General features: G+C 44.2%; 5 protein-coding genes and 3 long non-coding RNA genes across 17 annotated transcripts; 5 read left to right on the forward strand and 3 right to left on the reverse strand.

The window, feature by feature from the left end:
- The first annotated feature begins 4400 nt into the window (after positions 1 to 4400).
- MLF1 (myeloid leukemia factor 1) lies at positions 4401 to 19671 on the forward strand. Of its 4 annotated transcripts, none has more exons than XM_065073419.1 (8): positions 4401 to 4576; positions 9176 to 9338; positions 12212 to 12256; positions 14051 to 14140; positions 15017 to 15145; positions 16234 to 16393; positions 16959 to 17091; positions 17585 to 19671. In XM_065073419.1, exons 1-8 carry the CDS (start codon positions 4437 to 4439, stop codon positions 17679 to 17681), a joined length of 957 nt encoding a protein of 318 aa, XP_064929491.1. In that variant the 5' UTR covers positions 4401 to 4436; the 3' UTR covers positions 17682 to 19671. The 4 variants fall into 4 exon arrangements, with proteins under 4 accessions (XP_064929491.1, XP_064929492.1, XP_064929493.1 ...); XM_065073420.1 differs by having other exon boundaries at positions 14054 to 14140; XM_065073421.1 differs by lacking the exon at positions 12212 to 12256.
- A 1324-nt stretch (positions 19672 to 20995) lies between these two features.
- GFM1 (G elongation factor mitochondrial 1) lies at positions 20996 to 43170 on the forward strand. Of its 4 annotated transcripts, none has more exons than XM_065073424.1 (18): positions 20996 to 21103; positions 21862 to 22014; positions 22684 to 22816; positions 23041 to 23245; positions 23964 to 24080; positions 24502 to 24652; positions 27342 to 27496; positions 28125 to 28209; positions 29024 to 29161; positions 29812 to 29913; positions 30419 to 30475; positions 30875 to 31012; positions 31965 to 32047; positions 38612 to 38774; positions 40499 to 40643; positions 41077 to 41255; positions 41926 to 41979; positions 42754 to 43170. In XM_065073424.1, exons 1-18 carry the CDS (start codon positions 21053 to 21055, stop codon positions 42883 to 42885), a joined length of 2241 nt encoding a protein of 746 aa, XP_064929496.1. In that variant the 5' UTR covers positions 20996 to 21052; the 3' UTR covers positions 42886 to 43170. The 4 variants fall into 4 exon arrangements, with proteins under 4 accessions (XP_064929496.1, XP_064929497.1, XP_021149783.1 ...); XM_065073425.1 differs by having other exon boundaries at positions 41095 to 41255; XM_021294108.2 differs by lacking the exon at positions 20996 to 21103 and adding an exon at positions 21162 to 21238 and having other exon boundaries at positions 41095 to 41255.
- Positions 31588 to 37612, reverse strand: LXN (latexin). Its single transcript, XM_065073433.1, has 6 exons — positions 37447 to 37612; positions 36697 to 36759; positions 35947 to 36121; positions 35367 to 35503; positions 33223 to 33285; positions 31588 to 32353 (listed from the first exon to the last, which is right to left on the reverse strand). The coding sequence occupies exons 1-6, from the start codon at positions 37573 to 37575 to the stop codon at positions 32216 to 32218; spliced, it is 705 nt and encodes a 234-aa protein (XP_064929505.1). The 5' UTR covers positions 37576 to 37612; the 3' UTR covers positions 31588 to 32215.
- A 1773-nt stretch (positions 43171 to 44943) lies between the features above and the next one.
- LOC102090667 (ovocalyxin-32) lies at positions 44944 to 55895 on the reverse strand. 2 transcript variants are annotated; one of them, XR_010474570.1, is made up of 7 exons: positions 55561 to 55895; positions 49036 to 49098; positions 47986 to 48160; positions 47193 to 47329; positions 46553 to 46615; positions 45707 to 46458; positions 44944 to 45534 (listed from the first exon to the last, which is right to left on the reverse strand). XR_010474570.1 is itself a non-coding variant. In XM_065073432.1 (6 exons), exons 1-6 carry the CDS (start codon positions 55771 to 55773, stop codon positions 46300 to 46302), a joined length of 810 nt encoding a protein of 269 aa, XP_064929504.1. In that variant the 5' UTR covers positions 55774 to 55895; the 3' UTR covers positions 44944 to 46299. The 2 variants fall into 2 exon arrangements, 1 of the variants encoding a protein (XP_064929504.1); XM_065073432.1 differs by having other exon boundaries at positions 44944 to 46458.
- On the forward strand, positions 50410 to 54540 carry LOC135580226 (uncharacterized). The gene is made up of 3 exons (XR_010474573.1): positions 50410 to 52064; positions 52819 to 52990; positions 54393 to 54540. It is a non-coding gene; the product is annotated as an uncharacterized LOC135580226 (long non-coding RNA).
- Positions 55896 to 59638: 3743 nt separating the features above from the next.
- On the reverse strand, positions 59639 to 65757 carry LOC135580224 (uncharacterized). The gene is made up of 2 exons (XR_010474571.1): positions 61580 to 65757; positions 59639 to 60970 (listed from the first exon to the last, which is right to left on the reverse strand). It is a non-coding gene; the product is annotated as an uncharacterized LOC135580224 (long non-coding RNA).
- Positions 65758 to 65764: 7 nt separating this feature from the next.
- LOC135580227 (uncharacterized) lies at positions 65765 to 80590 on the forward strand. Its single transcript, XR_010474574.1, has 3 exons — positions 65765 to 67697; positions 70580 to 70767; positions 77353 to 80590. It is a non-coding gene; the product is annotated as an uncharacterized LOC135580227 (long non-coding RNA).
- Positions 80591 to 84579: 3989 nt separating this feature from the next.
- MFSD1 (major facilitator superfamily domain containing 1) lies at positions 84580 to 98865 on the forward strand. Of its 3 annotated transcripts, XM_065073427.1 has the most exons (17): positions 84580 to 84770; positions 84847 to 84899; positions 85521 to 85633; positions 85980 to 86022; positions 86543 to 86610; positions 87408 to 87516; positions 88269 to 88371; positions 89119 to 89217; positions 90795 to 90906; positions 91113 to 91169; positions 91814 to 91970; positions 92675 to 92772; positions 93080 to 93192; positions 93676 to 93723; positions 94026 to 94086; positions 97039 to 97153; positions 97415 to 98865. In XM_065073427.1, the coding sequence occupies exons 1-17, from the start codon at positions 84617 to 84619 to the stop codon at positions 97472 to 97474; spliced, it is 1563 nt and encodes a 520-aa protein (XP_064929499.1). In that variant the 5' UTR covers positions 84580 to 84616; the 3' UTR covers positions 97475 to 98865. The 3 variants fall into 3 exon arrangements, with proteins under 3 accessions (XP_064929499.1, XP_064929500.1, XP_064929501.1); XM_065073428.1 differs by lacking the exons at positions 97039 to 97153; positions 97415 to 98865 and adding an exon at positions 96036 to 96843; XM_065073429.1 differs by lacking the exons at positions 97039 to 97153; positions 97415 to 98865 and having other exon boundaries at positions 94026 to 94090.
- Positions 98866 to 140248: the final 41383 nt, after the last annotated feature.

Genomic DNA, 140248 nt, shown 5'->3' on the forward strand with positions numbered 1-140248 from the left:
GGTAACCCAGCCTGGCAATTCCTACGTTGTTTATATCGATATTTGGTAAACGGCTGTTAAATAAGTAAAATTAAATACTGATTTTTAAAAGGGAGCAGATCTCTCATGTTTCTGTAAGTCAGAATATACTTCACCAGCTCCATCAGCTGCCTCAAGGAGACACAAAGAAATGTCATTGTTTTCCTCTGCCGAAGCCTCACAGACATGGAGAACTTCAAATGCACTTGCCACGACATGGGGAGCTCTCTTGCAGCCCGAATGGCGTTTGTTGCCCTGACAACAGCACACGAGCATTATTTATTAGTTCATACATTATTGATAACCCTCTAATTTGTGTGTGATGGGAGGAAGTTGGTCTGCGAGTAAGTTATAAATGGAAGGTTAGCAACAACTTGTAGAAGCGGGTGACAATCCTATATATAGCTCGTCCCAGCACATGCTCTGAGGCCACAAAACCCTTTTCTTACCCACGGTGGTGCGAGAACCGGCTGAGGAACCTCCTGCAGCCACGAGTTTCTACTGCAGTCTGTATAACAGTCCATTTAAAAAAAAAAATCAACTTCAAAGACAGAGCAGGAGCTTTTCAAGCCATTTCCTAATAAAATACAGATCCCAAAGTGGACACAGAAATGTTTTCCGGCACAAATTCCTGAGTGGGAAGATAGAAAATTTTGGTATAATAGGAAAAGACAGAAAAGCAGGAATTCATCTTCCCCAGTTTGCTTCTTATATAAATTACGGTTCAACTTATCTACTCAACGCTGACAATATACTTCTGGAGAGGTTTTCTGTATATCATCACAGGCAAGAACAGAAAAACCTCCGGTCAAAACTGATATTTTTACTCCTGTCTTCCTCCGCGTACTTAATTAGAGTAATTACGCCGCTTTTAAACCATCTGGTTTCAGCAGTGTCAGACCCGGCACCTTCGAGCACCAACAACTGAGGGGACGTGTCATGATTCTGATCAGGTTTCCATAGAAAACCCTCCTGATAATGAACTACGGATTATTTATTCTTCTTCTTGTATTTATTTTTAAAACAAGGGAACCTTGTGATTTAGTTACAATAACAACCCGTTTTAAAATCCAGCTCGCGAAATTGTCCTTTGGTGTACAATCTGAAAAGGGGTTCTGGCTCTGGTTCGCACAAACCAGTTGCTGGCTGGCGCTTTGCCTATTGAAACATGTACACAGGAATGCAATTTTCACCTCCAAGTGTTAAGCATCCCCACTGGTTAAAAATAATCCTTGTAGAGAAGCTGTAGCTGATGACGACCCAGATGTAAAGGCAGGAATATCCCTGTATTTCTCAGCAACTGCGCCAAATGTTTTCCACATATTTTAGTATATTTTACATAGCGGTGCTATTCTAAATTAAGTTGATCACAATCAGGATCTTTTTTCAGCATTGCTGTGATTGATTTGTACTCTGGATGGAACCAAAAACATAAGCTAAAGCGGAATAGTTGTGGAGAAGAGGCACTCGGCATGAAGAAGTGTCAGTAGAAAATGTTTGGGGCAGGAACCTCAACATGTATCTTCGGAATCGAGAGAGAACAGAGAATTATAAATACCAACAAAACGTCAATATGGCAAAATGACCTTTTGTTCTACATGAATATGTTCAACAAAGCTCTGAAGTCTGAATCAGATTTAAATAGTCGTATCACCAAAATGAATAAGAATTAAGAAGGTAAATTAATTCCTAAGGGAAATCACTGTAGATCTCATTAGTTCAGGAACAAGATACCTTAAAACTTTTAATTAAAGATAATATTTACTGCAAATGAATAAGAGTTGGCAGGTTTCAGCAGAAACCATAATCTCATTTATGCAAAGTTTTCTTATATTAAGGCAGACATCATTAATCTCATCGGAGATGCCCTCCAGACTGACAGTGCTGCAGCACCGAGGTGATTTCTTACAGAAGTCTTTTTATCTGCACAAAAGAAATCTAACTCGAGCAGACACAAACCCTAAGAAGGCCTGAGCAATTAGAGATAGCACTCTGTGCAAACAGAGCACTGACTTGATCGCGTTAGCGAGCCGCTCGTAATGAGCTCACTTCTAACGGGGCCCATCTTCCCACCAGCAGCCCAAAAATTAACAATAACTACAACTCGCGTTGCTTAGTTATCCGCACAGTCATCCAGAGCTCTGACGGGGAAAGAAATTTCATCTTTTGGAGTTGGAGTTGGCATAAAATGGAACAGCAAACTGTAGATGATCTGAGAGACTCGGCAGAGCTGTCGGAAGGCTCCACGTTCCTGTTCCATCGTACAGAACAGGTTTCTTTTCACGAGGTCAAGTTCATCCAAAGGCTCCACTCACGGAACTTGTAGTTTGGTTTGCATCAGTGTTCAGAAAATGTCAATACATACTGTAAAAGTATACTCAGGTTTTGGTAGAAGACTGCAAACAAGTTAACCACACTGCAACAAACATTTTGAGAAGGTAAAGCTCCAGGAGAATAAGAATTTGGAGGATTTTGTATTTGACATGCTAATTACTTTAAAGAAAACTCACTTTGCTGGCTTGTAATGAGTAATAAGTCAATGTTCTAGCATTCCATGTCATGGATATTAATGAACTGCTATAATAGCAAACTCAAATTGATCCAGAGCTTCTGTCTATTAATCAAAATACGATGACAAGTAATTAATAAATCACTACGGTAAAGCTCCTGCTTATTGCATTTCTGGTATGAATACACTCCAGCTTCAGAGGAGTTTTAAAGACCTTTAAAATCTATGGATTGAAAGGCTAACTACAGTGCAGAGAATTATATTACTACAACTTTTTAATATTTTTGCGTGTGGTTTGAAACAACGCTTGAATTCTGCCTCTGAACAATAAACAAGTTGTTTGCTAACATCATAACCGGCACAAGATTTCGTTATAAACAGCCCCAAAGCACCGGAGTTCACTTCCATGACCACAGCCTGATTTGTTTTATTTGCTAATCTTTCATCAGAAATGGACCAACAGTTCACAGACTCCACCTGGGTAATCAATGGGGAACCCGGTTTCTGTCACGCTTCCCTGCCCACCAGTCAGTCACTATAAACATTTTCACCATAACAACCGCTCCAACTTGGAGTGCATCTTGAGGCTGCAATATCAGCACTCGCCGGGATCTAAAGAGAAGTCTACATCAGGAGACAGCAAAATCAATGCTCACCCGATTACAGATATTTTTCAAAAATATTGCCGGCTCCATTCATTCATCTTTTATGTCAGTTGTCCACTTTGGGCCAAATATCAGCAGAGCTGCTTCTGCAGCATGATGGAGCTTATTGGAACGAAGGAACCGCTTTCACGACTGCTATATAAATATATAAATACTGTATAAACACTCCGATGCTCTCTAATCCCCCTAAAAAGTGGGATATTGAAAGAAATGTGAGGAAGGCAGAGCCTTGACCTGCCTCTCACAGGAGACACAAGAGAGAAACCCCCCAGCTCATAGCCCCAATAAACGTGGCAAGAGAAATTTCCCAAACACACCAACGTTCTTCTCCACAGTTCTCCCATTTTATGAAGAATGAAGGTGAGATTCCTACAACCCTAGTTCTTCGAAACCCGTTTATATATAACCACAGAAGTGAGTTTATATATAACCACAGTTCTTACACACACCCCTACATGTTCACAACCACTCGGCTCTTCAGGAAACCCAGATAACACTCCCCGTGTATTTGTTCCATTCTGTAACTGAAGCCTCCCTCTGATGACAGGGTTTGCTGAGGGGTTTCTGCCAAGAAGACAAAAGGCTCTTTTTCCCTTCCAGTTCAACCAGTGATCCTCACCTCACAGAGCCGCTGTGGTCCAGCAATACAGAACCAAGCGCTTTTACCTTCTGTAAAGCCTCAGAAATCGGATACACCTCGTACTTGGCTGGTGGGAAAGGTGATCCTGACGGCCACCCGCAGCCAGAGCAGCGACTGCGGTCCAATTTCCTTATATTCAGTTTTCCCCGCTGCTGTATTTCTCTCAACAGCCGTTTCTGGCGGGTTTTACCTCAGGCCCTGGTGTTTTCCACTGAGGTGCCGCTGCTCCCGCTCAGCCAAACGCCTCGTTTCCAGCCTCGCACAGCACGGTCCCTTTATTTTACTGCCATCTACTGGAAAAAATACTTTATTTTTTTTTTTTTTTTTATTAATTGCCAAGGTCGGGATAGCGGCCTGTGCCGCGCTGACAGCGCCGACCCGCCTGACGGGCGCCGGGCTGGAGGCCGAGCCTGCTCGCCGGGACGGGCCGACCGGCAAAGCCAGGCCGGGGGAGCGGGAGCCCGGGGACAGTGTGGGGCTCCCCGCGCGGGCCGATCGCCGCTCCCCACCGGGCCGCGAACCTTCTGGAGCGGGAACGCGCGGTGCGGCCGGTTGCCACGGCAACGGCGGCGCGCGGGCAGCCCCGCCCTGCTCGCCGCGGCCAATGGCGGCGCCGGGAGGTGTCACGTGGGGCGGCGGGCGCCGCCGTGAGGGGCTGGCGGGGCCGGTGGGGCTCAGACCGGCGGGAGCTGCAGCCATGTTCGGGGGTCTGGGCCGCTGCTTCGAGGAGGATCCGTTCTTCCGGTGAGGGCACGGGCCGGGCTGGCGGCCTCTGCTGGGTCGGGGTGAGGGGTCGGGGGAAACGCCGCCTGAGGGAGCGCGTCGAGGCGCCTGTGGGCGCGGGGGTCGCGGGTCTGTGAGGGGTAACGGGCGGTGGGGTCACAGCCCCACTCCTCCGGTTACCCCAAACAAATGTCGGGGTTTACATTGTTACCGGTGATTTTAAATACCAGGGTCTTGTCTCTTACTCCCCTCCTCAGTAACGCCTGCGGTTTTTACTCTCATAGCACCGTGAAGAACGTAATGCTAATTTCATTGTGACATCGAATGAGAAATCTACGTCTCTGTTGGTTTGTGTTTCTTGATTTTGTTTTTCTTTTAGTTTCTTTAAGAAGTGGGCAGGTGCTGGATGTTTTAGCTTTTCTGTTTGGTGTGGGTTTTTTGTTTGTTTGTATTTTTTCCTGTAGATTGTTCCTGAGCTCCTGTTGTCGATACATCCCCTAAAGACACCACCAGGTGTTCGTGCATTAAAACCTTGTGTGAGATCAGCAAAGGCGAACTCTGTCTCCTTGTTCTCCTTTCCCGAGTGGATGTTGGTGCTTTAGCTCAGCAAATGTGGGGTTTTGGTTTCTATACTCTATTTCTATAGAGTACGTCCATGTGTTCAAGTTTATTTCCCGTGGGAATCTTTTGCCACTCGAACCTACATCTAAATAGCACGTTGTGCAAATGCTCCCCAAAAACTGCTGAAGTATCAATTCTGGCCCCAGTTTGAGCTTTGTCAGGAACTGAAGTGGGATTGGAGAACTCTTAGTTTTTCTAAAGGTGCGGTACTTACTGTGTGGAGCTTAATTGCAAGCAAAGATAAGGGGCAGTGTGGGTGAGGAAGGGTAACGCATGGGGCCTTGTGATGTGGGTTTGTTGACTGTATCTCTTAGTTACAGGATATTCCAGCTGAGGCTGAGTTCCTACCTCTTAAAGGAGAATCTGCTGCAAAAGCTTGTTCCTGGTGGTGGGAGAGGTTCTAAAGCTGTGCAGGATGGGTTAGTACGCTCGGTTTTTAGGAATATGCAGGATATACTGTGCAGAAAACTTCGCTAATCAAATCTTCTGCATAAAATTAAAATAATAATGGAAATTAAGTCTTGTTTGTAGTAATTTGCAGCGTGCTTTTGAGATACTAGTTGCTTTCCTTTTATTGTTGTTTATTGTAGGCACTGATGCAGTTTAAAATCATAGGGAAAAAGAGATTGCAGAAGAGAGAGGAAAGGAGTGTGTGTGAAAGAGATGAGACTGAGATTAATTTTCTTGGCGTTGGCCTTGTAAATCTGTTTTGCATATAGTTAAGGAAATCAGCTTATTACTTCAGATAAGATTAGCTTCCAAAATAGTGTAATAATAAGCTTCTGTTGCCTCACAAGGAGAGATTTTGGCTGCCTAACTGGGAATAGTGCTGGGGTGTGTGAGCAGCCGAGGTTCACCCCGAGCAGCCTGGGCAGGTGCACAAGCTGCGTCTCTGCTGCCAAGCGCACTTGGCTTCTGGTATTAATGCACCAATCCACAGACTTATTTTTTTCCCTTGTTCCAGGTGTTATCTCCAGTGTGATTTCGCAACCTCAGGCTTGCATAACTTCCTCATTTAAAATAAAAAAGGCGCATTTGTTATGAAGTTCTGTTTTCAAAAATAATAAACTGAATGTATTGTTCCAGGCCACTGATTTTTCAACTGACCAGAAACATACACTGAAGTAAGGAGTAACATTATACCTTTACTATACCACTCTGGGAAGGGGTTCAGCCGAAACTCCATTCAGAACTTGGTTTTGAAAAATGAAGTTCTGGTGCTTAATATGCGAAGGGCATAAATTCTGTGCGTAAACCCCTTATGGAACCTCATTTCGTTGTCCCCATCACTTTTATGGTATGGTAATGTGCAGCAGTCATGGCTGTGTCATCGAAAGGATCTCCCCCCGCCCTTAAAAAAGGTGAGATTTTAAGTCAGGTGTGATCAATGGTACTTACTTAAACTAGAGTGCTCTCTCCACCTGTTGCCATCCCATAAAATCTGTGATTTGAGCAAAGGGCTTAAGGTCTTGCATCTTTACTGGAGAGACTTTTACTTGTTTTATATACATATACATATATTTTGTAAGAGTGACCTACTCCTTTTGTAGCTATGATTTGAGTTTCAATCATCAGAGCCATCAAGGCAGTAGGTTTAGTTCCCTGGACCCCTTGTATTCTGGGCAGGTTCTGTGATCACTTTCCATTGTTTTTCCCCTGTTTTAGAGCATACTGAAATTGTGGTATTTCTTTTGAGGCTTGACAACACTAGATCATTTTCTGAATAGCTCTCTGAAATATCCCTAGGGAATGGGGAGGCCTCACTTCTGTTCCTAAATCTGGCAATCCACAGTATATATCTTACTTCCCTGTCTCTCATAATGTTATAAGAAGCTAGTCTTTTTAAATTGTTTCATAAACCTTTCATTTTTTCCAACAAAAACAACCCACAGTTTTAGACACAGGTATGAGTGTATTAAATGGGTGTAGGGGAGGGTGAATGGCCAAGAGGAGTTGCCAAAGAAATTGAAATAAGGCAAAAAAAACACCAATTTCACAAGGGATGAAACATTATTTTATGTCAGGTGAGATCTATTACAGCATGTTATGTACACTAAATTCAACCACTTTTTCTGATCTGCATTAAATCTATGAAATCTTGTTTTGTTTATGATGTGTTATGGGTAACTTATGAGTGTCCTACTTACTTTGAACTGGAAGGGGCTGGGAAAAACTTTGTTATCCATAAATTACTGGTGGAACACACTTCATATTTATTTGTGTTTTTATAACCAAGCCTATCAGAAGTTTGGTGTCAAAATAGATTTGATGGAAGAATACGCTGTGGTAGTGTTTGTGCTTTCTTCAGCCTGGCTCGTGCAGTGACTTTTTCCATCTGTTCTTCATCCTGTGAAAAGCAAGGGGACACTTGCTGTGTGGGAGCTGCTTATCGTGTTAGGACTGAAATGAAAGCCAGCAGTCATGTGAGTGGGGTAGATTAGGGTCTGCTTAACGACAGTGGTCTAACTAATTCTGAACTATAACAGTCTGTTGTGCACTGGAGAGAGTGAAGTATGTGTGTAGCTTAAAGGGATATTGTTATGTTAAAAAATCTTGTTTGGGAAATAATCCAGCATTAGGTTTGTAACCTTATTTCTTTTTCACTTAAAAGAAAAATTAATAAATGTAACTTTGGCACAAGAAAAGAGTACAAAGCAGAGAGATCAGAGTGGCCACGTGGTGTGGAAACTGGGTTTCACGGGACTGGCGGTAAGGGGTGGAGGGAGAAAAGCTGTTTGGGAAGAGTTTCAAGAGAGGATCAGGTATTGCAAAAGTCAGGAACAGCCTGGAGCTTTTCTGCATGGAGACATGAGATGTGATGGGAAGGGTTGTGGTGTCCTGGGGACAACGAGGGCAGGAGGTGTCTGGGGAATGTTGGGACGTTGCTTGGAAGGAAGATGAGGTGTTATTACACCTATGTAAACATACCTGGACAATGATTAAGCCTAATAAAGTGCCTTTCAGTGAAATAGCAAAGGGAAAAATGAGACTGGAGGTGAAGGGAGGAAATGAAGCATTTTTTTTGTATGAAGTAATAATTTGTAGCTGTAGACCACAGGCAACAGTACTGATCATATATTGTGCTTCTGGCAAAATCATGTTTTGCTCCTCTTTTGGCCTTGGTTAAAAATATGAAGTTCCTGTCCCAATTAGAGAATGCCAAGAGTTGAGCATAAGTGGAGAGCAACTTCATGTTCCAGCTGCAAGCCAAGCTTTGGGATTACTGGTGGGGTTCTGTAGGTTGAGTATTTAAAGAGAAGAGGGGGGAAAACTAACAGGGAAGCAAAAAGCCAGTAAGTCTTTCTTCCTAAGCAAAGGAATGCAAGAACTTCATTTGTGGAGGGGGAGGAAAGGGAAGGCAAAGATGCAATAGTGGGTGACTAAAGGAGATGGAGCTGGCTTGAATTTAGAGGCTAGTATACATTTTTGAGCATGTGCATCAAGGAGGATGGCAAATAGAATGGGAGCAGCCCATTTGAGGGGTGAGGGTAGGAAATCCAGTAGGACATGATGAGTTCAGTGAGTGGTTCTGTGCTAAGCTTTGGAAGATGAAAGTGAAAAAAGGAGGGGGGGGGAAATATTTCAATATCAGGGGTTGGAGGTAGATGTAGTGATGGATAAAATGTGGGCCATGTAGGCTTTCTAGTTCCTGGGAGATTGCAGCCATCTTCCCAGCCTATGTTTGCTAAGGATGGAACAGTTTTGGAGAATATGAGGGAGGAGAAAAAGCACCACGGACACCTGAGAGTACAGGAGGGCGAGGAGAAGACAAAAGGACTAAAACACCCAACCAACCTGAGAGGTGGAAGAGAAGCGAAAGAAATGAGAGTTTGGGAGGAACAGGAGACGGCCCAGTTGGGTCCTATTAACATAAAGAATTTTAATAATAAAGAACCATATGGAATGATTTAAAAAACTGAGTTTCAAAAATTTCGGAGCCATTTTACATAGCTTGGAATAAACCGCAATGACCTTCTATGCGAAATGTCTCTTTTTCAGCGATCCGTTTGCTGCACACCATGAGTACATGCGGCAGATGATGAGAAGCTTTTCTGATCCTTTTGGCCGAGATCCATTTCTCAGCATAACAGATGGTGGGGAGAGAACAGGAGATCGGAGAGTGCGCCAGGACTCTCAGGTTGCTCGAAGAGGAAATCGCAGAGTAAGTATTTTCTTAATCTCCAAGGATTGCTACATGGAATTTACATTTACTGGTAATATAGTTGGCTTCCCATTTCCATGTCTGTTAAATTTGGTCCAGTGGAAACCAAGGCTTGGCTCAGCTATTGCAGCCTTGGCCAAATTGTTCCATTGCTGAGTAAAAGGTGCACAATCTCTCTCTTGGTTCCTTAATGGCCTATTACTTAACACTGACAAACTTGTGTTAGGGCTAGTGACAAGTCTGTATGTTATTGAACATCGAATATACAATATTTAATGAAATAAACTAAGCCAAATGACACAGCCTTCTCTGAACGCTTCCTTTTTCGCTCACTTGAAAAGGTACCTTGGGATGTTTGTGCCTTCACTCTAGTATCTTGTGTTTAGTTTATGTTAGTTTGACTTAACACGAACTTGTGTTTCAGCCACCTAAATAGTATCTACACAGACATTTCAAACCCTCTTTCAACTTTGCAACTGTGAATAAAAGCTTCACGTTCTGTATTGGGTCTGATTCTTAATGTTTCTTCTTGATAAAACAGTGATTAAAGATCAGGAAAATTGGTACGAAACCTGGTATTTCTGTGAATTACAGCCTGAAACTGAGAAGTTGGCAGTGACCTATGTTTTACATAAAGTATCTATGCGACTCCCTGGGCATGTGGGACAATTATATCTTACGCTTCTGTAGCTAAACCTTATCTAATTGCTGTATTTAGAAAGGATATATGTTTGAAGTTGGTTGTTTCCCTCTGCCAGGCTAAATATTTTGCAGCTGAGTGATCTCTGACTTTAATGAATCACACCTGATTTTTAAAAAACAGTTGGAAGACAAGACAGATGACAAGGGCGTGTGGAACTCGGCCAGATTTGCTGGGGGTTGTTCAAACCTAGATAGTCAGAGCTTAATAAACATGGCTGAAACACAGACTAGCACCTACAAGTCAAAAGGGGAACTGTCAGATTCTTTCCTCCGTGCTCATACGTTGCCAGTTAGTTTCAAATATAGATGCTGCTGGGTCTAATTAGGGCATGATCTGCTGCAGTAGATTCTTAGGCCTTGCTTTAGTAGCTGCCTAAACCCCGATGAGACTTTTCCTTTAGAAAAATAATCTATTAAGCCTTACCCTAATAGCTTAGGGGTTTGCATCCCTTGTTCTTGGCAGTGAGGGATAAACGATAGACACAGAAAACCTTTATCTGTGGTTACAGAAAGAAGTTAAGGTGCAAGTGCGCTGTGTTATTTTGATAAGCACAAAAGAATTCCGCACCTGCTATAATCTTGCCAGTATCTTTTGATGTGCCTCACGTTTCACCTGAGAGCTGTCAGATGTCACAGAAGAGTCGCACCCATTACTTGAGCCGCCTTGTAGTCTCAAACTGCTTTGACTGGTTTCCCTCCAGAAATTATTCAGACACCTTAAATAATTAGTTCTTTATGTAGGGAAAGATGGAAATCTTTACCACCATGTAAAATACACTGTTAAAATTGCCCATACTGATTACTGAGATCATAGTTGTCTAAGTAAACCCTGGAATGCCTAGAAGTCCTTTGCAAGGAACAGAATTTTTTGCACCAACTCAATGTGCATCAATGTGGCATTCGGATTGAAACTGCTTTTCCTTTCTGAAGCAGGTTTGCGGTGTCAGTTTTTAGGCTTTTGGAGGGAGGGAAGAAGGAAAGGGTATGAGCAGGAGGAATGGGGTAAAACATCTTGAAAGATGCTGTCATTAAGTTTTCTTTGGGCATCTGATTGCCCTATATATTGGGTGACTATTTCAGTCTTCAGTGTGTGTTAAGAAACAGTGTTTATATTTTTTTAATGATCAGCAACTTTATTTCTGAGGATATCCCTTTGCATTTGATATATATTGAAAAAATATAATACTATTTTCTGTCAGTACATATTAGCCAGAAATGCAATCTGAAAGGGTTCATGAAGGTATTCAAGAATTGGCTAATTTCTTCCTTTTTTTAACTTAAAATTACTGTAATAGTGTTTGGTACTTCTGTCTGGCCAGTCTGTCTTTAGGCAGGTTTTTATATAACTCTGCAGTCTTAGTTTCCTGGAAACAGCAATTTGTTTTCCAGCGTCTCGTTGCCCTGTCATATAGGGATATTCAGTATCAGCTGGTCAAACAGGACCTGTATTTGCCAGTGTTTATAGCTACATCTATTTATACAACTGCAGAAGAATATAATTTGCTCCTGGGGGATTTGTCTTCAGGCAGTTCTGTGTATGATGATAGATTTACCCAGAATTTCTTTGCAATGACCTTTGAAAGTGCTGACAAGTTAGACTTAATTTTGTTTATCGTGAGGGATGTATGGATATTTTACAGAAATATCTTTTATATTTACATCAATCTCTTGTAATACATAAAGGGTGCTTGTGGACAGGTCAGCTGCATCACTTCATTTTTCAAGCTCTAAAATTGTTTGCCAGCCCTCTGGAATTTAGTTGCATAAATATTCATTAAAGTGACTATTGATTTGTGATTTGAAGTGTTTTTGGAGAAGTGGGTGATCTCTGAAGCATGTGCCAGTTTTAACTCATTTTAGTACAAAGGTTACTATGCTACACAAACGTTTCTCAACTTGTAGCTTCAAGTGCTTCTAGTACATAGATATGAATATAACTTATTAAATGTGGTAACAGCTGTTACTTTCCAATATCATTAATATATTTTATATATTATGAAACTACTCTGTATTACATTGTCCTAGCACACTATGAGGGTCCTCGTGAGTGTTTTTATTTGATTGGAAGTGTTTAACATCACTTGCTGCATCTGGAAGTGCTATGGAAGTTACTTCTGCTGTGTCTGATAACAGGTATAATGACTAAAAGTCGCTGCTCCTTTTTCTTGCAGGCAACGAGCTGCTCCCTCATGCCCTTTGCAGGCTTTGGGAGAATGGTTGGTATCCCAGGAGCAAGAATCCTTGTGTGTGGACGCTGTCTGCATAACTAAAGCATGGACAATGTGCTTGCAAGCTGCTTTTGTTGGTGTTTAGATACATGGAACAATATAATTCAAGATTAATTTTTCCTTATTAAAAGGAAATGCTGGGGTAGACTAAATAGGCTGATGGCATGATTGGAAAAGTTACTGCTTAGCAGCTGGCTGTTCTGCTTGGTGATGTATCTGTCGGTGCGTGATCTGTGATGGATATAAGTTGAATAATCCCTGGATAGAGACTCCAGACACCAAGTGCTGCCTGCAGACAGACACCAGCGCCTTGGGGTGTTTGTGGGCGTGATGCCGACAAGGTCGTAGCGCTGGTCACAGCTGAGAGCATCACCTGTGGAATGGGGCTTGGAATGGTGTCCAGCTGGAGTTTGGGGGTCTGGAATATCTGGTCACGATCTGTAAAAAGTACCTGAGCAAAACCAAGTTTATTGCCATGACCCTCATGGAGCACTTTCCTTCCTTTGGGATGCTTTAGAGTCCTCAGGCTGAAAACCAGCAGCTTGGAGGGTGGCTCTCGCAGAGCAGATAAAAATAAGCATGGGTCTTTGAATTTTCAGATCTGAAGGTATTACTTGTTTGATTATATTTTTCAGAGGCACAAATTGGCAACTTGCTGTGTGCAAAAAGTGTATTAGCTAATCAGAGTTTGTCTGCAATTAACTACGCAGGCTGTGGCTTTTACTCCCCTGGCCCCTGATCTATGGCATGTAATTCCATAGTACAGCTGATTACCATGTCATGTCATTTTTAACTGTAGAAGGCAGTTTTCTGGCCCTAATTTGTCTATAATTATTGCCCAGAGGTGCTGATAGCTCTTGAAGATTCAGATTTCTTGCTACTCAAGAAACAAATGGAAGGTCCCGAGGAAAAGTTCACAGTAGGAGAGGAAAGGGAGGGTGAGAATCATCTTTATCCCCACCTGCTCGGATGGATGCTCGTTTGGGACGGTATTGCTGCCTTCCCAGATGGTCACTGGGCAGACCTCACCCTTTCCTTACTTTCTGTCTCTGTTTTGGGTTGTTTTTTCCTTCCAAAGGGAGATTTCATCAGTGTGGTCAGTACATGCCATTAGCTACAGAGTCTACTAATTAAATTCTGTGCATCTAAACCTGTCTTATTATCTCTGTGCAACACTGGATCTTCTGCTTTCATGGAACAATTAAAAAATGAATGTTGAGTGCATCTATAGCATCAGGTAATTAAGCTGCCATTAAAATACCACGTTAAAGTTCTCTTTTTATTTTTCACGCTGCCCTTTTATGAGTAATGTGTGTTATTACTGCGAAGGAACAGCTGTGTCTGCTGGGCCACATTTGTCTTGTTATTCCATATGCATTAAGGCATTTAGATGATAGAGGTAATTTGATCTTCAATAGATTATTACACATAGAGGGTCATATAGTACTTCTTAAAGCAGAAGCTCATTAGGTTAGAAGGTATATGAAAATAATTATTGTAAATTGGCCACAATGTAAACTTCCTTCGGCATTTGAGCGTCAAGTCCTTTGCTTCTGTCTTTCCAGTATCTCCAGCTTAACAATCAAGCTCCCCATACTAGATTTCAATCTTTTTTCATTAGAAAAGATGCATTTTGGGTTGCCTGTGTCTGTGGATTGCAGTCTGTGAAACCTTCGTGATGGTCTGATTTGCATTAAAAACTGCATGAAGAAGAAAACAAAACTACTTCAGAACTTGAAGAATTAGACGACTTTGCTTTAATTTCAGTGCCTTTTCTTTTAGCAGGATGCAGATTTTGGAGAACCTTTTTTTGCAATGGACAGGATGATGTCCAATATGAGGAACAGCATGCTGGAGATGCAAAGGAAATTTGTAAGTTGTTGGTTTGGTTTTCTTTTAATTAATTGTATTGGAGAATAACAGGTATTTAAAAATATTACTCAGAATGTCTTGCTAAGAAAAAGGTTACTAGTCTTGAGCAGGAAATGGGGGTGGGTTTGTTTTTCTGTTTTGTTTTGTTGGGTTTTTTGTTTGCTTGGCTTTGTTTTGGGTTTGTTTTCTTCCCCAGCTGCTATTGTGGTGATAGTTCTCTATGCAGTCACTGATTATTTGCTAATAACAGCACATTAAATGTGTGCTTGATTCTCTAGGGGTTAGAACTGCTCGAAGTTATCTGGTCTCTGGCTCTTGCCAGGGCTGACAGCTCAAGTGAAGGAGCAGTTTAAATTGTTACTGGCCACCTACCCCACAAAACCTCAAACACCTAAAAGCCACCCTGCACATAGACTTGCCTCTGATTATATTTTCAGCGCTGTGTCTTTCTTCGCAGCCTTTGAAGATAACACCGGTATCTATTAGGTGTAGCTGGGTGTATTTACTGTGTTTTACTGAGCTTGTAAAATGGCTTGTAACCATTGTTGCTCAAGTCCTATTTCACCCAAACTCTGCACACACCTTGTTATATGCTGGATGTGGCAAGACTGATGCTCTAGGTTGTATCTTCATCACTAAACTATGCCAGGGGAAGCGTTGGAGCAGAGTTGCTTATTGCTGTCAGTGCTTTGTTGTTGCGTTTCCTGCGCTGGGGAGACACTAAAGGCCAAGGTGTCTTCCCAACAGGCCACGTTTTGTGGTGCCAGGACTGAGGGGTCATTTTTCAGAGGGGTGTTCATTCTTTTTCATACTGTAAGAAGTACCTATTATCCACAAGTTTTAACCTTTATTAATAAAAGTTTACATTGCTTGTAGGATGACCTGTCCATCCATCCAGACGCCCACACGTTCAGCTCCTCCTCCGTGATGACGTACTCCAGAGTGGGGGACGAACCACCAAAAGTTTTCCAGGCTTCGGCTCAGACACGCACCGCGCCGGGAGGCGTAAGTAGTCCTGAGATGCCCCAAGAAGGTGATGTGTAATTATCGGACTCTCTAGAGAGTGGAGTTCACCTCTGCCAAACCACAGTTCCCTTCAGGTTCTTTTGGCTGGAGTCAGTTACTCTTCTAATTTAGAAAAATATACGTCTGTTTAAATATTGTTCTATATTAAAGGCTTCTTAAGCTAAAGTGCTGTTTTCTTCCTTGTAATTGGTACGCTTCTAAGTATACATCTAAATAAATTGTATGCCTATCGACTGGAAAAATGGAGTGCCAGAACAGCTGATTCTTCAAGGCGGTCTCCTACGTCTTTCTCTTTGCTATAATGAATCGTCCTCTTATATTTTAGACAGAATTTAAAATGTACAAGATAGCAAGAGACGGTCTATTTGTGCAAAACATGGCTTCACATCATGCCCTTGACTCAGGCACTTTGAAATCCTTACGTAACTTACCAGCTGAAGATGCCCTTTCATCGGCTTCCTCGCAGCTGTTGCATCTAATTCTGCTAAGAAATTTGAATTTGAATTTGAACCCTGCAGCAAGGTTCATGAAGTAAAGGCCGCCGAGCGCGATTGGCTGTGGGATACGTTCGAGCTCGAGCAGACACTCGGTTATCAAAAAGGTTCTAATAATATCCCTGTGAACAATGTGATAAGTGGTTGCCGGGGTTTCAAGCCGGTCAACATGACAACCTCGTAATTAGTTGTCCCTTGGTGCTGAGAATATTGGCATTGGCTGTTACTCGTTCTTGTGAAGGAGAAGGTTGAAGACTTGTCTGCGTGTAGTATATTTAGACGAGGCTTTTTTTTACGCAACAGTTAATGTACAACATGTATGTTACTTAAGAAGCTCCAGGTGTCCTCGTTTAATCTTCCTGTCTGTTGGCAAAAAGAAAATAGACTTGATCTGTGCTGCTTGGGTGTATTTTCAGCCAACGCAGTAAATGAGACTCTTGGAAAAGCCTGAAAAAACAAACTTTTTCAGAAGAAATAGATAAAAACCTTGGGGAAGAAAGTTTTATTTTTTTTTTTAATTACTTTAACAACTTTTTTTAGTTGGAAGGATAATTATTTTCTTTTTTTGCACAGGTTAAGGAGACAAGAAAAGCACTTAAAGATTCTGAAACCGGACTGGAAAAAATGGCTATTGGCCATCACATTCACGACCGGGCCCATGTCATTAAAAAATCAAAGAACAGCAAGACCGGTGATGAGGAACTGAACCAAGAGTTCATCAACTTGGATGAAAGTATGTCCTTCTGTGCAACTCTGATGGGCTTTACATTGTTTCACGCACCAATTTGTGAAGTTCCGGCTTGAGACATTTTGAAAGGGGCTGTTTTCCACAAAGTGGGAAGTCTTCAAATAAAATTTCCCTTGTTGATATAAATTTGGACAACTTAAAGTAACCGGTTAGAGTTGAAAATGTGTTGTCATACAGTGGGTACTGTTTGCTTGGACAGCAGCTGCTCGTATTTGAAAGTAATTTTAATTATGGTTTCAAGCAAACTTTTAAGAGACTTTTCACGTTTGCTGCATGTTTGTGGCTAATATAAAATACATATTTAAGATGCGTGGTTAAAATGTGCATATACTTTTACAACACAGTGACTTTGGGGTTTTTTAGTTTTATGCTCCTGCTCTCAGTAAACTGAGTTGTCTTTTCCAGATCCCCTGGAAATAGTTTGCAGGCAATGTGGAGTATCAGGGACCACAAGCTCAAAAAAACCCTCTAATTTCCATTACATGTGGGTTTTTTTCCTATCTTATTTGAATTTATTAAAAATAAAGAATAAACTGTAACTGTGTTTCAGCTGAGGCGCAGACCTTTGATGAAGAGTGGCAGAAAGAGATTATGAAGTTCAGACCATCCAGAACTAGGTGCAATTTGGAAGCTCCAAAGTACAGAAGCATTCATCACATACCCAAGGAAGATGGGTCAAAAAGGTAAAGTAGTTTCCTACCAGAATATGGAAATACTCGCAAGAGAAGGAGAACTCAATTATAAAGCAATCTGGTTATGAACAAACAGTGTTTACTGGCAATCTGAGGAGAAAGGGCATTTTATTCCTCCTTTTCTTACGGTGTCACAATAAACAGGGTAAGGCAGGGTTTTGTTAACTCAATTTTGAAGAAATTTAGTGATTTTTGACTTTGAAAATTTCTTCATGACAACGATGAGTGTATTTTCTAGAGAAATAAGCCACTGATCTTAGCTCAATGATGTCCAAATGTTGTAGGCGTCCCCACACTCATTAAACCGGGTTCTTTGTGTTAAGGTTTAATCCTCTATGGTGGTAACAATAGAAATAGCTTTGGAGGGAGAGGCAAATCTGTGTCAGCACTACCACAACTATACCTCCACATAAGGAACTAACAAAACGTATGTTCTCTCCCCCCCACATCATACGGCTGTTGTGATTGTTGGTTTTTGTTTCAGAGAGAAACCGCTTGCGGCTTCCAGGGAGCACAGAGCTTCTCCGGAGAATCTCAGTGTGAGAGGAACACACGTCCCCATCAAAAGCAGCAAAAAATAAACGGTTTCCATTCCCCATTTGAATGGAGTTTCTTCAGAGAAGATAATGGTGCTGCGTTGCTTATGTTCATATATGTGCATATACACGTATATCTGACCAATCTCTGTTTTTTGTTGAAGTATTAGCGTGCCTTGCTACTCCCATCCTTTGACAACTGACTGTTCTTTAAATGTTCTTTAAAACTCCAGATCCTTGGTTAACCAGTCTAGTTTCAGTAAACTTAAAAACCCAACAACTTTCTACTTAAAAGCACTTTAATGGATTATCACTCATTCTATTTTTTGTTTTAGAAATGCCCTGATTAGCAAGAGTTTTCTGCTACAACTGCACCAATCTCAGACTTTTTATTAAGCCTGATAATGCAGCTACTTCTTCCCACACTCTGACTTGCACAGAAAGTAAATTATCTCACTTTGTGTGGCTGAAATAATTATTAATTTTCTAGGTGACAACAGCAATTAATAGTAATTTGAATACACTATACCCACTATCTGTATCTCCCTCTAAAATCTTACTGTAAACTGTTGTAGAATCCCCAGACTCATGTTGATTTAACATGAAGAAAAGTCAGAGGAAATGCTAAAATGACAAAACCATTAAACTTTAGTTAATTGGCATTCTCATGTTCATAAGCTGTGCTTTCATCTCTTAATTTCTGTGCCTGGACTGTCAGTTTTGTATTTCTGATCCTTCGTGTATTTCCTTTGGAGGTGACCTGTTATTTTTAATTCATAAAGATCCTCTGTAGTAGCTGTTGATCATTCTGTAATAATACCACTGTGTCCTCAAACCCAGCTCTAACTATTAGTTCTTAATCAGAAAAATGTGGGAGAAATTGGTTGAGCAGGCAGTAGGTGAACTGGATAATGAATGATTACACCACTTCCCCCTCAGCTGAGATGACGTGTTTGTATTTTGTGTGTGTCCTGTTTTAGTGGCTGTAGAATGATCCTAAATCCAACACTTGACCTCCCTGGACGTTGTTTGGTTAAAGGTTCTGATTTTCTAGAGAAAAAACAACTGTGGGATTGAGAACGGGAAGGGTCTTTGGGTTAGAAGTTTTACATTCATTTGCCGTTTTGTTACACAAATTGGTCCCTGCGTTGTAGTCTAATTTAATTTCTGTAGACTCTAACATTGCAGCATTAGTGCTACAGCATCTATTTCAATGCTAAAACATCATAGCGTAGCCTTAAAAAAGGCACTATTTATAATATAAAATAGAATAGGCTCGATAAGGTAATACTTGGCTAAAACAGCCTTTAAATCGTCTATTTCTGCAGATTCCTCAGATTATTTAATTCTACGTTTATTAACATGCAAAAATAATCAGAAGTACTTTTGTTGAACTCTGACAAGGGAAAGACCATTGTTTCTTTGTGTGTGCAATGTAATGGCCTCTCTTACTATTATTGGAGCCAATACCAGTGGCAGTAAGCGGGTGCTGTGGAGCCGTTCCAGGAGCTGTTGAGGTGACCGAAGGACGGGCTGGAGCCATGTCACATCACGGTCACCTTCCTCGAGGACGCCTGTGGAACCCTGAATCCACGGTATGCTGCTCCTGCTCTGAGAAAGTGCGAGGGACAACTCAAGGGCCTGACCTTCCGCAGCCTGAACACACTGTTGATTTTTGCAATATTTAATATATAAGGCTGTGGAGGTGTTTTCCAGGTATGTCACTTGAATTTCCGGTAATAAACAGCAGAAAAGGTCTTCATGTTGTAAGTTCAGAAATCTTTGATTTGAGAGATGTTGATATTTAACAGAAAATAGTATTCATCTGACAGCTTATATTTTGATCGATGTTTTACTGAGATAAACACAATACATACATGCATAATCAGTAATGTTTCATAAAATTATAGCAGAAAGAGGCTAATACTCAGTACAGATGACTTTATGTAAATCAACCTTCTAAAAATAAAACACAAAAGATTGTTCTACGTAGAAACATCAACTGGAATTCTTTAATAAAGTTATTTATTATTTATGGTTGTTTGGCTTACTCTACACCACATTTAGGTTGTGCTGCTTTCAAACATTCTTGTATGTGACACTAATAGCCTCTCAGTTTCTAGAAAGAAAAGATGCATTTATCACCAAAAAAATAAAGAAGGAAAAGGAGGAAGCAAAGGGCAGGGGTGTCCAACTTATTTTCACCAGGGGCCACACCAGTCTCGTGGTTGCCCTCAAAGGGCAGAATGTAATTTAGGACTGTATAAATGTAGGAGCAGTTACCATTTGACACCCCTGCCCTAAGGATTGCTTGGGACTGAGTCCAATTAGTGTTTTAATCAATGATCTTTCACTATCAGCTGAAGTTTGCTAATTAGACACAAGAGTTGGAAAGAGCAGGACTGTGTGAGAGCACTGCCTGAGGAAGGAGAAGAAAAGAAACTTCATGGGCTGTGGGCACAGGTACAGGGTTAAAAGCTGGTGCCATTGACACACTGACTGGAAATGTGTGTTTTCACGGAATGTCAGGGGTTGGAATGGACCTGGAAAGCTCATCCAGTGCAATCCCCCCATGGAGCAGGAACACCCAGATGAGGTTACACAGGAAGGTGTCCAGGCGGGTTGGAATGTCTGCACAGAAGGAGACTCCACAACCCCCTGGGCAGCCTGGGCCAGGCTCTGCCACCCTCACCCCAAACAAGTTTCTTCTCATATTTCAGTGGAACCTCCTGTGTTCCAGTTTGCACCCATTGCCCCTTGTCCTGTCACTGGTTGTCACCAGAAGAGCCTGGCTCCATCCTCCTGACACTCCCCCTTTCCCTATTGATCCCCATGAATGAGTCCCCCCTCAGTCTCCTCTTGTCCAGCTCCAGAGCCCCAGCTCCCTCAGCCTTTCCTCACACGGGAGATGCTCCACTCCCTCCAGCATCTTGGTGGCTGCGCTGGACTCTCTGCAGCAGTTCCCTGTCCTGCTGGAACTGAGGGGCCACAGCTGGACACAATATTCCAGATGCACATTCCAGATGTGTTATAATAACAGGAAAGGTGCAGTAAAGTCAGTGTGGCAGATTAACAAACAATTCGATGGTTACTCTGCACAACATCCCTCTCATAGCCACCACGCTGAAATTCTCGCATTCGGTATGAATGTATTTTTTATCAATGTAGTAATTACAGTCCTACAATTACATTTCGGCCCTCTGAGGGCCGAGGCTGATGTGGCCCCCGGTGAGAATGAGGGACTAGAGCCTCCCCTCTCCCCTGTTCTCTACCGTGACCTGGTATTTCTTGGGGGTCTCCCCTCCACCAGCGTTATTTCCCGCCCAGGAGCGGCCCCGGCCCCGCTCCGCATGCGCGTTGTCCCGGAAGGGGCGGGAGGAGGAGCCGGGAGCCGCGAGGAGCCGGGAGCCGCGGCCATGCTGCGGGCGCTGCGGGCCGGCCTGGCCCCGGGGCGGCTGCAGCCGCAGGTACCGGCCGCCACCGCTTCGTGAGGAGCTGGGCGGGACAGCGCGGGCGCCCTGCGGGGAACACGGGGCCGCTCGGGGCCCGGCCGGGCCTGTGAGGGCCCGAGGGCGCCGTGACCGCGGGAGGGGACACAGCGGGTCGGTGTCCCGGGCGGTGCTGGTCGGGTCGGGTCGACATCCCCGTTAGCGAGCTGGGGGAGGACAGACCCTCCGAAAGCGGGAAAGTGTGCAGCGGTTCGGTCAGATGAGCGGGAGGCAAAGCGGAGTGGGCTGGGAACGTAAAGGCGGGACTGGCAAAGCCGGGCTTAGTGGGGAGGGCTTGTCTGGCTGTGAGGTGACCCCGGGAAGGGCGTTTTGTGATAAACGTGGACAACAAGACTTTTGAGCAGGGCCTATTGTGTTAGAATACGGGTGATGGTTTTAACCTAAAGGAGGGAGATTCAGGCTGGGCATGAGGAAGGAATTGTCGCCCTGAGGGTGGTGAGAGCCTGGCCCAGGTTGGCCAGAGAGGTGGTGGATGAACCATCCCTGGAGACATCCCAGGCCAGGCTGGACGGGGCTCTGAGCACCCTGAGCTGGTGAAGATGTCCCTGTCATGGCAGGGGGGGCACTGGGGGAGCTGGGAACGTCCCTTCAACACAAACCATCTGTGATTCTACAACCCATTTGCCATAGAAACGCTGATTGACCAGGAGTTCATTTGTTGGCGCAGTGAGCTGTGTTTGGTCAGTTCCAAACTAAACCAGCCGTTTGCCTTTCAGTCCCTCCTGAGCTGCTGCAGACACTGTTCTACAGGAGCCCTTCCCAATGAAAGGATCCGCAACATCGGGATCTCGGCCCACATCGACTCGGGGAAGACGACGCTAACAGAGCGAATCCTCTTCTATACGGGCAGGATCGCACAAATGCACGAGGTCGGTTCTTGGAGGACTCCAGAGCAGAGCTGTTCTTTGTGGGCTGAGCATCCTGGGTGCCATCGTGATGATGTTGTGACCTGTTCTTCTGCACAGTGTAGCGCATGGGCTGAGGGAGCAATGCTTGTTTGGCCTAGTGCGGCTCTTCTGGAGAAGGAATTCTGAATTCCGCTGGTTTCACCAGCACCCCTTTAAAAATAAGTAGCGGGTGAGGGGCTAGAAAGCGATCCCTCCTTTACTGCAGTGTTCTGCCTCTTGTGGAACACTGAATCTCATTTCAAGACTTACTTTTCCCTTACCATCTCCATGGTAAATGTACAATGGAAGATGTGTGTTTCTTTTGGTGGAGTCAGATGACTGAGAAACGGAGAACAGAGAGATATGATTTTTAGCTTCAAAGCGAAGCATAATTTGCGCCAGGTTTCTAATGACCTTTTTCAGGAATGAACCTCAGGAGAGCAAAATACGTTTGAGTTGCAGGTGCAGCTGCAAAAAACAAAACCAAACTCGTTTGTAGCTCAAGAATTCAAGCGATTTTGCCATGTCTGCTTCTCTTCACTGTGTGAAGGATGATGCTCAGCATACAAAGCATCACTCCTGCACATGCAAACTTCTTAGTAGACTCTTTGGAACTACATTTTTTGATTTTATTTTGCCTTTTTTCCTAAGGTGAAAGGTAAGGATGGAGTCGGAGCTGTCATGGATTCCATGGAGCTCGAGCGGCAGCGCGGGATCACAATCCAGTCTGCGGCCACGTACACCATGTGGAAAGACACCAACATCAACATCATCGACACACCAGGTAACAACAGTTCTGAACGCGTTACGATTGCTGTTCCTTTGGTTATACACAGCGTGCGGCGCCGTCTTTATGTTTATTAGTCAGGTTGAGCTAATAGGACTCTTTCTATAGACCTGGAGACTCATTCTGTTGGCAGTTGCTCTTTTCTGCAGCTATGAGAAAGCAATTCCTCGTTACCTTTTGTCATCTATGAATAATGTTTGGGGTTTTTTTTTGTTATTCAGGACACGTAGACTTCACAATCGAAGTGGAGAGATCTCTCAGAGTTCTAGACGGAGCTATTCTGGTTCTGTGTGCTGTTGGAGGAGTTCAGTGCCAGACCATCACTGTGAACAGGCAAATGAAACGTTACGGCGTCCCCTTTTTAACCTTCATCAATAAACTGGACAGACTGGGCTCTAGTCCAACCAGAGCAGTACAACAGCTGAGGTATTTATCATTTAAAATCATTTGGGAGATAATTCAGAACTATTCCCATAGGAGGCTAATACTAAGAATATTGAAAAGCTTTCTCTTGTGGGGTCTGTAGTCGCAGTTTTGGATAATACCCGACTTGAGGTTAAATCTTAATCTGACCTATAGCAAGTCTCCATTTTCTCAAGAAAAACAAATGTTAGTGTCAGCCCAGGTTTGCGGTGACTAAGAGCTGGGCTTTTAGTGTTTTTTGAGTTCTTGAAATATATTTGGAGCCCCTTTGAAATCAGCCTTTTTCCTGGATCCTGGTGACAAACGTGCTGTAGGTCACAGCAGGGAGATGATGGTGGGTCGGACAGTTTCTCGTTCCAACACCACAAGTCCTGCTCACTCCTTACCTGTGCCCAATTTGATCCGAGAGATATGAGCGTTATTATACAATACGGGAGCAGCAACTCCCCAAATCAGGTGGTTAAGCTAGAATCAGTTTGTGCTGCATCCTTTCCCATGGGAGCTGCTCTCTGTACCTGCGGGGTGTCACGGGCTGGCAGTCACCTTAAAATGCAACCAGGCGTTTTTTTCACCAGCATTGGTGGGTTTTTGGCACAGTCCAAAGAACAGAAGATAATGGTTTTGTAGGAATGGGATGTTGTTCAAAGACCATCTGGGTCATATATATAGAAGTGATTGGTTTTTTTTCCTTGAACTAATTTATATTTGCTCACTTTTTCAGATCCAAGTTAAAACACAACGCAGCTTTTGTTCAGATCCCGATTGGGCTGGAGGGGAACTTCAAGGGAATTATAGATCTTATTGAAGAAAGAGCTATATATTTTGATGGTGCACTTGGGTGAGTTTTGAAACTCGGGTTTTTCTTAGCTGGAGTGACTCTTTGTAGGAGTAAAGCTACGTGTAGTTTCTGTTCAGAGGTGCAGCAGCCTCCTCTTTGGGAAGCTGGGGATGTGGGTTGTGCTCGGGCTGCGTTACCGCTCTCCAGGTTCCAGCAAAGCGGTGCTGCAGGGCCGGGTTTAGCAATGGGAAGCTGCAGGTTGTTGAACAGGTTGTCCTGTGTCCTCACAAACTCCTGCCAGGACTGGGAAGAAACCCTCTCCTGCTAAAGCATCACTGATAACTTGTCGATATTCTTATGTGATTATTTTTTGTCAATATCCATATCAACAGTGAATTTCTCTTGATCATCGCAATGATTAGTGGGCGGAAGGTTGTTTCATGTGGCGTTTCTTTAGCGTGAGTGTGTTACTTATGTGTAGCCAGACTCTTCGGTATGATGAAATTCCAGCTGAGTTCAGAGCTGAGGCTGCAGAGAGACGTCGGGAGTTGATTGAATGTGTCGCCAACTCGGATGATCAGCTTGGGGAGCTGTTTTTGGAAGAAAAGATTCCTACGACTGCCGAGTTAAAGGTAACTTCATTGTGGTTCTTCTTCCTGTGGCACTGTTATCTCACTGTTAGGTCCTTATCTGCTTTTCCTCTGATCCCCCAATAAAAATTTCTTGAACTCTTGAGGAAGTTTTGTTCGCTTGAGTTCTGTGATACAAGTGTCACCTCCCAGAGGTGAACTCCCACTGTACGCCCTGCTCAGGGCCCGTTCCAAATGTATTTATTTGATTTGTGTAGGTAAGTCTGAGCTTGCGTGTGCCCTTTGGGGGACCAGCAAGTGACTCAAAGGTACATTTAGTCATTTTTGTCGTTCTTTTGCCTTGCCACGTTACGGCTTTATGGCTGTGGCTTGCATCCTGTCCCACAGCACGTCAGTTGTTGAGATGCTGTAAGGAATTCCTGCCTTGTTTTGTGTTTGCACTGATTACATCTGAAATGAGAAAGCGTGAAAATGAAATGTGGGAAGAGCGGTACACTAGAAGGGAACTGGAGCGGCTTTACTGGGAGGCTCCAGAGGAAAAGAATCCAGGTCAAAATGCAGTTTGCCACAAAAAAAAGAAGATAACCCTCCTTCAAGAAATGCAATTAAAAAAATTGCTATGTGACTTATTTAATGAAATACTTTACTTATGAGCATGCCAACATAAAGGGATGCTCACAGAAGTAATCACTGAGAACGGTTTTTCTGCTGACAGCTGGGTGTTGCTGTTTCTTTGAGCGCACGTCCACAAAATCAAAGCTGGTGGGGAGGTCTGGGAAGATCAGCTGCCCTGGTACAGTCTTTATGCAGATCTTGCCGCTGTGCTATGGTGGTTTTTTTAATTGGCTTGGCTGTAAAGGTGATTTACTGGTGATTAATATCTCGAGGAAGAGTAGGCAGGAATCTATATCCCAACTTGGATTGAGATGAAAGCACAAGAGTTTTTTACTGATCAAATGTATCTCTTATAACCAGCCATTCAGTTACTCCAGTAATTAAATAGTATTTTGTGAAGCCTGAGCTATTCCTGTTACAAAGCGGCACTTCTCGCTTTGATAGAGATGTAACAGCACTTTTAGAGGCCTGTAAGGATTTGTCCTTCGCCAGGCAGAGCGAACAGTACCAATGTGAATACACTGGGTTGATGTAAGAGGTGAGAGATTTTGAGCAGGAAGCTCTTTTTGATACACTCCTGTTGGGAATAAAATCTGTTACTGAGATAAATCTGTCTATTCAGCATACCTTTGCTTCCCACTTCTGAAAGCCAATTAATTACAGCTCTAATGGCGATAGCGTTGCAGACGCAGGTTAGTCTGTGCTAATACGTCCCTGAAGATGGATTTTCTTTCAGTGGCCAGCAGCCAAGTTTCCACTGAAAATATCTTTTTGTGGAAGTGATGCGAAGCATCGCTCCTGGGTGCCACAGTCGTAGCGTATGATGTTTGCTGAAGATCAGCTGCTTAAACATCCCCTGATTTGCCGCCATCCATAATGCTGCGCAAAACGTGCCCCAGGTGCTCGGTGGGGCACTCGTGATAGTTGTCTTGACGTGGAAATAAAACTACTTTTCTTCCCCAGAGTAATTGTTGATGAGGATAAACTGCAGTCGTGTTGCTTCGTTTGAAAACACGTGGATGAATAAAACCACGAGGCATCAGCACATCTGTATGTCCAGCAGTCCTGGGCTAGAGCAGCAGAATTGCTGATGTCACTCATTTTTTCCTTTTACTATGTGAAGTCATTACAACAACAAATTAAAAGAACTGTTCTGTTAATTATGAAGATAGCTGAGCCCTCTCTCTTTGAGTACATTAAGTATCTCCCAGATTAGATGATGTGGTTAACTGTCTTCGCTATCAAGGAGAATTAATTTATTTTGGCTTATCAAAGCTGACAGGAGCGACTGATGGTCGGAGCGAGGGCCTGGCTGGGCGCAGGGAGGTGACATCCTCTCGTGGCAGGGAGAGGTGGGACCCAGGTGGCAATTTTGGCTTCACTGATTGATTATGGGGACCAAGAGCTGCTGTCAGCTGTGCGGAGGGTGGCTGCGATCGCGGGGCGATGCTCAGTTCTGCTTTGCAATGCCACGTGAAAGCACGAGGTGACTGTATAGCTTGTTCCTCTTGCTCCCTTTGCTGGGACGTCCTGGAGAGATTCCCAGGATGGTGCAGCTTCAGCAGGTCCGTAGATGATTATGTTCTTCTGTGGTGCTTTTAAAACTGTTGTCATGAAAAAATGGTGATTCACTGAGCGTGACACCCACGTATCCCTTCCCTGCCTGACTTACTCCAGGAGAGTTTTCCATAGTTTAAAATACTGAAGCATCTCGTCTTGCTGTCACAAATTTAAATGTATATTGTTTCCTAATGTAAATAAAGAGGGGGTAATGAGGCACCTAAAACAGAAATGAAGAATCTTGACTTTACCAGCAGAGAATCAATAAATTATTTTGGGGTTAGTGTATATTTACCTTGGGGATTTTCATTTTTAAGTCGAATTTAAGATGAAAGGGGATAAAAACAATAAATCTCTCACTTTTGTAGGATTGTGGTGAGCAGGTTTTATGGGAAGCTCTTGTGTAGGTTGTACAGGAGGCTGTGTGGGAGCGGCTGCTTTACTCCACGAGTAGAGAGAGAAAAAGAATCTGTCCTGGCACTTGGTGGGTTCTGTGTCAGACTCCTGAAGGTTTTACAGGAGACGAATGCGCTGATATTTGATGTTTTTTCCCCAGCTCGCCATCAGAAGAGCAACACTGAAGAAATCCTTTACCCCGGTGCTTGTGGGAAGCGCTTTAAAGAACAAAGGGGTGCAGCCGCTGCTGGACGCCGTCCTGGAATACCTCCCCAACCCCTCGGAGGTGGAGAACTACGCTATTCTCAACCAGGGGTGAGTGTACGCTGAGCAGACAGAGTGGTCTTGGAATTGGGTAGCAGGAACCGTTACTAACAAAATACACCATCATTTACCAGTTGTTTTAAGTAACACCAGCGTAATTTTTGCACGAACTTCCAAAACTAAGAAAGCTCATCTCTCGTTTGAGGGTTACTGCTTATGCTGGTATTTGAAACACACGTGAGATGTTTAATTTGAAAAAAAATGTTGTCTGATGAGATTTCTTTAGACATTCATGGCAATTCTTCAAACCATGCCTACAGTAGAGAGCACGTCTGAAATGTGTAAACAAGATTTTATTCTTGGGCCGTGTTTGTTGAGGTGGACGTGCTGTCCCTCTGAGACGGATTCACTCCTGAGTTGTGTCTGATTGATGAATTGCTTTCACGGCAAAACAGTTGGATGGTGTGAAGGACCAGTGATATTTGTCATAGTTTCACCACCCTTTTTGGAATCTGCTGCACTTTCTCTGAGATACTTTCTGAGCGTGACTTTTAAGTCTCAGTTTTACAGCTGTGAAACTAAAGGCCCAGGGGACTTTCTGAGTTTGGGCTCACGTTTTTGATGAGGCTGCTGATGTTTGCTTCATGACATAAACTCTGTCTCCATCCCTGTTTTTAAGGGATTCTGAGGACAAAACCAAGTTTCTACTGAACTCCGCTCGAGATGATTCCCAACCTTTTATAGGCCTTGCTTTTAAACTGGAGGTAAGCTGGTCCCAATTGCCTTTCTAATGCAGCAAAACCAGGAGGGAAGTGGGGTGTTCCCTGCAAGAGCTGCGGGAAAAGCGCACAATTAAAACTTGGTATTTTGGGTGTGGTGGCTTTTTCACTTGGTCACTCTGTGTGTGGTAAAGCTAGACTGGAAGTTTCTGGAGAGCAGACACCCAGAGCATTACCTACCTGACTTTACTCCTCGCAACAAAAGTTGTACTGGCGTTGTGTTAACCCTAAAGGATAAAGGAAGGGATCCAAATCCATTGTTTTGTGATTTGAGTTGAAAATAGAGTGAGTCCAAACCGATGGTGCTACCAAAACTTATGTAGAACGAATTTTAAAATCAGTTTATGTTTAAATTCAATTTAAATTTCTTTTTAAAAACTGGTTTCAACCATAAAAACCACCAGTGTATCAAACACTGCCAAGATGGAAGTTTTAAGGCGGGTTATGAGCCTCAAATACTTCATGACTTTCTTAGTTAAAACAATGAACATTTTTTGGGTTGGGGGGGCTTGTTTTAAATACATCCTGAGAAAAATCCTGGTTTTGTTTGCAGTTGAAAACAATGGAACACAAAACAGTTGGAGAAGAAAAAGTTCCGTTTTAACCGAACGTGTTTGCTATCTAGAGAGCAGCGGGTCAAATGAAAGCTGAGATTATATTGCAGAAAGTTTTGTTGACTTGTCTAGTGTGTAAATTCAAACCAGAAAGATTTACTCACCTGTGCAGATGGTGCTTTGAGTTGTCGTGCTCTCGGCTCCCGGAATGCTTATATCTGGTTTGTAATGAATTTTGATTGCAGGCTGGCCGTTTTGGGCAGTTAACCTACGTTCGGGTCTACCAGGGGATGCTGAAGAAATCGGATTATATCTATAACACCAGGACCGGGAAGAAAGTGCGTGTACAGCGGCTCGTCCGGATGCATTCGGACAACATGGAGGTGAGTATGGGATGTACAATCCACGCCATCGCTTTGGAGCCACGCTTGCTAAACCAGCTTCTCGCTTTTCAGCTGTCTCTGAACGATGGGATATGTCAAATTCCTCCTTTTGTGGTTAATTCATACTTGCCTGTGGCACTAAGAGAGCTCTACAAGAAACCAAAATGACCTCTAGTGTGTTATTTCAATTCAAGTGGAAGAGTCTTTGCCCAAGAAGCATTATAAAACAGCTTTGAGGTGATGGCTAAAGAAAGCCAGCTGTGGTATTATCCCCTTCTTCCCTGTTTCTGGGAGAGGGGAATAGGATTGACAAAACACGCACAAGAAGTTTTCTTCCTTATGATGATTGAATACAGATCTTAAAATTAATTCTCAAACAGCTGCAAGTAGCACCCTTTCCTGGTGAAGACTCCTGGACCTTGGTGTGTTGCTTGCTTCACATCCTTACACTGCAATAAATCAGCATTCGAGCTCAGGTCTCCTTTTTCTGCTTGGAATAAAGATGCACAGAGCATTTTATCAAAGCTGGAGTTTTCAAAGGAGCTTAACCTCAAGCTTTTAAACACAATATTTATGTATGTTCTAAAACCAGGTGTGGTTTGTAATATGCCTTTCAGTGTTACCTAAACAGCGAACTTTTCTTTCTGAAGGACGTAAATGAGGTTTACGCAGGAGACATATGTGCGCTGTTTGGAATCGATTGTGCCAGTGGGGATACGTTCACCGATAAAACCAGCACTGACATTTCCATGGTGAGTGCCCCTTTGCATCTGGGTGCCTCGTGCATTGGAATTGACCAGGATTTTGGTGTAGGAGTTTGTCATCATTTGTTCAGTTTAGATATTTTTTTTGATGCATATGCAACCGCAAATATTTTTTGTGATACCTCAAGAAGCCTGAATATCCAGAAGTGTGGTATGTGCAGGAGAGACACACATCTGTTAGCAAACTCTTCTGGGCTGGTAAAAGTGGATGCAGTTACCCCAAAATATTAAGCTATGTATTTGTGTTAGTATTTAAATACATTTACAAAATCTGATAGGAAGCAGAGTCTTCTAATTAGTAAGAAATCCAAAGGGAAATCAATTTGCATCCAGGCGACAGTGCTGTGATATCAGATACAAGCTAGATAAGTAAAACCGTCATCCCCATTTGTAACCCTGAGTTCTTGTGACCAAACTTTTCTGGAGGAATTACCTCGCCAGGGTAGTGAACCCGACTGTATCAATATGATCTCTTCCCTTATGGTCGTTGCAGGAATCAATTCACATCCCTGATCCCGTCATTTCGGTAGCGATGAAGCCTTCCAACAAGGTAGGAGCCTATAAATCAACCTTTTTCTGACTGGCTTACCTTTCCTCTGCTGCTTTTATAATTTTACGCAGCTTAGTGGTTAAATATGGAACCACAGACTAAACGAGCAGTGTTTAAAAATGTTCTATCCAAAGTACTTAGGAAGAAATAATATTGATAACTGGGCATGTGACTGCGTCAGTGGCCATAACAAAAATTGCCTTTGACCTGGGTGAATGTGGGCTTGAAGTAACTGGAGCAATAAATATTATACAGTTATAAAAGTGTGGCCGCGTTTCAGAAAACAACCTCACGAGAGCAGAAGCGCTGAGCAGTGGATCGGAAAATCTGAGGCCTTTTTGTTGTGTGACTTTGGGTGTTGAATTAACGTTTTCTTGCGTGTGTTCATTTTATTTTCAGAATGACTTTGATAAATTTGCAAAAGGCCTGAGCCGCTTCACGAGGGAAGACCCCACATTTCGAACCCATTTTGAAGATGAGAGCAAAGAGACCATAGTTTCTGGCATGGGGGAGCTGCACCTGGAGATCTATGCCCAGGTAATTTGGAAAGCAGATTCCGCGGACTCTGCTTTTGTCTGTTTTCCCAAGAATTCTCCTTCCTTTCTGGCAGATACATTGCATTGCTGTACCAAAATCTATCTGCAGGTGGGCTAATTAATGCCAGCCATTAGGCCTCATTTTGTAATTGGCTGCCTAAGCTGATGTCAGGTTTGCAGGCTGTTTGCAGGTGCACAACTCCACTTGCTTTTGTGTAAATCTGGGTTATGGTGTGACAGCTATTTTGAGACTTTCCCAGCAGAAAGCACCGTGACATTAATGTGAACAACACTAGAGCTTAGCGAGGAGCTTCACTTCTTAGTCAACTTTTGAAGATTCTTTCTCTCCAGTGGTTCTAGTTTGAAGGCTTGTAAACTATTTAAACGAAAGGTCTGCCTGGAATATTTTTAATGTTCAAATCAATTAAAAATGATGTATTAAGTGGTACGCTTTGCTTTAGCAGCCTTTGCTTAGGACGGATTTTACTGTAGCCGTTTCCTACAGGAGAGAGAAGTATTCCATTTCTGTGGTTTTAAATGTATGCTTCCACAATAAGAGATGATGCGGGCAGGAGGGAATAGTTACTTACAGTGATTTATTTCTTTCTTTCAAGTTGACGCATCTGAAATGTTGACAGAATGAAGAAAAGATGGCTTTTTGTCAGAAAGCCTTAATTCGAGTAAAATAATGACTGCCATTCCCTCTTATTGCATCTAAAGCTATAGCCCCTGAACAAGGATGACTGCAGAATGACAGCGGAAAATGCAGAACATCAAAAGAAAAACAAACAAACAAAACCACCAAGACCCCAAAAACCAATCAACCCCAAACCGAAAAACTGATTAACCCTGATTAAGTTTCTCGTGTCAGCAAGATCTGCAGATAAAGTTGTTTCCAGTGTATTGTTCCGATGGAGCAACTCTGTGTTTCATTCTGCTTTTTCTTCCTGCAGCGGATGGAAAGAGAATACGGTTGCCCTTGCACCATGGGAAAGCCAAAAGTCGCCTTTAGGGAGAACGTCTCCGCGCCTGTGCCGTAAGTCTCTCTGGCGACAGAGGTTTTTAAAATCTATTTTGATGCAGAATTTGATTACGTAGCAGAAAAAGTGCATTTGGGATGATCAGATCAAAGCGCAATGTGCAGGAAAAGCTGACTGGAGGAAGGACTTTTTCTTGGCACCTTCTCCGCCCTCCCTTCGGCTGCTCATTGTGGCGCTGGAGCTCCTGCCGCGGTGCCACCCGCCGCTCCGTTACGCTGGTGCATGTCTTGGTTGACGGCTCGTGTGACTTGAACACCATGCTGGGGGTGCCAGAGAACTGTAATTCGCCAGGGAATGACGTCCTGTGGGTAGAAAACAAAACCATAGGAAGCAAGAGGGTGTTTTCTTTGAATGATACTGAACGGGACTTAGACACTGTAATAGGTGGGTTGATGATAAGCAGGTGGATCACGCAGCAGTGATGGTGCAAGTGTGATAAAACACCGTCCTGCTGAGCTGTCCTAGTATCTGAAATTCCCCTGTGAGCTTCTGTCAGCCTGTGCTGTGCTCCCTGCTGCTGCAGCTGCATTTTCCTTCCATCTAGCACATCAGTGTTGTTTTACCCTCTTACCATTAGTGCTGTTGATGTTTTGGGACACTTGACCTTCACCAAACAATGAAGAACCTTTTGTTCTGCAGTTATTTAGCTACTACTTCCAAGGAATTTGGAATAGAAAACGTAGGAACTAAAACCACTACGGATGCCCCAATTTAGCTGGGAGCGCAGTGGGGTAGGAAGCAGCAGAGCTGGAATTGGGACGAGATCTCCCGTTGTTATCGGTGGGGGATTTGTTACAGGAGGTTGGCATAGTCGAGAGCTTCTGGTTTACTACCAGCCCCATTTTTTTGCTTTATTCTTATGAAAACGCTCGCTCAGATCACAAAATGTTGATGGAGAATAGCACGCAATGGAAATACTCTTCTGGGAACCAAAGAAAGGCCCAGAAATAGATGAAAATGAGTGTCTGCTGGCAGAAGCTGGTGATGCTGAGACGGGTGGGTGATCGTTGCCCAAACCTCACCCTGTTTAACTGAGCTCCCGGCATCAGGTCTGTGAACACCCAACCATCTGTGTGTCTGAGCTGGAGGTTACACAGTTCGCAGGCTTCGAAAACAACAAAAATAGACGCGCGCACACACAAAAAAAGGGCTTCTCGAAATAAGACTTTACCTGGGATACCACATCGTGGAGTAAAATCACGTAGTCAAATTCAAGATGCTCATCGCTTCTCCTCTGGAAAGACAAAGTGAAAAGGGAGGAATCTGGGGCTTCCGCATGCCTTAGAAGTAGTGAATCGGTTCTTTTTGGTTAGCATAAAAACTCTCCAATATATTTCTAAACCTAGCAGCTTGTGTTAACAAATAAAGCAGCTGGAGCTTAGTCACTATAACCAAACAAATACCGTTTGTATTTCTGTGAACTGCAAAATTGTGTTTGAGAAACTGAAAGTGAAACTTAAACCGGTGCTAATTCCTCCTTTAGAGAAGCGGGATATGGCTCAACTTGAGGAACTCATGTGGGAACACCTGGTTCAAAGAGGTGTCAGCTTAGCCTAAATAATCCTAAATAAAATTGTCTGGCTGCAGGATAAGACTTGGAACACACTCCAGAGGCCGTTCAGAGGGTAACAAGTTATAGGTGATTGTGTGAGCGACAGAAAATACGCTGGCCATTGGAACCAACTCTTTACATACCTGTTTTTCAGGGAAGGGGAACAAAATGACTAAGGTTTATTTAATAACCTCCTGTCTGCCTTATCCTTATATTGCTCTGCTTCGTTAAAGAGGGTTTTAAAAGCTTGTTTGCGCACAGCCCTGTGAACTGCTTTCCAACAGCCATCAGAGGGAGCAAAACGGTAACGAATCTGGGCCCAGAGAGAGTTTCTGCCCTTCCTGCACACCCAGAACTTCGTGGGAATACACGGGCTGTTCTGGGTGCCCAAATGGGGGCTCTGAAAGGCTGCTCTGAACACTCCTGATGCGATACTTTGGGTTTTCTAAATGTGAAGTCCCACTTCTCTATTCTAGCTTACATACTAAACTTCCTTGAATTAACGCTGACCATCCTTTGAGGAATTACTCTTAACTCACAGTATATTTTCTGCAAACAGAACGGAGAAGGACTGGGAAAATCTATAGAATTCTATTAATTCACCAAACTTTGCCCTGATAATAATTCATCAAAACCAAGTTTATCCGTTAAGCCTGTCCCAGGTAAGCAGTCTGCAAGGCCTGTTGGTAACGACAGCTGATGACCTGATTAATTTGAATAGCTCTAGTGAGATTTGACAGTTGTATTTACTTCTTAGCTCAGGGCAGATCCAGACCCGCTCAGGACAAACCCTGTACTGGAGATTGCCCAGAAATAAGTGAAAATGGAAAATATGTTGTCCTGAAGTGTTCTGTTCCCCTTCTGCCCTGTGACATGTTGTCCTGAATTCAGTTTTCTTATCGTAAACTTAATTGGTGCTCATCGTGCTAATATAATTTGAGAGCGTTGCTCCAATTGACTGAATTTTTCAGCTTGGGGGAAAAGCTGTTCCTGAAGTGAGTGTTACAGCAACTGTTACCTGGGTCATTTAAAAATATCAGAGAGCATTTCTGCAATATTAATTTCTCAAGTGAAAATTAATTTTAAGATATTCTCACCACTAAAAAAATATACGAAAAGTAAGTTTGGGAAGAACAAAGTAAAAAATGTTAATACTGAGAGTGGAATTAAATCAGTATTTTCTTTCTTGATTAGCATTTTGAGGTGAACTAGTAAGTAGGTGGAGACTGGAATACTGCAAACAAAGCGATGCAGATTGTGTTTTATTGAATTTGAGGCGCAGCCCGTTGCTGTTTCTCTAGACGTGGCTATTGCCGAGACGTTGAGTGGTGTTACTGTGATGGTGGTGCAGATCAGGAGATGAAGGACGATAATCCAGTGCATGTTATGCAGATGCAAGAACCCTATCAGCTGGGCTTAACTAGGGGTTAAACGCAGTGAAATCGCATAAAACCGTAATCAACGTTGTGACCTCCAAGTGGAGAGTCGATTTTCGTAACTAAATAAGCACATAATAGTGTTGCCAAGAAGACCCAGCTTCTACAAGCAAAATCTATGAAGAGAAGGAGTGGTCTAAATAAAGACTGGACTGTTCGTGATTGTAGGTGGAACAAAAAGCAAACGCTGGCTTAAAAATGAACCAGACCAAGGAGTTCAGACACAATGAGGTTTGTTGCTTAAGAACTTCAGCTGTAGTCTAGTACACACACAACTGCTTGGCTCCTAAATACCGGTTTTATTGCCGGGCACTGTGTGTAACTCACCACTTGCTTCACGTGTTTGATTTGGGCGAGATGGAGCTCGGTGTCTTCGGTCGAGTTGTGCCAGATCACGTAGCCAGCGGCGGCCCAGGCGAGCAGGCGGACGGGGACCAGCGCCGGGGGCACGTTCCCGTGGCTGTCTGGCCAACAAAACAGATAATACGCGTTGAGCAAGACGCATGGAGTTGCGGCCGTTAACAGAACCTCATCACCTATTAGTACGCATTCCTTGCTGTGTCAGAGACCTTCCGTATAATCATCACTGTCTGTTTTCCTCCTGCTTACTCTTCGTATAAGTTCTACAGGGTGTTCAAGGTGGGGTTACTCTGAGGAGCAGACCCTGGTACCGCAGTCGGGGTGTCTGATGGACTCCCCACAGCGAGCAGGGCGCTGCTGAAGGGAGAGGTGACGTAGCAGGTTGTTCTCAAGAACAATCACCCTCAAATCACGTTTCAGTTCTGGATTTCGGAAGTGATTAATAAATTTAGTAGCGTTGTGATTGACGCACCACCCTAAATAAGAGAAAGGGAAGCAATATATTCGTCTCCAAAACGTCCTTCTCGCCCAAAGCCCTTTGTTGTACCTGGTATGTTTTCTGCCACAAGCTCCTTCTCCAGGCTCTTGATTTGGCTGTAGAACCGGTGATCTGCTTCATCGCTGCTCTCGAGTTCTCCCTCAGTTGTGAACTGCACATCGGGAGGGGTGTTTCTGTTGCCCAGATGATAAAGAACCTCGGCAGTGCAGTTAACAGTGCTGTCCTGTTACAGAGTTACGGGTGTGCGTTAATATTTGATTAAATACACGTGCAACATTGGTAATTTGCACTTCCAAAATGTATTTTTTTCCATATGTAGTTGCTGTTTTCTCTGAGCGTGGCCCGTAGAGATTTGTGATTATTTAAGACAAGGTTAAATTCGTAATATTTCAGTGAAGATACTACAAGGGCAGTTTTCTTTCTGCAGTGACAGGAAGGGCAGTGTTTGTGGTCTAATGGGTTGGAGTAATGGGTTCAAATAACTTCAAAATTGAGTGACACTGAAATGTCCTTGTCATCTCTCCAGCATTTTCTGTGCCATAGTGATAGGTACCAGATGTTTGGGGCTTTTACGGTATAAGAAATGGAGCTTTGCATTGGGTAAAATTGGAGCCTTCTTTTTTTTTTTCCCCTATTTGCAGTATAGAAAAATGCAGAACATGATACCAAGTATTATTAAGTGGTGCGCCCGCCGCCCTCGGCCAGGAGCAGCAGCAAAGCGTGTTGGCTCTTTATGACCCATCAGCGGTGCCAACTTCTGCCCACAAGAGTGCATAAATGAAATAACTCTGAACTCACTTTGTCATGCAAGTCTTCCAGCACAAATTCCAGGTGGTACCTATGCCCAGCATCATTGATGTCCTAAATAAGGAAAACATTAAGAGCATTGATTTTGTAGAACGTTGAATTACTTTGCATTGTGGAAAATATTGCGGTTATTGTGAAAAGGGCTGCAGTGGGTCCGTTCCGAGCTAGGACAAGGCTGTTATTTCTCCCTGCGGTGTTCAGGTCACTCATTTGATGTGCACCTGGGGGACTTTTGGTTGGTGCCTCCTCACCCATTTCCAGTCTTGTATCCACTTAATTCATTGCTGTGTTTGGGCTCCCTGTGTGACGCGGCTCTTTGGGACGTGGTTCACAGGTGGATTTAAAGGCCATTGCCAACCAAGACGATTCTGTGATTCTGTCCGATAATGTGCTGCTTGGCTAAATACCGAAGAGCCTTAATCGGGTTCTTAGACCAAGTCCATTTGCGCTTTGTTATGTATATTGTCTGGTTTTTGGATGTCTAGCAGAACGACTCGCACTAGCAGGTTGGTGTTGCTGTAATAACCTTGTTCTAGCAGGTTTGCCAACAAACGCAGAACAGGTCAGGGGTGAGTTTGTGCAGAGCAGAGCATCCTCCTGCGAGGGACGGGGCTGGGGGGCTCTGCCGGACCGGGGCCGCGGTTAAATCCCGTGGGGGAGACAAGCAGAGCCGCTGCCACCCCCGGAACCGGATCCCAACGCGATCCCCTCAGATCCCACACCCCGGCTCCCGGCGCTCACCGGCCCGCGGCCCCGCCGCACGTCCCGCAGCACCAGCCCGCGGCCGGGGCCCCCCCGGCGGTAGCGGATGAGCCCGGCGGCCGCAACCGCCGCCCGGCGGAATCGGAAGGAGCTCGGCGGGTCCTCCATGGCGGGCGGAGCCGCTTCCTCCTCCCGCAGGAAGCGCCGGGCGGGGCGGGAGGAGCAGGACGGGCCGGGGCCGCCTCAGCCCGCCCGGGGCCGCCTCAGCCCGCCCGGGGCCGCCTCAGCCCGCCCGGGGCCGCGGGTTGTCCCGGCACCGGAGCTCCGGCTGCGCCCACAGCCGGGTGGGACCGGGGGGCGTGCAGAATCGTTTAGGTTGGAAAAGACCCTCAGGATCACGGAGTCCGACCGTTCCCCACCCCTGTCCCTGCCCCATGTCCCTGAGAACCTCATCTCTGTCCAACCCTCCAGGGATGGTGACTCCACCACTGCCCTGGGCAGCCTGTTCCAATGCCCCGCAGCCCTTTTTAATGAAGAAATTATTCCAATATCCAGTCGAAAGCTCCTTTGGTGCAAGTTGAGGCCGTTTCCCCTCATCCCATCGCTTGTTCCTGGGGAGCAGCGCCCGATTCCCCTGGCTCCAAGCTCCTCTCTGCCAGTTCCAGAGCGATCAGCTCTCCCTCCCTTCAGCCTCCTGTTCCCCAGCCCGGAGAGACCTCTGTGTTTCAGACCCCTCACATCCCTTCAGTTTCACTTACAAAAACTTATAACAGCTCATATTCACAAGCTTTCCCCCTAATTATCCCCTTGCGCAGGGTCTGCACTTAACATGGAAGTACTTTGTGGGTGGAAACTGTAGGTATTTGCAGAAAACAGCAACAAAAATGCTGCTATTCAGTATTCAGCCCAAAGGTAAGCAGGCTTTGTTAGTTTTGCTTGCCGCTTGATTTTGCGGTTGTTTTTGGAGCAGTTTAGCTCATCGCGATCCCTCGGCTTCCCATTTGCAAGGCGAAGAATTGCGATGCTGCCTCTTTAGGCGTTAAATATCCTCAGATGTTTCAGCCGCTGCCCTGGCATTTAGACATTTTGGTTACACATAACCGAGTGGAATAAAGCAAAATGCAGGTTGGGAACGTTTTCCTTAGAGCACTGTGGTTAGAGCACGGTTTGTGTAATGAGTGATGTGGGGTTTGTCTGTTCGTAGGTTTGAATATACACACAAGAAGCAGACGGGCGGAGCGGGACAGTACGGCAAAGTCATCGGCGTCCTTGAGCCCCTGGATCCGGAGGACTACACAAAATTGGAATTTGAAGACAGAACCGTTGGCACAAATATTCCAAAACAATTCGTGCCTGCTGTTGAAAAGGTACAAAGCATTTTTCTGTGTGTGTGCATGTGATACAAGAAATGCCAATTCTTGTTGTTTTCCTCCTGTACCGCCAGCATTCACTGTGACTGCCCTGCCCGAGGCGAGGAGGCTTTGCCCATTGCTTCGGTGGAAGCAGAGTCAAGTTTGCGGGGCTTTGCTCAACACCCGACGCTCCGCGGTGTTCCGCTTACTGATGAAGCTGCTGTTGGTTTTCCTTGGTGTGCGCGCGTGTTCCGTTTGTGCAGCAGGGCAGCGGGTGGGCTGCCCGCTCCTGTGGTCAGACAGGCCTCCTGCTGCTGCCTCTGCTTCTTCATTGCCCGTTTTCTGCTTTTAATTGTGGCTCTCGTCTCTAACCCTGAAATATGTAACCTTTTTTTGCTGTAGGAAACTGTAATTAAGCTGGATTGCCTGCATAAATTACTAAATAGTCTTTCTTTTTAATCTCTTCTGTGGGATTCCTGTGTCTGTCTCTCTGTAACCACATGATTTATCACCTATTACTTTTAGTACCTACCACGATCTTTGAATTCTTACAATAGTGGATCAACCTAAAATAATTCCTTCATTATTCTATGATGCAACATAGAAAGATTTTTGCCAAATCCTGGAAAAAGCATGCGGTCTTCAAAGAATCTCGTTCTTCAGTCTAGTGGTGAGAGTAGTTCTTTCCACAGAGATCATTCTCTCAGGTTTTGGCTGTGTGGTCCCTTAGCAAAGAAAATCCTGAGGACATTTCTTTTTCTGAGCTTGTTTCATTATTTCTGTTCTTAAAAAAAATACCAGGATCAAACTGCGGTGCCAAAGAATGGTAGTACAAGGTTTTCAAACGCTTGGGAATGAAAAGTTTTCCCCACTGTTATGTTCTTCCATCATCTTATCAAGCAAGAAAGTCCATTGAGTAGATAAGGGATTGCTGGTAATAATTGTGGAAGGGTTTTTGTTGTTATTGGTTTGGGTTTTTTAAGTTTTGAGTCCTTTATAGGCTGTTGTTAATGCTGGTCTTCTTTTTAAGCTTCTGGAGGTCCTGGGAACAGCAGGGTGACCATGAGCCAGCACTGGGCCCTTGTGGCCAGGAAGGCCAATGGTACCTGGGGTGGGTTAGAAGGGGGGTGGTCAGTAGATCGAGAGAGGTTCTCCTGCCCCTCTACCCTGCCCTGGTGAGACCACATCTGGAATATTGTGTCCAGTTCTGGGCCCCTCGGTTCCGGCAGGACAGGGAACTGCTGGAGAGGGTCCAGCGTAGGGCAACAAAGATGATTAAGGGAGTGGAACATCTCCCTTATGAAGAAAGGCTGAGGGAGCTGGGGCTCTTTAGTTTGGAGAAGAGGAGACTGAGGGGTGACCTTATTAATGTTTATAAATATATAAAGGGTGAGTGCCATGAGGATGGAGCCAGGCTCTTCTTGGTGGCAAACAATGATAGGACAAGGGGTAATGGGGTCAAGCTGGAACACAAGAGGTTCCGCTTAAATTTGAGAAGAAAATTCTTCTCAGTGAGGGTGGCAGAGCCTGGCCCAGGCTGCCCAGGGGGTTGTGGAGTCTCCTTCTGTGCAGACATTCCAACCCGCCTGGACATGTTCCTGTGTGACCTCACCCAGGCGTTCCTGCTCCAGCACGGGGATTGGACTGGATGATCTTTTGAGGTCCCTTCCAATCCCAAACATACTGTGATACTGTGATTTTGGTCTAAAACCTGCTAACTTGGAGCCGTGATTTGCCAGGGATTCCGAGACGCGTGTGAGAAGGGGTTTGTGTCGGGGCACAGGATCTCCGGGGTGCGGTTCGTCCTGGAGGATGGTGCTCATCACATGGTGGACTCCAACGAGATCTCCTTCATCAGAGCGGGAGAAGGAGCCCTCAAGCAAGGTAGAAATCCCATCGTTCGAACACGTGGTCGTGCTGGATGCGTTAGTGTTGGAGCTGAATTTAACCACCTCCTCTCTGTAGGCTGGTTTGTTGCCATTTAAAGTTTGGCCGGTTGTGTGGAGCAGAATAAATGCAAGAGTTTATAGAAATTTGGGGGAGGCACGATAATTCTTTTAGTCACATTAATAATTTTCCCTTGAATAAAGAAACACCAACAGCTTCACCCTTACACAGGTATGGAAAGCGCATTCTATCAGACTGTGCTTCCCAGCGTTACAATCTCAGCAATACCAGGCTGGGGAGCTGGAATTCCACAGCTGATTATTTTTTTGCCCCAGTGATGTAAGAAACATGTAGCATTAACCGTCAGACACTCATGTGCTTTGCATAGGGGTATCCTGAGTGACGCCGGGCTTGTCCTTTGATTATTTAGTTGAGCCTTTTTCTGCAGCGATGGAGAACGCGGCCGTGCGTCTCCTGGAGCCCATCATGGCGGTGGAGGTGATGGCGCCCACGGAGTTCCAGGGCGCGGTGATCGCCGGGATTAATCGCCGGCACGGCGTGATCACGGGGCAGGACGGCACCGAGGGTTACTTCACTCTCTACGCCGAGGTTTGTGTTCTTTCTGACCTTTTCCTGCGTTGTCTTTTGACTCCTTCACTGTTTTACTTATCAGCTGGTATGTGTAAACTTGTAGCCAGATTTTCCTGTGGATAAGCACAACGTTAATTTCCAACCTGTGGCAGCATATTGTGCAGCTTTAATAAATCTGGTATAAATCCATCTTGCTCCAGAGAAGCCCAAAATCAGCCGGTGGCAGAGGAAGGCACAGAAGTGAGGTTTCTTGCATGGGCCAGCGGTGCAGCACTACAGGGGGAGGAGCTTTTTGCCACCTGCAATAATTGCAGATAAATGCACATGACTTGTCTTCAATGTCCCTTTTCCGATGTCCATTCTAAAAACATATTTATTCTCTGCATCAAATTGTGTCTAGCGTTGCGATCTTGAGATATTTCAAGTGTTACGATCTCTTGCCTGATGATGGGATATTCTGCTATCTGGTGCATTCAAACTTAGGTGTTTCCTACTAAAAACACATTGTGAATGTGAATTAGTTGTAAGGAGAGGTACTTTAAAAAACTAGATCATTAGATCAGTGGTGTTTACGAAGAGCACCAGATTTTACTGACTCTTTAGATTGTAATTGAGATTAATTGGATGATAACCCGAAGTTGATGGGAAAAGATGTTGTTTTTACCAGAATAGTTTGCTTGGCTTGCAGGTGCCGCTGAATGACATGTTTGGATACGCCACCGAGCTGCGGTCTTGCACAGAGGTGAGTACGCTCGGTACTTTCTGCTACAACACAGTTATTTGTCTAAATCAATGGTGCTGATTTGCATCATCTCGTACATAACAGCGCAGCAGTAAAAGTGCTAAAAATCAAAACAAATGCGGGACAGGAAAGTAACGTTAGAATTTTTACTGTTGTCTAAATTGAGTTTTAATTAACATTGCTGTTATTAGGTGTGTCATTTCTGGCCAAAAAGGTCTTTTATGCTTTGAAGAGGGTAGAGATTCAAAATCGAAAGTAATCCAAAGTGAATAGGTATCAGTAAAGGTATTAAATTCGCAGGCTGGAAAGCTGAGGTGTACTCTGTACGTTGCAAACGTCTGCAAGTAGAGAAGATTTTTGACAGCAGCGTTCACATTATGAAGATATTATATTTAATAATATATGTGTCTGTAGTTATGTGCTCCTGGAAGGAATTTGAATCGGGCGAGTTTGTGTGTTATGTAAAATTTGCTGTTCCACGTCTCGTGCCGTGTTCTGTGAGCATGTAAATGGGTTGGTGCTAATACCGTCGGCATTTTCAGGTTGTAAGCAGAATTGTCACACTTCTGGGGTGGGAACCGTGGGCTTGCGTCAAAGAGCAGGGCTCGGACACGGCTTGTGTGGTTTTGTCTCATCTCCCCAGTGCACAGTGTTTGTCTCCTGCCTCGTAAATGATTATTGCGTCTTATTTCACAGACGAGGGTGTGTGCTGCTGCTAAACGCTGTGACACATTCGGCATCCTCACCTTGACTGTTCTTTCTCCCACTCTACAGGGAAAGGGTGAATATACAATGGAATACTGTAAATATCAGCCGTGCTCGCCCAGCACTCAAGAAGAAATAATTAACAAATACCTCGAAGCAACGGGGCGACTTCCTGCGAAAAAGGGCAAAGCCAAGAGCTGATTTTTTTCCTCTTGAGCACATTGAACGGTTTTTCACAGTCTACTCTGAAAGCGACAGAAGCAATCGGGGCTGGCTGGGACTTGGACTTGTCACTTCATCATAATATCCTTCCTTTGCGGTATTCTCAGATGCCACCAGGAGGTTACAATGGAATCGATCACCTGTAAATGCTGCTCAGCAACAAAATATATAAAAGTTAAAACACTGGTGATAATTTGTCTTGAAATCTGTCTTAACTCATTTGTATTAAAATAATTTTCAATGTTGTTTTTACTTGATACACCATTATTTTGTGACTGGGCTGGTTACTGTTTCTCTGGGTTTGAAAGTTTAAACACGTTCATTTAGGAGACTCAGCAGTTTCCTGCTGGCCGGGCACTGGGGATGGGTCCCCATCCTGTTCCGAGCAGTTTTCCTGTCCGTGCTCCAGGCCCCGCTCCTGCACTTAATGCACCCAGACCAGAGAACCTGCGTCGCTTCGTCCTCCGCATCCTTCAGAAACAACACCAGGAGCCCCGGAATCCCGACGAGCTGCGCAAAGTCTGTCCGTGCAACTTCCGTATCGCTGGTGGCACGAGGCGTTTGGGAAGAGTTGATAATGTATGTAGTTCAGCCTTTCCAGACCTGTGAACAATATGGGTTTATAATGGGCTTGTTTTCTTGGCTCCTTGCTAAACCAAACAGAAGGTTCCTTTTTTCAGGATCTTAAAATCAAAAGGGCATGTTGCTGATGATGCTCAGCTTGGGGAATCGGTTGAATAGATCTTGTTTGCTCACGGAAGAGAAATAAAACACGGGTGGTACAGGTAGTTGAGAGAGAGACGATATTGTGATTGCTTTCTTTTTAATTGCTACCAGAAATCCACGCTGAACTTTCTTTGCGTGCGCTCTCTCCCTGCTCAGCTCAGCAGCGTTTCTGCAGATTTCCAGTAAGCAGAGCCTGAAGTTGCAGTTCAAACGCAGCCGCGTTCCTGGCGCAGGCCCGTGGTTGATGTTTAGCAGATGCGGACAGACGCGCCGTGGCCGGGCGGCTTCTCCTCAGCCTTCACACGGCGACGGGGCAAATTACTGCAACCTTGAAAAAAGTGCAGTGCCAGAGATTTGTCAGGGGCACGTAAAGGCCAACTAAACACAGGCACGACGCTGCTTTGAGCCAAATCCTCCTTGATTCCCTGACATTCGTGGCTTTGTTTTTCTTGCAATACCCATTGCAAGAAAAGCCCTGCGGGATCGCTGACTTTTGGAGAATTTCTTAGACAAGCAAACACAGCACGGTTACCAAAATTCAAAGATGTCTTGCAAAAGCACTATGAATGCAAGAAAGGAAAGGGGTGGTTATTATTGTATTTACATTTACGGCTTCATTAGTTTAGGGACACCTTGGATTTTGCTGGTTTGTGTGTGTTGTTTTGGTTCTCTTTTCTTTAATCAAATCTCAGCTGGCACTCAGATCGCTGGTCGAACGCTTCCTAGCAGCAAAGATGGAAGAGAATCATTCAGCTCTTGTCTACACAACCTCTTGCAGATACGCTCCGCACAGCGTTTTTTTAGTGTGTATGATTCACTATGAGTCCATCTGAGCCTCAACTTGACAATGACCACATTGAGGTGACCAAGAATTCTGAGTCAAATCTGTGTCGTTTTAGGTTCTGAAGTTTTGACCCTAAAGAAATCAGTGGAAATTCAGCCTGTGAATTCCAGCAGGTTTGCTGCTTGTCCAGAAGTTATTGTTGTGCAGTTTTTCAACTGGTGTAAATGTGTGTTGCTCGTTGGGAGTCCAAGTTACACCGACCTGGCCAGTTGGATGCACCTGATCCTCCGTTCTAGGTCGGGAGAGCAGTGACAAAAACAGGGTAAGGAAACTAAACCTGTGATTAAATGCATTGCTAAAGTAGAGCCCAAAGTGCAAAATCTATGGTATTTTATTGGTTTAATTCTAAAAAAATATTCTCATCACCAATTTTTAAAGAAACATTGGCATTATAAGCTCTGATTTCATGTTTTTGATGATGAGAAATGTTTTACCAGCACAAAATAAAACACCAAGAGCATGTGAAGTGCTGCTTCACTGAATTTATTGTAATGCCTGTTATGTTGCTGATACAAAAAGCTTCAGTCAGCAAAAAGACAAATACACTTGTGTAAAACGCCTTAATTTGGGGGGTTAATAGATCAGCCAGCCCAAATATCCCCCAATTAAAGTTTTCATGTTGAATACCTTAATTGTTGTTCCTGGTTACAGATTAATGATAGCGCGATATATCACGAGTTAACAAAAGCACCCCAGGGTGCAGAGACCATCGCCTGTTTTCCTGAGGAAGGGGCGATTATTGAGTTAATTTACCCCAGCAGAAATCTTGCTAACGGGGAAAAAGAAAAGGGAAATGCGAGAGAGTCTGGCACGATGTCCGTGAACAACGGCAGGACAGCGGCTCTGCTGGAAATACAAATGGAGAGCTGGGTGGGAAAGGACAAAAAGGTGTTGTTGCGACCGGACTTGGAGGTGTTCAGGCCGGCGGTGGTGAACAGAGGAGCTGTGTGACGGTACCTGGCAGCGGCTGTTCCCCGCCAGACCCACACGTGGAAATTCATCTGCACTGAGCCCTCCTGCCTGCTGTTCTGTTTTCCTTCCAGGTAAAACAGCAAGAACTGCAAATAGACAAAGACAACATCCTGAGTTCCCTCTGACAAACACTGCCTTGCAGTGTTCCGCACTGCTAACAGAGACAAGAAAACACTTTTTTTTTCCCCTCTGTCAATATTTTCTGAGTTGCCTTTCAGAAATAGGAGAGAAAAATCTGATTTTGTAAGGCAATCTCACGCTGCAGGGAGCGGCGGCGCGTCCGCGGGACCAGGGACGGGCGGGTGCCGGTGAGCGCTGCCTTGCTGGAGACGTGTCGCTGCCTCCGCTCGTCCGCGTCCTTTGGAAGGCCAGAAACTGGGAGAAGATGGAAAGTTGGGGTCAAACAGCAGCGTCGGGAAAGAAAACCCGACCCTGCGCCATGGTATTTGTTTTATTAGAGATGTAAGTTAAAACCCAGCATGTATCTACCTCCCCCAAAAATTAGTAGACCAATATTTCTTAGTGACAGATCCATGCTTTTCTCAAGATTTTTTTATCCAAATATATTAACTTTGTTTACAAACTATGTTACTCTAAGTTTAGTGACATAAAATCAAGTTGTGTATGTTGATCGGTGTATACATGTAGTAGCGAAGTTTTTGGTAGAACTCTAGAACATACGAGTCTTGCAGTTTAAGAAGTCAGAGGAATTAATTTTGGAACAAAACAGACAAGTGAAAGCGTTCAAATTCACCGTTGTGCGACTTGTATGGAAAAACTATCACAATTCTGGGTCTATTAACACAAGGATTTTCTCATTTAATCCATCTACACAAAGCTGACAGTCTCTCTTAAAAATTTGCTCCCCTTTCATCCAAAATCCCAGCAGCTGATCCAGATTCCATTCCAGATCCATCTTCGAGCCTCTGATTCTCTGAAGAACAGAAGTATTTCACTTTCAGAGCGTGACCAGGAAGCCAAGTGAGGCGCATGTGACACGAGACAATTTCCTGGAGAACAGATAGAAAAATACACATCACTTACGATCTTTATACTGTTTCCCTGTTGATGAAAGGAACTGTTATAACGCATACGCTTTCTTACCTGCGTTGGAATTTCGTGGAGCAGGACAGTGTAGTCGAACTCGATAAAATCATCTTTCCGTATCTGGATATGCAGCAAAGAGAAAAAAAAGTCAAGAACACAAGTTATGTTGTTGAAGTGTAGAGTGTGCTGCGATGTACTGGACTGGATTTGGCTGAACAGGGCTGGAGATGGCTGTGCAGTCAGGTGGGTTTTCTACGTGGAGAATTAGGAGTTCTTCTTGCGTAAAAACCTGGAGGGCGATAACTGTGGCGTGGCTCTGCGCTCTGACTTCCCTGCCATGAAACTAGGCTGACTCAGATACTAATTAATAGAGTTAACCCTCAAATTTAGGAATCTTACCTGACTATTACTTCTCCTGCAGAGAAATCTCATTCTAAATAACTTGGGAATAAAAAACAAGCACAGTATATTGAGCACAGAGAGAACCAAAGCTTTGGGAACTCACGTTCCAGGTGTAAGATACGTTCCCCAGAGAGTGTACGGCAGGTACCAGACTGATGGTACCTTTGAGCCTGGGATTTTGGGAGAATCGCACCCATTACAGAGGGCGTAAGCTGTTTACGGCTCTTTTATTCTCTGCTGCTCAGCAGACTCTGTCGGCCTCTGGAATCAGAGGTGTAATTTCCACTTCACTCACCCACTGCTTTGCAGACTTGACTTGTGCCATGAAGTAACCCAGGTTCTCCGCTGACTTTTCCCACATCATGTAACTGCTGCCGGCAACAGCCAAAGCCCACGCTGGCTCCAGGGCAGGTTCGATATTTCCATAGCTGTCTGCAAGAGAGAAAAGGAGTAATATGAAAATGATTAATTGTGGCTGTTTAGCAGAAAAATGACAAACAACCGAGTGCTTTTTCCTGGTTGAGTGCTACTCCTGAAAGCGACTCTTCCCTCAGTTGTTACAGCCTTGGGACAGAGAACGATAGCTGCAAGTGTGACAGAACTGGAATTGCCCAGAGACGCTGTTCACAGGGTCCCCACGGGGAGGTAAGAAACTCAATACCCACGAGGAAAATATCCGCGAAATATCCTCAAGGAGAAAAGGGAGTGGGGCGCTCTGTTTCCAGGATGGAAAAATCCCGTGAGTCATCCCTTCCGAATTTCCACGCGTGGCTGGGGAGGGTGTGTGGGTTACGGCAGTTGTTGCTTTGAGGACATTTTGTGTTTATTGAATATAAAATTGCCTGGGCTTTAAACCCAAATCACCTTCACAACGTGGCACTGCCTACCGTTGTTACTAAATATATCGGGTTTTTTTCTCCCCGAGAATTGCTGGCCGGGTGGAACTGTTTTGATGGCTAGCTCTATGGTTTTAAGGTGCTACTGTAAATATATGTATCTACTTTTAAAAATGTGTGTACATTTGCTTGTGCTCTTAGAAGTACCTGGGCTCTTTGAGATGAAATGAAAGAGAGTTGTTTGGAGTATACCTGGAATATTGTTTCCAATTATCGGTTTGGTTTGGCTCCTAATTTTTTGGTAAAGTCTGTTGTCCTCTTCTTGGATTTGCTTCTGGTCTTTGGTGTCCGTGCACTTGATGTTGACGACAGGAGGAGACTTTGTCTTCGGATACAACACTGTAGCGAGGCAGCTCCCAGCATTTTCCTGTCGTTGGAGAATTTAAGACTGTTATCTTTAATCAAGACTTTTTATTTACCAACAACACATCCTTTAAAAAGCTCTTTGTGAAGTATATATGTGGAGTACGTACATGTCTTTATGGGATGCTTTCTATGAAGCTGTACAGGGGTCGAGAAAATCTTTAGAAGGATAAAGTTTTTTCCAGTAAAGTAAATAGGTTAAAACCATATGGCTAAAGTCATTGAACAGAAGTTTTAATTAAAGTGTAGCAGAAATGCACTAAGTCATCTTGAAAATATGGGAGTTCTGAAGAAATAACATTAATTGATAACAGGGACTTTCACTGTATGATACTTCAGTCTTAAATCAAAAATAATCTAATGCTTCATATTAAATTCTGAAAATAATCTGAATTCCATAAAATGTGTGTGTAATGGAAAAGAAGCTGCTTGCAGTAAAATTGCTGATGACAGCTGTCTGGCGGAATGAACGGGGGGGTTGTAATTAAAGAGAACACACAACTGTCATCTCTTCCTTCTCTTTCGGGTGTGTGGACCCAGCAGGAGCTCCGAGTGGATAACCAGGACCGTACCGTTGCACTGAGTTTGGGGCATTGCAAAGTTTCACTCGGGCGCTTGGTTGCCCGATGTGGGTTAAACCAGCCAGTCCTCGGGGTGACGAGGTGGCTCCGGCGCTCGGACCCATTGGGCCCCGACGGAGGCAGGGACCTGATTAGATTAAATACTTGGGTGATACTAAAATCATGTCCCGGGCGGGATGGGCAGGTAGAAGCGTAAAGGTCTTTCCATTGCGAAAGATCCAATTATGACAGTTTTGAAGATGCTGAAATGAAATTAACGCGCAGTCTCAGAAATAAACATAGGGGACCATAAACTCACCCCGGTTCTGTAGTCTTCGGTAGTGAACTGCAGGTAATACTTGTGGCCAGAGTCTGGGATGCTCTGGAAGAGAAAAGGGTTCAGCCGTCAGTGTTACTACAGCTTTACGTGCTGGAGCATGAGCGCTGAGGAGCAAACCGAGGCCTCGTGGATCAGAGGAGACGCACCCAGATGATCCCAGCGGCAAGCACAAAGGCTCTTAAGGACAATAAATAACCTTTAGATTAAGGGATGCTTTAAAGCCTTTCCTGGCAGAGCTGTGCAAGAAGGAAAATACAGCTCAAAGTCCTTCACAGGACACATTGATACTGAGTAACTTTAAAAAGAATAAAGTTACAAATCCGTGTTCAGCTTCCAAGGAGGTTATTTTTTGCACAGGCTATCGGGGTGCCCTTGAATATATAAATGAATCAAAACTCACTGACTGATCCACAGTTGGACAGGAATTAGCCAGGCTAATTTCATCTCAGGGTTGGTAACCTCCCCCGTTTTGTTTTCCCTGGTGACTGGAAGGAGACTGATTTTGCTACACAACGTGTAGAGCGGGATTCTGATCTGTCTGTTCTCTTTCACCCTGAAAATACCACTCACTGGGTTGCCCAACCAGCTGTCCCAGATCCACCTCTTTACGGAAAAATAACAGAATATTTCTTGCTGGTGGGAAGCAGCCAGTAGCAGCTCTTGGAGCACAAAACATCACAAAAGCCTTGGAAATGTACGCCTTTGAAATAGGTCATTTTCTGGGACCTTTTTCCACTTTGTTTTGGGTTTTTTTTCATATTACCAACAGCAATGGTTCAGGTAAGGAATTGTATTTTTGGTGTGGGATATCACAGTGTCCCAGCCCCACGCATGCTGAGATAGAAACTAGCTTTTAATGTTGGCCATAAAAAAGTATTAATTGCCCTGAAACAGGATTAATGTCTCATTTAATAGTGCAAGAGTGGAGCCTCATAACAAGTATTTGCATGATCTGCTCTTTACTTCATCACTCAGTCTCTTATTTTCCTACCAGCTTTTATATTAACTTTTGAAATGTTTATATTTGTTTTGAGAAGGGAGCCCAAGTTACAAATAGTGTGGAAAACTTTGTATTTATTCAACTAATTCCTCATAACATGATGGAGTTTTTGTCATTTAGCTGTTTGGTACATTTCCAAGCCTTTCCTTTGATTAAATCAGCCCGACATAAATGAAAGAAAATAAGACCTTTTATGTGCTATATTGTAACTTAAGCACTTCTGTGTCGGAAAGTTTGTTCGTTTGCGTATGTCATGTGGTTAATGAGAGGGATTCTCCCTTCCCATAAACCTTTTCTTGCTTCCATTTGCTACTGGTGTAGGATACACCATTACACAGTGTTTTCTTTGCATGGCACGTGTGAGGTAGTGTGTAGAAAATGCACGTTACTGGGGAATGCAAGCTGCCTTTAAAAATATAGATTTAAGTCAAACTGCTGTATTCCAGCCACAGCACTGATTTAGTAGACTTGGTTTTTAAATACAATACTCTTCAGCCAAACAGGAGGGCGATTTTGGCTGTCAGCATCGTTTTGAAGATTAGAACCCAAAGCAAATGCGCACGTGTTTTATTCTCTAAACCTGGGCCTTTGTGTTCCTCTCGTGCTTTCTTCCAGGAAACCATTAATAGCAGAATGTCGGCAAAGTTTCATTCCCTGGGCAAGGTCATCAGCCCAGCACCTGCCGTTGGTACACACACAGAGTTTTTCGCTGCAGATAAGAGGACAAATCGGCTTAGTCACTTGCTCGACTTCTATAAAATCCCCTCTGGAAGTTTTACAACGAGGCAAGTGTGGAGCTGGACCCAGATCACACCATGAAGGGAATGGAGGAGACGGAGAGAGGATGAGTTCAGGCTTTAATAATATCTACTCTGCCTCCTCATTCTCCCGTTCTCTCCTGCCCACATTTTGTGCCTCGGCTACAGTGTCCTCAACATGACTGAGACTACGACACTCTTAACATAGCAAAATGGTAAAATGTAGCTTTCTGAAATACATGTTTACAAAAGAATCAGTGATTCGTGGCGCTGGAGGAAGGGTCTAATCTCTCCTAATAATCACTGCAGTTAAGTTGAAGTTTGTAATTATTGTAAAGGTACCCAGGAGGTGTTACCGCTGTTGTCTCCAACGTTCATTTGATCAATGATGGGTATTTTTTAAGCCCAGTGACGCAGGTTCCTGCCGAACCTTTTCCTCAAGGGGCACAGTGCAGCAGCCTGAGCGTGCCCTCCCGTCACAGCATCACTGTCTGACACTCTGTAACTGAAGCTTTTTTATACTTAAGCCAAATCTTTTCTGGCCAGCATCTTCAGTCATTTAAAATATGTTCAGCTAGTCTTCCAATATTATTTGTTCTTGCATTGGTGTCACTGGTTCTGTCTGCTAAAGAAAAAAAATAATCATTTTTATAGCTGTGGTAACTCTGAGAAGAGTAATCAGATTCTGACAAAATACCTCAGTGGTTTCGTTGCATTTGTTTGATATTGAGCACTAACGAAGAAAACAAAAGAAATTGGGACTTATTTTAAACTTATTATTCAGCCTCTGATTCTTCTCAGTAGAAGGATATAGAAAAACTTCATGATTAATGAGCTGGTAAATACTTGCTTTAAAAAAATACATAATTCTGTGCTTATGTGGTGTTTGAAGTAGATATTCTCTCTTAATTTGCAACAGCCCCACCATAGCTGTAGTACTCACCTACAAAGCTTTTCAGTGGTGCTACATGGCTAAAATACATATTCAGTCTAGGTACGTGTACCAGGGACTTCTCGGATCTCACCAGGGAGAGGGTACATTTGGCATTAAATAATTTTAACTTTTACAGAAGGATTTCTAGTTTCTAAGAAAAACATCGTTTTTATTTCCAGTTTTATATGCCAAGATGCCTCACTGTAAACCATCACATAGTGCAAGTTAAATAAGAGCTCAGGAATACTTGACATCGCACAGCGATGGCTGGCTGTAAGCAGCCAGAGATAAATGAGTCCAAAAGAGAAGAAAACAAGTGAGTAATTCATTTTTCCACTGATTATCTGGGTCACGGGATGGTTTTATTTCAGGGCTCAAAATTAATACAGCTTTCATGACAAATTCTTAGTGCTGCGAAGGCCAGGATAACAATTTAAGAGCAGTTTCATTCCAGGTCCCGAAGGAGGTGGTTTCGCAATTGCTTTACGCTGCTCAAACTCCTCTCTAGCACGGGGACCAATTTTTGGTGGCTGGATCAGGGGCCTGAGCTGATCACCAGGCAGGGAGAAGGTGGCACTGAGAGAGGGGTCCCTGGGGGGATCCCCACCGTGTGGCCATGCCACTGTCCCCACAAGCCAGCTCAGGTGGCCCGTGGCTTCTGGACACGCGCCAGCAGCCAGGTGAGCTCTCGGGCTGCCCAGGCAGGGGGAAAGAACCAGCAGAGGCAGCTGTTTTCTCTGCCTTTCCCTAGATTTTCACTGATTTTACCTCCCCCACCCTAACGTGGGGTCCTGACTGTTGGAAACAAGTAGAAATCTTTTACCTGGCTTCTAATATTAAGACCGCAGTCCTGATATGGCACTGTTTGGCGTCAAGGTGAGCTTGTGAAATGTCCACCTGTAAAATGGCATTTGGTAGTCTGATTTAAGCAAAAGCTGCAGCTTAACCAAGAGATTACCTAGCTTTACCTGTAGAGTTCACCTCCCTACCACTCAGATGTGCTTTCCAGGGCAGCTGGGCACAGGAAACTGCTACAGCAGTGTTTTGAACGTTTCTCTCTTGAATTCTAGGATCTTCAGCTGGCTCACACTGATGCTGCTCTCCTCAAACATGTGTTTTAAAGTGCAGCTGTCAACAATTCCATGAGGTGCATGCTGCCATTTCCTAGAAGATATTAACTTAAGAGAAAAACCCACATCAGTGAGAAGGGACGATGAAAAGAAAACTGCGGCCAATGGCAAGGTAGGAGTTACTATATGTTTGGCTTATCTCTGGGATTTGTTGCTAGGAGAGAAAAGCACCGAAGTCTCATTTTACACGAACTTGAAAAATCTTTCACATCTAACAGAGTTACTGTACTGGTGACAGTCTCCAGTCCTGTTTCTAGTTATTACGCTTTCATGGGCTAGTGGCTTAATAATGTTACTTTTTAAATACAACGCTCATGATTAAATTGCGTGATAAAATTATCCTATTTTTACTAGATTGGGTAATATACTAACCAATAGGAAACTAGTCTTCTTAAAAATAAATAAATAAATAACAATTAAAAACCAAAAAAAACCCACCAAACAAACAAACCCATAACTCAAACATTTCGGTTTCCTGCATTCATATAACACGGCACATTCCTTCCAGGAAATTCTTTTCATTTTTTTTTACAGTGGAGGACAGGAAAGAAGGAAGTGACCATACTCAGCACATTTCTTCTCTTGTTTTCACAGTGTGTGCAAAGAAAAAGGGTAAATAAACTGCAGAAGGGGGTTACAGCAACCTCCTACAGCATCAAGTGCTGCGAGGAAATAACGAGGCATTTCACTTCTCTGTAATGAACCAATTTTTTTCTTTCCCATGTTAATAGGCAGGTGTAAAAAATCACTTTTCCTCCCCAAAACTACCTTGCAAATACTCATTTACGCTGGGGTTGCAAAGAGGATCTGTACCGACCTCTTCTTTCTGATATGTCCCTTTTAATAAGCAAGTGCAGCACGGGCTTCCAGCAGCACGAGATGCTGCCAGGGGCCAGTTGTTCTTAAAAGAGGCACAAGCATTTGTATATGGAAATATATATATATAAATGTGCACACTACACAGTAAATATAAAAAGAGCGCTTGTAGGTTTCTAGAGGAGTATCAAATATCACAGTAAATTTCTGTGCTAGATGTCTGCAGCAATTCCGTAGGAGGAATGAGAGGCTGCACTAGCACATCCATCCTCAGCACCTCTCACACTGGATATTTACTGACGTGTCAGGGAATGAGGGTGAGAACAGTTCCTAAAGGGCGTGGGCTCGGGTAAATCTATAGCAGGACATCGTGTTTGCATTCCCCAGCAGGTAGCATGACCAACACCGTCCTTCAGCCTTGCGTTACACAAAGTAATACACAAATTCTGAAGTTTTATGCAATAGTGTTTTGTCACATTTAATTGGAAGTTGTTCTGGTCTGTTAAATACTCCGTGAAACTCAAACAGGCTTCAAATTGTTTTAGAACCACTGTCAACTGGGATATATGTGAAAGATTGAAGCTCAAACTCAGTGTTGTAAGGACCACAATAGTACATCCTAAGCACTTCAGGGTGGGTTGGAACTTCTTTTTTGAAGGGGAAGATTTTACACTATACAATCTTATTCTTAATTTCAGGAGTGAGGGCCCGGATTGAACATGCTGTGCAGGTGCTGGAGGACAAATGCGGTAAGATCTCCTTTGCAGACGCCACAGCCATGAAAGGGATCCAGTGGAATCCAGTGCTGCACTTGGTGCTTCAGACTGGGATCCCAAACAACCAGCCCTTGCTTTAGGGAGCTGCCCAGCGCCAGCCTAGACAGACTAGGCTAAGAAGGCTGGATTTAAATCCCATCCTTTGCCATAGCCTGGACCCTCAGCTCTCCAGGAAGGGAGAGCTTTCCTTCCAGGATCTACAGCCTTGGGCAAATGTTCCCCAGAAGTTTTTGCTGCTCCCATCTAGGACTCCTGCCTCTTTTTGTCACTTTGGCACATTTTTTGGAAGATAAAGATACGTTTTCTGATGGGAACTGCATCACCTTTAGTTGAAGCTCTCAGTCTCCAGACATAGAAAGCCAAAGTCTTTGCCATTCCTACTCACACTAAGTAGATGGTTGCTCCAAAAGCAATTACTTATCAAACCGTTTTCTTTCCATCGTGTGCCTGCCATGTGCTTGTTTCCCCTTTCCCAAATTTGCTCTATGCTGCTCGTGATTCCAGCTCAGGGCGCCAGGACCAACCTCGACCAATACACATGTTTAAATTATTAGTAAGTTAATGATGTTTTGAGGTGGATCTGTGCTCCTTCCTGAGGGGACCCAGGTGCCCTCTGAGAGCAGGGACAGTGGCCTCCTGAGGGGACCTGGGTACCCCCTGAAGGAAGGGACAGTGGCTCACTGAAGGGACCCAGATGCCTTCTGAGAGCAGGGACAGTGGCCTCCTGAGAGGACCTGGGTACCCCCTGAGGGAGGGACAGTGGGTCCCTGAGGGGACCCGGGTGCCCTATGAGGGAAGGGCTGGGTTGACAGCAGCTCCTGAAGGGACCCGGTGCCCCCTGAGGGGAGGACAGTGGAGCAGGAGCCCCTGAGGGAGGCGGGAAGGCGCTTGGTGCGCAGCGCGGGCTGGCGCTGCCCTCAGGGTGGCTCAGTCCCGCACCACTCACTCCCCCGCTCTTTTATTATAACAATTATTAACCGTACTTCTCCCAGCGTCCCTTTAAAGACCGCGCCTGCCCGCCTGGGGAGCGCCCCCTCACCGCACCGCGCTCCTCCGCAGCCGCCCCGCTTCCCCCGGCCTCTCCCCCTACCTTCAGCGTGGCCTTGCGGACCTGCCCCAGCGCCCGCAGCGCTCCGGGGGAGCCCGCCTGGAAGTTGAGGTGGTGCAGAGCCACCCGCGCCGCCCCCGCGGCCGCCGGGCTGCCCGGGCTCAGCTCCCGCTCCGCGCCCGCCGGCGGCGGCAGCAGCAACACGCTGAGGCGGAGGAGGAGCGGGAGGAAGGCGGCGGGTTTAACCCCCTGCATGGCGCTGGGAGACGGCGGGGGATCCAGGCGGGCTCCGCTCTGAGGCGGGCTCCGCCGAGGGCCGGTACTAATAGCGGGGGCCCGGCCCGCTGCCTCCCGCCCTCCGCCCGCTGTCAGTGCCGGGAAGCGCTGAGGGAAACTCCGCGCTGTTCGGCTACTCCCCTTCTCCTCAGCCCTCCCACCTGCTCCAACCCGGCTGGGGGGTCTGAGGGGAGCCCGGGGGACATGAGGGGAGCTGAGGGGACTTAAGTCTCTTCTTCTGGTTTTGTGGGGTTTTTTATTCCTTCTTCAATCATTTTTTTTCCCAGTCTAAGTAAATCATAGTGAACAGAATGTTTTTCCCTCCCTGTGATTGGAACTACTCAAATGCTACCAAGTCATATTTCACTTTATTATGAGCCCAGGTAGCCAACTGCACTGAAACCATGTCTTTCATTCTAGACTTTAGTGTTTACTGCCAGCTGTATCCAACTCCAGCTGTTGTTAGGTGCTATATAGACACATTTTAAGCAAAGAGAGAACAGTTACATGTATTACTACGTGACTTGTTGATAAGGTGAAAAATGCTGTATGGAATTCAAAATGAAGGTAGTCCTTTTGCCTCAAAGAGCTTAAGTCCCCTCAGCTCCCCTCAGGTTCCCCCTCGATCTCCCTTTATTTGACGTTATTTAGCTTTCTGCCTTTGTAACCTGTGTGGCAGTTTCCTCCAGCACTTGTATTAGGCAAAGAAAATATTTAAAAAAAAATTGTTCTCTTATACCAATCACTCTAGAAGATGGTAAAGTGTTACTAAATTCAGACATTTCAGTAAGTTCAGCATCCAAGAGTAAGTGTGCAGCTATGCGGTTCGGGGTTTTTTTCCCCCTTCAGCCTTTTGACACTGTCAGTAACTCATGAAGCAAATTAAGTTTCTTTTATCTAATTTAGGGGCCAAACTTCTCAGCTGTACCTGAGTTATATCCCATATAGAAAGGTTAAATTTAGATTAATTTAACATCTCTCCCAGTTTTACAATGCATCACTTTATTTAATATCATATCTGCAGTCCCCCAGCTGCCTATTAGAGGATGACGACATTTTTCATATATTTGTTGCGGGGAAGGGTTCATAAAATTTTGCAGAGGGAGCATGCTAATTTTTTCCTTATTTGGGACACTTGCCATGTTTATCTCTAATATTTTCTGTTTAGCTGAAGAAACCAACATCCAGTCTTTTCTCATTTATCCTCGCTGCGATGACAGCTCCAATGTTACTTTTCAAATGAAATACGAAGCGTGATTCTCAGCTGACATTGGAGATCCAAGCGGTACCCGTTGTTTCCTGATGCTGCCCGTTCTCTCCACGCATATTGAGGGCTGAGGATGCCCTGGGAGAGGAGGAAGCACCGGACATGGTAGAAGTTTGACATGGTTTTAAAGCCTTAGGTTTTGTGGGAGAGGCTTAAATGAGAGGTAAAAGCTTAAGAAGAGGTAAGAGCTTGTAAATCTGGCACTTTGTCGCTCGTGCTGGAAAAGCCTGCAAACCCCAGCTATCAAAGTATCGAGCCATGAGGCTTTGGCCCCATCTGTAACTTTCTATGTCCTTCCTTTTCCCTACAAAGTTCTCCTCCTTTTCCTGCTTTCTCAGTCAGCATCACTCTCAGTGATATGGTTGTTTCCTTCCTCCTGAGCGCAACAAAGAGGTTGTGAGTAACCCAGACCCGAGGGTCAGTGTGACAAGGACAGAGAACTTGTAGCACAAAGCAGGGAGAAGAAGGAATTTCCATGGCGCTTCTCCTAAATCACTGCAGAGATTATGTTGGTATAACTTGCTGTTGATCAAACATGACTCTGAATTTACAAAGCATTTTGACTTGGGAAAATAAAAGCTTAAGTGCTGAACAGCTCAGGGGCAGAGCTGGGGGAATGTTCCTGAATATGTACAGACACGGGCATTTGCTGCCTCCCCAGCATTTATTTTAAGTTTGCGTTTTATGTGGCCCTTAAAACCTGTAAGTGCATCCTCCAGGCCGGCCTCAAGCCATGCTCGCTTGTTTGCTTCAGACTTTTTGGTGGCAGTAAAAATGAAGCTCTACAGCGTGTAACATCTGAAGAAAAGGGACCGAAGCGAGTGATCTAACTTGAAGTGACATATAAATTTTACTTTTTACCTCTGATTCCAGTTAACTTAGTCCAGATTCAGAGGGCAATGGTGGTGCAAGGTACATGTTAATAAGCCTCTCTCACTCCTCCTTCTCTGTTCTTCTTTAGCAAACTGTACATTATGGCAAATTTCCCATGTTATTGTGCGGTGGTTTGCATCACGCGTGTGTCACATCTGACTTGGTCCCTTTTAGAAGTGGAAATGAGGGTTGTTTCAGGCAGCTGCTCCAAAAAGCATTCTGAGGTTTTCATTTGCTTACCATCTTTTTTTCATACATCAAATGCTTGTTTAGAGGCCAGTTATTCCTAATTTGTTTCATATTTGAAGACTATTTCTATATCCTTTGTAAGCATTTTACAACAGACCTCACTGGCTCATAATCGCTAACAGATGTCTGTAATATAATACAATGAATTTGGACAAACTTCAGTTTATTCTTTCTTGCAACTTCTCCAGTTCTAACTTCAACATCTTGCTGGAGTTAAAAACAAGCTCTGTTACTTGATTTTAAGTGAATTGTTTATGGCTTCCCCCACCCCTATCCAGAATTATTCCCAGTAATTAATCACAAGAGCTTATTTTCTGTGTAATTAGTCTCCACATTTTTGCTGGATAAACCAAGCTTTGAATAGGTGGTCTCCTAATGCTGGATAAACCAAGCTTTGAATAGGTGATCTCCTAATGCATTGCTGGGCTGACCTTGCCTATGGTTAAGCATAGGCATAAAAATACGTGTGTTATTTTTAGTGTGGCTCACTTTTTCAGGGAAATTTGCTGTTGAGGGCTTCTGACTAATTTTAAATCTTTCTGCTTATGGATAAGTTTGAGTTTTCTTGAAGACAAACGTATTCAGTGTCAGCAGCAACAGATGCTGTTCTTGCACACCCAGGTAACAAAATTTTCCCAGTGGATTTGATATATGTAACTCAATGCAGACTGTGTTTCTTGCAGGTGTTAGTGCTCAAAATCTATGACACATTGCATTTTTACAAAAGGACAGGCTACCTTAAGGCCAAAATTAATTTGCCCATGTTTTGAGGGTACAATAGACAAGTTTTCTAAAAGCCTGTGGGTAATATGCGTTGATTGGCCTATGGGGAAGTTTGCTGTGTAGCTGTAATAGTTCCATAGGGAACTAATAAAATAAACAAGAAGAGAGAAAGCAGTTGAAGCCAATAAGTACTTGCTGTGACGTGAATTACCTTCAAGGCCTTTGACTTGGTCTCCTGTTAGACTTCTGGGTTTGGTTTTGACCAGAATTGTTAGAGCCAGGAAATTAAGAAAAGTGAAAAGACTCGAAAGCCATCACTTAAATTCAAGTTATTTGGGTCAGCACAGGAATAACACCTGACATGTAAGGGGCTGCGATATCTGTGTCAGTCAAGAAAGTCTGGTAACCCCAAAAACCTGCAGAGTGGTTGATGCCATCTGTTCCCTTTACTCTGTGTATTTTCGTATTGCTTTTAAAATGCATGCCAACATTCCCTCGAAGTGAAACGGTCAGGACCGAGCTCGAGAGCTCTCTTTTCGCCGCTCCTGTGCTTGTTGGGCAGCTCTTCCACTGAACCGTCCCTCAGGACTTCTGATCTTGTTGCTTGGAGACTCCTCCAGCTCAGAAACGATGTTTGATGATGGAAATCACCTTCAATCTCCCATTCCATGTTGGGAAACGCTTCAGAGTTCAGGACCCGCGTGCGGAGGAAGAAATGCAGCCAACTCAATATGAGTGATAAGCATACTTCATTTATTGATCGGATACAGCTCGCTTATATACTGTTATCATTAATTATGCCTACTAGTCATTATATGATTGGAGTGCATATCAAATTAGCTCAGCCTACTTGTGGTTTCTCTGGTATGTTAGTTCCTTATCTTCTCAAACATATTTCTACAAAGTTGCTTATAACAGGAACTGCAGTCAGCACTTTTATTGCTTACAACAGGCTGTTCTGTGACTTTCAGTAACCTGCAGTCAGCATTTTTATCTTACTGTTACTTTCGGTCAGTACTTTTCCATTTGCCTAGTCATTCTCATGCTAACTGAGGCCTACCCGGGCCTACCCATCCTGACTAAAACATTTCTCTTAATACAAAGGGTCGGTATCCCCACCATGCCCTTTCTCCTTAAGCCATTCCCCAATAATTCCCCCTTTTTCTTTTTGCGCGAGCATTGCTTGATTCATGGTGCGTTCAAAAAGCTTTCGAAGACATGAAAAGGCACAGCTTATGCACATTGCTACTACAATTATTATAATAAGTAACATAAGTATACTTTGCAAAAGCCCTTTCAACCATCCTCCTAACCCAAACCAGTTTGACAGCCCCTCTAGTCCAAAGAAGCCCACATCTTTGTAAATCCATAAAAGTATTTTTCTCGTCTTGCTCTTTTGTGATCTATTATCATAGATACATTGGACGTTAAGAGAGTTAATAGTCCCAAAATACACAGTCCTCCAACAGCGTTAGAAGGAATTCCTGGTCAGGCTCTATCTTCACAGATCAAGAATACACCATACAGGAGGTTTTAGGGTCGCTGTCAATGATATCCCTTGCATTCTTCTGTGAAGCATTACACCGTCGAGTTTCATTTCTGTAGTCACCAAGGGTAGCATTAACATTTTGTAGTTTGTCCATTCATGTTCTTGTATACTGTTCTGACACTTTTCACAAACCGGCTGAATACAAGCATCCATGGGCATAGATGCCAGCAATTCCAGTTCCTGTGGTTCGATGTCTGCTTCCAGGTGGCAATTAATCCAAAGTGCCGTGTTAGTATTATTACAGTTCGTTGCAATGCCTCTGCATCAACCACTATTTGAAACAGTCGTGTGATGCTGCTGTAGTCATCAAGGAAGACACCAACCAAGCATGTGTAGAACGTTTTTTCCAGAGACATCGTAGTTAGGCATATAGGTGGTCAGTCATGTTGGCTAAAGTAATCCATATGTTAGTCTTTGTCTGTGCATGCATCCAAAACACAGCAGCTGCAACAATCATTGTCAGGAAGATAACACAGGTTTCACGTTTCGTGCTGGCAACCATTGCAGCTCCTGATCTGTAAAAACATAAGCATAACCTCTCTCCCAGGTTATCAATTGGTATGGACTTTTCCATTGAACGTTAACTAGTGATTTGACCATAACTAATGTGGGTTCTTTCTGATTTAGCATGGTTTTGGGTCATAGTTACAAAGTGTTTCATCACAGAGCAACCCCAGGCTGCACCACTTAGATACAAGTGACTCACCACACACAACCCCCCTGACAGTAGTTCCCCTTTTTGTTTAAAAAACAAAAAAAACAAAACAAACAAAACAAAAACAAAAACACAGTTCAGAATCAGATACGTGTGTTGGATCTTGACTACGTACTCAAAATCGCAAATCAAATTCAAAGGTTCCTTAAATTTCGCAAATGGTACATATATGACAAAAGGATCATGGCCTTAAATTCATTCCCTGCATTTTCTTGATCAGAGTGACAATTGGTATATTAGTCTGTTAGCATTCTCATCATACTGTCCCACAATAGCCACAGGTTGTTTCATCGACAAATCTGTAAGTCCAATCAAATGCAGTCATCCTGTAAAGCTGTCATAAATTCATCCCTCAAAGTTTCTAACTCCATTTTGGCTGTCATATTTATTGGATATTATTTTCCCTTACCGGATTGAAGTCCTGTTTCAGATTTCTCAGGGTAGTATCTGCTTTATCAAAAACATTGGCTGCTAAGTTCCTTGAAGATTTCTCACTTGCACAAGCAGATCTGCAACATCCAAGCGCCTTCCTGTAGGATATGCAACTAAACAGAATTCTCAGAAAACGTTATTTGAGCTTACAATTTACTTAACAAATCCTGACCCAAGAGAGGTAACTTTGTTCCATATTTGGCATTCCGTTTGTCTCAAAAAACGGCCTTTCTTTCGTTGTCTCCCATGTCCTCAAAAACTAGCATGGTGAATTTACTAAGAAGTCTCGTACAATTAATTACCATAGGATAAGTCCATCAACAAATTTTTGGTTTAATTGTCCAGTTTAATTAAAACTACGGGTCTGCTCAGGATGCCTTTAAACTTCACCCTCGGACGGCTCCATTCAGTATTACATCGCTGCAGTGGGGGGAGAGAGAACCCCCCTTTCACCGCTTTAAAAGCGGGCAGCCACGTTTTTCCAGTTGTTTTTTCTTTCTGTGCAGTGTAGATATAACCAAGGTCACGCAGCTGGCATACTGGCTGGTACGAAGTAGGAGGCTCTGGGAAACTTCTCAGTTACAATGAGCTGCACACAGGCCTGGGATATTTTGCTCTTTTGTTTTCCCATTTCATTTCAGCCATAATACACTTTATATGCAATTTCAAGTAGCTCAGCAATAGTCACATTCCTTAGCTCCATTTACCTTTTACAATTTAGAGATGTCAAAAAAACCAGTGTACACCAGTATAATAAACATAAATCCATTATTCTATTGTCCTAGATCCAAATCGGTTCACATTCCAGCAACCTTTAAATACAACTTCATAACTTCATACAATACCCCAAGTTCACATCTATCATAGTATTTTAACAATTTAAATGCTTTTCTAGCAATATAAGCGATTACTTTAATGTGTAAGGATGCATCCTAAGGGGGAGCAAGGTGGAATTTTAGCAGTGGAACCGGTTCCCATTGTAATTATCTCCCCAAACAAGATTCTTTTGGTACCAAATATGAATATACAAACTAAAATACTGAGCTCAGATACGAAAACCATATACCAAGTTCAAATAAGCAGATGAATCACACTTACACCAATTTAAGATAATATCTCAATTTTTTGCATTGCACCTTGAACCGCTTACTGCTCAGCCAGGTGGAGATACCTCTGGGTCTCCCTGACAAAATGGGTCAGTGCGCGCTGGAGCCCCATTTGGCATCCGCCCCCCCCCGCAGCAAGCTGGACTGGGCAAGGCCTTTTATTAGTGTCTCATTTGGTGCGCTACAACTGTTATTCTAAAACCATGATTCTTCACTTGATGTGCATACAAAAAGGCCAAATTTAGTGCACCGAGATGAGAGACAGCTTGTCACAGAGTTGCGCAAGTCTGGATATTGGAATAAAGCTAGCACACTAGAAAAAAAAAAAATATAACAGCTACTACACATAAAATCTTAACATCATGTTCATGCAGTAGGGAGCTAAATTACTCATGATCTTTTATACTATCACAAAACGCACCTTTTGAGTCAACCGATTCTCATGATTTAACAGTCTGTGAACTTACTGTACCATATAACAAAGACCTACCAAAATTGCAACATGCTTAAACAGATACCCACAAAGAAAACAGGCTAATAAGGAAAACATTGTGCAGACTTCAGCAAGTTTACTGTGACCTGCGTGTTATCAGTTAACTCTCTCTCAGCTGTCTGAAATGATTTAATGATCTCTTGTAGGGATTTATTTTGTCTTACTCTTCTCACCCTAAAAACAACATTAATTGCAATAAGGTGTTATACTTCAAGATTCTATTCCCCAGACACTTTTCCCAATCATTTAACTTATACAGCAGCCACCATTAATTACAATATTTTACAAGATTTTCTTTCCTCATATTTCCAAGTGCTTCCCTATGTTTTGAAACACCTCCTAATACCGATTTTTTATGAACACGACTGAAAACAGTAATTTCTGACCCCACGGAAAAGCACAGGGCTGCTTGCAGCGTGAGTGGGAAAAGTGGAGACAAAGTTTTACGGTGCACTTATACCACAAAGAAACAGTTCTAACAACAACCAGTAAAACAATTAACTCACATTCCTGACAAGCTGCTTGACTTTCAGAGAGGCAATAAACAGCAGCACATAATATGCACTGTAAAACTCACAAATAACATGTTGATAGCAAACTTTAGCATTCTCTACTGCCAATTCCAAAACCAGTGCTTCCTTAACTTCTAAGTTTTATACCCCGAGTCCCCAGAAGCACCCCCTTTCCCGTCACGATTATCATGGCCACATTGCCGACTGTCAGATTCACTTGCTGTTAACTGATCTAATCTGTCACACAGTTCTGTTGTCCAGTTCTATTTTCAGTGACTTCTTCTGTTCTCTCGTGGAAGTTAGAGGGTTAAAATGCAGGAAAAGCAGATTGGCAAAATTGGTAAAAGGAACTGATAGTACACTTGTTTACTACTTTAGCATTCTCAGCTTTCACAGGTTCTTTGAGTAAGTTGTCTGACACCAATCCTCTGAACTTGCTGTTCTCACCAGGGTTAGATGATGGTACAGGAGGCTAACCGTTTGGCATTGTTCCTCCCCCCGCAGCAAGCTGCTGAACCATCGGGGGTGCCGAAAGCACAGCAGGGGATTGCATAGGGAGGGTATCGCAGACACAAACCGGGTGAATTTCACCGCAACTTTCAGGATACTTATCAGGCTGCAATGCTGCAAAAATTCCGGCAGCAGCAGACCGTTCAAGCTTCCATGTAGTTACTAATGATTTAGCTTCTGTATGTCCATTGCTGACTTTATCCCATAATTTCTGCTCTACACTGTCCCAAAGTTCAAGTTTTGAGTCACTAATGCTCGTAACAGTCTTTTCAGGTTTTAATTGCTTCATTGTAGTATTTATCAGTTTCCAGATGGTTACAAGGCCGAGAATATATCTTTCGCGGTGACTAATTGCCTTCCACAACACAGTTCCCATCTTTTTCCAAGTCTCTATTTGAAAAACTCCTGACAGGTCAGCAGGATACCTATTGCCTCTGCACCAAGTTAATAGTCTTTTAAGGTTCTTCGCTGATAACGCAGATATGCCCGTTTCCATCGGCGGAGCGGAAGGCTCCATTTTGCCGAGTTTCTGTGAAGCTACCGCGGCTAAATTCTTTTTCACTTTATGACGCTTAATACTATTAATTACTTCCCTCCACGGTTTCCTCAGTTTCTTAGCTGTTTTATCCTCGTCTATGACCATATCCCACAACACGTCCCCTAATTTCCTCCACTCTCCTTCATCAAACAATAAATCAGGATCCTGAAAACACCCCTTAGTTTTTCCCCGTTGCTACTAGACCAGCTAGCTGTTTAACGCAACTATAATTAACCCCTCGCTTTTCTAAAAAGCTTTGTAAAATATCTAGGGCCACCTCGAAATCCATAACCTCTGTACTCATAATATAAATAAATACCTCTTCTTGAGCTCAAAAGACTTCTTTGCAGCCTTCCAGTGTGCCCGTATACGGCGAGCTTAAAACTTCAATCGCCCAGGCGTCGGAGTCAACACATCGCAGTACAATGTTCGGTTGCTCTTGCCCACCGGCCGCTGCCAAACCGGTGCCGTTCCTCGACCTAATCCGCAGCACGAGTCCCTGTTCGGGCGCCAGATGTTGGGAAACGCTTCAGAGTTCAGGACCCGCGTGCGGAGGAAGAAATGCAGCCAACTCAATATGAGTGATAAGCATACTTCATTTATTGATCGGATACAGCTCGCTTATATACTGTTATCATTAATTATGCCTACTAGTCATTATATGATTGGAGTGCATATCAAATTAGCTCAGCCTACTTGTGGTTTCTCTGGTATGTTAGTTCCTTATCTTCTCAAACATATTTCTACAAAGTTGCTTATAACAGGAACTGCAGTCAGCACTTTTATTGCTTACAACAGGCTGTTCTGTGACTTTCAGTAACCTGCAGTCAGCATTTTTATCTTACTGTTACTTTCGGTCAGTACTTTTCCATTTGCCTAGTCATTCTCATGCTAACTGAGGCCTACCCGGGCCTACCCATCCTGACTAAAACATTTCTCTTAATACAAAGGGTCGGTATCCCCACCATGCCCTTTCTCCTTAAGCCATTCCCCAATAATTCCACTCTCTTTCCCTAAGGTGTTTGAAGCCACATGGCATTTCTCTCAATCTGCTTTAGCTTTAGTGTATCATATCAGTATCTTTTACAGCGTCAAACATTTAACCGCAGAAAAAGCCCTTTGTGAACCCACTGAATCTGAGAAGCACAGAAATTCTCGAGCACGTGCGCATTTACAGGATCGTCTTTTATCGTCAAGCAGCGGAGATGTGCTAACAGCAATTCTGGTGGCACAAGGCACTTGTCATTTGGATCCTCTCTCTTTAATCGTGGTATCGTACGTACCTGGGGAATTCAGCACAAAACTGCCTGTCACCGGGCTGCATCTTTAACCGTTTCAAGGGACTAATGCAACACGCTACATTGATTCTTCATGGTTTTCTTGAGGGTTTATTTCATAACAGGACTACATTTAGTCATCTACCTTGGGGAATAGTCACAAAGCTAAGATTTTCTGCATTTACAGCTATTTTCAGTTTCTTAATCTTTGTCAAATGTACAGGACTGATGCCACTCACACGTGTTGTGGTGCCAGCACCTCTGGAGTCTGGCAGAAAAGCAAACAGTCTGACAGGTTCGGAGGGTATTTCTTGGGCTGGACTTTGCTTGGGGGTTGCTGGGCTTGAGAAATGAGACAGGTTTATAGCAGATGGCTGAATTTAATAACTAAATAATGGAATTGGAAATGATACTTTGCTAGAAAATTGGAATATATATGAAATGACCTCAACCCAAGAACAGCGAAAGGCTGTATATTGTAACCAGAAGGAGTAAAGCATTGCAGATTTTTAGCGCTGTTATTCTAACATTAAAAGGAGACACATAACATTTTGCTAACCTATTTGGGTAATTTTCTTTTGATTACAGAACAGGTATGGAACAGAGAAATCTTAGTTTATAGACTGGCCCCAGCAAACAAATCCTTTACATGCCCAGTGAGACATAATCACTACAGAGCCCAAAACAAGCACAAGCAATAAATAATACCTGTTAATAAACTGAAATCACAATTCTACCTTGTAAAACTATGACAAATATCTCTTGGACACATACTCAGGCCTTTTTAAAAATAAATAGAAATTAAAGCAGCCATTTAAAGATGAAAAGCTGCCGGGAATACAGGCGTATGTGAGTATTTTGTACTCTGATGGCTGTCACAGAGGAACTCAGCCGAAAGGTTGGGCAGAGCTGCGGTATTTGGGCAGAGTTTTTCCTTCCTTTGTACAGCTCTTACAGCTGTGCTGCCTCTCCAGAGACATCTGGACAGTGCTCTGGATCTCCAAAAAACCAGGCTCTAAAATGAAGCACTGTTTATATTAAATTCCTCCTGGCAGGCCTGGATGGATGCAAAGTCACAACCTGTCACCCTACACACAAACTATTTTCATTTGTTGGATGCTAACATTTACTCATAGCTGATGGCAATAAAAAGCCCCTTGAAATACTGGCTATTTTACACTGGTTTTATAAAGATTCAATGTATGTCTCTGTTAACTAACTATTACAACAGAACAATAACTTTTGAACTGTTCAGTTGCACAATGTTTAAACAAGGCATTAAGTATTTGCACAACTCTGTTACTGTTTTAACTAAGGTGGGGACAAATGAGTGAATTCTTATGCTAGATTCCAAAGCATTGTCTCACTAACCGTCTTTCTCGCGAGGTGACGTGTTTGAAAGGACGCAGCAGAAGTAACAGTTGAGAGGAAACACATTTTCTGTGTCTTGCTCGCTACATCCTCCCATTTGTCCCCTTATTTTTGGTGACCGCTGTTCTCTCTGTCCTTTGCAGGAACCGTTTCCAGGGTCTGCTCTGCGCAGGAGCCGTGGACAGGAGATTTGGGTCCTTGGCTCCTTTGGTGAAAACCAAAAGGGGCAAAACACTGGGGGAAGCCGGGGGCTGGTCCTACGCTCTCACTCCTGAACTGACAGAAAAGGTGATCCTATTTTTTTAAAAATATAATTTGTGGCATCTCTCATACAAAAGATGAAACACAAACAAAAAAATATTCCTCATTGAAGGGTTTCCTTTATGAGCTGGGGATGTTATTTAGGCTGGAAAATAGGTAGAATTTATTGTTAATTCTCTGTTAAGAAGAAGTTGTGTTGCAGGGAGACATTTCAGAGACTGAATTATGTGTGGCATTTTATCTTCACATAGTGAATTTTGTATTTTAAGATCTGCTCAGAGTTAAATACTCCAATCCGTATTTATGTCGGTAGATATATTACCCCATTTCAGCCCATGCCTATAAAGTGGTGTGGTGACGATCTCCAGGCTGCTAATTTTACTGGTCTGCAGGGTTCCCTCAACACCAGATGATCCAGCCCTGAGGCAGGTTGACCACTCTGATAGCAATCAAGGCAGATTAGTCTTCAGGACCTTCTAAAACCATCTCACAGAACAAATCAAAATCCATACTATGATTTTTTTACTTCTCATTGCAAGCATCATATTTGGTTGTTGTAGATATTACCCAGATTTAGTCTGAGCATTAGACGAATACGGAATAAAATCATTAGAGCAATTGCCTCTAGTTCTTCAATTCATATAGATATTACCTCCTTTACGTACTAATGAATGGTTTGTTTTCTCAGCACGTGTCTCCTTAGTCAATGATAGTTTTCTTATCTTTGCTCCATCTCATGATAATCTCACTTGCTCTGTTCTGATTAGGAATAATTCCTTCTTTGTTCTTTTCTGCATCACCGTATGTTCCCAGAACTTCTGAGAAAACGATCTTTTTTCTGGATTAGTCATACTCTTTTGACAAATACATACTTGTTTCCTCACGTAAATGTATAAGAACTATTATGTCTATTTCTCCACATTGCGTAGCTGGGCTTCATCAGCAGGAAGATGGTGGAGTCAAAACTAAAATCTCTCTGTTAGGTTTAAGGATTAAAGAAAATATGGAGAAATAACATGGCTTACAAAGCGCAGATTTCAGCGTGGCCAATGTGGGACTTTTCATGAGCATTATAGCCATTGAAACACTGTTTATACTGAAAAAAATCCAAGTGACAACCGAAAGCTATGATCTCAGCGCCAGCTTTGATCCCATAATAAGACTGACTTAAAGACTTTCAACCATTCAAAGCTGAAGGGAAAAAAAAAAAACCCAAACAATTTGTGAAGCAAAGGAGCACTAAACAGTAATTTTCAGTGACATTCATTCCAGTTGGAGAGACTACAAGGAGAAAGTTCTTCAGCTTGTGTTGCTGTGAAATTTAAGTGAGTTTGAGTAATCTGGCAAACGCCGCTGCCGTGAGCTGAACGCTGCCCCAACGCATCGCGCTACAGCAGGGAGGAAACTCACCGCTTTTATCCTCACCCCTCGCTACAAGCCGTCGTAAAAACGGGGTTTAGGCGTTTGGTCAAAAATGCTGAAATAGACACTGTTGTTTAGCATTTTTTCTTTATATTAAGAGATCTATGAACAATAGGGCAAACGAAAATAGGCAATGTTTAATGTCATGCACAGTCTAAACAGCGGTTCTGGGCTGGGAGAATAAACCTTTGGTATATTCAAATGTTCACTATATTTTTTCAGATTTTGTTTTGAAATCTACACCCTCATCTCTGATTTTACACACCAGCAGATTGATAGGTCAAGACCTAAGAATTTTTACTGATGTGATATTAAATCACTTTGCCTGGAAATGATTGGCATATCAGCACAGATCAGAAGTTTATGCCCAGCTCCAGCACAAACCACAGAAACCACAAGCCTGGTTTTTGTTGTTCGGGTGCGTTAGTTGGTTGGTTTTGTTGTTGGTTGGTTGCTTTTCATATCTCAGTCTAGACGTAGTGGCATTGAGCAGTCACCAGCCTCCTCCTGCACTTTGTAGAGCAGATCATTTTTTACCTGGCGACCAACCTTTCTAGCACTGTGTTATCACCCACAAAATGCATCTACCTCATTAGCTAAGCTCCTTCTGCCGTTTCACTAAATCAAACTGAAATGTCAGGGATTTGGGTTTGACACCCTTCCAAGTCTTTAAGAAAATGCAATTTATGGCAGAAACCAGATTAATATATTTTTATTTTACAGATGCAAATTTGACATTTTCTATTGGAAGATCTCTGCTTCTCCTGCTGACATTAATATATTTGCATTGAAAGCCTGGGATAGGGCAAGATCTGGTCAGAAGTCGTACGCGATGCATCAAACAAAGCTCTGCTGTTTTCCTCTGAAGGGGGAGTTAAGGTTTTAATGTCAGAGTGTCTGTACTGAATCAAAGTTGGCATGAGATGTGTGGTTTGCATTACAGCCTTCAGGATGGCTTTAATAATTCTTTTAAAAGAAAAAATGCATTCACAATGATGGAATTCTGTTCTTCCCGATATAGTTGTTATTAGGTGTCACTGTAACGTGCTCAAGTATTTGTGTCGACATGTCAGATGAAATGATGTGCTGCCAGTTTAAGAGCCTATCAGGTCAAAGTGGGCCTCAGATCTGTAAAATGTTCACAACCAGAACATATTGCTACATGTGTATGAAGCAAATATATACATATATATAGACAGAGGTGTAACACACATCACTGAAATACTGGTGTGAATATTGCGTTTAAGATTTCCTTCCTGATTCTCTGACTGCATCCACCCTTTCCCTTTGAAAGAATTTTTAATTGAGGGTAGTATTCCATTCTTGGTCCTGTCTAAACAGATCTAGAAGATTTAAGGGAAGTTACTGTATGCAAGAAAAAGGGGGGAGAACTTTTTTTCTGTGTCAGACATCAAGATTATTGCAGAGTTTTCCTTGCAAAAAGCTCAAACTCATATTGACGTTTTGTTTTGACTTTTTTAAAATAGTCCTGGCTGACCTTGCTTGGAAAGGTGAACGTAAGAACAATAGCGGGGGAGCGAACGCTGCGCGTATTTGAAGCACAATCATGGGAAATGCTGATGACCTCTTGTTGCCTCCGAGTCCTTTTCCTCCCCCTGGCAAAACCTCTGGCTTGTCTCTACTGGCTCTTGGTTCCATGAGCCTCTACGATAAGGTAACTGCTATCAATATTAACAACATAGACATGCTAGTGGTAACAATCTAAGGGCACAATGAAATCTCATCGCAACAGCACTAAGATACACTTTTAAATGCGTTCATAAGTTGCTGCTTCTGACAGAGACACGCTCACTTTTAACAGCAGGTTTCTCTCAGTAGCATCTTCTGGTTTAATTTCTAACAAATGCTCGGTTAAATACTGCTAATGCTCACTTTCAATAAAAACATTGCTGAATGTAGACTTCTTGGATTTTTCCTCTTCACATTTTAGGGAAACGTGAGGTTAGTTTCAAGAAATCTGCTATATATTGGCTTCTGTACAGACGTAGATCACTTTTAATTTTAATAACTGGACCTTTGTACTGACCTGAGTCAAAGTGAAAGTGTTTTCCAAAGTAACTTAACGTAGCACAGTCACGATTTAAACTGAGAAGTTGACTGCAAGTTACCTAGAGGTTTTTTCAGAAGGTTAAACATGTATTTTTAACTGTTGTAGCTTCACCAAAACATACAAAATGCAGAGATGGAGAAAAAGAAAGTGCTTTAATAGGAGCTGAGCATTTTCAGCAAGCACAGCACTTGGCCCTGTGCGAACTGCGATTGCAAGTTCGCTCAGAGAAAGCACAGACGAGGCAAAACGTGTTTGTGGCCAGAGAGGAGACGCCAGGGGATTTTAGAAAACCCTTGTGAGAGCAACGTAGTTTTGCTCAGTGATACATCACCGGAGATGGCAGAGCAGGGAGGATGGTGCTTTCAACCAGCGTTTCCTCACAGGCACACATGCAATCCCCATTTTGCACTCGGAACATTTGTCAGTGCAGAAGATTGGAGATGCAACCTCGATTACTCATCAGAGCTTTCATTCAGCCTTCTAGGTGGAGCCCAGGGTAATTATGTGGGTTTGTAGCATCAACGTGGTGAAGTGCGACCTTGTTTAAAAGGAACTGCTCGGGTCTGGTTGTAGGGGCAGCGCCAATTCTCAAACCTGCACATTTTACCATAACTGAGGAACTAGGAATAAAAAGGCACGAAGAAACACACTGCATACAAAACTAGAAGGAAATGCCTCTAGCTGTTTTTCAGGAGTGATGTTACAAACTAGACACACTTACCACCTTCTGGTGTGCTTTTTTTTTTTCTGGATGCAACCTTTCAACTAAAATCTACTGGAATAGGTTAGTTTTTCCTGAGATTATGCAGCTATTATGATTTAAGTATTTATTTTTAATGAGGTTTTTTTTTCTAGCTTTCTTGTTTCTTATAAGCCGCTTTGCACATGCGTAGTGAACGCAGCATTGTGGAAGAGGCAGAATAAGTTGGGTTCGGGCATAAAAACATGTTTCTTAACAAGACACTTAAAACGGAGAAGGTTTTGGTATAAAGATTTCAGGTCTGAAGGCAGCACTTTGATCCAAAGAGGAAATGCCTGGCAATCCCAGCGAACGAGTCACAGGCACCTGCTTTTAACTCAAACAGATTTTTGGCAGGAATTATCCAACTGCTCAGGAGAAGTGAGCAAAGAACATTTTCTTATGCAAATACTGAAGGTACCTGAAAATAGGAGCCTGTATCACGACGGGGCATCGATGAAATTGGAGAAAGGCTTAACTGCGCTAGAGAAGGAAACAGAAATCTGCTGTTATGTTAAGAAAATATGAGAGGGTGGAAGATCAGCACCAAAAATCACAGAATGGAGTTGGGGAAGTCACGTAGCCCCTGTCTCACTGACCGACCCTCCTGAGAATAACGTTCGCTGTTTATCCCAGGAAAAAACATGCTTTTGTCAGGGTAGAAGTTATAAAAGCCTTAACTTATGATACAGCACCTGATCTCGGTCCACAATTCGTGTGACTCTGGCATGGGCTGCGTGTGTGTTTGTGCACATTTGCAGACATACATACATTTCAATACGAGGTACTACAGGTATAAATGGTCAAGTCTGGAGGCAGCTCTATCTGTTGATATTCTTTTTAGTCTCTGTGCTGTCACACCTGCCAATACAATCCCTCTCTGTTTCATTCATGGGGTTTGTGCTGTGGGGATTCAGTGTGACAATGGCCTTTTCTAAAAGCCGGCTGTCAATCACAGGGTCATCAGAAAGCTTGAGAAGAGAAGAAAATTTTAGATATGAAAGCAAAGGTACTATCTAACCTATTGAGAGATTTATAATCCACCTTGAGTATTAGAATATAATACTTGCTACTTATTCTGTGAGGTGTTAGGGAAACGTTTTTTTGTTTGTTGGGTAATTTTGGCGTGTTTCCTTCTGCCAGGAAAGTAAAGAGGGAGCGAGTTTAGGACAGTCTAGTTCAGGACAGTCTTGCTGACACTGGAAGCAATTCAGGTTTCCCTGATCAATCTGTCTAATTAAGTAAGAACAGAAAATTGAAAAAGATGTTGGATATTTTTCCATTTTCTGAAGCAGGCTGCATAGACTTTTCTCTGACTAAACCAAAGATGTTTATGAAGCCAGCGTGTGTCTAAGGGTCTGAAGCAGCTTTGCAGTTATTGATCAGGAATTGGATCACAGACATTAAATCCTTGATTTTGCCCCTGAGTTTGTTGCTATCCCTGAGCTGAGAGGTGATGAGAACAACCAGCAGCTCCTCGGGTGGGAGTGCAAGAGAATCTCACAAGCCCCAGGAGTGAGTCGCTGTTTGGGAGCTGGACTTTTGGTGAACCATTGTTGGGCTCTGTGGCTTATCCTAAGAAAACAGCATTTTCAACAGCAAACTGTCACTTCGGGGCCAAAACTTAGTGCTAACTCAGAGAAACTTCAAGGTTACTGTGGCAGATATTAACAGTTGGCATACAAAATAAGTCTGGAAGGAGGAACATATCTGAGTTTAACAATGCCTGGTTGCTAAATCTATTTGCTGAGCACCCAGTGCACGCATAAATGAGAAAGGCGTTGCAACAGCACAAAGATATTCTTACAGATTCAACACATTGTGCTGCGTCAGCAAGACCGTCCACTGCCGGACGCTGCTTCTTTTCTTACAGACCCCCCTGCCCACGCTCTGACTGAACCAGTTCCTGCGTCCAGCAAGATGGGGGTGGTACCGTTTTAGGCTGAAACACGGTTGTAGCTCCAGCAAAGGGTCCCCCTTGGTCCCCAAGGAGCCAATTATGCCCTTTGGAGCCCGGTGATTTTTTTTTAATGTTGACTTCCTTGAAGACGTGTTGTGAGCAGTGATTCATCCCCCAGTTCTTCCCAGTCCTGTGGGACCTGTGAAAGGGTTGTTTAAAATCGCTGCGTTTCATTTCCATTTCCTGGAAGCGCTGGCTGTTTGGGGCAGGTTGCTGGGCTACACGCCAGCGCTGGACGCCTTCCAGGGCCACGCCAGGGCTGCCTTATTGAAATGTTATCTCTCGGGCATAACATCCGGGACATTATCTCCCTGAAAATCCCAGCGCTTCATTCTTGGAGGAAAATCACTTTTCCTATGTGGGACGCAGGGCGCAAAGCTGTCCATGGGAAATATTCGCAGGGAATAAATATTGGGAATGTGCTGCGTTGCTCTTTCAGGTGTCAGTATAAAAAACTAGTAAAAATAATTAATTTTGCTTGTTGAGCAGAAACTGCAGTAATATGGGAGACAGGACTCAGAATAACTGGACTAGAAGCTGAAATAATGTTGGGACAAATAGGGATGGAGGCAGGAGGGTCCTTTATGGACTATAAAGAGTTACGCTTGAGTGAAAGCTTCTATTGAGCTGTTTTGTTTTGCTGTTATTTACATTCATGAAAAAGCAAAGTGCAGAAGCCTAAACCCAGAGGCTGTTTGCTGCTAAGCCCTGCACCTAAAGCCTCTTTGCAGCCTCCTCCTCACAGGATTATTGTTATGATGAGTGCAGTGTTCCTCCCTTTGCTTTCTTTTCCTGTGGGGCAAAGTAATTTTCAGCAGCAAGTAAGTAATTCTCACCTCACCTGTGCCCAAGCGCTGTGTGTCGTGCACGCGTTGTCTACAGCGTCGCTGCTGCCCAGGGATCAGCTCTCCATCCCACCAATGTAATTTTATTTTGGGCCAATTCTTCGCAAGACATACAGCAGATAGGGAGCTTGGGGTGCTGGGAATGCTTTTCACTTTCTCAGTCAAAATATTTTGGCACGTGTAATATTTTTAATAATCATAACAGATCTGCTTGAGCAGAATAATGTAGCGAGTTGAATTCAATCGATGCTCAGCAAGAAAAGCAAAGCTGGGCATAGCAACAAGAAAAGACTTGAAAATACAGATTCTAGGCAAAAATTTATACAAGGATGAGGAATTCTGATTAGTTTGCAGTGTGACTCTGGTAGATGTGAACTCCCTTTGGAAAATGGGACTTTTCGGCTCCTAAGTGGTGCAGATTTTGAACCCCTGACTGTCAAAGGTACATTTTTGCTCAGCGTGAGTAGCTGTGACATTTGTTCACTGAATCATCTAAATCTAAACAGTAAAACATCTACATCTTATTCAGACGTACAGGTCTAGATCCTCAGTCACACTGAGGTGCCTTTCAGGATCCAGGACTGAATTCTTGGAGAAAAATGTCATATTTGGGAAGTATATACATGCTCTTCTGGTCTGAGGAATGACCCAGGGCAATGCTACTGTTAATGACACCCCTTGTTCCACCCCTCTACCTCCAATGGATACACTGACTCTCTAATTCCCTGGAATAATCAGATTTTAAGAAGTTATAAAAGCACTAATTGTTTGTTTCTTCTCTTTTTGTGGTGATACAAATGCTCCCAGGCAGCACAGAAAATCCATCCAAAATAACAGAGTCGTTACCCACGCCTGGAACCACTCCAAGGGACACATTCCCCAAAGAAATTAAGAGTCAGTCCTTGTTCACCAGCAGGTTATATGTAAATTGGATAGCAGGGCATTTAATTGGAGATCTTGGAGCCCCAAAGCACTTATTGTTTAGAGTGTAACTATAAGCTGGAAAAACTGTGATTTTCTAGAGTTTGCCAAGGGAAGCGAACTCCCCAGATCTTGTACGGGGGCCAGGATGGGATGTTATTACTTGGCGTCATTCTCAAAAGCCCGATTTTTATCTATTCCCTTTCCTGAGTTCAGTTTTCTCTTTCCATTTTACATTCCCTATAATTGTACAGGTTGCTTGGCATTTGTTGTTCGATATTTGGAACACAAGCGTCCCAGCAGTTCCCTGCATTGTTGTATTTGAATGCTGTGTGGCTGCGGCTCTCACTGTAGATACGGCACATGAGCTGACTGCTCAAGCTTCCAGAAAAAAAAGCATTTGCTTTCCAGATAAGAGAAAAGAAGAAAATTTTGTATTTTTATTTCTTCTGAACTAAGACTGAATGACCTATTAGAGAGCAGAGTAGCAGAAAGGGACATGGGGGTCCTGGGGACAGCAGGGTGACCATGAGCCAGCACTGGGCCCTTGTGGCCAGGAAGCCCATGGTACCTGGGGTGGGTTAGAAGGGGGGGTCAGTAGGTCAGAGAGGTTCTCCTGCCCCTCTGCTCTGCCCTGGGGAGACCACACCTGGAATATTGTGTCCAGTTGTGGCCCCTCAGTTCCAGCAGGACAGGGAACTGCTGGAGAGAGTCCAGCGCAGCCACCAAGATGCTGAAGGGAGTGGAGCATCTCCCGTGTGAGGAAAGGCTGAGGGAGCTGGGGCTCTGGAGCTGGACAAGAGGAGACTGAGGGGTGACTCATTCATGGGGATCAATATGGAAAGGGGGAGTGTCAGGAGGATGGAGCCAGGCTCTTCTGGTGACAACCAGTGACAGGACAAGGGGCAATGGGTGCAAACTGGAACACAAGAGGTTCCACTTGAATATGAGAAGCAACTTGTTGGGGGTGAGGGTGGCAGAGCCTGGCCCAGGCTGCCCAGGGGGTTGTGGAGTCTCCTTCTGTGCAGACATTCCAACCCGCCTGGACACCTTCCTGTGTCACCTCATCTGGATGTTCCTGCTCCATGGGGGGATTGCACTGGATGAGCTTTCCAGGTCCATTCAACCCCTGACATTCTGGGATTCTGTGATTCTGTGGTTCTGTGTATCTCTGGTTCCCATGCAGAGCCTGGTTAGGTCTGTGTGAGCGAAGCGTTGGCTCTGCAGGGGAACTCTGAGCGGGGAGCTGGTGTTCACCCAAACTCTGTGTTTCTCTTCAGAGTCTTGGGCTCCATTTCCAAAAAAACAAACATCTCGTTCTAGCTCGGCACGGTGTCTGCACATCTGAACAGCGTGTCATCAAACAGAGCCCGTGGGAGACATCCACGGCCAGTACAACGTAGGGTGATTCACCTTACTCATCCCAGGGACATCGTGGTTTATATGTCCCGTTATGGTAATTTAAATATTAATCTTATTGGGCATTTTGTTCCGGATGGAAGCAGAGCTAAGGTCGCAGCCTTCCCACGTCACTTTGATCGGTTTCTTGTGTTCTAGTGCTGCCGGTGTTAAGAGGTGACCGTAATTCAGGGTTTGCCTAAACGGAAGAAGTTACTATATAAATAAAACAAGTTGTAAGGGAAAGGTTATACCAGCATAGCATAATTTCCAGTAAGAACCATCTCAGAACTTTCGCTTCACCCATTTTCTTATGTTCAAAGCAGGTATTTGCATACAAGGCATGCAGTATATACAATGAAAGGATGCACAAAGGCCACTAAATCATCCTCTCCATCTCCCCCGTGTTGTTGGAAGAAGGTGAGTCCTGTAGGTCTCCTTAGAAACAAAGTCTCTTAACATAAGGTAAAATTTTCCACACTAACAAAGTTCGAATGAGCTCTAATTGAAAGTCTGGCCTAGGGGTAACGTTCACGTTAACCCACATTTATTCAGTATTGATGACCCCTGTGTACAGCGACCGTGATGTGCCCACAGTGCCAGGAAACGTTAGTGCAATATTTCAGTTAGTCACCCATATAACTTGTATTTATTCACTTGTCATTTATGTGGGAGAACATGAATCTACTTGATTTTTTTTCTAATGCTATGAATAATATTTATGAAGTTGTTTGTACTTCAAAACCACAAGGTGGTAAACTCCGAGATATAAAAATGCAAAGAATTGTAATCTCTAAGGAATGAAAATGTGAAATCAAGTGTTGAGCAAGATGCTTCTAAAGGTAACAATATATTTTCTGAACTCTATTACAAGTGATTTTCTTGCTGTGCAGAATAATTTTTCATTCACTCTTTGAAGGAAAGTAGAAAAGAAAACTATGCATTTCGTCCCCTTCTCCAGCCCCTTATTTAACAGATGCTTATGCAGAATATCTTGTCTTTATTTGATTTTTGATCATCAGTTTGCGGAATTTTTTCCTCCCCTTTCCAGGTGGATAAACTGCTTGTTTTTGATTATTTGCCAATGAGGAAAGAATGATGGGCTTTGGTGTTTGGTTGGTTTGGTTTTTTGTTTGCTGTGGGGTTTTTTTGGTGGTTGTTTTTTTAACTTCCCTCCCCTGCTTTTTCTTCTAAATGAGCATTTTTGTGATTTCCCCCCTCCATGGTGTCACTTTCTTGGGGTCACGAAACAGAGCAAAGCCTCATACCCTCAGTGATAAAGCTGGACATGTGGAGTCAACTCCCAGTTATTGGAATGATACCAATTTTGCATTTCTTGGTTTTATTTTGAAAGGTCTCAATCCAGTAACAATGTTTAACATAACAATATTCTATACCTGTAGTTGACATGGTTATGTTAAAGAAACTAATAGGTGAAACGACATCACGCTGCTTTTATTTGCTGTGCCTTGTGGACAATCATGCAAGATCGGTGGATTTTGAGAATATCTGCTTATGCTGTGCCACCTGCTGCAAGTGTTGCAGCTGGAATAAGAATTCATGTAAATGCTGGAGCAAGGGAGCAAAGGGGAAGTGACCATAAATCAGGAGACCAAAAATTGATGGCAGGGTGTCTCCTGGAATAACAATTGCTGGATGATAAGAGTGCGTAAAGCCGGCAACAGTTATCAGGGTGTGTCCTGGTTTTGTTAAAAACAAGTTTCTCTCTCAGTGAATTTGCCTGTCAGCTAAAGCCTTCATATTAACTGCATTTTCCTGGAGCACCAGACACATGTTTTGGTAAACCTAGCAATGGAATGCAAACTTATTGATAAGCACAGATGGACATCTCGCGAGAGGGGCGACGAGAAACAAGTGACCAAGAAACTGACCAACTGTGTATAACATCCCATTCACGTGAATACTTCATATAAAAGTGCGAGATCACGAGGATCTCGTTGGCTTTTCCCTTTTGCCCTTTTCCCTTCTGCTTATGGCCGACATTAGGAGAGGACCTTGCTAGTCGTCCCTGCGAACTGAGGCCTAGTGACAGACTGAATCCAGCTCCGATTGGCTGCAGAGTCCAGTCCAGGACTTTGGGTGCCGGCTCTGCAGTTGCTGAGACTTTCAAGATTGGTTTTGTATATTTTGTATTATTTTCTCTATTCTTATTAGTAGCACTAGTAAAACATCTTTAATTTTTTCCAACTCTCTTCACTCTGTCCTTCTTTTCCTCCCAATCGCCTCTCCTTAGTGGAAAAGGGGGGAGAGGGAGGGGGAAGTGGCGGGGGGGGGAAGAGGGGGTTAACAATACATCTGCCAGGGTTTTATTGTCACCCCGCAATCTTAACCCTCGACAGGGTGTTGTCGGGAAAGGGCTCGTGCTCCGCAGCATGTACCGAGATAAATGCGACCTCAAGCAGGAGGTTGCACAGTGGAAGAGGCTCTTCAAATAAATACACTTATAGGTCAAAAGTGGAAAGCGGTTGCTGAGATCCAGGGCTTAGGAGAGACGGTGAGAAGCGAGTTGCACAAAGGTGAGAGGATTTAATTGCAAGGAAGGATCAGATGTATCAGCAAAGGAGTTAATCACAGAGCTCAGGAAACAGCGGTGCCAGCGAGTAAAGCTGTTTGCTTGGAAAGTTCTGCTCAACTCTGGGCTGCAGACTCGAGAGAGAAGGAAAGACAAACAACCCACCTTACCCAGGTCCTGGAAGCCCTCCAGAAAAACTCAACAGCTTGAGGGCGGAGGAAATGCCTGATGAGGAGCTGCTGGATGCCCATTAAATATTCAGCCTTGAGGGGAGAGAAAAAGGAGTTTGATAGGAGATCTGCTTTTGGAATACAAGGAACTAACGGAGATTTAATATAGAGCTAAGTGGGGACACCACAAGGCTTCATGCTGCAGTTAGAAAGGTTCTTGTTGGACACTTTAATTGCTGGGTGGTATAACATACACCAATTTAAGAACAGAACGGTATGTAAGTAAGTTCCAGTAAGAACCATCTCGGAACTTCCGCTTCACCCATTTTCTTATGTTCAAAGAAGGTATTTGCATACAAGGCATGCAGTATATACAATGAAAGGATGCACAAAGGCCACTAAATCATTCTCTCCACCTCCCCCGTGTTGTTGGTGTGTGTGGTGAACTATGCGCGTTATATATTTCCAGGGCTATTGAGGGCAGACCGCACGGCTCGCGCTGGAGTCATGGGCATCAGCGTGTTCCTCCCGTCCCTCTCTGCGTTTCTATGGGCTTTCATTTGAAAAGAATGGAAAGTTTGGTGACACCGAGCACCTTCCCAGCGCTGTCACTTGGGCTGCAGCCAGAGAGAGGGACACGAAGCCCGTGTCGAGGGTGTGAACTTCCGCCGTTCCCAGGGCTGCCGCACCAACCGTCGAGCGTTTTACTCAAAATCAAAGCTTCCTGCCGAAATTGCTGGGCTTAGTTATAAAGCACTTCACGGCCATCACACTGAAAATAGAAATAGAGTTTTTAAAAGTTTAAATATGAGAATGCATCTTTCCAGTTGTTGAAGGTTAGATTGCGGGGTGACAATAAAACCCTGGCAGATGTATTGTTAACCTCCTCTTCCCCCCCACTTCCCCCTTTTTGCCCCTCCCTCTCCCCCCTTTCCACTAAGGACAGGCGATTGGGAGGAAAAGAAGGACAGAGAGAAGAGAGTTGGAAAAAATTAAAGATGTTTTACTAGTGCTACTAATAAGAATAGAGAAAATAATACAAAATATACAAAACCAATCTTGAAAGTCTCAGCAACTGCAGAGCCGGCACCTGAAGTCCTGGACTGGACTCTGCAGCCAACCGGAGCTGGATTCAGTCTGTCACTAGGCCTCAGTTTGCAGGGACGACTAGCAAGGTCCTCTCCTAATGTCGGCCATAAGGGAAAAGGGACAAGATCCTCGTGATCTCGCACTTTTATATGAAGTATTCACGTGAATGGAATGTTATACACAGTTGGTCAGTTTCTTGGTCACTTGTTTCTTGTCGCCCCTCTCGCGAGATGTCCATCTGTGCTTATCAATAAGTTTGCATTCCATTGCTAGGTTTACCAAAACATGTGTCTGGTTCTCCAGGAAAATGCAGTTAATATGAAGGCTTTAGCTGACAGGCAAATTCACTAAAAGAGAAACTTGTTTTTAACAAAACCAGGACACCAGTGACGATCTATTCCATACATGCTTTGGTTCAGCGTCTCTCAGGCACCTATAGGTATTTTTTAATAGGTTAACCGAGCAGATTTGGCTGTTACAGGTACAGGCCCACTTGTCGCAGGGAAGAGCGAGGGGTTCTAAGTCATTTTAGGAAACACAAAGTGCGATCTGTCTCCACGAGGGCCCTTAGCAAAAGCAGCAATAAACCCGCGGTGCTCGGAGCTGCGCTGTGTTGTGTGACTCGGCGGAGCGGGGAGGTGTTTGCTTTGGCAGAGGATCCTTTGAGCCTCAGGAGATTCCTTAGGCCAAAATCTTTGGTCTCGAATAGATTTATGGTGCAAAAATGCTTCCTCAGCCTTTCTCCAGCTGTTTACAGAAATTAGACGTGTCTTAAGATGATTGTACACAAGTCCAATAATATCTGAGTGACACAGGACATGGGGAGCTTTATAATAACACATTCCTTGCCACTTGAAGTGACAAAAGAAATGTTTGCATGCCTACGTGTGACAGATCTTTCATAACATGTGGTTAATGCATGTTAGAGGCAAAGTGCAAGATTTTTCTTTCCGAGAACACATAATAGTCTAATGATGGTGAAGTAAATTAAATCATGTTAAATGCGGTTCCTGCTTCTTTGCAATTTTGTCATATTTTGAAGCACCTTCACTGAAGACAGTAATAACTAAACTCTGAAAGCTAATAGTTGCTTCACGTGAGTATTTACTATCCAGAGTGTTCAGTGGACTTGATTGATCTGGGCAATGCAAAAAGGTGAGGCCGCAAGCACAAGAATTTTATAGCTCCTATAAAGTACTGTATACAGGTTTTGCTCAATTTTATGCTGTTAAACGAAGCATTTGGTATCATATGGCACTTTAAGTACTTTGATTTATGCTAAGACAGAAATTGCATCTGTAATAAACACTCTAAAGTATGAGTTTAAGAGCAATCTACTGTATTTATTTGTGACATAAACGCTCACCTGCAATGCATTGGAGAACCATCTCAGACTTAACTCACGCTGCACATTGCAGCCATTAAGCTCAGGCACAGCAAGGTCATTCCCAAGGTGAAGATGGAAGCGACTGGGAAGAAAGGGGTGGCACGGCAAATATTTTGAAATAGCAAAGGGAAAAATATTGTCTTTTCACCCGTTAAATATTCTGGATGCATGAGTGTAATTTTTTATTCTACTGTATAGGGTCCTACGTTATATCAAACGAGGCAAAGTACAGATCCAATCTTGTTTAATATGAAATATTTAAGCATACAGCCATGAAAATAACATGAAAACCCCACTGACACATTTGAAGATAAATGTAATAGAATTGCATGTGTTTCAGGTTTATGAAAACTCCCTCAAGGATGAGTGGAAGCACAAGCAACCTGGTTGTACCAGACCGTTCCATGGCTGGGCTTCATGTGAAGAACCCTCCTAGCGTTGCCTTTGCTATTTTGGTATTGAATTAACTATGCTCAGTAGAACCTGCTTAAGCGCAACGTAAAGTAAGAATTTTTAAAGTATTTAGATAGCTTTTTAAATAGTTTGAATAGTTTAATCCTTCCATCTTTGCATATTTTTCTACGATAGTGAAGTTTAACTTTGCTGCGTAGAGCAGCCTGGGTCTGCTGCGGATCAATTTATGGAGCTGGCTGTGCAGTTCACTGCTTTTTGGTGAGGGTTATCTTCCTTGCCCCAAATTATAATGTCTGGGGAATTCCTCTGGTTAGGAGGAATTTTAGGGAGCATTTTCTTTCTGAGAATGATGGTGGGAGGGTAGTTTGAGGACTCTGCTCTTATATTTGTGTCCTGGAGGGAAACTCAAGTGTGTGCATGAACAAAATACCATTTTCTGGGGATCAGTGAGACCTGGGAAGGTACTGGGTGGCACAACAACGGTGTCCTGGAATAATGGGGCTAGTTAGCTAGGAAAAAGACAACATTTTTTTTTCCACATGCAGGCTTTCACCCTTTTATCTGCGTATATAAACCAATCTCCCTTTAGTTATGCCCCCTGCGCAAGCCGAGGTGATCTGCCAGGCGTTACCTTTGAGCTCCCTCAAGCGGCAACGAAACCCCCACGTTTATTGCACAGATTTGCAGTTCAACACCGTGTTTTTAAGAGCAACTACAGTAACCTGACAGAACTGCTCTGATTTCAAGGAATCTAGGCTAATTTGGGACAGCTGAAAACGTGACCTTGTAATTTCTCTTTTGACAGGTCTGTTAAAAGATCTGTCAAGTGAAAAGTAAGTATTTTATGCCCAATAGTACTTTGCAGCAGATATACTAGAAGCACATAGTAACAGTGTGATTTGGAAACTTATTTTGATTTTTCTAGAATGGTTACTGATGAAATTAATGATGGGGTAGCTGCAAAACAAACCTTTTGAGTCACAGAATGCCAGGTAAGACTCAATGCTTTTTTTCCCTATCATCCTGAAAAGGTAAATAAATACTTAAATAACAAGTATTTCTGCCCTCGGTAAGAAAATACTTTAATCAAAATGCACCCTCTGTCACTTAATGACAGGATTCAGGTCATCTTTGGTGTAGGAAGATGGATTTTTTCAGAAGGCCGGACCTTTGAACAAGTGGCTTTTCCAAGGGTTTGTCAAACATGGGCCATCCTTTTTGGACCAAACAACGTGAGTAAAATGACTTTAGTAGCTGAAACGTGGATTTGCTGTCTGTGCAAATGAGCCAATTTCCTGTTTATTACAGACTTGCTCACGTCTGGATGCTGGAACAAAGCCAGGGCGCCAGAAAGAAAAGGAACAGGCATTATACACAAATCTTATCCCCACTCAGGGCAGTCCTAAAGAGCCAATTGGTTACACATTTGCATATTGGTCCCATAATAATTTTAGTGAATAAGGAGCAGCGTTGAGGTAAAGGACACTTTATCCAATGGCCCACAGATGTGTTATAACAAGACTCAACTAATTGTGTGGGCTTCAGAGTGTCTAAAGGTAGCCTCTGTAGTTTATGATCAGGTGTTTTGCAAGTCACGCTTTATTAGAGGAGCAGACTGACCTAAAACTGGAAGAATTTACATATCTTTAGGTTAGCTGTTGCTGACAGGATTCATTCTTTCAAGTGGTAATGACCACACTGCCCTCACCGTACTGTGAAGTCAGTTTAGAGGCATGTTTAGGGGGATTTTAAGCTGGTTGTGTGGGGTTTTTTTCGCTGTTTTAACTCAGAAGCCTCATTAGTTGTAGTACGTGGTGCTCAGGATTTTATACGTTTTCATTTGAGCGACTTTCCCGCTTCAGACAGACGGGGCAGCTTTGAGGCGCTTTAGGCCGCACCGCCATGGCGGCTGCGGTTGCCGTAGCAACCAGCCGCGGCGCACTGTGGGCCGGGCGCGCTCACGTGAGCAGTGGGGAGGTCACGTGACGGCGGCCGCGATGGCGGAGGAGGAGGAGGAGCGGGCGCTGCTGGGCCCCGATGGCGGCGGCCGCGCTGTCCCGGGCTCCCCCCGCGCCCTGCCCGCACTCTGCGACCCGCGGCGCCTGCCGCACCGCCTCCTGGTTCTCGGCTTCATGTGCTTCCTGGGCTTCGGTGGGCGATGGGGGGTGTGGGGATGCCGGGCAGAGCGCTGAGGCCCCGGCGCTGAGGTGACTCTTTCTCCTTGCAGGCAGCTACTTCTGCTACGACAACCCGGCCGCTCTGCAGACGCAGGTTCAGCGGGTGAGTAGCTGCCCGGGGCGGTGTCCTTGTTGCTGAGCACTTCTGCTTGGCTGCTTACTCTGTGATTGCCTGGAATATTGTGTCTAGTTCTGGGCCCCTCAGTTCCAGCAGGACAGGGAACTGCTGGAGAGAGTCCAGCGCAGCCACCAAGATGCTGAAGGGAGTGGAGCATCTCCCGTGTGAGGAAAGGCTGAGGGAGCTGGGGCTCTTTAGTTTGGAGAAGAGGAGACTGAGGGGGGACCACAGTTATCAATAATGTAATGGTTATCAATATGGAAAGGGTGAGTGTCAGGAGGATGGAGCCAGGCTCTTCTTGGTGACAACCAGTGATAGGACCAGGGGCAGTGGGTGCAAACTGGAACGCAGGAGGTTCCACTTAAATTTGAGAAGAAACTTGTTCCTGGTGAGGGTGGTAAAGCCTGGCCCAGGCTGCCCAGGGGGTTGTGGAGTCTCCTTCTGTGCAGACATTCCAACCCGCCTGGACACCTTCCTGTGTAACCTCATCTGGGTGTTCCTGCTCCATGGGGGGATTGCACTGGGTGAGCTTTCCAGGTCCCTTCCAACCCCTGACGTTCTGAGATTCTGTAATTGCTCCTTTTAATATCCCACTCCTTTATGTAGGATATGAAGGTGAACACGGCTCAGTTCATGTCGCTCTACGCTTGGTATTCCTGGCCCAATGTGGTTCTTTGCTTCTTTGGAGGTTTTCTGATCGACAGAGTGTTTGGGATACGGTAAGTGTGGTGTTAGCATCGCTTATGGTCAGTGGATGGTAGAGTTAAAGTGTGTGTGAAACGTGATAGTCAATAATAAGACTTTTTAAAATTATTTGTATACGATCTAGGAATTTCCATTGGCATATCAGAGCTTCTTTCCCTTTGTGGCTTAAATAAAGTGGTTTCAAAATTACCGGTGTCTGTACTATGGTTTTTTTAATGAAGCTGTCAAGCTGTGGTATGTAGTACAGAGAACTTTTATTGAATTTCAACCTCCCCGTTTTCCTTCCTGTAAGTCTAATATAGTGTTTTATAGGGAAAAAAGCTTCTAGCTATGCATTAAGTAACTTTATTTTTCTTACAGGTTGGGCACTATAATATTTAGTGTCTTTGTTTGTGTCGGGCAGGTAAGTGCAGTTGAGAGGGTGAAGGATGATACGTGTTTGAAGCTTCTCTGCGAGGGGTGGGGTGGGAAAGAAGCCCAAATAGTTTCTGGCTCTGTGTGTATTTCAGATGGAAGTAGGCAAAGAGAACTGAAATGGGAGAACCCTGAGTTGTGTTGGGGGAACTGGGGACCTCAAAAGATGAGTGAAATAAGAATGTGAAGGAAGCGAATGTTGTATCTGTTTGACACGAAACTACCGTGTACGTGTGTTGGGACAGGGTGTGAGGATAAAGGTGAGGAATGACTTGAGGTGTTTTCTGAGTGCAGTTTGGGGGGGAAGGTTGGGTGTTGTGTAGCCAGCAGGATGATGCATAGAGGGAGCAAAGGCGAAAAGCTGGGGGTAGGACGTGTAGTAGTAGCAGCTGTGAAGTATTTCTGCAGGTCTGGGAAGGGAAAATCACTTTTCTTTCTGTTGCAAAAGGGTTTTAGTTCCGTACTTCAAGTATAAAATTATAACTTTTCCTTAAATGTTTATGTGACAGGTGATTTTTGCTTTGGGAGCTCTACTTAATGCTTTCTGGCTGATGGATGCGGGCAGATTCATATTTGGGTAAGTCCAGGAGAGAACAGCGTGTGCTCTTTGGGGTAAGGACTGTATTCCTGTGGCCTAGAAAACTGCTCCTGTGTTTCCACTCAGAGACAAAATTGTTGGATTTGGGGCATTTATAAAGTCGAGACATACAAGACCTGCGGTCACATTTCCAGTCCAACTTACAGTTAGAAAACAAAAAAATAGGGCTTTGTAGGTCTTACTGAATTCAGGAATTATGAAGCTACGCAAATAAAGACAAGCAGTGAGCTGATAAAACTGTGCTAGTCCTCCTTTGCTCTTAATTCTTACTTTTCTGAGTAAAAAGAACTCTTGGTGACAACGAAGAGAACAGGGCTGCTATGGTGGCAAGAAATGAGGGCAGATGTCAAATTGTGAACGTGCCACAGCATAAAAACGTTAGAAAATCTGACCAACTGTGTTGGCGGATGGGCAGATGACTCAATTAAATTCAGATTCCAGGTAGAGTATCTGCTTTCGGTTTCATTTGGGTCGGGATTGTACCACTCAGTTCTTTAATGCAGAAGAGAAATGAGTAGCTTCTCCCTATGGATTTAATTTCTGTAAATGACCAAGAGCAATTATAATAGCACTTAAAAATACTTAAAATACTTTGCACTCTTAATTATTCTTAAAACACTGCAATTGTCTTGTGAATTGTCTTCAAAACGCCTTGCAAATATGCATTAGATCTGGCTGCACATAGCATAATTTCTCTGCAGTGCTGCCAGCAACGCATAGATGGCTTCCTTGTTGCAGATAACGTGTTTTGTGTCGTGCCTTCCTTCTTTTTTTAGAATAGGCGGAGAGTCCTTAGCGGTGGCACAAAACACGTACGCCGTCAGTTGGTTTAAAGGGAAGGAGTTAAACCTTGTGTTTGGATTACAGCTCAGCATGGCCAGAATAGTAAGTGTGAAGCTGGATGGCTTTTATTCATGGGCTTTAAGGTGTGCGCAGCATTTCTGGTGCTTCCTGGGGAGTTTTAGTTATAAATGGATATGATGTTTAAAGTGTTAAAAACGTGTGGTAAATAGGCAAGAGATACGCAGGGAAAAGGGTTAATAAGATTTCTGAGAACCTGTCAAACTTCCGCAGCATCCTGTGGTGCCTCCAACCACGAGGGTATTTTCCTCGGTACAAGAGTGTGAGCTGGTCACAGCTGGGTCTGGGTTGATGTTGAGGCTGTTGCTAATTAGCAGTTGCCTCATCTCAGCTGAACTGTAGTTAATTGAGTGTTGTTAACCTTGGGAGTCAGTCCCTTCTCTGGGGGCAGAAGGGGAGTTCAAAATGAAAGTGCTTTTTCCTGATGCCTCTCAGGTGGGAATCCCGTTTTCTTTAACGTGTCGTATTAAATTCAGCTCAGTTTATGAGCTAATGCAGTGTGCGATGTGGATTTTGTGGCACTTCTAATGTCCCCATCTAAACGCTGTTAGAATTGTACAAAATTTCAGATAGGGACGGTATATTGTTGTCGCAATGGTTGATTTATTACAAACACTGACCAAACCAGCAGGGAATAATTTTATCATTGTTGCTGGTGGTTTATGTTCCCTGTGTAGCATCTTAAACACTGTTCAGTAAGCAGTCTGCCTGATGTTCTTTTTGAATTAATACAATTGTGAAGTACATTCTTCTTCATGTGAGTCTGTTCTGCCTAGGGGAGCACAGTGAACATGAACATCATGGGATGGATTTACTCCAGAGTTCAAGATCTTCTGGGCTATGCTGGTCCCAGTACTCTTGGCTTAACTCTCATGATAGGTCAGTAGTATTCTGAATTGATGTCACCTGCTGTTTGAGGTTTCTCCATTTGAACAGCACGTGTACAGGCTAATGATTTCTTACTCACTTGAAAGTAGGATGAATATATTTGAGATTAGGAAGAGCAATTCAAACAGTGTTCGTATTGATGGCTAGTGTTCTTCTGGCGAGTGTGTGATTACTGCATCTGATAAAATGCTGTGTGATTTTTGTGGCTGCCAAATTCAAGTTTGTATCTTATGGAGATGAAACATTTAACATGCTTTGAGTAAGAGACAGACTTGAAACATTTTCTGAAGGGCATCGTGGCAAAGCTGGTTTGTAGTTGTCTGTGTAAAAGTGAAATTTCAGCTCCCTTTGGATCCATGTGCTTTTCCTTCAGAGAGTGGGTATTAATTATGGCCCTGGTGCTGGTAACAAGGCTCAGGCTTTATTTCTGTGGTTATGAGGTACAAATGAGGAGCTTGGCTCTGCCGGGTGGTGGTAATGTTTTAAATAAAATAAATGTAGCTCCATGTTTGCACTCCAGTTCAAGGCAGACGTCTCATGTGGCAGGCTTCAGTATTTATTACACTTTTTTATTTAATACACCTTACTCTTTGAATTGCATAGCTATTGATTCCTGTGCATAAGAGGCGCTGGTGTTAAACTTGACATATCTTTACCTATCTGATACAAACTACACTGTGTTTAAAAGCCAAATTACTGCTTGAGTCACCAACTAAACATTGTGTTGCCTCTTTGCAGGCGGCGTAACGTGTCTCTTCTCGCTGGGCTGCGCGTTAATCCTCGCTTACCTGGACAGGAGAGCAGAGAAGCTCCTTCATAAAGAACAGGGGAAAACGGGTGAGTGGGGCGGCTGAACCTGCCCTGGGCTTCGTTCTTTCAGTCCGTAACAGACTCTTCCAGTTACTCTGTCCACGTTTGTATTTTATGGAATTCAGCGGCTGCTGCTTAATATCTTTTTCACAGTTATAGCTTTAATCATAACTATTAGTTCATTTTTATATCAGTAGGAAATTTTACAGCTTTAAACACCAGTTTACAGGCAGGTGCGCTACCTGCTTTGTTTATAAAGCATGTGGAGAGCCTCCCAGTTCACATCAGTTTGGTCCGTGCCATTGCCACTGATACTTTGTTTTGTTGGAACTGGTCTTATTCCCTTTAATAGGTGTGCAAAACCTTGTGGCTTTTCCCCATTGGTGTGTGGTGGGTTGAGTTTTCTGTGTGGGAGAGTTTAGACCAATTAAACTAAATTTGAGACCCAAGTAAGAGCCATCCAGCGGGACCTGGACAGGCTGGAGAGTTGGGCAGGGAATAACCTGATGAAATTTAACAAGGGAAAGTGTAGAGTCCTGCATCTGGGCAGGAACAACCCCAGGTTCCAGTATAGGTTGGGAAATTACATATTAGAGAGCAGTGTAGGGGAAAGGGACCTGGGGGTCCTGGGGACAGCAGAGTGACCATGAGCCAGCACTGGGCCCTTGTGGCCAGGAAGGCCAATGGTACCTGGGGTGGGTTAGAAGGGGAGTGGCTAGTAGATCGAGAGAGGTTCTCCTGCCCCTCTACTCCGCCCTGGTGAGACCACATCTGGAATATTGTGTCCAGTTCTGGGCCCCTCAGTTCCAGCAGGACAGGGAACTGCTGGAGAGGGTCCAGCGTAGGGCAACCAAGATGATTAAGGGAGTGGAGCATCTCCCTTATGAAGAAAGGCTGAGGGAGCTGGGGCTCTTTAGTTTGGAGAAGGGGAGACTAAGGGGTGACCTCATTAATGTTTATAAATATATAAAGGGTGAGTGCCATGAGGATGGAGCCAGGCTCTTCTCGGTGGCAAACAATGATAGGACAAGGGGTAATGGGATCAAACTGGAACACAAGAGGTTCCGCTTAAATTTGAGAAAAAACTTCTTCTCAGTGAGGGTAACAGAGCACTGGCCCAGGCTGCCCAGGGGGGTTGTGGAGTCTCCTTCTCTGGAGACATTCAAAACCCGCCTGGACATGTTCCTGTGCGACCTCACCCAGGCGTTCCTGCTCCAGCGGGTGGATTGGACTGGATGATCTTTTGATGTCCCTTCCAATCCCAAACATACTGTGATACTGTGATATAACGTGAGGCTTCAGCCATGAACTTTGTGGATGAACCATCTCCTTGAAATAGTAGCTTGTGTTTAATTCCGCTGCAAAAGACTTTGAGAGGCTTCAGAGAACTTGCCCATCCAGCTTAATGTGGGAGAGACAATTTATTCTTGGCTTTGGCGCTGTTGATTGTGTGTTCTTAATCAACTCCCACTGTGTGAACTTTATACAAGAGAGTAGATGGTGGCAGGAACGTGTCCTGTGCTCTCCTTGATGTTTATTTGGTGTGGCTGAATTTCACATTTCTTACGCTGACGGAAACAGTGTTGTCTCTTGTCCCGCTCCAGGTGAAGTGATCAAGCTGACGGATGTGAAGGACTTCTCCTTGTCCTTGTGGCTTATATTTGTCATCTGTGTCTGCTACTACGCAGCGGTTTTTCCTTTCATTGGCCTTGGAAAGTAGGTGTCTCTCACTTATTTAGCTGTTCCCCTTGAATTTGGTTGGAGGTGCAGGGATCCCTGTGATGGGATGGATGCTTACGACAAAGCTAAACAGCTCTATTTAAAATTTTTCTGTAAACAATGTCTTTACTTTGTCTAGCTTAATTTTTCTTTCATGTCACACAATTGTGCATTTTTCTGAATGTTTTTGGTTTCTTTTCCAGAGTTTTCTTTATTGAGAAATTCAGATTCTCATCTCAAGAAGCAAGTGCAATTAACAGGTATATTGTGGTTGACTTCACTAGTAAGCAATTAACAGGTATATTGTGGTTGGTTTAACACATGCGCTGCTGCGTTCTGGGGGTGTCTGTATCTCACCACGTGGGAGGAAGTCTGGGATCTACTCTTGCAGGTGGTGACTTGTATTGAAGTGAACACAGATTTCACGTGGCCCGAGGAATAATTGGGACGTGTGGGTATATTTTAAATAGGAATATCTTAGATGTTCACATTGAGGAATTGGAAAGAAAAGGCTCTGTCTGAAGGGCGTTATTTTGGCATTTGGTGATTTCCCTCTGAGTGATAGAGATAGTTAATAGCAGCACTAAATGAACTACGTTTTCCTAGTTTGTAGATGAATTTGTGATGTAGCGAAAAACCAAAACACTTGCTGGTATATGATTCCAAGGGCTCTGAGTATGTCACGATTTCCTTGCATGTTGGATCTTTTCATGTCCTCAGACCTTTGGGGAATTTTGAGTTGTGGATTCTGTTGTTAGGGGTTATTTTGTGTGTCTGCGGTTTTTCTTATTGCCTCGCAGGTGACAAGGGAATATGTTTTACCTGGAGACACCAGTATTGTGTGACAGTTAAAGCTTCCCATGGCTAGCTGGTGTTCTGTTCTCTTATTTTTATTCTTTTGTAGTATTGTGTATATCATATCAGCACCCATGTCCCCTGTCTTTGGTCTCCTGGTGGATAAAGTTGGAAAGAACATCATCTGGGTTTTATGTGCTGTCGTAACTACGCTCGCTTCTCATATTATGTTGGCTTTTACCTTCTGGAACCCCTGGATAGCAATGGTAACTAATTCTCTGAGACTTGTAGCTAAATATGATAAGAAATGGAGTTGATGTTGAATTATTCTGCGTAATTTGCCACTGTTTTCTGAGCGTTCCGTCAGTCCTCAAAACCTATTCTGATATCCATGGCTTTAAGAAGGATATATAATACTATGTGAAACTGAGTTTAAAACTAAAGGTGGTGCAAAAGCAAAGAATGCGCGATACAGGCAAAACTACGGTGAGGTGTCTGCAGCCACTTTCAGTGACTTCAAACTGTCTCTGACGTGCTGTATTGGATAGTGGTAAAATCTTTGCTATTGATTTCCCCATCCTAGGGCGGATTCCCTGAGAAATTGCATCTGAACCTCAGGTTTACCCACTTAACTACAGCACTCACCAGCGTATCAGGGTTAAAAATGGGGTCTTCGTTTTTCAGGTATTTTTCTAGTGAGTTGCAGCACTGATCTTTGCCTCTGGATATTCACGTCAGGCTCTTTACTTAATGCCAGCTAAATACGCTTTAGTTTGTGGGTCACTCCTGGATAAAATCATCTTTCTGTCTAAATGTGCATGTTTATTTAGAACCAGATTGCAAAACCTATTACTTTAACTCTTCTCTTTTGGGAGAAAAGGGAAAACCAACCTGTGAACTTGTTAGAAGCTTACAGCAAAAATGCATCTCATCTAGCATCTGTTTCCGTGTTTCTTCTTTATTTCCCCAGTGTTTGCTCGGAGTGGCCTACTCGCTGCTGGCCTGTGCCCTGTGGCCCATGGTGGCCTTTGTTGTCCCCGAACACCAGCTGGGAACCGCGTATGGCTTGTAAGTACTTATGTCTGTCTGTCCTGCTCTGCAGCGGCCTCGTACTGATACTGAACCACTGCATATGGAGCAGTTCTAACAGTTAACTGTTAATAGCTCCTCCAGGTTCTGTCTGGAGGGAAATCTTGTGTAGTTTCAGGATGTGTGCGCGTGGTCGATGCACAGAAACTGCTGCAAAACTGCAGAGTTGCGACTGTCATATGTCATAACAAACAGCGAGGAGTTCATCTTATTGTTGAGTGCCACTAACGGTGTTTTCTGTCCCAATAAGTTTCTGCTCGGCGGTAACGCTTTGTTTCTGTGTTAGCATGCAGTCTATCCAGAACCTGGGGCTGGCAATTATTGCCATAGCAGCGGGGATGATTCTGGACACAAGAGGATACTTGTTTCTTGAAGTCTTCTTCTGTGCTTGTGTTTGCTGTAAGTATTAACAACATTGACAATGGATTCCGTACTTTCAGGAAGCTTTAGTAGGCTTTTTTCTTAATATTTCCTGTAAAACAATAATAACTCCTTTCTTATGCTTAGATAGAGGTTTCACTTGGGGCAACGTTGAAAGTAACTCAGGCCTAGTGAAGTGTTTTGTGGTTTTCTTGAAGCAATTTAGTGGAAGTGGTTTCAGTGTTTTGGAAAGAAACAGTAGAAGGGTGGGTGAATGATACTCTTCCAGGCTCTGTTTATGAGGGCTGTTATTAATATAACTAAAACTGAAATAACCTTTTCTGAGCTACCGTGCTACTTAGGACACAGCGGAACTTTCAAAAGCAATTGAGACGCTGCTGGCAAAAATCTCTACGCAGTTAAAACTGTCGTGAAAAATCTTACTTGTTGCTTAGTTGTATGTTCAAGCTGTTCTTCCGTTGTAAATTTATTGTCAGCTAAAACAACTTCTTTTTTTTCTAGTGTCACTAATAGCCGTAGTCATGCTGTACTTTGTGAATCACTTCACCGGTAGGTGTTTTCAGCTTCTCTTGACATCTGTTTTTATCGTAATTCTTGAAATTACCAAGCTGGTAACTTCAGGTGGAGTTGTAGGGTCCTGTGGCAGGTGCTGTAGCTCATGGCTTTGGTACCAGGAGCATCTCTGGATGCGGCCGGTCCTTGTAACATCATCTTCGCTGCTGCTGTAGTGTGTGAAATTCCTCCACTGGTTTGTCAAGCGCTCCGAGAATGTCTGTAGTGAAGTGTGATATCAAAGATATAATACAAAAAGTTGGATTTTGCTAAGTTTCAAAGTGCATAATCTGTTGCAGGTGGCGATCTCAACTGGTCTGCAAAGAAAAGGGAAAAATTGCAAAAAGTAGCTGCGACCGAGTAAGTATAAAGAACAATGAAGAGCGGTGTCCTTACGAAATGTTTAACGTGAACTAATGAAGTAGATGACTCAAGTCAGTCTCTTTGGTCGGTCTGTCATTTGTATTGAGTGTTCATTCTTTCTTACCACTTAGTAGCAGGATTTCGTATTCCTGCCTCCTGTGAATGAATAATTAGAGGAAGCAGTAATTAACCAGGTGTCCTTTCCTAGCACTCTTTGTTGCTGTTTTCCTTCGATGGCTTTCCAGCTGAGTGGAACTGAGATGTGTTTAAAACATGTTGTATTGCTTGTTTAAAAAGTGGCTTATTTACATGGTGGGTACCTGACCCAGTCAGCACAAACAGGACCTGCGTTTAACGTCAGGTAATACACGGACCAGTTCTTTTTAAGTGTCATTAAAAGCTGGATCTCTCTTTGGAAGACACTGCACTCCAGTCACGTCCCCTTCACTTTCCGCTTGCTCCTCTTGCTCTTTTATTTAGAATTCTTAATTTAACTTGTCTCTGAAAACCGTGGCTTGAGCCTAAATTGCAGCGCTAATGTGAAACTCAGTTTGCGGTCAGATCTGTATCATAAATGTTATTCGTTACAGTGGAAAGTTTCCATTTTTAGAGAGAAAATGGGGCAGGGTATTTCAGTCAAGTGGAATCCATTTCCTTTAAAAGGAAACGGAACACTTGAGGTGGGCTTGGGGCAGAAATTACTCAAATAGGCAAATGTTGAGAGTTTTGTCCAAGTAAGCAAATGCCATTTTGCAGGAGACTTGAATGTCTTGCTTCTTCTCTACAGAAATAAGTACAATGGTGCTTTTCAGAATAACAGCTTTAGAGATCCTCTTCCTTGGCTTAGTTTGTCTCAATGACCTTGTTGAAGATGATGCTTCTAGTAGTGTTGCAGCACCTAGAATTGTGTTACCTTCTCCTAGTTCCAATTAGTGCTGTGAGGATTAAAAAGAAGTGCATTGGAGACTGTAATGTCAATGGGGATAATATCTTAGTTAATTTATTGATTATTTTAATGTATTTAAAGCAAGTGTTTATTTGCTTAAGGGTACAACTCAGTCTCTAAGAAACCTGAGGTTTTGCTTCTCTGATTTGAGTTTGTTTTGGTGAGAATGTGACGGAACTGCTGGAGAGGGCAGAGTATGTTGCATTTTGTGGCTCTGGTCACAGCTCAACATTTGTGATGTGAAGGAAAGTGACTGTGCAGCCGTGTCCCGGCTTCCACCACATCACCTGTAGAATTCAAGCTGCTTGTCTGTGAGCAACACTGATTTTTTTTTTTTTCCTTTTGAAATACTTTCTATTCTGACAATAATTCAGCTCAGTGAGTCTCTTCACATCTTGAAGTTCACTTGCCTGTAATGTTGTTGGAATTCTTTACTTTTTTTGAATAGGTAACTACATTTCACCTGCAGATATTCTACATCTCACAGCTTATATATAAAAGTTTGTTCCAGATAAATACTTTGTTAATGAGACACCTCTTATAAATGGACTTTATGGATTTCTTTAGAACTAGGCTTGTCCATGTGGTGATACTTCAGTTAGGCTTGAGACAAACAAAAAGTCTTGTCCACAAGGTCTGGCCGGGTGACTTGTGGTGGGTGTAATGTGGGTTTGGTTCTTGTCCTAATTCCTGGGCTTGTTACACAACAGGAAAGCTCAAGGAAACCAAAACCTCCCCAGACGTGGTGAGGACGATGGCTTAGTTGTAATGAGTGTCATCTTTGGGCCAAAAGGTCGCAGCCGGTTTTAAATACAACAAAACCCACCTCGTACCCAGGAGTTTGGTGTCCGCACAGAGCCGCTGTTTGCTCTGCTTGGCCATGGGGTGTGGAATGCTCCCAGAATGTCCTGTGAACTCGTCTCCGTATTAGCGTGTGCTGTGGGGTACGGTGTCTTAGAACAATGGTTTTCAGTAATTTTTATTACAATGTGTTTTGCAGAAAAGAAATTTGAATAGCAAATACCATCCAGAAGTGGGGAGCGTTTGATCAGCATCATGTCATCTTGAAGAATTGTAGTTTGTAGTTGGGTGGTCAGCACTGGACAGGAGTCCTTTGGAAAACCCCCAGCACGTTAAGTTTGTTTTTCCAAGAAATGGCCGAATATTCTGCTTTGTAAACAGTTTTAACTAGTGCCAAGTCATCTCTTAATTTGAACAGACTGGGTTGATGGTGGTTTTTACCTCGTTTAAGCTCTGTGGCGGGAGCAGGTACTCTGCAACCCAAGACAAACGCGGTCAGCTTAAGATAAAGCGTGGTATTAAGTGTCTTCTATGTGCAGCACAACGGTTTTGCTGGGGGTGGAGATTTCTTAACGTAACGGCACTTTATGTTCTGTAATAAGGCTCAGTGCCCTACAGAGCTTGGAAACGGGTCCCCGTTACTGCCTTTGTCACGGTCTTAATGCAAAACTCTGTCTTAAACTGAGTGTATTTAGAGCTCTGTTCAGTCCTGTTACTTTTAAAGACTTAAGCGGAAAAGGGGCGACGACGCTTTGCTCAGATCTTGCCTCCTTTGCAGGACACTGCTGTTAATTCCGAAGGCTGCTGAGCAGTCTTTTGTTTGCCTTCTTTGATGATTGATTCTTTTTTGTATTGTAATCTTTATTATAAGGAGTGAAAGCTTGTTTAATAAAGCGATAGTGAAAATTGGTACAAAAGCTCACTGGGCGCCTTGTAATCTGTGAAAAGCAAAAGGTTTATCTTTCTACCAAAGTCTTGGAATCTAAATAAAAGGAAACTGCAGAAAACAGCCTCTCTCTTTCTTTATGCGGAATTAGAGTAATCCATACACATCTTAGTCTTGTTTAATCTGATATACGGTCTCCATCTAGAAACATTACAGGCTTTTTCTAGTTATTCAAAATAAAGCTGCATACACAAGATGAAGTTGCTTGGGTTTGCACTCCAGAGTGCAAATAGCTTAAACCAATTTTCTTTTCCAGAGCAGAAGAACAAGAGAGACTCAGACGTCAAAATGAAGATGACTTGGCTAAATTGCAGCCAAAACCCGATGGCTTTAGTTTAAGGAATAAATACCTCTCCAAACTAGGCGCTCAGGTATTAGTAACAAAGTAGAGGGGTTTTAATAACTAAGAATAGAACAATTAGATGTTTATTTTAAGAACTTATTGTTTCAAATAGCCAACAAATCAACCTCTGATTAAAATGCCGAATGTGTGCTTATTCTCAAAAATGAAGTCTCACCAGTGGTAATTAAAATTCTAATGAAGAAAATGGAAATGAATCAATGGCTGGCAAACCGAACACGTTGAGGAGACTTATTATGATGCATGATTTCTTAATTTTATCTTTTTGCAGCTACCAGATAATTATTCTTCCTGTTTATCGACAATGGTACACAGAAGCGTGTTGAAATAGCATCTTGCCCCACCGAAGTTCCCAGTACACAAAACCTTGTTTCTGGTACTCAGAGCAGCGAAAGCACAAGGACACCCCGCGCTTTTCTGCAAGCCTAGATCCTAGTTCTAAAACACTTGGCTTAAGCTCCCCCTCCGCACTGTGAGTAATTAACACAGATACCCATGAAGAATCATCTGGCTGTTTATTTGAACCCTGAGCTACGTACTACACCCTCCTGTCTGAAATACTCCGTGAGTAGCTCGAGTTAATAGCAAAGACTTGATTTCTTCAACGATGTGTGAAATGCGGAAGCTTCGTTTTGGTAATTGCTGTAAAATGAGCCCCGATGTGGGGATGAGTTATACAGCTCCTCAAGTTGGACGGCTTGGTTACCAGCTAGGAAATGGTCTGTTTCGTTTTTCTTATAGAAAAGATTGAAGAAAGATTACTTTCTTGTTTTGGTCCAAGCAAATATTGCAGAGGAAAGCAGATTATGCAGTTTCAGTGTTACAGTTCAAAAAGCGCTGGCCCTGGAATTTAACACCAGGTCACAGGCTTAGCAATAAACCTCATGTAAGTCCTGGTTAATGTGAAAATTGATGGTTTTTTAAGAGATTGCGGCTAAAAAGGATGGAAAGAGTTAAATGCCAGAAATGAAGTTGGGCATTCAGTGGAAAAATGTTCAGATTTTATAATGAAACTTAACACTTTTCCCTAATTTCAGGGAAGGGCTTGTTGCGGAACAGCTGGTTCCCAGTAACTCCTGCAGAGTGATTTTTCCTGGTTTTTGTTACATATAAAGACTCGCTTATGTAATTGGACAAACTCCGCCTAAATGAAGCTAATCTTACTTCAAAAGGCAAGAGCGTCTGGGTTGCTGGAGCAAGAATTGCTGCCATACGGGTACAAGTGCAAGTGCACAGGGTGGGTGAGTTTCCTTGGCTCATTTCAGGGTGTCTTCGTGTGCCACAAGATGCTTCGACTAATTAATTGGCGGACTGCAAAGAAGGTAGTTTATCGTAATTATGTTACATTATACCTCCATTATTTTTCTACGTACACTAATTTAAGCAGAACTTCTGGAACTTGTGGTCTTCAGATTTTTTTTTTAAAGATACTTTCCAGTGGAGATTTCTTTCATGTTCCTGAAAGATTAAGATTATCTTCCTGAAAGACTAAGCCAGGGCTGGTTTGGTCCATAGGAAAATGAAGTAGCAGGTTGTGAACTCTGCTGAGCTCGCTGCCCAAGAGGAGCAGTAGGCTGACCTGGGATATTTAGTATCTTTATTGGTGCTTTCTGTGCTCCCTTTGAGAACCCAACACTCGGAGAATGGTTGATGCAAATTGGTTTATTTTTCCTTGTAGACTTGTGAATTCTGGGTCTTTTTAAATAAAAGCTTTCAATGGAAGCTGGCACCTGTATTTTTCCTTATCTGGCTGTTTGGTGATAGGTCGTTGCCCTTGGTGGTTGTTGACACGTATACATACAATATTTTTATATTAAACAAGCATGACTTCTGCTTTCCCCTGAGAAATACATGGAGTTTCTGGGGAAGTGTATTTCTGAGGATCCAAAGGCAAAGTTTCCCCTGGTTCCCTCCACTGATGGGTTGGTTCATTTGTCTTTCTTGGGGATGGATTTAGATTCTTCTGTTGCTCTCCATCTCGTTCAGCTGCCTGCTTCTCTAATCCTGCCCTGTTGTGGTTGTAGGTAACTCTTCCGCTGTTGGCTCTAGGTTGGGATTTTGCGTGTGACATGATGGTAACTGTGAACTTAATGTCTTGTTGAATTCCGTGTACCCTTGAGCATCCTGTGATGGACTTTGGTAAATATGTTCTAACTTTCCCATGTCAGCTCAACTCCAACCACCCTCACCTTTCCTTTCTGAGGGATTTCAGCCTGTTGATTTCCTTCACTTTGGTTGTGGAGCATTCGGGAGCATCTGCCCTTTGTTCCTTTATCCCTGAGTATATTTGTGGTAGGACAGGGCGTTCCTCCTGCTCTCAGCAGCCTCTCTGCGCCCAGCCCTGCATCACAACATCTCGCTGCCGTGTTTGCGCTTCAGACTTCCATTGCACGCTTCATTGATTCAGGTCAGGCATCAAGATGAAAATGGGAAAAGGGATTTTTGGGTTCTGAAACGCACTTTTTGATAGGGAAGATGGGGTTGTGACGGTTGTGGGGGGAGTACAAGGCCAGCGGGGATGCGGCTGCCGTAACGGCTTCTGTCCCCAGCAGCCTGAAAAGCTGTTGGTATGGTACAGCTTTCCTAAAATACGGAGTTTATGGGTTGGGTTGTGCTTCTGGACTGCAGCGGTCCAGCTAAATTCTAGTGGATGTGCATGCTTGTCTGGAGATGTTTATAGAAGAGTTGGTAAATATGGCAGTAAACAGTAGTTCAGCACAGAATTCTATTAACATTATCTGGGAAGGTTTCAGAGGGAGGTGTAACTATGAAGAACGTGAAGGTGTTACCCATCTCTCTGTTATTGCCCCAGGCACGGGGCTCTTGGGTGGTTTTGTTCCTTTCTCTTGGTATTTGTGTTGTGTGGGGGTGTTTTGTTTGGTTGGTTTTGGGTTTTTTTTTGACATGTCTTTTCTTCGGGGGCTATCGCTGGGTGTTACAATAGACATTCTCCTTGCAAAAATCGGTTAGTATTCCATTGCGTCTGTTACCGCTGTAGGTGTTCTCTGATCGCTTGTCCTGTTGTGCAGATGCTCAAGCCAAGAGGCAAAGCAGAGCTGGTGGGCTGAGCCGCGTCTCTGCGTGACGTGGAAATCTCCACTCCTAACACATTCACACTGCGTTCCGTGGGATGGGCAGACGCGCTTTGGCGTGAATGGGAAGCCAGAAAGCCCTTGAGTTAAGTAAACACAGCGTGCGGCTTCGTGCTGACCTCTTGAAGAGGAGATGTTTAAAGCATTAGAGATAGTCTGTAAATATTTAAACTTCTCATGCATATGAATTGGGAAATATCTCTCTCAAACATTCAGTAGCTGCCTGAGTGACACTGTGGCGCTTCAGGCCTCATGTTGTTCTCCAGATATACAAATGTCTGTGCTCGTTTGAGATTTTTCCATAAATGCTGGTCACTCAGAGCAACAAAAGCATTTGTGCTACAATGTTAGAAGCGCCTGATCCTCCAGGACCCTGGAAGTTTTATAACAGCAACAGTAGTGAACTCTTCTTCATCCTGAACCTGCCCAGAGCTGGTCTGTGAGGTGGCCCCGGAGCCAGATGACAGCAATGGGTTGATTTGTCATCACCAACAGGAGCTGTGCTGCCACCAGCCTCTGTGCTCAATGAAACAGCTGCCACAAGGGCTGGATTTCGGTTGTTACCAACCTCAGCTGCATTTCAGTCAACAGAACGGAGATTCAGGCTGCTCGGTCTCATCGCCAGATCTCTGTCTGCTGAATGGTGGAGAAAGAAACAGGAGCGGCCTCGGCTGATGGGTGGCTTGGTCCTCATTCCCTGGTTGAGTTTTTCCATGTGACTGTGGTTGCACCAACAGCTTCTGCCTGGAGCTTCACGGAGGTGATATGGAACACCTGAAGTAAAGGGTTTGGATGGTGTTTTATTTAAATAAGGGCAAAATGCTTGTAAAATAAGTCCAAGCAGTATTTTCTGTTTAGTCTGGGCTCTGGCTTGTGTCAGCAGCTACCAAATTGGGAGGCTGAAGCAGTCGCCATGTCCTGGCCACGAGAGCTGCTGCTGCTGCAGAGACAACTTGAAAAAGTTGAGTATTATGAAGAGGTTGTGAACAAACAGCACCCAGTTTCTTGGCTTTTCCTAAGCTTGCTTTCTGCTACCATGTCCCTGCTGCTTCCCAGGCATCCACCATGACTGCTTTGCTGCTTTTTATTTGATTCTGATGCTTGTGTGGATGTGGCCACTGCGTGTCCCGGCTCGATCATTTGTTATCAGCCTGTAAGATAATTCCTCTTACTCTTGTAGTGCTGTAGATGTGCCTTTTGGGAAGCATTTCAGCTTTATTCAGTCACAGCTGGCCCAGGAGATGATGAGAACTTGCCCCTCAGTCCTTAAAAACATTTCCAGCCTCTCCCTGGTCGTACCCTGAGGATGGAAAGGGATTTTGGGTCACGCTAGGTAGTGATGTAAGTAACTGAAATATCTTAAAATCAGTAACTTACTGCTTGGCTTTTGAATTATTATACCAATTTCTTCATAATTTGGTTAAAGTAATTTGAGCAGCAAACTTTCGCTCTTAATATTTTGGCGCTTTGTAGAGCTAATTTGTGTGAGAAGGATGTGATGTTTGTGGTATTAACTGGGGGCTACTGGGGGCTTCTCGCCCTTCCCAGGGAGGGAAGGTGGATGTGGGCTGGTGGCTGAAATCAGGAGGGAGGGGGCCAGAAATGCGGTTTATCCCATCAAATGCTCCTGTTTTCTGGGTTATCTGTCACTAGAGGTCAGCACTGCAACATCGCTACACAAGAAATGGGTCTGTGATGGCACAAAAAGTCTAATTTCAAGGCTGCAACCGCTGTCATTCATTCTGTCACTTATTTACATGACTTTTTACCAATACCAGCCATCTTCGGCAGGATGAGGTTGCTCTTATTTCTTCTCCTCAGCAAAAATCCTTTTGACCCCAATCGGATGTGTTTTGTGAAGCCTGAAGTTGCGTGAAGAGCCGTAGGTTTAAGTTCTAGCTGGAGTGATCCCCGCTGTCATCCCTTATGTGTATGAAGCAAAGTTATTTAAAACAACTCTCAAAAAAGTAGGTGGTTGCATCCCCCAAACCCTCAGTTCTGTTAAACTGGATTTGTTTCCAGGCTGGGTAAATTATTGTTGTTCTCTGTTTCCTTGAGAGTGATTTGGTCCATGTTGCTTCGACTGCTGGCCTGGGAATAATTCATGTTGGAGACAGGCGTGTTATTTGCTTATTCTTTCTGGTATTTTTATACAGCATCTGTGGATCTGCAAGCGTCAGGCTGTTCCTCAAATTATTGAAATTTATGTTACTATAGTATCTTAATTAATTGACTTGTTTACAAAGCTCCGTCTGTGGATATAAACCAGCTGTTAAGGTCGGAAACTCGGAAATAGTGGAGTTGGCATCCTGCGTTTCTCCCGTCGGCTCAAATGGGGATTGAACATAACTGGCCACTTCAAATTAAGGCGAGTGAACTAATTCCCTTCTAGCAGCTGGGTGAAATGGCTCACTTCTGGCTCTGCAAATCGATGGGAAAATCTCAGGTATCACTTAAATACTCATGGGAATTTGGTTAACCTGCTTAACACTGAAGACGTAAGGACTTTCACAGTTTGCTTTATTCATATTCTTATGCTTTATGATGGTTACATTTTTATTTATATTATCTTTATATTTTTTAGATAAATATAATTTTGGTTTTCTTTGGTAGTGTAGCAGTGGGAACAAATCAGCTTTGATCTGTTGGCCAAGGTGATGTCTCTTGGGGAATTGTCTCTTAAAACCCTCCCTGGTGTTCTCCACTGGCCTCTTCCATGCTGGATGGTTTTACCTGGCTCTTGGACCATCTCTTCCAGTCCATATTTCTGGGTAAATCACCCTGCTAACCCCAGTTTAGAACAGTCTTGTTTGGTTTTGCCATGGCTTTAATGTGAGCAGACTAACTCGGGTGACCCTCATTTGCTGCCCTGCAATCAGGACCTACCTGGAATGTGACATTAAGAGTAAATTCTCACTCATGATGCTTAGACTATCAGAAAATGTATCACTTATAAAAAGAGCTCCCCAAAGCAGATTTTTCCAGTCTTTGTATATAAAATTCACTTAAAATAGTTTTTAGTGAGACCAGAGGTGATATCCCAGTGTATGAAATCTGTCAGAAATGATTGATACACGTCTGAGAAGCTGAGTGAAAACTGCGGGAAAGCTGTGGCATTGCCAGGCTTCATTTGAATACAAGAGCTATGCATTTAGATTGATTTATTTTTATGCCAATAGGTTCTGACATAAATATAGTGATATATAATGTATTGACTCTAATGTCAACATTATTTTAAAGCTGACTCAAGGAAAAATATTTTGTTGTTAGTGCTGAAATATAATGCTTTGTTCTGCTGAAGGGGAAAGCCTAAGATTAAATAACCTCTTTCTTAAAACCCATTGTAATGGATCTCAAAGTGAGTAGCAGCAGAGGTGACCTATCTGTGTGTCTTGAAATTGTTTTGGGATGTTCAGGGCAATAGCAGACTGAGAATAGGAGAAGAAGGGCCTGTAGCCGTGCAGGAGGTGAGTCCACGGCTGTGTGTTTAGTATCCTAAACTTGCACCCACACTATGCAGCACATTGGCCCATCGTTGGGTTGGCCGTCTTTGTGTTGGGCCATTGTTGGCATATGACCATAATGGCCTTATCACAGAAACACTTAGGTTGGGATAGACCCTCGGGATCATGGAGTCCAACCATAACCCACCCCTGTCCCTGCCCCATGTCCCTGAGAACCTCATGTCCGTCTGTCCAGCCCTCCAGGGCTGGTGACTCCAGCACTGCCCTGGGCAGCCTGTTCCAATGCCCCACAGCCCTTTGGGTAAGAAACTGTTCCTACTTTGGTGTATCAGCAACTGTGACATTTCTATTCATATACAAGTTGTTTTAGAAGTGTCAGATGGAGAGTGCTACCCATAAATGTAAGGATTTTTTTTCCCCCCTTTATGTTAAATTGTCTTATTTCTTTCTCTTTTTTTCCTGCATTTTTTTATTCTCACTTTGCACAGGCTGCTGGTGTAAAGGGTTTATTCATGAGGTTAACCTAATTACTGTCTTCAGAAACAAAGCCTGTTTCTACAGTGAATATCCTTTTGATATCCATCATCTGAATATTGCCTAATAAAGTTAGCAAATGGCCTCCAAATGAACCAAAATGATTCAGTATCTCATCTAGCGAAGAATGTATTATGGTTTTACTGATCCTGACAGAAATGTTTAAAATTCTCAATGCATTGCTTTGCTGGTGGATTAACATGCTTTTTTTTTTTTCAGTCTTGAGATGAAAAACACCGTCTGGATTTAATGCAACACTTACAAAATTGCTGATGTGAGTCTCTGTTCAAGCTGTTTTCCATGCACGCTGGAGAGTTTACCAGGGACAACTGGAAAGTTCACTTTGAGCAGCTCCAATACTTGTAATCAGGAACTAAAATACATTCATGGAGTTGCAAGAGCAAAAGGCACCGGTTTCAGTGCCTTCGTAGATTTTCCTTGCGTGGAACAAAGGTGATAGACTTTTCATGTACGCAAAACTTGGAGCTGTGTATGGTCTGGGGAGATAATTAAGGAAGATCGATATATATGACTGATTGAGTTTTGACCCGAGTATACAGTTTCTGTCTGAATATTGCGATTGCCAAACCTTGGGCTGTGTGGAATTGTTCACGTTTATTCAGATTTCTCTGGCTTTTGGGTGAGTGTTGGTTTAAAAACCTGACATTAAAGCCCATTTCAGTCCTTCCTAGTGCTCGTCTCAAGACAGTCCTTGCTCTACTCCTTCATTTGTCTTTTCTTTCTGGGGAGAAACGGTGAAGACAAATCCAAACTCTTTTCCCCTAAAGATTATCGTTCTATTAAGCGAATTCTTGGACAACTGAATTCAGATTTCGCTTGCTTTCTCTGAAGCAGAAACCCAGCTAATCCTGTTAAAAAGAGCGTAACGAGCGGATTCCAGTGTTCTCGCTGCTGCCTACCTGCCTGGTTCCTGCAGGTATTAATTGTGGAGCCTGGGCTGGTCTTCATGTCCTTAATCTTCTGTCTCTGCTTAGACTGGAACTTTTATAAGTAATTTAACCTGATTATGATACATCTTTATTGGAAAATATTACTTTACAGAGCATTTCAGAGCGCACTTGACAAACTCCCTTGTTCCGTTGAGCGCAAAAAACCAGCGCTGAGCGACGACGACGCTCGATGCGTCCGAAGGGAAACTCATTATTTCAGTTACTTCTTAAATAGCTCTCTGCTTTGGAAAGAGCAGTTGAGTTAATGGTAGTTTGGCATCATTATGTATTAATGGGCTCCCTCTGATTTATTTTCCTGGCAGTTATCCACCCGCACGATGCATCACGCCCAACCGTTGTGTTTCCCCCGCTGTCGAGTGCTGGATCAGGACCTGGAGCCAACGTGGGACCAGAACAGCATCTCACGTCGTTTTTACTGGTGAGTTATGGGCTGTCGCACAGAATATCTGGACACACTTAATAACTTTCTGAGGACTGTAACAGACGTCGAGGTACGTGCTGTCACCAAGCTCCCGCTCGCCAGATGCTGTTACACTGTGCTGAGTTGCCTTTGGAGATATTTTTGTAATTACAAACTTCTCTTTTTTTTTTTCCCAAGCTCCAGAAGCGCTTAAATTAAAAAATTGATCCTGTGGAATTATATTGCTGAATATTAAAGTTGGTATTTATTTGCAAGAGTCACTTTGGGGTGCTTAATTTGTCCGCAGGAGCAAGGTTTTCTGCTCAGGCTGCAAAATGGTGCAATAAAAATCAGTGATTGATGTTTATTATCAGATTAAATGGTTTAGCTGTGGGGATCAAAGTTATAAATTACAGCCCTCCCCAAGCTGTGATTGGCCACCAGAGATCTTTCCAAGTGCCAGCGTTTTTTAATGAGATCGTATATTTTCAAGCCTCTAACAGTAGCAACTTTTGTAGTTTATTGAAACTGTGTTTAAAATAACAGCTTACCGGGTGTCAAAAATGTTGGGTATGTTTTCTATTTGCTTAGTCAAACATACCAGAGGAAAAAAAAGCATGAGTTAAAAGCGGGGATTTTGGTTGCCAAGCAAAGCCTGAGGGCTTCAGGAACACAAGGGATCCTCCGCCTCTGTGCTGGGTTAATTTTTGCTGCTTCTCGTGTTTGGTCATTGCACTATAAACATGGGACCTCAATGTGTAGCAAATGCAGATGCTCTTGGGCTCTGCAAACGGTGACCATAACCTGGTTAACTACGGAAGTTGAGTATTTCCATTCCCGAGTGTCGTGGAGAGAGCACAACGTTAGTGTCGTGTTGGTTGGATCAAAGTTTAATGATCAGGTTTGTCCCTCTTGGAGACTGGCCCTGGTGACACCAACTCTGCTCATCAAAGTCGAGGAAACCGGAGATTGCTCTAAATGGCAGAAAAATGCAAACGCCCCGATATTATTTGCTTATAGCCGAAGGGGCTTGGCCTAAATAGCAAAAGCATTATATTCAAATTATAGACATTTGATGAATACTGAAAGAATCTTCTTAGATTGTTCTATCTGAAAACTAGCAGTCAAAAAATAGCTAAAACTTAGTCTGCCATTAGAGAAGACTAAATTATATTTTGTTACTTGCTGTAGGAGATTTATAATTGGGGTAATATCTTTACAGTGGAAGCATTCATCTCAAGTACAGTATTGTAGCATCAAACACATGACATTGTCTTCCTGTCCCCAGGACATTTTTTGTTAGAAAATCATTTGTTTTACTCAAAGGAGGCCTTTTTTCTTGTTATATTAAGAAGTTGGGTCTGTTTTCCTTGTGGCTGCATTTACACTTGGGAGATTCTGATTAAGCAGTTTGGTTCAAAGGAGGTTGCGCTGTACGGTCATATTTGGGGGAGGGAATTGAGTTTCAAAGCAGGATCTTCCCTCCCATTCTTCTGCACCAGCACAGTGGATGCTCTTCCATGGGCATCAGGGAGAACATGGGGCTTTTTCAAAGGTGAGAAAAGATTCTTTCAAGTGATGTACAAGTATCGATCGACTGATTTGCAGCCGGTCGTACCAAGTGTTATTTCACTAGTTTTACCGATGCGGGAAGGACTTGCCCAAAGTTCCTCTCAGGCATGGGGGGGGGCCCATTTGTGCGTGCTGAACAATTGCTTTAGCATCGCTGGAAGGCCCTGAATTAATGAAATAACGCTTGCTGTAATTATGACACCTTCATACATGGAATGATTTGGTCCATTGTCAAGTCAAATTAGTCTTTTTTTTTTAATTATTATTATATTTTAAAGGCTAAACTGGGCAGAGGAACCTGCGATTGCCGCGGCGGGGGCAAAGCGGAGGTCTGGGGGGCTGTCGGGGGAGCTGACGCGGCCCTTGCTGCTGTAATTGCACCTTTACCTTGCAAGCCCTGGTGGAAAAATAATTAAATCCTATAAAAGCCTGTCTGATTTTGAGCCCCAAGGGTATCAATTAAATGTAATAATGGTAACTGCAGCTTTTAAGCAAATATGTACTTTTTTTTTTTAAAGAAATGAGATGAAGTCTTTTGCGCGGCACGGAGCTGAAGATTTTATTTCCATGTTCTTCCTGTGAAGTCTCAGGAGGAGCCGTTTATGCCCAAAAAACAGAGGCAGGAAGATATTCAGGGGTTTGTTTGGTGGTCCTGGAGGTACCAACATGCCCATGATTTGATGTCGCTTAGCTGGGATAAGCCGTATGTGGTAACCTTGCGATTCGTCATCTTGCATCTTTGGGAATAAGTCCCTACAGTTGGGTTTTTTTGTTCGGTTGTGGGTTGTTTGGTTTGGTTTTTTCCTCTAGTATCTCACATGCTTGTCCTGTAAGGGTTTCTGTATCTCGGGATATCTGCTTAAAGCCAGATGAGTGTGGATTCCACCCCGTTGCAGCGCGGATGCTCGTTGCTGGGCTGCAGCTCCGTGAAGCGCCGCAGGAGCAGCCGCGTACACCTCCTGCAAGGTTGCATCCGAGGGAAATAAACCACCCAAATTATCCTAATAAATTATAATAATTGTGCCTGGCAGCATGCGGTAATTTAAAATAGATTAATCTAACAGGCTTTAAATATGAATAAAAAATAAACATCTTCATGCATTGGGAATCTTATTCTACTTAATTCCGAATGAATATTAATTACCCCTCATAAACCCAATGCAAAAATCGATCTGCGTGGAGAAGCACAAGGTATTAAGTATACCAAATTGGACGGGGCCCAGATGAACGTTCTCCTCATCAATTAAAGTCGGATTACGCTGCCGCTCGACTCTGTCACCGGCTGCCTGGTGATGAGAAGTAGTATTTACATCAGGGGCTGTGCTGTTGTGGTTTATATTTGATTTTGTATCCCTGTTTCCCGGCAGGGTGGGATGGGTCGGGACCTCCCTGCTGTCCCGGTGAGGAAGGAAGAAGCCGCAGGTGACACTTGGCCACCGGAGGGGTGGCTGGTGCCGGTCACCAGCGTCCCCCCTACGCTGCGTCCTCCATCCCCCTGCGTGCCAACCCACAGAGCTGAGATCGGGAGTCTCATCTCCTGATTTCTGCAGAGGTGAATACAGGAAAAAAGCTTTCTCACCTGGCAAAATGACTCCTCGGGCCATGGTGACATACTGGGTAAAGCGAGGTGCCATCCCGGCTGGCAACGCGATGCTCCGGTGCCTTTTCTGTGCAGGGAGCAGGGATTTTAACCGGAGCAGAACTAAAAACCTGCTCGGTTTTGAGTTGGAACATATGGAAGATGGATGAGAGGGAACATCTGCACCATCTGCTGTAGGGGAGCTCGGTCCTTCATCCTCGCACCTTGCTGGGAAGCTGTTGTGTTTGGGTGATATCATTCCCTCCCATCATTGCCATTCTCCAAATGCCGAGTCTGTCTTTGGCAAAACGCTTTGCTGAGCAGCACCGGGAGCTCCTACATGGAAACATCCTCTGCTGCATTTTTCCGCATGTGTCGTGGGCAAATATATTTTGCATGTACATGTGTGTGCCAGGATCTTGGTTTTGGTGAACATACACAGTGTGCCAGGTGTAAAATGAGGATAACTGGGGTGTTTGGAGATGCAAGGGCACAGCGGGAGCTGCTGAGAGGCAGGAGGGGATGTTCCTGCGGGGAATCCCTGTGGAAAATGGGGTTTGTGTGTGGGAGAGCCCACGGCAGGTGCATCACGACCAGCCTGCTCCCAGGGACGTGGGGACGACGTCTTGCATCTTGGTTTAAATCGTAAAGCCCGGCAGAGTTAAGTGAAGGCCACTGACTGTAAAAGGTGACAGGGACATTTTAAGATGTATCGTAAAATAAAGTGTAGCCTGGGCAAAGCTTATGATGGGATCTGTTCAGGCTTTGGCCTCCATTTTAAAGCCACCTTGATCTTTTAACACAGAAGCGATTCGCTGTCGTTGTGCCGTGCCTGAGATGTGCAGATGCTGTGCGGACAAGTGTTCGGAGGCTGCTGGTGTCCTCAGGGTTTAAAGATAAAGAGGAGGGAGGAGGAAAGGAGAAGTATTTCTTGTGTCTTCCTGAGCCAGACCAGGACCTTGTTTCGGGTGTATATTGAGCTGCTCATGGATTATTTTGGTGATCTGGGAATCCAGAATGCTGCCAGTTTGGTCTGATACCCGAAATTCTGTGCCTGTCCGGTGCTGCAGGGAGATGGAGTGACACCGTGTATGCATTTCTTGTTATCCATGCCAACCTGGAGACCACTGGTCGTTATTTACAGTGCAGGGACGCGGTTTGGTGTCACGGGGACAGAAATCACTCCTGGGTGTTTTTGGGATGGCGGTGCAGGGGGGTGTAATGTGAGCAATCGCTGCCTGGTGTTTCAGCCCCTGCTTGGGTCAAACTGCGGTGACTGAGCAACACTTGAGATGCGATGGGCCGAGCTTTTGGGTTTATTTCGCAGGAAAAAGCGATTTGGCGCAGTCTGCAGTGGTTGAACGTGGCATTTACAGGGCGCCATCCCAAAAGCTGCGTGTAACCTGGGTTATGGTACTGGGAAAAATGTCAGCAGCAGCAATACACTCTAGCTGGGGTCTTTAAAAAGCATTTTTATGTAGATGCATTAGGACTGCAGAGAGATTGCTTGTTGGTCTTTGCTGCAAAGGGAACAAAGCGTTATGAGTTTGACCTGTTTGGAGAAGCGGTTCCTTCGCCTCGCTGCTGGGAAAGATTTAAATCCTCCTGCCGTATCGTATCGATCCTGAATAATTGCTTTAATAGCAGGCCCGGTGTAAACAGTGAGTAGGTTTCTGTCACTCAAATAAAGAAATTACATATATTTTTGCTGTGCAGGGGTTTATCGTGCAGGTCGCTGTTGTCTCCCCAGGATGAGGAACTCGGGCAGTACGGGCCCACGGCTCCCAGGAAAAGTGAATTGGGAAAAGATGGGGAGAGGGCAGAGGTTTGGGGAAAGAAATCCTTTAAGGCATCAGGGCAGTTACTTCTGTTAGATGGGAAGATAACGGGGTGTTGGTTATATTGTAGGCTGTAATTCCAACACAATGTCTCCTGGTTTCTCTTCGTCCAGGCTCCGTTAGTGACAGCGGGTGTGATTTCCCTTTTGAGCGGCTGTTCTCCAGTGTAGGGTGATGCTGTTTCTCCACCTGATCATATGTAAATCATACGTGTTTTGATTAGAAAAAGCCAGCAGCATCTTTTTTCCCCTCCCCATTTCAGTCTATTTGGTGGCCAGCTACAGACTGCTTCTTGTTCTTCCTCTAGTTATTGACATGGGTTTATATTTCTCCATTTCCAGCAGCAGGTGAGAAGCAAACAGAATTTTATAAGGTGGGAAAATAGTAATTTATGAACCAAACGTCCAAATTCAAGAGTACAAAACACATCGTCCCAGCTCAGCAAGGCGAGCCTTTGCTCTACCAGAGCTTTGGGAGCTTAATTTCGGTTTTCTTTATATTTCTAAAATAAACACGAAGCACTTTGAATGGCCCAGCACGCAGCCCTGTCTTTGTGCAAGTGCATTGGACCTGGTGAAAAACAAATTTATGGTATGTGCAAGTTATTTTTGAGTTTTGTAGAGATATTTACCCTTTGACAGAAAGCAAGTGGAGAAGATTCTAGCACAAAAGGTGTCATAAATACCCCCAAAGTGAAACCATTGTAAACCCACAGCAGTTACAGCATCTCGGCGCGCAGTGAATGCCTTTTACTAGAAAGAGTGATTTGCAATATAGCAATAACTGGCAAAATGTGTACGCTTGGGTCATAAACTCTCAGTAATGTGGAGCTCCAAACAGTTAGCAAAATGCACCACATCTTTATAAAGTGCGGAAAGTATCCTTAAAGTATATATATGTATTTTCCGCAGTACTGTAGTTTCATATGGTTCGATCTACTGCACGCAGGCAATTTGTGTGTGATTTAGTGTGATATTTATGCCAGGCATTTCATGTTGGGCTAAGTAAATGAAGTAGCGCTGGCAATCCTTTCATTATTAATACCGCCAGGAGTAATGATTTTGTATACCAAGTTGCAGGGCTTCAGCGAGCGGATCTCTAGTTAATCTAATGCGTTTGACCTTCACGCTTAGCGGGGTGAGCTCTGATAGTCTATCTGTTGTGTAATTGCTTTTTGATTATTATTCACCAACCCTGGTATTGTTTAATGGGCAGATTAGTGTCTTGCTTGTGAGCTTTGGTTCGTAACCACGGCTCTACTAAATATCGTGCTATTTTGTCCTTAGTAAAATCACCATAGTAACATTGCAGGGGAAATAGTGCGCCTTATGTTTTAATCCTATGCTGAAATATCAGGGCTGGCTAATATTTTCCTTACTTTTGCCCGCCTCTCGTCTTTAACACTTGCGGAGGCTGGAGGAGGTTTTGCCTTTGACTTCAAGATAATTGCGGTTTCTCCTGTGGATGTGGATACAGATGGTCCGTTCAAGACTTCGTGATGCTCTTGGGGTGCGGGAACATGTTGTGCTCCTTCTACCACGCTGCTGTTGATCCCTACAAGCAAGATGAAAGATAGTCCTTGTTTCAAACAGCTGGTAATCAAATGGCAGAAAACTAAACCCTGTTTTACATGCAGGGGTTTGAGGAACTGAAGAGTGAAGTTATTTCAGGGTACAGTGTAGAGTATTGGGGTTGCATTGTGCCACCCTGGGGTCTCTACTCTTTGGGTCCTCTGTCATTCTTGTTAATTAATCTCATTATTTAATCATCATTTGTGTGTTCAGCTGGGTGTTTTTGAATGTTATATTTATTTTTCTCCTTTCTTTCAAGAAGCCTGTGCCCAGGGCAGTTGTGGAGTCACCATCCCTGGAGGGGTTAAACAGATGCAGAGATGAGGTTCTTAGGGACATGGTTTAATGGTGAACTTGATGGTGCTGGGTTAACGCTTGGACTTGATGCTTCTAAGGGTCTTTTCCAGCCAAAATGCTTCTACGATTCAGTTCCCCAGCAGATCTGTGCATTTGGAGGGGAACATGGCTGTGAATTTGTGAATGATTGCTGAGCTCTCTTACCTTCGGGCTCAGAAGCAGCACAAGCTGTGCTGTGGCACACGGTGACCAAGAGCATCCTTGTCCCAGGTCCAGGGTCACTCGTCCTGTCCTGGTGCTGTGACGGTTGATGCCCGGAGGTGCTGCCCAGCTGTGGAGCTTCGCCTTGGGGTTCCTGCTCGTTAAAGCACACACCGCTGTGTTATTGAAACGAGAGAAAGCTCTTGCTCAATAATACGTTGGTAAGTTAAACCCTGTGATTCTGAAAATAATAATTGGGTTGCCAGTGTATGTTTAAACAAGGGATAAATTATACGTGGGTTTTGGCATGCAATTTCACCCCCACTGGTCCAGAAACTCATTACACAGGTAGGAGCGATCGCTTGCCAAGATTTCCAGCTTCTATTCTCTTTCCAATAATACTTTATACTATTGCCTTATAATCTTCGGCTGATATCAGCATGTATCATGCCCTAACTGCCACGGGTGATAAAATGTTTGACAGTTTTCTGCATCCCTGTTAAATAAAACCCAGTGACGGTAAATCACCCGGAGCAATGTCCCTTGGCTGGGTACGTTGTTTTCAGCCTGAGCCTCTCTGAGATGTGGGAGGTGAAATGTATGTTTCCCAGCCCCGTTGCAGCGTTGCCCCTTCCACAGAAATACTGGGGTTGGTTTCAGAAGCCCTTACGGTTGCTTGTTACGGCTCCTAAGTGAGGAGGATCCTCCTGCGGTGATTTTATTTCCAGGGAACCACCCCAGTGTGGCCAAACCGTGGTGGGAGGCTCCTCTGCAAACCTCTAATCCCTTCTCTGCCCCACCAGCAAGCAGAAATCATCTGCTCTACTTGACTTATTTTGCTTCGATGAGGAGAAGAAGACATTAAATGTGTTCCTTGGGCTATGGCTGAATAGTAGGTCACAAACCTGATGGTATTTTTGTTTCTCATCCAGAAAAAAATAATGACTCTCTAGGGTGTATGTGGAGAGGTATCACACATATGGCTTCCACAAACAGAGCAGAGCTTTGACAGGGGTTAGAAATCCCTCTTTGGTGTGATGATTTGTGACCGTGTTGCTGTGGTATTGGGTTGTCAACTTGAAAGAAAAAATACCCTTCTGCTTTCATTTATTATGCCTGGAAAAAGGGTCGCCGTTGCTCTCCTTGCTCTTGTCTCGATTCATCACGACGTGCGACCCCAAAGCCCGACGGGAGGGCCGGCTGCGCGCTGCCATCGCTGCTCCCTCCTAAATGCTTCTGTAAGTTATGGCTTCAAAATGGAGAGTGAATCCTGGCTGCTCGCTGGCCATTTTTGAGGTATTTATGGGAGAAAATGGAACGCACATCTTTGAGAAAGAAGGCTGGGATATCAGCTGGGGTGTTCCTTGTGTAGTGGAAATTCAGAAAGGAAAAAAACATAGAATTACAGGATGGTTTGTGTTGAAGGGCCCTTCCCAGCTCCCCCAGTGCCCCCCCTGCCATGAGCAGGGACATCTTCACCAGCTCAGGTTGCTCAGAGCCCCGTCCAGCCTGGCCTGGGATGTCTCCAGGGATGGTTCATCTACCACCTCTCTGGCCAACCAGGGCCAGGCTCTCACCACCCTCAGGGCAACAATTCCTTCCTCATGTCCAGCCTGAATTTCCTCTTCTTGAGTTTAAAACCATCGCCCCTTGTCCTGTCATAAGATGCCCCTGCTAAAAAGCTTGTCTCCGTCTTTCTTACAGACTGCTCATGTTGGTTTTGTGGAAGAAACAGGAAATCCCCCAGGAAATCCCAGCCGGGGTGGCTGGGTGGTGTGGGAGCCCTCTGTGTCCCCAGGACAAGGGCATCGGGTCCTGAGCTTTCATGTCTTCTCAATTCTCCCTTGCTCAACCAGGATCTGACCAAGTACTTCCAGCATCACAGAGAAGGAAAAGAAATAAACCAAAGTGCTGGGGGCCATGGTGGTGATGGGAATGGCTTTGGCAGGCTCCAAGAGAGGGACAACTCTGTTTTACTGTCACCTTGCCTGTGAGCCTTGGCATGGTCATGCCATTGGGCACTGGATTTATTATGTGAGTTTCCAAAGAGCAAAGCAGCCCAAACTTGCAGCAGAAATGCTTTTCACGGCTCCTTGGGCAGGATGATATATGGCTGCCCATGTGTCCTCTCTCCAAAGGCTGTAGCATCACCGAGATGCTCCAGTATAAGTTGGGGAATGACCTATTAGAGAGCAGTGTAGGGGAAAGGGACCTGGGGGTCCTGGGGACAGCAGGGTGACCATGAGCCAGCACTGGGCCCTTGTGGCCAGGAAGCCAATGGTACCTGGGGTGGGTTAGAAGGGGGTGGTCAGTAGGTCAGAGAGGTTCTCCTGCCCCTCTGCTCTGCCCTGGGGAGACCACACCTGGAATATTGTGTCCAGTTGTGGCCCCTCAGTTCCCGCAGGACAGGGAACTGCTGGAGAGAGTCCAGCGCAGCCACCAAGATGCTGAAGGGAGTGGACCATCTCCCGTGTGAGGAAAGGCTGAGGGAGCTGGGGCTCTGGAGCTGGACAAGAGGAGACTGAGGGGTGACCTCATTCATGTTTACAAATATATAAAGGGTGAGTGTCAGGAGGATGGAGCCAGGCTCTTCTCGGTGACAACCAATGATAGGACAAGAGGTAATGAGTTCAAACTGGAACACAAAAGGTTCCGCTTAATTTTGAGAAGAAACTTCTTCCTGGTGAGGGTGGCAGAGCCTGGCCCAGGCTGCCCAGGGGGGTTGTGGAGTCTCCTTCTGTGCAGACATTCCAACCCGCCTGGACACCTTCCTGTGTAACCTCATCTGGGTGTTCCTGCTCCATGGGGGGATTGCACTGGATGAGCTTTCCAGGTCCCTTCAACCCCTGACATTCTGGGATTCTGTGAGAGCACCAGTGGAGACTCTGCTCGAGCGTGAGAGTTGTAATGAGTTATGAATAACTATGGTATAAAGAACTTGGCAACTGGCATGAAGCTCCTGAAGAAAATATATAGAGAAAAATTACAATGGTCCATTCAAATGCTGTTGAAATCGAAGCAGATTTAAGGAGAATCCTTAAAACCGCCTTCTTGCTTCAGGTATCGTGGGGTAATTCATTCCCCTACAAGGAGCAGAGTAATAAAGACAAAAACTCTCTTGCCCAGGGTTTGACTTGCAGAGGTCAGGACTTCCACGAGGAGAGGATTTGCAGAGTAATAATTCAGGGAGAAGGCACCTTACCCGAATACAAAGTCTTTCTGTAGGTAATAAAAACCCAGTGCATGTGCAGCCCTTGGCTCCGTTGTAATCAGAATTAAATAGCCTGGCAGATACTGTTGATTTTTCAAAATTACTTTTGTATTGTACTGTTAAATTCCACAACTGAGCTAAATGCAAAGATGAGGATTGGGAAGGAGAGTGGGTCTGTGCGCTCGGTGGTACCCGAAACAGGGGGATGGGAAAAGGGGGTTTGGGTCCAGCTCAGCCTCAGCTCTGATGTGTGGGGAACATCCCCAATCCAGCGCAGGCTTCCTTGGGAACCCCTGCCTGGGGGACATGTGGGCAGAGGCACCAGGAAACCACTTTTCTGTGCCATCCCGCTTGTCAGGCTTGAAATAAGGTGCTATTAAAAGTCAGAATTTCCGGGATCCGCGTGCCCGTGGGAAGGCTGTAATTTTGGACCATCGATTTAAAGGGATATAAATCAGGAGGGGGAAAAAATAGAGTAGCCACCAGCTTGAAGATTGCAGGTGACACACGTTTTATTCGGTTGGGATTGTTGCAGAAGAGCGTATCGCTGTCGTTTGCTTGGAGATGATACAGATGGGCTGGGCGATGATCTCTGTCCGAGTGGGAACGAGCTCCTGGCCACGTCGCATTCGTTATCCTGCAAAACCCAACACGTGTCAGGGCGCTCTGAAGATAAGTCGCTGCCTCTGCCGTCTCTCGTGACTTTGAGGTGCTTGTAGTTCATTTTGTTCAGCAAGATAAACCTGTTGTAAGTGAAACGAGGGAGTCAGTGCATAAAAAGTGCTGGGATGTCTTTGTGTACTGAGTCTGAAAACACCCAACACAGCTCAAACTCTGAAATAAGTTTTACAAACCAGGGGAGAGGATAAAAACGTTGTTTTCTTTGCACGTGGGTGGTGCAACTCAATACAACTGTGCTCGTATTAGTGGTTGCAGCGACATACGGCGAATGCGCGCTAATTTTAACTCACCGTCTGGAAGCGTTGCTAGTACAATGGGGAAGTGGCCTCATCATCCTTTATTTTGATAGGAAGGTACTTGAGGCTTTTGGGAACTTCAGATTTGAAAAGACATTTGTAGAGCAGCTGAAATCCATTTATTTTGTAATTAATTATTTATGTATTATAATACTGAAGCCATATGAATGTGCACATGAGAGGGGTGGGTTAACCTGTGGAGCTGGAGCTCTGCAAGGCTGGGGCAGAGGAATTGTGAATGTTCCTCCGGGTGTTTGCTGAGGCACTTGGATTATTTGTGACAACCTGGTGTGTCCCCACAGGTCCAGAAACATGAACGTGTGTCGCCTTCCATGGATTCCCACCAAGGACAGTCACAAAGAGCAACTTTTCTTGACTCAACAACTGTTTTTTCCAAACCCTGACATGTTTTGGCTCAGCAGGTGAGTTGTCACTTAAGTTTATCCACCAACAGTTTTAGGACAGGTTTCTGTAAGAAAAGTGAGTATCTGAGATTAGTGAGGGGTTTTATTTTGGTTCCTGTTGGGTGCCGGATTGTTTTCCAGCTGAGAGCAGGTATTCAGTTTTGGTCTCGAGCTTGCACTGGAATACAGGGCTGCCTACAGCTCCTGGTGTTTTCTTTTCTTTACTTTTTCTTTCCCCAGTATTTCATCCTTTTAGCTACTCATTATTAACACAATTTCTCGTACGTTTTTGTGCCAAATGATAGATCTGCAAGAGAACTGTGGGCTTTTTATCTTATTGTTTTATGTCGCCACGCTGAACCCCGCTCGATCTGCGCCTCCAGTGACGCTTCCCAAAGCTGGGGTTAATTTTCCAAACGCCGGCTCCGACGTGAACACTTTTCTTTTGGTTGCTCTAGCAGATCAGCCAGGTCTGCATGCAAACCCAAGCGGGGAACCGTGGTCGTGTCAGTTAAATTAAAGATGATTAAATACTTTCCTGCTTCCCTGGTTGAAGGGCAAGTTGGGACACTGCAGATATGTAATTGGTTCTGGGTTATTTGGGAAATGTGTAGTATGTTAATAGTAGGTACTTGAAGCCTTGGATGAAGCAAGTGTTCTATAATTGCGTCTTCAGCGGGCTGTGGATGAATCCGTCGCTCAGCCATCAATGGGATAACGGACCCGCTTTTCCAGCCCTCCGCAGAGCGCAGAATTCAATGTATGTGTTATTGTAGCCCCAAAAGCAGTGGAAAACAGTGATTTCTCTTGCCTCCCCCTTGCAGCTCTGATGGTTTGAAGGTAGAAGTAGTCTTCACGTCCTCCCAGCTGGTAATAACATGCATAGAACTGGTGGACTGGCTGTGGGCGTGGAAATAACCTGGTTTTAATGAGAAAACATCAGTGGAAGAGCTATTAATTCATCAGGACTGAGAGGCTGTGCCTCGTGCGTTGGCAGCGGCTCCGCGGTGCCTGCGGTTCCCCCCACGCGAGGGCCCAGAGCCCACGTGGCCTTGTCACATCTCTGCTTTTAGGCAGACTGTCATGGAAAAGGGAACACATGTTGTGACTAATTGTATTTTTTTTATTCATTTAAGCTTCTCATCTCAAATGTCAAAGTATTAAAATCTCAGTCCGGGAAGTTACAGTAAGAGAATTGAGCTTGTAAGCAAAATTTTTGCCTTGGCTGCTGTTACGTGTATTTCTTTGCAACTGTTTTTATTCCTTTTTCCTTATAGGACTTGAATTCAGTTTCACTCTGTTAATATCCAAATACAGCGTGCCCTTGAATGAACAGGCACCATCGTATCCCCCCAAAGCACGCAGGTGGATTGCACCGTACTGTGAGCTGTTCAGGTGATGGACACACTTCAGAGTCTTCCTGAGCAACAAATGAGCTGAACGTGCTCATCAGACGCAATATCCAAGACTGTTTACTGAGCTGCTGAGTCCTTTCTGCTGTTGGCAGGAGAGGTCACGTTGCAGTTTGTCCCCAGGACGCAGGAGGGGATGTACCAACCCACACCTCTGGCACCTGCTGCCCCATTTTCCCCATCGCTGTTAGTGAGGGCACAGCCAAACACTGCTTTTTTCTCTCTCAGGTGAATTCTTCAATAAGCCACTGAAACGTCGGAGCTGGGGAGCGTGACGGAGCCCATGAGTCCTCCTCACCAGACTAGACAGCACCTCTGAACTGTTTTTTATGTACTCGCCCTTTCTGCCTGAGGTACACGTGGTTTTCTGCTCTCTTCAGCCCCCCCGCACCCTCAAATTAGCCCACAAGTGGCCACACGAGCCGGCATCGTGCTGGGCTTTGCCAGCTGCAAAGGGCACCGACACGTTTCATTGCAAACCTTGAGTGCAGCCTAATTAGCCACAGCCTAATAAAGCCACGTTTTGACATTCCGGGAAGCGAGCATTGGTTTTGTGCGGTAAGAAAAGTTTACGATAGAAATCCTGTTCTTTTTCTTGGTCTGCCTGCTTGGCAGAAGAATATCCAGCCCTCGGTTTTAACGAGACTTTCTTCTGCCATTGACTCTCCACTCCTTGGTACCATTAAAGAAGATGCTCAATAGCATCCACATCTCCCCAAATCTGTGGATGTCACTTTTCCCCCAATGCCCCCCACCCTCTCATCCCAGCACCGCAGCCCCCACTCCTGCCTGCTCACAACAGCTAATTAACTCGCTGCCATTAACTAAGCACACATAAGATAGAAAATGCTAAGTTGGTTTTAATAAATGCGTTTGAGTAAGTGCTTTTGGTAACACTGATATATATCTATTAAAAAAATTATATATGTATGTATTTTTTTTTCCTTGTAGGGGTCTATGATGCTGTAGAATCTCCTGGGGATTGTTAATACAGTTTAAAAACAAACCTGAGCTGGTTAATAGTATTTAAAATAATCCAAACACTGCTATTTTACATGCGAAGTTGCCCCCGGCTTTGTTCCAGTATAAATCTACCCGGCTGTTAAATCTGCCACGACTGATTCAGTCCTTATTTTTCAAGGATGCATTAAAGGAGCTGTGATTGAAAGATGACATAAAAATTATGTGGTATTACTGCTGAGATATCTCTGACTGTAGCTGCCTTTTACATCTTCCGTAAACGCCTGTGTTTGCTGTGTTATTTCCCTGCAAGGGTCTGTAAGTACTAAATTAATTTGGCGGCATGGGGTTCAAAGAAACAGAAGATATTCGCATACCAAGGAAAACTGTAAATACAACCCTACCTGAAGTCCATCTGCTCCTCAGAGCTGTGTTCCTGCAGAGGGTGCGGAGCTGAGGAAAGGACCGAGCTCAGGATGCAGCTGTGGGACTGTCCACTGACGGTAAGAGGAGGCCTTACAGCAAAAATGGGTTTGCTTTAGTTAATGTTATTTTTTTCTCTATGCTTTCCCTGAAAATCTAGGGTTTATCCATAGGGCATTGCAGGATATGCATCTATACATGTATGTTTGCACATTTACCTGGTTTGTTAGCTAGTTCTGCGGGGTCTGTCTTGCCTCTGGTTGGGATGTGGAGCAGCACCAGGAGGATTTCAGTTTAAGATGTAGATGATGGAGCTCACTCGGGTGTCTATAAATGTCTTTGGGACTAACTCTGGGACTGGTGCAGCCTGTTTCAAAAGGGCAACATTAACTAAGAGGTGAAGGTTGGAACTGTGTAATCGAAAAATAAGGCGAACGCAGCATCTGCTTTGCTGAGACTTCACCTCTACCTCGCTGAACAGCTCTTGAGAGAGATTATCGTTAAAGTCTGGCAGGGACTCAACTGGAAGCACATCGGTGTGAAATCAGATCTGTATCTGAGTGTGGAACACTTGGAGCAGCTGACTGCCTGGTTGGTGGGTTTAAAACAAAAAGGAAATCTATAGAAACAATATTAAATAAAGCCCACTTTCATCAGGAATGAAGAAGGTCACTGCAGCAATTCCTCCTTTTGTGAGCAGTTGGGTCCCCAGCGCTGCTGCAGCTCCTGTTCACCCCCGTGCCCTGGGAACCAGCTCAGGAACCACGGAATTGCTGTAATCCAGATGTTGCCACCGCTGGTGCAGGTAGAAATACACCCCTGCTATAGAAACCCCGTGACCATGGGAGGGTGATTGGGCTGGAACGGGATCACCAAACCCCAACAATTCACAAATTAATAAAGCCAACGAAATACTTCTAATTAGCTACAGGACACAGAATGAATTGTTAACTAGTCTGTATTTGGATAGCATACACTTTATTGCCTTTACATGTTTTATTTAGCAGAAATTCTTCTTACAGTTAGCAAGCTAACTGATGTATTGACTGACTATAATTTCTTACGTTTCTGAATCCAGCATCTGTACTTAAAACAATTCAATGAATTATTATTTTGAGTGAAGAATTATTGTCTGATGAAGAACATCAGTGATTTTTTTTGCTGATCATAGCACCAGAACTTGAGTATTTGGGATCAACAATGTTTGCTTTCAAAATGTCAAAGCTTCCAGCTTCTGAATTGTGTGCCTATGGGAATGGCCATGTCCTCGGTGTGGAAGATGCTGTGTATGGTTGTGTCTTGTAGGGCTGGACACCAAAGTCACACCTTGGGGTTCTTCTGGCCCGTCAGAGCTAATTGGTTACTGCTCTTCTGCATACCAACAACCCGAGGAAGATAATATGCATGTAACTATTTTTTCCAGCAAAAATAAATACAGATTTTGTGGATACTGAAAGTTATGAACTTGATGCACTGAATGAGGCAGAATGTTATTTTTTTGGGTACTTACTCTTTTAGTAGTTGAAGACGTGAAATGGTGGATGAACCATTTTTTAATAAATATTATTACATTTCCTTCACTGATTCTTGACCTAGTGCAAAACTTCTTGTTACAAATCTTAGGCTAATAATCACATTTTAAAAAATTAATCCTGTTGCATATCCTGTCTTTAAAGAAGAAACTTGTGGAAATGTAGAAGGTTGGAACTGATGGTTTTAATTTTTGCTATGGCTTTAATGCTTCATGAAAGACTTGCTTTCTGTCCCTGTAAGGCAGATTGTGGCCTTTGCTTTGGGAGAGCGCAGCCAACTGTGGCAGCAAATCCTGACTTTAAATAGAGGCCATTAAATATTTTGATGTGGTCCCTGCTTTGCACAGGTGTGTTACTAATATCTTACTTACCAGGTCAGCAAGGAGAGATGCAGCTTCCTGGGTTGGCGAGGGGCATGACCGTGGTTTCTGCAGATTGTGTTGGGGTTGTTGGGTCTCTGGAAAAGCCCATAGTTGATCCAAATCTGTCACCTTCGTCAAAACCCAGCTCTTGGGTGTGCGAGGAATGACGTGGTGGGTGCTGCAAGCTGCGGCCGGGCTCTTTGCACCCAGTAGACGCTTCATGCAGAAGGGTTTTGTTATGGCTGATAAGGAGGCTGAGGGGAGACCTCATTGCCAGGTGCCGGTATTTAAATGGAGGCTACAGAGAGGATGGAGACTCTCTTGTTACAAGGGGTCTCACAGAAAAGATGAGGGACAATGGGTGCAAGTTGCTGCTGGGGAGATGCCGATGGGACACAAGGGAAATATTTCACAAGAACAATCAGCCATTGGGATAATCTCCCCAGGGAAGTGGTGGATTCCCCAACATCGGACACTTGTACGATTCAGCTGGACCAGCTTGTCTAGACCTTTTGCCAAGAAAGGTTGGACCAGATGATCCTTGTGGCCCCTTCCAGCCTGGTGTTCTATGATTACAAAGAAGTGATGTCGCTCTGCACGCTCAGCCCCATCTCTGAACCCAGCGCTCATTGAGATGTGAAGTAGACGACAGTTTGCCTGCCATCAATAGTCAAAGAGGCCTGTTTGGAGAGATGTCGCAGTGCAATGAAGCCGTAAATGTCACATGGGCTATAGTGTGAGTTGACATGATGCTCTTATGAAGAACTTATGAAGAACAAGTTCTACCAGGGGAGGTTTAGATTGGATATTAGGAAAAATTCCATCCTGGAAAGGGCTGTGGGGCATTGGAACAGGCTGCCCAGGGCAGTGGCGGAGTCACCATCCCTGGAGGGTTGAACAGACACCAAGATGAGGTTCTCAGGGACATGGGGCAGAGGTGGACTTAGCAGTGCTGGGTTAACAGTTAGACTCAATCTTAAACGTCTTTTCCAATTGATATGATTCTATGATTCCATGTGTACTTTGGAACAGGTTTCAGGTGGTCTGTCCCTGTGCAAACACCATCTCCGGCATTTTCTGCTTCACTAGTGAGGATATAAGTTTCCTTCTGAGGCTCCCTGGGACTGGGAAAGCTTTAATGCGCCTTTAAAAATGTTGACTTGTTAGATTCCTGCTTCATCACCTTGTCAGCTGCTATTGAGCCGCCGCGGGGAAGGGGAGGGCTGGGTTTGCCGCGTGTCGAGCAGTCGGCTGAGAACACCGGCACTCGGTGGGGTGCTCGGAATGACGCCGTGCCGCACGGCGCTCATGGCTTCGGGAGGACAGACTGAATGCACGTCAGCTGGGAGGGAAAGTTATAAATACAGATATCAGAGCAAACACATTTTTGATGACAGAGGCTTCGGGACCCCTGAGAGATGAGAGATCCGAGTCCTGATAGGGACACGTTATCTCTGAAATGAGTTGAAGGGCAAATGAGAGGGAAGGCTGATGTCTGCGGAGTCCTTAGTGTGACATATTGTTGCTGAATTCCTGGGAAGTGTGTAGCACTGTTTTAATAGGGAGCTTCCAAAGAGCCAAAAGGATTAGATTTGGGGAGAAGAAGAGATGAGAATGATTAGGTGGCTGAGAAGCCCGGTGGAGGGGGTAATTGCTCATGATAATTGAGGAGGAAGATCAAAAAAACTTGACACAAGTACTTGACTTAAAACAGTGGAAGGAATTATGAAGACACTTCAGAAAAAGTAATTAATAAGGGAAGAATTTCTGGTTTGTAGCCTGAAGAAGTCATCTGGACATGTAGCTTTTTTTTCTTTTTCACAGAATTTCCCCCAATTGAAGCCAATATGAAGATCTTCCAGTACTTATTTTCTTCTCCTGGGAAGGTATTGCCTGAAGATAGATCACTTCAGACGTGTTCCTTCTGCCACGGGAGAACTCGCTGCCTTTGAACTCTTCATCTTTGCCATGTCCTCCTCACCAATGACACGTCTTTACCTCCAAAGGTTTGGGCCACCTCTTGATCATGTATTTCTGTGTGGGGAGGAGTGGAGACGGCACCAGAGCACCCACCCCCTGCTGTTGTATCCTCCCGGCTCCAAACAGACATTTTCCTGAACGGTTTCCTAACAGCAATGAGTGAGAAAGTCAGCGAGAGATGTCCTGCACCCTATATATGTGTATGTGTGTGCATATATATACCTACACACAGAAATCAAGACAGACACCTCGTACATACGTGTGTGTGTATATATATCTATATATACACAAATATAAACCAGAAGTCATCCTAGAACACCCCTCATGTTCCCCCTTGGCAGGGATTTTGTTCCCTATTTTTCTCTGTTCTGTCTTTTCCCCACAGCAGCCACGGTGCCGTGGGCACTTGCAACGATGAGCTGCACTCGGGGCTGGATGGGAGAGTGATGAGGGATTCGCGTCAGAATCCTTCTGGACGTAAAAATCAAATGAACAGGCAGCTTTTTATTTCCCTGGGAAAGATTTTATGCACATTGCTCAGAAGACAAAGGCAGATCAGTAGATTGGGTGTGATGGTGGTATTTGAGATTATAGCTTCACTTCGGGCGCTTCTTGCTTTTTTCTTTTTTCTTTTATATTTTTTCTTCTTTCTTTCTTTTTTGTCCTTGTTCTTCCTTCCCCCTTCTTTCTTCCTTCCCCCTTCTTTCTTCCTTCCCCCTTCTTTCTTCCTTCCCCCTTCTTTCTTCCTTCCCCCTTCTTTCTTCCTTCCCCCTTCTTTCTTCCTTCCCCCTTCTTTCTTCCTTCCCCCTTCTTTCTTCCTTCCCCCTTCTTTCTTCCTTCCCCCTTCTTTCTTCCTTCCCCCTTCTTTCTTCCTTCCCCCTTCTTTCTTCCTTCCCCCTTCTTTCTTCCTTCCCCCTTCTTTCTTCCTTCCCCCTTTTTCACGTTATAACAGAAGTGCTGCTTGTCTGCAGCGCTGGAGCAGAGTAGGGGTCACGGCTGCCTCTGCCCTTCTCCTGAGGACAAAGCACCAGACTAATAGAAACCTGTATAACCCATTTTCGGAGCTTCAGCGCACACCTTCTCGAAAACATCTGTAGAGCTTAATGATTTATTGGGTGCTTTTACAGGCCTCACCTGTGGCAGAAGGGCCGAGCCAGTGCTCAGCCCCTGCGCAATGGGGGCGCCGGGCACCCAATAGTGGCGACCACCCAAAATGCCACCCCAAGACCCGCCATGTGGCAGAGGAGAGAGGGTTTGGGGTGAGGAGCTGCTGTAGCTGTCCTGGCACATCCACCTTCTTCTGATCCTTTGGATTTAACTCCTGCAAGACTGGGCTGCGTTAAAGTGTTTAAAATTGAGAATTTTGTTATGTGCGTTTGTATTTTTAACAGGGCGTTGAGTTCACTTTTTGGAGGACAAAATGGGTTTCCTACCCAACGTTTCAGCACTTGACTTGACGCCTGGGAGCCCCAACTGGGATTTTCTGGTGTCCTCGGCTAACAGCAGGAGACAGTTGGCGTATTTTGCTCTCATTCCTCGCATCTTTGTGTCTGGAAAGCAGATAATTTTCTGGGAAAACGGTAAGTGGCACTAAGAACAGAATAAGGAGACTGGAGCCAGGTCAGCTCTGTTAGTAGGAAAACGTTAATAAATGATGTGACATGTTGGAGTAGTATGAGCATAAGTCTCTTTTGATCTTCACCGTTGGCTTTACGAATCGTGAATTTGAACAAATTTGATGATAGCTCAATCTACTAGTGGTACATGCTGTCGCTACGGGTCTTTCACATTTCTGTTTATAAAGCTCTATATGATATACAACACTCAAAGTGTCATCAGTCAGTCAGAGACTTACTGTTCAAGCCACAGTTCACCACGTATCTTATTTCTGCCTAGGCACTTGCAGGTTTGTGTATGAATCTTTATCGTTCGCTAATGAGAGTTGTGGGGATTTGCAAAAGCGCGATCTGGTTCACCTTGGCATTGATGAAATGTCAGCAGCAATAAACGCAGCACTTGCTTTGTAGTGGAGGAGAGGTCATTAAGATATAAAGGTAATAAAGAAGCTATCACAATTTTCTTTGATACACGAATTAATTTGCGCTTTAACATCGCTTCCGTACATTAGCATCCATGGCGATTTGCGTTCGGAAGCATCCACAAGAATTTTAATGCAAGCCAATCCCCAGCGATCTCTTTCTACATAATGAAGTGTCTATTTTAAAATACAGTCTTCCATTTAAATTCTACCAACATGTGGTGTAACTACAGATTGCCCCTTATTTGGTACATAATCTTCAGGCTGTTGTCTATGGTACTTGAATCGTGTAGTAAATTTTGATACCAATTAAGCATTGCCAGAGCTGTGAGACGATGTTGGTCGTCTGTGTTTGACTTTGGAGAGACTTTGTCACGTTGTCTGTGCCTCTCATCCAAACCCTTACAACTGGTGATTTCACGTGTAATTTTGTGCGCGATTGTCCAACAGCACAGGCACAGCAGGCCAGTCTGAGGGTGAAATGATACAACAGTGGTCAGAATGAATATTATGATTAAAAAATAAAAATCCAGGGCTCTACAAAGAAGCGGTGGTACAGAGAAAGGGCGGATTCTCCACTGTAAATATTGAAGCAGGTAGAAAGTCAAGAATGATGTGGATAATCTGCCAGTTGTTGATTTTAACCAGGACTTGATCTGGTTGGCACCCAGTGCGGGTTGCAGGGATGCTGAGCAGCTCTCAAATGCTTTCTGGCTCTGACCTTTGATGTAGCCCTAGGACAGCTCTGCCATTATTTTGGCTGAAGGAAACCAGGATCTGCAGCTTGACAGCATTTCTCTGGACCCGTCTGTGTGAAGCTTCAGTGGCTCTGAGAAAGGTGCAGCCAGCTCGGGGATTTCGGGAGATATTTGAAGCATTGCTGAGGAGAACTCGGGTTGTGATGTTGACGGTGCAAAGGAGTGAAGGAAAAAAGAAAAGCAAAAAGAGCAAATCCTGCTTGTGATTTGACCGCCGTGGGCATGAGAGAGGAACCTGGGGTTTTGGATGAGAATTCGGATGAGTTCTCCCCTTATTCTGTCCAGTGCAGGCCTTGCTCTTTGGAGCTCTTCACCTTCAGTTGGCTGCTGTTCATTTTCATATGGAGCAAATATGTGCTGGGTTTAAATTAGTTACCTTACCGGGACCAGGTCCTGGCCAGGGGCAGGAGACCAAGCCAGGCAGCCCTGGAGATTCCCAGCTGCTCAGAAGTTAATTTGTGGAGCAGTCCCAGGGGAACGTGCACTCAAACGTTAGCATTTTAGAATAAACATGGAAGTCTATGGCTTTAACTTTAGTTAGGCTTGAAGGGGAAGTTTTATTCAGACTGCTACTGAGTAGAGAATTTGTTCAATAAAACGACCAAAATCCTGGTCAGGCTGAGCCTGAAGAAAGCTCAGCTGTGGATCCACGTGCATGTTAATGGCGTCAGCCTCGTCTCTGCTGCAGAACCACGCTGCCGGAAAGTGCTCACAGAGGTTTATGGCCATTTCAAATAGCAATAGGATGAGTTAAGAGTTTATCTGGATGTTCATTATGTGCTACTGTGGATGGAGAAGTATCCCAGAATGTCAGGGATTGGAAGGGACCTGGAAAGCTCATCCAGTGCAATCCCCCCATGGAGCAGGAACACCCAGATGAGGTTACACAGGAAGGTGTCCAGGCGGGTTGGAATGTCTGCACAGAAGGAGACTCCACAACCCCCTGGGCAGCCTGGGCCAGGCTCTGCCACCCTCACTGGGAACAAGTTTCTTCTCATATTTAAGCGGGACCTCCTGCGTTCCAGTTTGAACCCATTACCCCTTGTCCTATCACTGGTTGTCACCGAGAAGAGCCTGGCTCCATCCTCCTGACACTCACCCTTTATATATCTGTAAAAATTAATGAGGTCACCCCTCAGTCTCCTCCAAGTTCTAGAGCCCCAGCTCCCTCAGCCTTTCCTCATAAGGGAGATTCTCCACTCCATCATCTTTGTTGCCCTGCGCTGGACTCTCTGTCTTGGTGTGTTATGAGGCACAACTCAACGCACATCCACCTCGGACATGACATATTGAAATTCCTTTTAAAAAGCGAGAAAAGGAGTAATTTCAATTAAGGCGGACAGGAAAGACAACTAGAGAGACTGGATCTGAACTCACATTAATTTGCGTGTGTTTTTTATTTTCTACGTTTAGTGCTGTGGCTTATCTTCCTTCGTTTTTTCCCCACCACGCCAAGGAGCGACTGTTGATTGAGTCGCCGCCCGCCTGACACCGCGACCCTCACTGCGGTCACTGCTCGTCCTGTGCGCGGGGCTGGTGTCCGGCTGACGTCTGTCCAGGTGACACATCCTGATGAAACACAGCGGGTTTCAGCAGCGCAGCATCAAACCGTGCAGGAACACAGGAGTTTTGCAGCCCGCTGCTCTGCTTGGTGAAAGCTGCTTAGCGGCAGGTTGCAACTTGGGATCTGAATTTTCGCTTGTGAAATGAAATGAGGCTTGGGGGGATGTCCTGATGTGAGATTATTACATGTTGTTGAACATCGAGCAAGGCTTGGATTAGAGATGTTTCCACAGCTCAAAAAATGGCCTATCAGTATTTTTTCTAAATTAGAGCAGAAATTGCAGATTTTCCCCAGGTGACATTTAATTTACATAAAAAAAAAATTATAAATGCAAAGGTTGCTCATCTATTATTCCATAAAACAAGGCGCAATGCATAGCTCACGTTTGGCTTTGCTCTGGTTGTATTAATGAGCTTGTAATGAAAACACGTTCATGAACGATCAGAAACCTTCCTGTGCTGGGAAGGGGAATTCAAAATGAGACATTCGTAGCTAAAGCATTGAGCCCCTATATAGAGCTGCTATAGTTTTTTATAGCTTTATATGCAAATCAAAAGAACCTCTTTTCACCCAGCTGAAATGATGGGGTTTTTTTAGCCCATCACGTAGTTTGTAGTAACAGATTGCCTCTAGGAAAAACTCTGAGTGTTGTGATGTGAAAGCAGTCTCTCGCGTTAATCCAAACTGATCTATATGGATTAATGTATTGATTTTTGCCTTAGATAACGGGAGAGTTTCTTGCAGGGGAGCTGGGTATGAAGAGGCGCACAGGAGCTGGTGATGCAAAGGTCTTTGTTCAGTTTGCTAAAACTCATTGTGCTCTTTCTTGCATAATCTGGTATTATGCAATTTCATTAAAAAGAAAAGTCGAGTATATCTAAGGTTGGTTCCTATAATTACCGAATTTCTTTGAAAACTCAATTAAGAAGCCATCTGGTCTAGGGATTTTATTGACCTGTCACTGGCTAATTATGTTGAAAATGTAATCTTTTGTGATTATCATTAGTAACTGCCCAGTGCTCTGAATAAAAACTTTTTGTCTCCGAGTGTCACCATCTTTAAATTTCAGAAAGTAATGAGGGGAATGTTATTGTAGCATTAGAGGGAATGTTCTCTTAAGAGTGAAATCCAATGTATTAGCAATGTAATTGAAATGCGCAGTGATCAGGAAATGTGAAAACTTGTTTTTAGAGCCCTAATTCAGAAAATACACGGAAGGGCTTGAATATACCTGTCCTTTCCTCATAAAAATATCCTGAGGCTGTGGGATTTGGGGTTAGTACTTTCTGTGCTCCGGCAGACGGGGATGTCCCGTGTCTTTCCATGTGCTTCACTTCATGGTGTCCCTTCTTCACACAGGTGTCTGCAAGCTGGAAATGAAGCCAACCCTGCGGACCAGCATTTTGGGGTAGATACCATTGGATTGCGGCTGTCATCTTGGTTTTGTTCCAGACATTCCCAGTTCCCCCAGCGCCAGTTCTGCCATGAGCAGGGACATCTTCACCAGCTCAGGTTGCTCAGAGCCCCGTCCAGCCTGGCCTGGGATGTCTCCAGGGATGGTTCATCCACCACCTCTCTGGCCAACCTGGGCCAGGCTCTCACCACCCTCAGGGCAACAATTCCTTCCTCACGTCCAGCCTGAATCTCCCTCCTTTAGTTTAAACCATCACCCCTTGTCCTATCATAACACGCTCTTCTAAAATAATTTTGGGCTGTTGTCCACCACCCTCACTGTAAAAAACTGGAGGGACGTGCCACCACCCTTCTCCTTTTCCCTGGTCTGGATTACATTTGTATGAGCTCCAAATGCCCCTTTGGGCTGGAGCCTAAACTTGTGTAAATCCTGCCCAAGGGGGGAGACCCCACTCATGTCCCACAGCTGGAGAACCCAGGTGTGAATCTCCCTGCTCATCCCATCCCATCTGGGTCAGCACCGTTAATCTGGGCTTTGGCTGAGTCCACCCTGTCCCCATCAGTCACAAGGAGCTGGTGTTTCCCCTCTGGAAAACTCCATCCCCCCTTCACTCCTTTGGCTCTGGTGCTTTTTCCATCCTGCCCTTGAATCCGTCAGAGAGTTCCTCCATCAGCTTGCTATTAATTATGGATAGTATGCTAATATTCTTGAGTGTAAACCAATTAAAATAAATTACATTCAGGTGGGCATTAGGGCATATCGCTTTCGTTTCCCTACAGCATCTCAAAGCACTTCCCAGCGGGCGACAGCTCCTTCCTCCCCGGGGTTTTCTCTGCCCGTTGCACTCATAGAGCTTCCCATGGCGTCATTTGAAATGCGATATTTCCTCCGTTGGTTATTTCTTAGCACAGGATCAGCCACACAATGGGAGGTTTTTAGGTCGGATCTTCCGCAGACAGGTGAATTGCACCAAAGTACTGTAAGAATTCCAGGAAAAACCTTTCCCTTCCACTTATCCTTATCAGGACAGACACTTCTGTATAAGCAATAATTTATCAAAGGAAGGTACTGTGCTAATCTAGTATCATTTGGTAAACCCATGTTGCCTTATATCCCATTTTCCAGCCACTCTTGCCTTTTAAAATCTCTTTTGAAGTCTCACGTATGTTTGAGCTCAGACCAACAGGTCCCAGTCTCATTCCCTTCATGGCTTAGATATAAATGATGCATTTGGAATTCTTCAGCGAAACATGTAAAACCTCCGTTTACCAGATAACAGTATGAGGTGCTGAGTTCTGGGCTTGTTTTAGGACATATTGGATTAAAAAAATGTTTACCTATTAATGACTTATCCACTGAAGTCCTTTAATATGAATTGCTATTTCCCTAGAAATACTGTTTTATCTGGTTTTACAGTTAGCCTTCCTCTGTTGGCTCCTTAGTGCAGCTAATTTAGCAAAATTGCATTTAAATGAGTCCCTGATGAGAGACCCGGAGTTCACATTTTTCTTTTAATAGACATGTTAGTCTTCCTGCATGCTCAAATTCCACAAATGGCTCTTTATTCTTCACATGCGAGACAGCCATTATATATCAACCGGGGCATTATATCCCCAGCCTCACCTTGGGGGATTACCCGCTTTTCCTTGGCCTGAAAGATGGGCTTTTGAGATTGGATAATTTATATTTATATAGTGGTTGGTGTCCTTTTTCAGAGAAGTCTTGTACAAAAGTGTCTTTCAGCAAAGTCCATTTCAAAAAATATTGGGAAAATATTGGGATGATTCAGGATTCTCTCCTCCCCAACCTCCGTTTGGCATCTGTGAAAGTTCCTTTCTGGCTAGAGATGGAAAACCGTGAGCGCAATGGGTCAGTGTGGCCTTTCCCTTCAGTCAGGGCAGCTGTGGGGTGAAAACCCAGCTAGAATAAAAGGAAAAGACCCCACAAGGTCCTCTGGAGGGTTTTGTGGTGTTTCACATGTAAGAGGAACATCTGCCCTGTGGGCACGTTGCTCTGCGGCAGCTCGGGTGCTGTTCTAGTAGCAATGTTTTAAGGCTGATTAAACTGTTCCTCTTATTGTGCCTGGGCAGTGGAAGTTTGCAGCTGCTCTTTGGTGCTGGGAGGGAAAAAACTTGTATTTCTCTAACAGGTTCCTACCCACAGCGGTTTAAGCTGGATTCCTCGCTTTGCAGGGCGCGGTATTTCCTGGGAGTTTAGCGCAGTGGTGACCGGTGTGAACCCAAAGTCGGTCCCTGAGCCAGACCCACCTGTGCTGCAAACCCAGCCCGTGCTGCAATATTCTTAATTCTCTGCTTTTGGGGGTGAGCAAGAACATGTTTGGGTTCTAATCCCCCTGTGTTTTGTAGCTGTTTTGGAATATTTGCAATTTTAGGGGTTTTTCATGCCCCAGCCACTGTTTCTGATGCAGGTGAGCGGGATCACTGGGGAAGATGCACGAGAGACGCTTCCCAAAAGCTCTGAGCCGTGACACAGGAGTTCACATCAGTTGGGGAACCACCGACCGAGTCCTTCGTTGCTTGAAAAATGTATGTGAAGGTAAAATGTGGATACAAGTGGTGTGTTTCTGCTAATTTTGTTCATAATACGAATCCATATTTCACGGAGATCAACAGCATTAAGTTCCCTGTACCTCAGTGTCACCTGAGCTGCCTCCCGAGGAGGAAATGTTTGAATTGTCCCAGTATCGTCAAAACCTCTTTGGCAGTTTCATGTTGATATTTTGAAAGAAAATGTTGATTTATTTTATTTTTCCTATGCCGAATTGTTGTATTTCCCGTGTAACTGTGCTATACGTTAAGTGCTGGTATCGATCACTGAGTTCTTGTGAACCGTGTTAAATTGGCTTTGGCAGATGCTGATGTCTATATAGAAAATACAGCAACATCCTGCTGCAAAGCGGAACTTTGCGCAATTAGTGATAATTCAAGGTTTTACTTTGTTTAAACCGATGCAATCTTTTGAATTTTATAAATCAGAAGAGACCATTTATCTTATTCCCCAGGCGCCACTAATGACTAATTAAAACCCATAATTAACTGGAGCAAAACCACGAGAAATGGCATGAAAGGGCCGTTTTAAAGAACTCAAATTGTGTCAGTAGGCAACAGGATGGTATTTTGAAGCTTTTCCGTTAATTTCTGGATTGGGGCTGAGTCAGTCGGGATTGTGATTTTTAAAACAAGGGCAAATCGCGGCGTCAGCAGAAGAAAGACAAATGGACTTGCCCAGTGCTTCCAAGTGTCTTGCACAATGCAAGGACGTGCAAAATAAACATGTTTGAGATAAACGAGTTTATAATATTTACCGTTCACTCAAAGTATCGTTGATTATTGCTCTGGGCAGCCTCTTGAATGAAACAAATTCAGCACTGCAAGGCTTCAAATAGAGCAAAATTCACAATAAATTCACGGTCGTACAGCCAAAACAAGGCTTGGTCAGGGTAGTTAATGATAAATGAGAGCTAATAAAAGGGATAGGAATGACAGCACTGAGTTTAAAGAGAAATTAATGTGGATCTGCATTATTTCTGGGCTTTGCACCCTACGGCTCTGCTCTGGGACCCAAAGGGGCTTTTGTGCTGCGAATGTGTTGGGTTTAGAATGGAGATGTTGAAAATGGACCATTATTCCAGAACTATAGAGACTATAGCAGGACCAAGAAATATATAGCAGACTGAACCAGGCACAGTATCAGGGGAAATGGCTTCTAAATTAGCCATGGTGTTAGAAGAATAATTAAGCAGTATTTACTTACAATTATATCCAATAACTTTTTTATGCTGTGATTAATTGAATTCTAAGATTTCCTCATAGTCTCAGCGTATATTAAACATGGAAATTAATTTTCTCCAACAACTCATTAAGGTCCCGAAATGCCGTGGATTCCACTTTAATCATTTATTCCCTGCTTTGCATTGTAAATCTTCCCATGCGCATCAATCAGTCTGAGCCTCCCAGCAGAGCCGGTGGGGAGCTGCAGATTAGGGCTGGAGCTCCTCACCTTCGCTTTTGTATAAATTCTGGCAAATTCTGGCTCTTTTGAGAAAATAAAACCTGTTCCTACTGAAGCCATTAACTTTTTGTATTTAACATTGGGTTTTAGTAATGCCCTGGGTAGGACCGAAGGGGGAATTTCACGACAGCAACACACTGAAGTTACCTGCTGATGTAGATGGGAACGTGCAAAGTCATCTCTGCGTGTTTTCACGGCTAAATCCGCTATTTACCAGACATTTCTGTGTGCATTTGCTATATTTTAAAATAATTATGTCTTTATGAAATCTTATTTAAATAGACAAATGCTTCTATCTCCTGCAGGAAATAGGTGCGTTCTCTGTTTTCATCCAGACAAGGATATCTGAACCAAAATCTGAGGTCTGAAGGTCCTGGGGAGCTGGGATTGAAGCTCTGCAGCCTGGGCACATCACATCCCATCAGAAAACGTGGTAATTTTTAATATAACGCTTGCCCCCCTCAATCCCCTTCCCCTGGCAAAACGGGAGGCGATAACAGCATCGTCATGGGTGCTCGGAAGCTGCATTTTCCAGGCTTAAAATGCAGCCAGCCGTTTTGAGAGGAGTTAGAGATCCGTGCAGATCCCCCGTGCGATAACGCCGCGTCCAGGATTTGTTTTCTGTTGGATAAATACGTCTGAAAGCGACTGAGCGCGGGTGGGATGAGGCAACTCCTGCTTAGTACAATATTTGAATTAGACAGTTCAATAATTGCATTCTTAAATATATTAAAGTCCGTTGCTTGGGATTTGGCAAAGGCTGTTAGAGCTTTTGTTTGGCCGTAGTATCTAAGAGTTGAAATCCCAAACAGATACAGTACTAAGAGATCGCTGAAAATTTCCAGCAAGTGTTTCCCCACTAATTAGCTCCCCAGAGGTACGAGATTTGAGCAGAGGGAACCAGCTTTGCTCCTCTTTTCCATTGACATTCAGGGAGTGTAGAGCTCTAAAACCTCAAGCCATAGCTGATCGCCATAAATGATTAATACACTATTTATAGGGTACGATTTCTTCAGTGTACAGTAGGTACATTTGAGTCGTCCCTTCAAGGCTCTTAAAACCAGATTACAGTCAAAGACTGCTTGTTAGGTCTAGTGCTGGTTAAAAGCCTAAAATAATTCAACATGAAGCCTTATGGTCTTGGGAAGATGCATTGATGCGGTGTATACAACACGTGTCCTGCTTGGTGACGGCAAGGACAGACCTCACAAAACCCCTTTTTCTTGGATGGGTGGCAGATTGTCCTGGCCGTGGCTTGGGAGGTGTTGCATAAATTGCAAATATGGCCCATATAGGAAAGGTGAGATGTTCCCAGTTCTTGTCCTGAGAGCGCCACGGCTTATAAAACGCAGCAGAAATACCATTGACTTCAGCAGATGGGAACGTCTTCTTGGGGAAGAAGCTGCTTAAACCATATTGTCCCTCATTAAATGTATACACACATATGGCTGGTTATATATTTAGTGCTAGCTCTGTAGACCACATTGTGTGTCTCTTCTCTAATTAGTTGAGTGAGGAAAAATGCTCCTTTAACTTTGTTGATTTGATTCTTGATTTTAAGGGTATTCACAAGACGGTTCACGGGAGTGCAGGGGCTCCTGGGTTTTGGCTGTCTCAAAATCCGCTCGTCGGGCAGAGAGCCCTCATTATTTAAAGGAGTAGAGGAATTAAGCAGATGGGAGACAAGCAACTTGCTCAGGCCCTCGCTTTGACGGCTTGAGCTGTTCGTGTCCTTCCTGCTCTACCGGGCAAGACCCAGCTCTCGTTCCTGCCATCTGCTGTCCCAACACACTCTTGCCGTGGTTGTGGTGTGGGTTCCAGCTTTATTTTGTGCTTAAAACCCGGGATTTCTGGCTGAGAGCAGGCACACGTGTGCGCTTTGTGTGGCACGGTGGGAGGGAGTTGTGCAGCCTGCTCACGGCGCCTTGCAAACTTCAAAAAGGCTTAGAGATGTAATATTTGAGGTGGATTTTATATATATTTATTTTTGCTTGGGGTATAACGTGGCAGGCTTGACTCTTGCAAGGTATCATCTGCAGCATCTGGACCATGTCTTACCCCCATGGTGCCTGCAGAGCAGAGAATATCCATCAGATTTCTCAGTAATGATGCTAATTTCTCCTTTAAACAAACCGGGGTTAAAGAAATGAGCATCTTTGCAGGGGCTGCCAGAAGTGCTCAGGCTACAGGAATAGGTGAATATTTAGTTCCTAATTCACGCAGTTGATTGCAAAATCAAAAATGCTCTTAAAAACTGGGTTTGCTGCAGATGACAAGAGCTGTCACTGTGGTCACCTCCCCTGCAAGGGGCTCAGAGTGTGCAAAAGGCCCCAAGACCCCCAGGCAGGGCTGGAAAGAGGGATGGGGACGGGGGGCAGCTCGTTCTGCACCGATGGAGCTGGTATGTTCACAGAAAATAGATTCTTCTTGTCTGAGCTATAATTAACTGACTTTGAATTATATTAAACTGCAGTTAATTTTAATTTCTGATAAAAATTGGATCATAAAAATCGGATCTTTTTCTAATGGTGCATTATTATCTTACAGATAGAGTAATTCAGCTTATTTTAATTATTCCAAGATACCCAGGGCTTCTTTTCTTTAAGAAGAAGAAAATCCACATTTCTTTTTCTCCCTAATCTTGTCTAGGATTAGTAAAAGTTGCCACCGTAGGTCTTGTATAACTGTATTTTGCTGCAAAACCTGTTTTAGGATCCCTCTCTCGGAGGGGGATCCAACAGCTTCTGGCCATAGGATGTGCAGGATCTGCCAGGAGGACACGGATGCTGTGATGGGGACGCATCAGGGACAGGGAGGACCCGTCAGCTCTGCTGGTCCCAGTGCACCCAGTTCAGGTCCTGTGTCTGAAGGAAGAAGCAGCAACAAGCACCATAGAATCAGAGAGAGGTTTGGGTTATAAGGGCCTTCAAAGCTCGTTGAGTCCATGAGCAGGGACATCTTCACCAGCTCAGGTTGCTCAGAGCCCCGTCCAGCCTGGCCTGGGATGTCTCCAGGGATGGTTCATCCACCACCTCTCTGGCCAACCTGGCTCTCTGGCTCTCACCACCCTCAGGGCAACAATTCCTTCCTCATGTCCAGCTTGAATCTTCCTCTTTTAGTTTAAACCATCACCTCTTGTCCTATCATAACACGCCCTTCTAAAATAATTTTGGGGCTGATGTCCAGGCAAAACCTCACTTCCATGAGGAACCACCCCGTTGTATCATGGTGAGGCCAGAGGAAAGTCCCTTTTCCTTGTCTGCACATGGATTCACACTCGAGATGGCTCATCTTGGTTGGCAGATTGCTACATGACTGCTGTTTACTCTGCTATCTCTTTTGTGTTAGGGACATGGTTTAGTGCTAGATTTAGGTTATGGTTGGGCTTGATGATCTTAAGGGTCTCTTCCAACCAAACTGATCCCATGATTCTTCTCTGAATTCTTAACCAAACCTCAGAAACCCTGTTAAACCCAAATCCTCCTGGCAGGGTGTGCAAAACCGAGCTTAGCGCAGGGGTGAGCACGGGCCTCTGCCAGAGACCCCGTTTCCGTCTTCTTTTTTGCACAAGAAATGAGATTTGGCATCTTGATAAAGCACTTGGCTCAATGAGCGGCTTTCTAGTGATCTTGTCATTTGAAGGGAAACATAAAATCTTTCTCTAACCAATAGGTTGGATGTGCACGTTTTTATGGATGCATGGCAGTTTAAACCTGCCCCCCGAGATGAATGCAGCTTGTGGATCCTCTTTATTCTCACGTGCAGGTGCAGTAATAATCCCCTCAACTGGTGTCCAAACCTCTCTTCGGTAATCTTGCCAGAAATGCTGCCACTAAGATGTGTGCAAAAGACTCATTTTCATTTGTTATTTATATAAATGATATTATATACACTTATACCAATTATATTGTTCTCCACGAAGCTGCTTGAAGAAGGGAGTGTTTTTCAGTCAATCATCCACTGTTACAAATAGAAGGGAACTTTGCTCAGTGTCTAAAGACAGAAATCCAGTGCTTTGAGGAAAAAAAAACCCTCAGGTGCACATAAAGGATTTTAAGAGACCTGAAAGTCATTTTGGTTCAAGGTATTTTGAGTTCTATCTTTGCTGTGAAAATAAACAGTTGTGTGTGGGGTTAATGAAGAAGTGCTGGAAGTTGTGGTTGTGGGACACGCTGGCTGAGGGAAGTGATGTGCACAGCGGGCTGTCAGCAAACAGAAAACCAGCAAAACAACCCCAAAACCAACCAAAAAACCCCAAAAAGAAACCTCAAATGACATTAGCTTCAAGCAAAACATGCTTCATCAGCTCGGCGACCTTCGTTAGCTCTTGGTAACGATCGCTCTTCAGTCACAGGGAGACAGAGAACAAGTTAAAACCAAAAAATCTACTGAGCGTGTTATACATTTCAGACTTTCAGTTCAATATGTGATTTAGTCAGAATTCAACTCAAAATCCCTTTTCTAGCTAATATTCACACCCCGCTCCCTCCCCTTCCCAGCCCCGCAGAGCCTGTAACTCTAACAGGTTATGACATATTCAGCATCTTCCCAGTCAAAAAAGAGTGTGTTTCTTTTAATATGCCAAAATATTTGACAGAAACAGGTATTCTAAATGTGCAGATGTAGCAACAGAGAACGTGGCCGAGGACGGGATATTTTTCCAGATGTTTACTTGTGTTCATGGCGAGGTGATGCTGGTTCTGCACAACTGGATCGTGGACGTCAGGGACTTGTGCTGTGAAGAAGTAACTTTGTGAGGTCGCTTTGCAAAATCCAGAGTTGTTCGTGCTGGGACAGCTTTTGTCCCCAGCTGTGCCCCAGCTGTGGAGCTGTCATTTTGGGGTGATGTTTTAAAGCCCAAAACCCAGGGATGTTTTCCCGTGGTGCAGTTACTCCTGCAAGTGGTAGGAGATTCTTCTTCATCTCAATCTTCAGAAGGGACCGTTGATTATCTAGTCTGACCTTTTCTTCATTACAGGTCATTAAACCTCACCTGGGTGCCTCTGTGTTAATTTTTGGTGAGGTTGCTTGCTAGATGGTGAAAGCAACTTCTTTCTTTAAGTTTTTTCCTGCAATTTGAGGGGCCGGGGAGCTGCTGGTGCTGCAGGGGATGGGGAGTGAGCAAGGGCAGCTATTGCAGCTGGGTAGGGTGGGTAATTAAAATAGGATGCGAGAAACGTGATGGAAATCAATGCTGCCAGTGAAGATACTTCTCAGGTGACTGGGAAATGCAGATGCGTGGAGAAGCAAACTCCCCAGCAAAAATATACCAGCCAAAGATGGGTTAAATTCAGGGGAATTCCAAATTGAAAAATCCAAACTGGTGGGAAATGAAGCACAATTTTAACCATGTTTCCAGGTTTTGGCCATCCCGCTGATGCTTCGTCTGCCTCTGCAGCAATTTTCGGTTTCCTACATTCGTGTTGTCAGCCTGTGGTTTGCTCAGTAATTTCAGCCCGACTTGGAGGCAGAAAAAACAACCAGCGCTGTGTTCAAAGTGGGGTTTGCCAGCAGTTTTCGACAAAAATGTCCAGTACCGACCTGAACACAATGGTACACGCAGGCTCCGAATCACTGCTTTTGTCTTCAACATTTGTAGCGCCTGGGCCGGTTTCTTCACGTCTTGAAATGCTTGACCTTCCCTGCTTCGTTACAGATACCCCAGTTATCTTGTGGTAATGATGCTGTTACAAACCAGGTTATGCACTGTTATAAATGCCTGTATTCCCTGGTGAGAAATGCACATTTGCAATGCAAAACAGACAGTAAGTTTGGCCGGAGCTTTCAGCCAGGGTTTCAGGAGCTGTGCTGTGCTGGGGTGGCTGCTCAGCCAGTGCCAGGAAATCTCCTCCAGCCCAGCTCAGCCGTGCACAAGTGTGATGGAGCGGCTGAGGGACCTGGGGGGCTCAGCTGGAGAACAGGAGCTGAGGGGAGACCTTCTGATCTCTGAACTGCCTGAAAGGAGCTTGGAGCCAGGGGGGTCGGGCTCTGCTCCCCAGGAACAAGCGCCAGGAGCAGAGGAAATGGCCTCAAGTTGCGCCAGGGGAGGTTGAGGTTGGATGTGGGGAACAATTTCTTCCCCAAAGGGCTGTGGGGCATTGGAACAGGCTGCCCAGGGCAGTGCTGGAGTCACCAGCCCTGGAGGGCTGGACAGATGGAGATGAGGTTCTCAGGACATGGGGCAGTGCCAGGGCTGGGGAATGGTTGGGTTCAATGAGCTTGAGGGTCTTCGGCGAAGACTGAAACATGGGAGGATCCATCTAAACATGAGGAGAAACTTCTTTCCCTTCAGGTGGCAGAGCCTGGCCCAGGCTGCCCAGGGCGGGTGTGGAGTTTCCTTCTCTGGAGACATTCAAATCTGCCTGGACACGATCTGTGTGATCTGCTCTGGTGACCCTGCATTAGCAGGTGGGTTGGACTGGATGATCTCCAGAGGTCCCTTCCACCCCAGCCACTCAGTGATTCCAACCAAAAGGATTTTATGATTCCACGAAAGGGAGGTGCCTACAGGAGAAGAGA

The sequence above is a fragment of the Columba livia genome, chromosome 9 (assembly GCF_036013475.1).
Source record: "Columba livia isolate bColLiv1 breed racing homer chromosome 9, bColLiv1.pat.W.v2, whole genome shotgun sequence".
NCBI classification, from domain to species: domain Eukaryota; kingdom Metazoa; phylum Chordata; class Aves; order Columbiformes; family Columbidae; genus Columba; species Columba livia.

Excerpts from the sequence above, each read along its gene's own strand:
- LOC102090667 (XM_065073432.1), bottom strand. The coding sequence starts at position 55,773 with ATGCAGGGGGTTAAACCCGCCGCCTTCCTCCCGCTCCTCCTCCGCCTC. Across the intron at positions 49,099-55,560 it reads TCCGCAAGGCCACGCTGAAG|AGCATCCCAGACTCTGGCCA; the intron begins GTAGGGGGAGAG and ends TTTCTCTTCCAG. Across the intron at positions 48,161-49,035 it reads CCGAAGACTACAGAACCGGG|GAAAATGCTGGGAGCTGCCT; the intron begins GTGAGTTTATGG and ends CTCCAACGACAG.
- GFM1 (XM_065073424.1), top strand. The coding sequence starts at position 21,053 with ATGCTGCGGGCGCTGCGGGCCGGCCTGGCCCCGGGGCGGCTGCAGCCG. Across the intron at positions 21,104-21,861 it reads CGGGGCGGCTGCAGCCGCAG|TCCCTCCTGAGCTGCTGCAG; the intron begins GTACCGGCCGCC and ends TTTGCCTTTCAG. Across the intron at positions 40,644-41,076 it reads AGAAGGAGCCCTCAAGCAAG|TTGAGCCTTTTTCTGCAGCG; the intron begins GTAGAAATCCCA and ends TTGATTATTTAG.
- MFSD1 (XM_065073427.1), top strand. The coding sequence starts at position 84,617 with ATGGCGGAGGAGGAGGAGGAGCGGGCGCTGCTGGGCCCCGATGGCGGC. Across the intron at positions 88,372-89,118 it reads TGGCTTAACTCTCATGATAG|GCGGCGTAACGTGTCTCTTC; the intron begins GTCAGTAGTATT and ends GCCTCTTTGCAG. Across the intron at positions 90,907-91,112 it reads CCTTTCATTGGCCTTGGAAA|AGTTTTCTTTATTGAGAAAT; the intron begins GTAGGTGTCTCT and ends TTTCTTTTCCAG.
- MLF1 (XM_065073419.1), top strand. The coding sequence starts at position 4,437 with ATGGCGGCGCCGGGAGGTGTCACGTGGGGCGGCGGGCGCCGCCGTGAG. Across the intron at positions 9,339-12,211 it reads CTCGAAGAGGAAATCGCAGA|GCAACGAGCTGCTCCCTCAT; the intron begins GTAAGTATTTTC and ends TTTTTCTTGCAG. Across the intron at positions 17,092-17,584 it reads AAGGAAGATGGGTCAAAAAG|AGAGAAACCGCTTGCGGCTT; the intron begins GTAAAGTAGTTT and ends TTTTTGTTTCAG.
- LXN (XM_065073433.1), bottom strand. The coding sequence starts at position 37,575 with ATGGAGGACCCGCCGAGCTCCTTCCGATTCCGCCGGGCGGCGGTTGCG. Across the intron at positions 36,760-37,446 it reads TGCGGCGGGGCCGCGGGCCG|GACATCAATGATGCTGGGCA; the intron begins GTGAGCGCCGGG and ends TTCCTTATTTAG. Across the intron at positions 33,286-35,366 it reads TCAAACACGTGAAGCAAGTG|AGGAGAAGCGATGAGCATCT; the intron begins GTGAGTTACACA and ends TTGTCTTTCCAG.